The sequence below is a fragment of the Pituophis catenifer genome, unplaced genomic scaffold (assembly GCF_029215685.1).
Source record: "Pituophis catenifer annectens isolate HBS135680 unplaced genomic scaffold, rPitCat1.0.hap2 SCAF_8, whole genome shotgun sequence".
NCBI classification, from domain to species: domain Eukaryota; kingdom Metazoa; phylum Chordata; class Lepidosauria; order Squamata; family Colubridae; genus Pituophis; species Pituophis catenifer.
The window spans coordinates 52,541,301-52,659,938 of NW_027256888.1; the positions used below are offsets into that span (position 1 = coordinate 52,541,301).

At 37.5% G+C, this 118,638-nt stretch overlaps 1 protein-coding gene across 1 annotated transcript; it reads right to left on the bottom strand.

Annotated features, from left to right (window-relative positions):
- Positions 1–26,200: 26,200 nt before the first annotated feature.
- RNF150 (ring finger protein 150) lies at positions 26,201–101,581 on the bottom strand. The gene is given in 8 exon segments (XM_070948322.1): positions 26,201–26,319; positions 36,430–36,640; positions 37,864–37,960; positions 38,596–38,678; positions 39,655–39,726; positions 49,009–49,259; positions 101,103–101,404; positions 101,406–101,581. Coding segments are annotated over 8 exon segments (1,296 nt in total). The 5' UTR covers positions 101,567–101,581.
- Positions 101,582–118,638: the final 17,057 nt, after the last annotated feature.

Sequence of the window (118,638 nt, forward strand, 5' to 3'; positions counted from 1 at the left end):
TCCCAGCCAGCTCATGGCAAGAAGAGCCCCGGGAAGGATGCGGTGGCAGGACGGGGACCGCACTCGATCACAGAACCAGACGGGGGGAAGAGGCCGATGGTTCGGAATGACCTCCCGAGCTAAAAAAATCCCGGGAAAAACCGTCTCGCCTGCCGAGACCGCTTATTTCCCCGCCGTTTGTATGCGAGGCAAGGTCAGGTATAAAGACGGAGGAGGCTAGAGAGCTGCCCGGCTCGGATCGGCCCGTCCTTCCTCTTCTACCTCTCCGTGCGTCGGCGCCTCTCGGAGCTAGCAAACCCCGCAGTGTCCCCGGCACGGGTTACGCAAAAAACACCCCGGGGATTTCGGACGATCGCGTCCTACCTATCGCCCCCGCATCTCACTGGGTTGAAAACCCACCGCCTCAGAGGCGCACGACCAACCTACACCGGGCTGGCCCCGAAAAGCTTGTTCCCCCGAAAAGGGGACGCTGACCGTCCGACAAAGGACGTCGTTTAAAGGCGGCTAAGGAGACGACCGGCGACCCTCGTTCCAGCGCCCGCCGAGCCGAAAGAGCTCAGCAATTAGCATCCTCCGCTGGGTTGCTAAACTCGCGATCGCTTAGATCGCCCATCCCTGCCCGGCCGGGATGGCACCGATTAGCAACACCCTGGAACGCTGCGGATCTCCATCGCCCGGCCGAGCCTATCGCCTCCGGAGGGCTGACGCGCCAGGTTCCGAGGAGGCGTGGCCTCGGCTGGAACAACCTGCGCAGAGCGCGGTGGTTGGCTTGGCGCTTCCTGCAATCCCAAGAGCTGGTCACGCGGTCTCCAGATCCCTGCCTTGGCTTCCAAGCCCGCAAGCTCCACCCAAGCGGCGGCCAAAGAGCGTCTTGTGGAGCCCCGCTAGGGAGCTTGTGGTTTCATGAAGGGTAATGCGGAGGAAGAGGCACATTTCCCCCCCCATCTCTTCTGGCCACAGAAGGTGCCGGCGGGACGGTAGTAAATCAGAAGTAATCGCCCATTTCAGTTTCTAAACCGGACTGCCTTGCCAGTCGGTTATTCTACGAGCCCGGTGAATTTATCCAAGTCATTTCTGTTCTTCAGAGCAGGTGTTGGCAAGGGATAAAATATATTGACGTAGGAAAAGCTACAACAACAACAACAACAACAACAACAACAACCCTATAAGCACACAAAACCTTCGTCCTCCACAAATACAATTAATCAGCATTATTAGACTGGACGAGAAAAATTAGACCACCCCCTAGGTAGAAGCAGAGACATGAAACCCAAGGTCTTTACCGCCATCTGGTGGCCGTCTGAATCATTGCGGTTTTCGTGTAGCCAAAGATAACAGCTTTTACGCATCTGTGCGTGGAAACACCTAGCAATTTTTGATTCTGTGCCTTTGCTAATATTCCTACATAATAGTTTATATGTTTGAGAATATTTATTTATTTATTTATTTATTGGTTGGTTCGATTTATATGCTGCCCTTCTCCGGAGACTCAGGGCGGCTTACAATGCATAAAACGATAGCCTTCATACTTTTTGTATATACTGCTTAGTAGGGCTTTCGCCCCCCCCCCCTGCCAGCAGTGTTCTTTTTTATACAAAGTCAGTTTATTGCCCCCACAATCCGGGTCCTCATTTTACTTACCTCGGAAGGATGGAAGGCTGAGTCAACCTCAAGCCTGGTGAGATTTGAACTTGCAGTAATTGCAGTCAGCTGGCAGCTAAGTGCTACTTAACAGCACTTTAGTCTGATGCGCCACCAAGGCTCCTTATTTCATCTTATAGTTATTTTAAGGTGCGGTAATACTTCTTTAAGATAGGGAGCTCACATTATAGTAATCCTGGAAGATGTTTATTTGGCTACTTCTTTTTTTATTATTATTATGGGAAGTTTTATCTCTAGGTAAATCATTGTAAAAGAGAGATCTCTTGAGGTGAAGCTATTTAACTTTGGTTCCAGCTTTATGGTTCTTTTGTGAGTGTTTTAAGGTTGACTGCTTTATATTGGGTGACATGTTAACCTTCCTTCAAAAACATTAGGTAAATGTCCATAATTTGTTTTGCAGCTTGCAAATGAGTTAGTACAAAGGTGATTCTTTATATACCTCTGAAATACATTTACATCAAATTTATGTCCATTGCAAAATTTCTCTGGGAACTATTATTTCAAGACAAAAAGTTCATTGGAGATTTATGAGAATTCATAGATCTCTGAGAATTATATTCTTGCTAAGCAAAATATTGTTAGATTAAATTATACAGTAAATTCATTTGTTTGTAGTTTCCTGTAGAAAGTAAGCATTGTATCATTATAGTAGTAGATAGTTGTAACAAGAATTTCTGAATATAGATCAAATAAAATTGTGTGTTCTCTCGGCTTAAAAAAGTCCAATGAAATGGTATACATAATCATACATCCAATAGAGCAGTGGTTCTCAAACTTCCTAATGCCGCAACCCTTTAATACAGTTCCTCATGTTGTGGTGACCCCCAACCAGGGGTGGGTTCTAAATTTTTTTACTACCGGTTCTGTGGGTGTGGCTTATTTTGTGGGCGTGGCTTGGACATCATGTGACTGGGTGGGCATGGCTAGCTGGTCATGTGACCGGGTGGCCATGGCTATGTGTATAGGGACTACTCAGAGGGCTGAAAAAAGTCATTTCTGACAGGTCCTCACAGTTTTGACTGGTCCTCACACTTATGACCATCCTCACATTTATGCCCGTGCAGCATTCTTAACAACCATGTCACTCATTTCACAACTGCTTCTCTTCACCATGGTGACAAGATAGCAAAAACGTAAAATGTGAGGACAGTCGTAAGTTCGAGGACTGGTCAAAAGTGCGAGGCCCAGTCAGAAATAACTTTTTCAACCCTCTGAGTAGTCCATATGCATAAAAGGATACAGCAATAGAGAGGGATGAAGGAAGGGAAGGGAAATTAGAGTAGGAGGGAGGGTAAGAGAGGGAGGAAGAGAGGAGGAGAAGAAGAAAGGACGAGAGAAAGTAAGAAGGAAAGAAAAGAGAGAGGTGGTAGGGAGAGAAAGATTGCTGTACAATAAAAAAGATGAAAGGGAAGAAAGCCAACCCCAAACAAATATAAAGATATTAAGATAAAGAATGAATTGTTAAACTTTAAAGAATAAAAGAGAACAAAAATGAATGAATAGCAATAATTAGAAACACACATACAAACATACAATGTATTTTCTTTGAACAGAGTATTTGGCCGGTTCACAAATTTAAACAGTGTTTAGTCATTTCAATTAAATTTACAATTTCTATATTTCCTTTTTGCCATATTTATTCCTCATCTATTTTTGTAAAAAACCAATATTACCCTTCATTCTCATCTCTAATCTTAATCAAATTCAATTTTTCCCTTCTATTCTATATTATACCCCTTCCATTGTCATCTATTTTTATATCCATCCTCACATTGGTTAATTAAACTGTATAATATTACAGTTGTTTAATATAAATTCAACATTTTAATATAAATCAATTAGTTATATAACTACCTTTTTTGTATATTAATCAATATGAACATGAATATTCCAATTATTTCCATGCAATCCAATTTCTTACAAATCAATTAATTATATTTACCAATAATAATAAACCAAATAATTTCCCCCATATATTCCTCCAAACCACAACTTAACCATTTCTGCTTTCAACACAATATACAATTAATAGTATCTCAATTATTACAATTCCCTAGTTAAATAGAGCTTTTTTTCTTTTGTGTTTTAAAATCTTGAACTCTCCTCTTTTTCCCTAAATTTCCCATTGTTTGCACCTACCTTTTTTGGTGAGGAAAAAGAAAAGAAATCTGCCTGCCTAATTTTCCAACGTTGCAGCAACAGCAAAGCCAACAGCCTGCTTTACTTTCAGTTTTGTTTTTCAGCATAGCTAGGGGGAAAAAAATCAGCAGTCTTTGCAAGCAAGCAGCAGAGCCCTGAGCAAAACAGCTGAGAGCAAATCAGCTGAGAGTCGGGAGCCGATCTAATCAAGGGCTAATTAGCCTATGCTGAAGTACAAAAAAACGTCGAACCATTTGTTAAATTGCTGGCTCACCCGCCCCTCGCCCACCACTATTTATTGGCAATAAATAGTGGTGTGGAGGGGCGGGGCAAGCCAGCAATTTAACAAACGGTTGGGCTGAACCCCCTAGAACTGGCAGAATCCCACCACTGGCTATAGGGCGGCCCTTTGAAGCCCCGCGGCAAGAATTTAAACAGTTTTTTTTCCTCTAGCCATCAGCTGGGACTCAGGAGGCAGCAATAAATTGGGAGTGGGTGGGGTAAGCGAACGGTCAGCGATCCAACAGAGCAGAGAGTGAGGGTGAGTGAAGGCATGGGGGGGGTGAGAGAGAGCTTTGGCGACCCCTGTGAAATGGCCGTTTGACCCCCAAAGGGGTCGCGACCCCCAGGTTGAGAACCGCTGCAATAGAGTATTATCATACAGGTAAATAACAAAAACAAATAAGAACTGGAAACATCAGAATTACGTAAGATTATTGGAGGTTTATGTTTGCTTGATTTTGAGGACAGAAAAGGAAACATAGAAGACCTAATAATAAACATACTCTTGCCAGGTAGAAAGTGGAATTTAGAAGCTTAAGAGCTTTATGGACAATGCCTTCCCTCTCCATTTATGGCTGGCATTTTGTTATTTTGCTTCTAGATTGGTGCATCTCATCTTAAAAATATTTAGTTGTGGATAAAGAGTTTAACCTAAGCAACACCAAAGTAGATATGACTGATTGTAATACACACTCTAGCTTTGCAAACTCCTTTGAACCTTTGGTCTGTGGTGGCTTGTTTTTCAGGTGGCTAAAAAGTTACAGAAAGATTCAAGAAATTAAACTAACACTATAGAAATACACTTGTAAGTCAGTTCAGAATATCTGTCACTATAGATTTTCAAGAATATTACATTACAGGCAGCACTAAGTTAACAATCACTCATTCAGTGATCATTCAACATTACAATGGCACCAAACTGATATTTATGACTGGTCCTCAAAATTTCAGCTTTCCCAGCATCCCTGCAGTTATGTGCTCATGATCTAGGCACTTGGCAACCAGTTGTCAGTCTTCCCAGTTAAACCAGACAGAAAGCATGACTAAATGAGCTAATTCTACACTATTGTAAAGCTACATTAACAGAATCTTGCAAGTCTGAAAGTACAACTTCCTACCACCATTTTTAACTGCTTGATCCATTAGAGTGGGTCCTTTCTAAGATTCTTTTTAAGTTTCTGCAGGCTCTTGTTGCTCTTGTCTGATTGTTTCTGAGGAAGCATCTATTCCCCTCTTTTCCCAAAGTCATTCCTACATTCCATTTCACTGGCTCACATACAGTTGCAGTGTCCTGTGGTCACATGAACTGGTACCATTTAGGGCAAGGGTGAAATGCTCCCGGTTCAGACCGGCTCGGGCGAGTAGGTAGCGATGGCGGCGGGCAGTTCGGAGAACCGGTAGCAAAAATCCCTGCCCCCCGCCCCCCATGCCCAGCTGAGCCCCACGATCATCAGAGCCTTTTTTTCCTTTTAAATGGCTCTGACCAGGCAAGCTCTGACATCCCAGCTGAGTTGCCTGCTAATCAGGCAACTCAGCTTGGATCGCCAGAGCCATGTAAAAGAAAAAAAAGTTTCTTTTTTTCTCCCCCCCTCCCAGCCTCCAGCTTGCTTACCTTAGCTGTTGATCGCATGCATCAGCAAGCAACTGAATCTTCCTGCCTGCACTCAAGCTCATCGGTGAGCAGCTCTTTCTGCCTGCCTGCCTTCCTACCTAGACTTGTGGACTTCAACTCCCAGCAAAGCTGGCTGAGGAATTCTGGGAGTTGAAGTCCACAAGTCTTAAAGTTGCCAAGGTTGGAGACCCCTGTTCTATTGGGTAAGTTTTTTCCCCTTTGGGAGCTTTAAAAAAAAAGTTAATTGGGTTTTTTTTCAGTTGTTCTTTTTTTAGACCTAGCCATTTAAAGTTTAGGACAGTGTTTCTCAACCTTGGCTGGGGAATTCTGGGAGTTGAAGTCCACCCATCTTCAAGCTACCAAGGTTGAGAAACACTGGTTTAGGAAGTTTTAAATTTAGCTGCTTTTATATAAAAATAAAATAAAGTAAAATAATATTTGTGCAGCTTTCTGAGATTTAGTGTGTTTCTGTAGTGTTTCACTCTAACTACACAAACACACAAAATCTCACAAAGCTGTATGTGGAATTTTGTGTGTGTAAAGTGTGAAAGTTGGTTTTTTGGGCTTTTTGTGGCTGTGTGTGGTTCCTGCTTGTTGCAGGGGCCATTTTGGGTCTAGCACAGCTGCTTTTACATTGTGGGTGAGCCAGTTGTGTTGTGTTGTGTTTTGTAGGTTAAAAAAGGTCAAAGAAGTGACATTGACTGGGCCACGCCCACCCAGTCCCCTTACCACCAAGCCCCGCCCACTAATTAAGCCACGCCCACAGAACCAGTACCAAAAATTTTTAGATTTCACCCCTGATTTAGGGCCTTCCCTTCTATCTTCCCCCAAGCAAAGTTGCTGGCAGAGAAATCAGTAGTTGCTCCTGTAAGTTGTTTCCATTCCCACTGCTTTTCTTCCCCATGACTCTGGGTATGAAGTATTGGCATACAATAATGCCATACGCAGCAGCACTGGCCTGACCCCTTTCCAGGTCACTAGTGGCATGTAATTCGTCCCCATGCCTGAGCTCCCCAGAGAGCCCCCTCATCGGTGTCCTTAAGTGAATCTTCACTTCAAAGAAGTGTGGATTTATAAATAATAGGAATTGCCCTAGAAACTGAACATCTGACTATGTGGCTTAATGAGATAGGGGGAAATCTGGGGGGCCATTCTGGATTATAAATGCTGTTTCATAGAACATCTTATGAGGTGAAAGAAGAAAAGTTAAACAAGATGTACAAAGTTGGATAATTTAGACGGAGCAAATTAGCAGATCTTGAGGATTGTAACATATTGTGGATTCTGAGGAACAGTTCCGGGACTGAGCAAATTACTTTAATATTGGCTTTTTGGGGTAATGGACAATTGGGACATTGGGGATTTGGTGGGCTATTGAGTACCTTTTAGCCCATTAAATTAAAGTAAAATGTTACAACAGGGAAAAACAAATGCATCTCCAAAAAAATTCTATTGATGCTTCAAAGTATTCAGGAAACTATGACAAGGAACCATAGGGAGATAAAGAAACTGATGCATGATACAGATGTGAAATTAGGAGACTCTCAGCAAATGACAATGAAAAATGAACAAGAAATCCCAGAAATAGAAGAGAAAGTACAAAGAGCAGAGGAAAGAATAGATGAAACAAATCAACAAAAGACACAAGCAGAAAAGGATGAGGAAGAGATAGTAAAAATTCTTGAAATGGAGTAGGTAGATTATGCTTTAAGGGGGCAAAATATAGAAGAGGATAAAGAAAAAGAGCTCCCAGAAGTGATGAAAGAATCATTGATGGGTGTGCTGGAGATTCAATAGTAAGAGATAGATATAGAGGCAGATGAAATATTGAGATTAAATATGAGTGATATAACGGGAAACAAGATCCCAGGGGAGGAGCATGGGAGATTTGTCAAAAAGTCAATAAGAATTGAAATACTAAAAGGGCAAGATATGACAGATAAATACAGAATACTTCTTAATGAGCCACAGTGGCACAGTGGTTAGAATGCAGTATTGCAGGCTACTTTTGCCGAATGCCAGCTGCCTGCAATTTGGCAGTTCAAATCTCACCAGGCTCAAGGTTGACTCAGCCTTCCATCCTTCTGAGGTGGGTAAAATGAGGATCCAAATTGTTGGGGGCAATATGCTGACTCTGTAAACTGCTTAGAGAGGGCTGTAAAGCACTGTGGAGTGGCATATATGTCTTAAGTGCTATTGCTATTGCTAATATATCCTGTTTTCCACAAAATAAGACATCCCCTGATAATAAGCCCAATCGGGCTTTTGAGCACGTGGCAATAAGGCAAGTGCTTATTTCAGGGTTCAAAAAAAATATAAGATGGGGAAACACAGTAGCATTTGCTTTATTAAGAGTTAGAAAATAGAGGTAGAAATTAGAAATGGGGAACTATGTATACTGCTATATAATATATTACAATTATTATGTAGAAGTAAATGTTAGAAGTTGAAAGAGTATTACCATGTATACCCCAATCATTCTTGATATGGCTGATGAAGTACTCACTTTCTACTGCTTACACAGCTAGCCAGGTAATGAATAGATCATGATGTTTGCTGCTAGTAACTACAGAGGAATAGTAAACTTGAATAACTTAAATGGAATTGTAAAAATTATAGGACATGATCCTCTTCCTGTTACAGTGCTCAGGACTGGCTGCTTTGCTTCTAACGTTAGCCTTACATGGCTTGGAAGCAGGTTATTTGAAGGAGTGTCTTTTCCCAGTTACATTTTCCTGACTCACTAAAGAAGGAAGACGACAAGGTATGTTACAAGTCTCCTCTTTTATGGAGGTCCATCTAGACCAGGGGTCTGCAACCTTAAACACTCAATTGGACCCGTTTCCCACAAAAAAGAAAACATCGGGAGCCACAAAACCTTTCCCATGCCTGACTATTTCAAAACTAGCATATGTAGTTGAATTAAATGTTCTCTTTTCTTCTGAAACTTTTTTTTCTTGGATTTATCTATGGTTGGCCTACCGGGATTTGAAAAGCTCAATAAAGTGCGTGCCGGTGGGTGTCGCACATTGGCAGTTGTGGAGCATATCTTGAGTGACAGGGAGCCACAGCAGAGGGGTGAAAGAGCCACATGCAGCTCCATAACTGCAGGTTGCTGACCCCTTGTCTAGACCAGGAGTCTCCAACCTTAGCAACTTTAAGACTTGTGGACTTCAACTCCCAGAATTCTGGGAGTTAAAGTCCACAAGTCTTAAAGTTGTCAAGGTTGAAGACCTCTGGTCTAGACTCTAGTGGGACCAAAAAAGGCCTTCTCCATAGTGGCTTTCTTGCTGTGGAACATCATCCCCACACAGTATTCAGTAGGAAAGCTTCATTCGTGCTTATGATGACTTCCTTCCTGGGGCTAACATTACAATAGTCAAGACAGGAAGTGACTAGGGCATGGGTCTCTGTGAGCAGAGTTACTTGATCCAGGAAAGTGCGTAACTGATACACAGCACCCACTGTTACTCAAAGGTCCTTCTGGCCACACAACTGCCACCTGTTCCTCAATATTTATCAACGAATGCCTATGAAACAAATTCCTTATTCTATCAGAATAATTAAAATGGAATTGTTATGTACTTTAAAAAATCAACTGAAATCTTTAGTATTCAGCTTAGCATAAAACTCAAGTAGTTTACATATAGACACACTATGCTACAATATAAACTTCAGAATGAAAAACAATCATTGATGTCAAAAAGATGAGATTAAAGCTTTTAAAATTCTAACTCTGCTTAGATCTGATTCCTTGGACAGACTTTTAGATGTTGCAGGATTGTATTATTATTATTTAAATAAATACATCATTCAATAATATTAAAATATTTGATTATAATCATAGCAGAAATGAGTAATAATTACCTTTTAAGGTTGTTTTATAAGATGTTAGATCCTTTTAAAAACATACTTTTACATTATGTATTTTTGCCTTTGGCACGTAATGGAAAGACAGCCAGCAAAATTCTTTGCTTAAACAGATTCATTCATGCATATCCTAAGTTCTGTCAATATAAAATGCAGATTGTATGTACTAGGCTCATAACAGAAACGGAAAAAAATAGGTTCATTTTATGATAATTTTTAAAAATGTATATTTTCATTCATTTCAGCAAAATTGGATGCTGCATTCAAACCTGATCAACACCAATCTTCCCCATCATCTTGTGTTCTTTCTAAAGCACATGGCATTGTTTGCATTTGCTTATGCCCAGAATTTTGTTAATTCGTGATGTGAATCTTAACAAGTAAAATAGATTATCTTGAGCTAAATTTTTCTTATTCTGCCATGGTTCTGGAATGGTTCAGTCCTCCAATGATTCTAAATATTAGGATACTCCACATACATGAAAGGAATTTAATCTGTTATAAATTGCATGAAGACCTCCAGCAACTCAAAAGAGGAATATATACATTTAGGGCTGCCACTGGCTACTAGCTATGATTGCTGTATTTATCTGTAGGATCAAAGATTCATTGCTGAAAACAACACCTTTTATGGAATACTGGGTTCCAAAGGCTGCCTTCTGCTAGACTTAACCTGTAAGTCAGTGGTCTTCAAACTTGGCAGCTTTAAGACTTGTGGACTTAAAACAAGCCAGTCCACAAGTCCACAAGTCTTAAAGCTGCCAAGTTTGGGGACCCCTGCTGTAAGTAAACACTCAGAGCAAATTCTAGACATTTCAACTGGGAAGATGTCAGTGGTCAGAGACTGGGCATATTTAAAAATAAACATAAATCTTATGCAGGCCTAATAGCCATAACATAATGCAAAGAAGTAGTCTGAAGTAATAGAAGCTTCACTTCATTTATCTCCCACAACCACAGTTCCCAGGCCCCACCAAACAGGAAATTACTGTTAAAATTGGTTGAAGTCGGTAATATAGCTGTGACCACAGATGTTGTGTTACTGTTACTATTTCACAAAAAAGGAACACAATTGGTTTGTTTGTAGTTTGTAAAAAAAACCAAAAACCTGCCTATTTTGTAATCTCAGGATGCAGTTTTGTGTCATACGATTTCCAGATGTGCTAAGGATGGAGAAAAACCTCATTAGTAATCAGGTCGGCACCTTGGACTAAGCTGACATATTTTGCTATATTTAGGAACTGAGTCAGACGCTGCGTGTTACAACTGCTGAGAATCTCAGCAGACTGATATCAGAGCTTTATGTAAGCCTTGGATAAAACCCACTAAAATACAAAGTGCAGAGTTAAAGCTGATTGGCACAGTTGTTAGAAAAGCACAGTAGCTTTCTTGGCGTGTTGTTTTATTTCTCCTGAAAAAGGACTTGAGGCAAAGAGAATATTAAGCAGAACTTAATCTGAATCATGAAGAGAAGAAGCTTCTGTGAAATTTCATTGAGGGCCTCTTAATACCAGCCTTGGTGTTGTGTAAATGAGCAAATAGGGATTTCAGACTCATCTTTCTCATGTTTGGATAAAAAGGTTTATAATTTCCCAAGGCTCTTTGTGTTAATATCATGGTGTTCTACAAATTACATAAAGCATAAGACAATGGAAATTTGTACACAGAAATGTCTGCTGGAGCTTCTTCCTAGTTATTCCTGTGTTGAGGCAAAGAAACTGGCAAACTTGCCTCTTTTAGAGTTCTGGGAAGTGATAAACCTCTGTCCAAAAAGAGCCCAGCTGAGAAGTCACTGAGATGGTGGACAGGCTGGAATGAAAAACCTTGTAAGCTGAGCTTTTCTAGAAAACCAGCAGACCATGTTCTGGAATGACCCATTATTTCTCCTTAGTGACCCATTATTCAGCTAACTGGAGCAATAGCAACCACAAGTGGCTGCCAATCTTTAAAAAGAAAGATTGCTGCAGGTTTTTCCCAGCATTGGTGGCATTAATTGCTAATGACAACCTTGGAAATGTAATACAGAGGCAGATGGACATGGAAAGGGCCTTCATTGGAAAGTAGTTTATTCTTTCTTCCTTTAAACTTTCCATTGATACCATCTCAGAAGAACTACTGGTAGTTATTTTTCAAGGTCAAGTTAAAACACTGCTGTGACATCAATGAATGCAAAAGCATGACTGGATAGGAATGGGATATATTTTTCTCAAAAAAAAAAAAAAAGTCCCTTAAAATTGTGTTTTTAACAACTTTAGGAAATGTAGATTTTATCTCCCAAAATTCCTTTTCTCTTAAAATTATTGAAGTTAAGAAACATTGCCTCAGCTAAATGTATATCTATTGAATAGAAATGAAAATGATTGATGAAAATCCTTAAACTCACAATGCATGGTCAGATTCAACACAGTTTCATGGTATTTAGCAATTGGATTCTGGTTAAGATAGCGGAGGGAGTGGGAGCATTGGAGTGGCTGTTCTTGTAATTTTATGCTGAGTGCTGTATGCCGTTTTTATGGTTTAAGGGATGTTTTTGGAGTGGCACTTAACTGAAGGTAGCTGCACTTCTCAGCTCAATTTGGATTTCTTTGGGAACTTTGTTGGGCCAGCTGACCAGAGAACTGTGCTGGAGGATGATAGCACTTGCTGTCTTGTGGGGTTCGCTGTGTTTGCTACATTTGTACACTGGACAGGCTCTGAGGAGTGCTCGGGCTGTTTCATAGTGAACTGAGGAGTGGGCCAGAGAATAGACTACAACAGGAGACAAGGTGTTTCTGTTTCTTTTGCACTTGCCAAATTGACTGCATTTTGGGAGCTCAGTAATGCTCTGGTAAGATAAAGATTCCACTCACATGTATGTGCTAGTCGTTCCCAACTCTAGGGGTTCCCAACTCTAGGGGCAGTGCTCATCTCCATTTCAAATCCGAAGAGCCAGCACTGTCCAAAGATGTCTCCGTGGTCATGTGATCAGCATGACTAAACACCAAAGGCGCATGGAACGCTGTTATCTTCCCACCAAAGGTGGTTCTTATTTTTCTACTTGCATTTTTTACGTGCTTTCGAACTGCTAGGTTGGCAGAAGCTGGGACAAGAAACGGGAGCTCACCCCATTACGCGGCACTAGGGATTCGAACTACTGAACTGCCGATCTTCCGACCAACAAGCTCAGCGTCTTAGCCACTGAGCCACCGTGTGTACCGCTCTGGTAGAGTCCTCTATTTCACCACTTGCTCTGAAACTTTGGAGGTGTGGCAGTGGCCAGGCTGGGGAGATGTTGCAGTAGACTGGCATATTACCGTGGACCCCCTCCCTGCGGATACCTTTTTGCTTTCCCTCCTGTATCCCTGAAGATGAAAAAAAGCTGCTTGTCCCATCTATCTAATAGTGAAGTGCTTGAGAGTTGGACTGTGGGTTTCCCAATGTGGACTCCTTTTTTCTCCTTCCTCTATAAGAACAAGAGGTGGAACTGATAGGCGGTAAATAGGGTGGGGGCTTCTATCAGCCGGTGAGAGCATGAGGGTGGTGGGGCCTTTAGATGCTAGTGGGTAAGAGTGAGTGTGAGTGAGTCGATTCCTTCCTTTAGGTGAGAGCAAGAAGAAAAATTGACAGAGGATGAATGGCCTCTCTGTATCTTTCAATTGAGATTGGGTGGCATGGTTCTGTGCTGGTTCACCTCCTTTCTCTGGGTCTGATTGTAGTCTGTGGTTGCTGGAGAGAAAAGCCTATACTATATGAAGTGCTGTAGGGTTCAGTACACATCCATATGAGGCTGCGAGGTGAACACATGCACCACCATGAGATGAGGTCTCATCAGTATGCTAATGATACATAATTATATATATATATCTACCACTTGTAAATTAAATTATGCTGGGAACATTTTATCCCAGTGCCTGGAGACTATGAGGATCTCAATGAAGAAAAACAGGTTTCAATAAGATTGAGTGGCTTTGAGATTTTGGACCTTCAGTTCTAGGATGATGCCATTATTGGTGCTGAATGGGTTTGGCACTATGTCCAGGCAGATCTGGTGTACAATCTGGAGGTCATCCTGGATCCATGTTTCCTGCTTGGAGAACAGGTGGCAGTCATGGCTTGGAGGGCCTTTGCACAGCCTTGTAGTTCATTTGTTCACGGATCATTGGGTTCTGCTCACAATCACTCATGCCTTATACGCCTCCCACTTGGATTTCTGTAATGTGGGGTTCACCTTGAAGAATATCCCATCTTATCTGGCAGAGAAGGCATGCTATGGATCCTATCTGTTAAGAAACTACACTTGGTGAGTCCAGGAGGCAGGCCTTCTATGCCATGGTGTCTGCTTTATGGACTCTTCTCACATCAGATGCAGGGGTGGGTTCTACTTACCTTTACTACTGGTTTGCAACGGGATCACGCGTACACCTTGCTTCTGCGCATGCGCAGATCGCCAATGATGACATCCGGGGTGGTGGGCGGGACCTCCTGCCGGTTTTACTACTGGTTCTTGTGAACCAATCTGAACCGGGGTCAACCCACCACTGATCAGATGTGACATTAGCTCCATCCCATTTAACATTCTGCAAGTCCTTCAAGATCTGGCTATACCATTAGACCTGCAGGTCTCAGAGGATCTGAGAGATCTTGGGGTGGCTCCCCTAGACACATAGAAATGAACCATATTTACACATCACTAAAAAGAGTAAAAGAGCTAAGAAGGAAACAAAAAGACCAGAACATGTCTCCTTCAACAGCCATCACCCAGATAAGCAGGGATTACATCAGGCAAACTGTAAAGCAGAAAATAATACGCTAATCAAGATGCTACCAAGGAGAAAACCCCACCCCCACCAATACTGGTAGGGCAAGTTACTGTATATAAACAGAGGGCAAAACCCACACTCATATTACCTAGTTGAGTAATGAAATATGCAAGAAACCAAATTCAAAGAGCACAAAGGACTCCATAAAACAATTACAGTTTTAAGTACTAGTATCAGCCACTAGATGGCAATATAAACTTTCTTGATAAAACCCACAATATGAAATTATGTCCTAATGGTGTTTGTTTAGTCTAAATTCTGCCATTCATGAATGAAGGCGATGTAAATATTTTCTCAGCCAGCCTTCTCCAGTTTTAAAAACAACTATGTGAGGTCAGGGAAAAAATTAAAAATAATAATAAAAAAACATATTATTTTTAGAACTAATTGAAATATCACAAAAATAATCATCTGGTCATATACTGTATGACAACAGGTAGGTAGCAAAGTTTTATTTTGTTAAAATGGACCTAATATTGATAAGTAGTTGAAGTCTCTTGGAGCTTAATCCAACACTGTGGTCCAACTACAGTATAATATTGCCATTGTATCCAGTTCATGATGTGCACCATCAAGTAGTCTGGGGGGAAAAAAGGTAGAACTTCTTTTGTGCTTCAGAGCAGAATTCACGGAGGTTTCATCAAATATAAAATCTGAGAAGATGCTTCAATATTATAATCGACCTTTCCCAATCTTCTCTGCATTCGCACATTGGTTCAAGTGCTTGTTTCCCAGTGGTGGATTGCTACCGGTTCACCCAGATCGGGCGAACTGGTAGAGGCAGCAGTGGGAAGCTCCGCCCACCCACCTGGATACTTCTGCGCATCTGCAAAAGCATTGCGCACACTTGTGAGTGCGCACCCACGAGCAAACCTGAAGCGATGGGTTTTGAAACCCGCCCTGTTGTTTCCCCATCTCAGGACTGAAGTAGCACATGCCCAGGTACACAATTTGGAAAAGATCTCAAAGCAGGCTACTAAGCCTTCGAAAGATGTAGATCAGGGGTGGGTTCTACTTACCTTTACTACTGTTTCACAACAGGATCATGCACGTGCGCGGCCTGGCTTCTGCATCAGATCACTTCTCATGACGTCAGGGTCGGTGGGCGGAGCCTCCCCCTGGTTTTACTACCGGTTCTATAGAACCAGTACGAACCGGGGGCAACCCACCACTGATGTAGATGCCTGAATGCATTTCCCAGCCCAAATAGATAGTTTTACCAATGATTCTATCAGTTTCATTTGTGCTTCAGTTGCTAACAGAATACATACATTATTTTCAGAGAAGGCTGAGCCAAAATAAGAGTTGATATTTGATTTAATGGCACCTTTACATCAAAAGTCTTCTGTTAAGAACTGTAAACCTGAGTAGACCAGAACAAAGTAGCTTAATTCTCAGAATGCTGCTTATCTTGGAATTGGTTATTCTGTTTTTCATCTTTATTTCTAGATGCTGATACCATTTCTCTAGCTTTTAAATGTACTCCTCTTCAGATGTTTGACATGGTTCTTTCCTTTAAGACCTCTAATATCAGTGACATATTGTATGAACAGATCACAGCAGCAGAACCAGCTGTGTCAAACACATTATGCCTTTACTCTGATGACCATATTTTAAATGTATTTTAAGAATAAATAGCAACAAGAAATAAGAAAGAAAACAGGAAGAACAACTGAAAGGATGGGGCATAATAAATAAATAAACAGGGGAGTCTGTCAGCACTTTTTCAGACTTAACAGAAATATGTTTTTGTGAGTTATCTAAAGTTTATGTTGTTAGTCTGAAAATGTGCTACCAGATTCCTTCTGATGTTGGGATACCAAAGACAGGTCTGTTCCCACAATGATTAATAATAAACAAGAAAACATTATTAATGGCTCATCTTGAAATCATGACAGTGGGATTATAAAGGAGGCCTCTTGGGCCCTTCATGTGCAAAGCTATATTAGAAGATTTCCCAACACTGTTGACAAAAATGTATGAAAATACCTGTGGTTTCCTCTTTATAATTTAATTTATGTGTTTTCCTCTTATATGAAGAGTCATTTTAGCAGTTTTGCTGCATCATCAGACGGAGCCTAGTCACAAGATTTAGTTCTACTCTGTTTTTAAAGAACTGGGAACATTTGTCTTGTGACTTTTCTCAATTCATTGGAATCCCTGTAATCAAGAACTATCATCTAGGAGATATTATGGAGAGCTGGTATAGCAAGCTTGGATCTGAAATTCAGAAAATTAATTGAAACACCTTACTTACCCCTACCTGAATATCTTTATTTTTATTTTTTTTAGTTCTTAGATAGGTTAATCTATTTTACTAAATGAGCCAGAATGTCAGCAAACATCAATTGGGGTACCCATTTAAAATTTATGTGGAAGAAAAACAGTTACATTTGACATAGGCTTGTAAATGAATAAATAAAAGATCTAATTTCTTCCTATCAGTCAAAGTGTACTTTCCCATGGAAGTATAAAAGAAGATTTTTGCAAAGAGATCACTGGAAAAAAATATTTATTTAAATGAAGAAAACATGTCATTGCTTTTAATTCTAAATTTAAAAGAATGGTAAACTCAGATTGTGGAAGTTATAGAAGAATATGTATGTGTGCAGGTGTGTGTGTTGATATATTCACTTCTATTCTTCAAGATTACAGCCAATTCACTTTCCTATGGTATGTATACAATTCATTTCAATTGGTCTATCACTTATTTAGAGTAGTCCTGTTTAATTTTTTAAAAATGGTTATCAACAGATGCAATCCATTTGTGATATCAAAGTGGTAAACTAAACTTGGAGAATATACAGCAATGGCAAAATTAACAGTATATATTCTTAACAGAAGCTTAACTAAATTTAAGCAAGAATGGCTTATTTATATATACTACAAGGCAAGCATATACTTAGAGTACAACTCCTAAGGGGGGAAAATAAATATATTATAAATATATTGATTGTAATTATTATTGGAGCACAGTGGGAGGAAATAATAAAATTTATAACCAAGTAGTTTTTAAATAACATTTTATTGAATTTTCCCTTTTCCAGATGTATTTTTTCTTTTGAGTATTTGTATTTAACTTCTGAATACTTAAAATACTTAAACATAGATGAGATCCAGACTTAAAATACTGAGGAGGTCATTGGGATTTGGGTAGGAAAGTATGTTTTTTTTCACCTGTTTCTTATTTATAATTAATACTGTAGCCTCCTTGATTATAAGATACAATTTTGTATTATAAAATACAAAATGCTATGGCTGCTAAATTAAATTTCTTCTACTGCAGCTACTATGAGAAACAATTCTTAATTCCTCTTTCTCCCCCATACAAAATATATTAACAGAAGAAAATGTGAATATTCAATTGAATGGATTCCATCAAATTCCATGGATTTTTGTAGATTATAATTTGTAGCACCCAGGAGTAGCATGTGAGATGATTTCAAGTTTTACTGTTCTAAGAAACTAAGTTCAACCAATACATTTGTTAAGAAAAATGTATGACACTTCTCAGATATCTTTTATTAAAAAAATCCTTGCAATAAAATTGCTTAGAATTCACAATCCTTCAGCTTTTACAGTTGCAATATTTTACTAATACAGAATAACACAGTATCACATATTTACATTATAATCCTCTATATAACAAAAATAGCCATGTTTTACTACCAAATAATGTTTTTCCAATATTTCTCCTGACCCTCGCTGAGTCACTGTCTCAAATGAAAAGTACAGAAAGGACAACAATAAAGAAAAAAACCAATGTATCTGCCTCTTGATTTTAGGCAAGTCCCTTTAGTGATAGTGTCTGACTCCCACATTCTCCAAGTGATATAAAGTGCATTGGAAAGGAAGGTGAGAGATATAAAAAGATACAGAAATAAAGTAACAGGAGATATACTAGCAACTGAAATATATTTGCAACACTTTACTAAATATTGTAGGAAAACAAATTCTTCACAAACCACTGGTGCTTTGCATAGGCATACACTCCACATAGTATAGCAAAAAAAGATCGGTTTATAAAGAAAGCCTTTGCCTATGCAAATATTAATGGGTGATCGTGATGATTTCCATCTTCCTCTCTATTTTGCAAATCAAGTTGAAGACTAGGCTGTACGTTACTGTGCTGGATTGTTTTCCTCTGTCAAACCAGGAAGAAAAAAAAAACACAGAATAGCTAAAACTTAAAAAGATTAGTATGTCTTTAGAGGAGGCTTACTCAACAAAAACAAAGTACATGAAAACAAAAACAAAAACAACTCCCCAAAACAAGCAATCTTTTCTAACAATTTCATTACCTTAGGTTTTTCTGTTTAGTACGATCAGTTTATATAGCACTTCACAATATTAGCATGACTGAAAGGCCAGCCTGCCTCAAATGTTTGGAATGGCAAGGAGATATTACGATACTCTTTCCTCTGATTATTTCAGCCATCCCTTGACTTCTTCAGAATATTGGTTTGCTACTGATCAAGAAACTGGTCAGCATAAGCCCTGATCCTGGTCATTCTGATAGCTCTTCCTCTAGGTCAGGAGTGTCGAACTTGAGGCCCACGGACCGGATGTGTCACGCGCTGGCCACACCCACCCCTAGTTTAGTGAAGAAAAAAAGTTGTGATACGTCACGTGACGACATGTCATCGTGAATTTGACACCCCTGTTCTAGGCAGATATTGTTAACGTATCAGCAGGTTTGATGTAATTCAAATTGGAGATTCTGTTTTGTCCTCTGAAACAAAGGCAAAAAGAAAGCTAAACCATGGCTTCTTTCTAATTTGCAGTTCGTTTTCTTCCACCATTTGTAGGAGTACGAATGCTTGTTTGCTAATAAGCCAAAATTCTAAAGAGTTCTGGTTTACAGTGTCATATTCATGTGTGTATGCAATCTCCATTCTCTATTTTTAAACTGGTTTTAGAGCACAGTTATAAATTTTTAAACAATGAATTAATGCTACAACTGTTAGATGAGTGAAAGAGGAAATGACCTTATGGCTTTACAGAATGCTAGGCAATCAGCATAGACAGAGCTGACTCCAGCTTTAAACAGAAAAACAAAGGTTTTCCTGAGCAAAATTCTGAAGAGCAAACAGTAACACCTGAATAAAATTCAGCATGAGTGCTGCCAAAGCAGTCTCCTCATTCAGATATAAATTGGGAAATATTCCAAATCCAGCAGATAGAAGCAAATTTCTTGTTGAAAAACAGACATTGCAAAAAAATGCAATTAGAAATAATTTAGTTGCCACTATTTAAAAGGAACTTTTCTAGTTTTTTTTTTTAATTGGCATTTGCTGGTATAGCATGTAGTCTATATGATACAGCAGGATAGAACTTTGGAGCTATTATTGTAATCCAAATATTTTTGTCTTTATTGATGAAACTCTTTATCAAATGTTTTTTTTGTGTGTTTATAAAGTACTTTAAATAAAAAATATTTTTGAGAAATGGATGGAATGTACAGTTTGACAAGTACAAAATTATTTTAAAATGCTAATAAGTACAAGGAACATCTTGCTATAAAAATAACAGCCCTTCCCACCCACCAAATTAATTCCTGCTTTACATTTTATTCTATTTATAAAATGGTAAATACCTTCATCAGGTGGCTTAGCCATGAAAAAGGGAAGAAGCAATGATACTATGTACATGTAAAAAACATTTTGATATTTCACATCAGTAAACCATTACAGCAAAAGAAATGGGTAACATTTGATGCCTTCAAAACAAACAAACAAGATACAAAAGAAGCAAACAGGAAGAAAGATGTTCATTTTCTTTCTTTCTTTCTTTCTTTTTTTGTAGTCTTCCACACATACATTCTTGTAAGAGACATTCCAAAAAATTATTTGCTGAAGATGATACACTATAAATATTGGATTTTTTGAGAGCCTTTTAGTATTTTTAATACAACTTTCTTTTCATCTTTTTAAAATAATAATGGACATCACTCTCTCTCTTCAATCCCACTTGTGGATGATTCAGCATTTTTACTGCTGAGATAAATTTCCAACTACTAAAGCAACAAATATATTAAGAGAGAAGTTCTAAAAACTGGGATTTTTACAGCAGAGGGCATTCCTCTGCTATGCAGCTGTTAGCAAACACAATCTGCTATGCAGAGACCTACATACTAAAGTATCTTATATTATTTTTTATTATTATTACTATGGATCAATTGCTTCAGTTAAAAAGAAAGAACACAAAGTTTGTTACAGATCAATCTTTTTTGCTGTTTCCTAGTATTCTATGGCCTGCTTATAACAAACACTTTTTTAAATTAACAAAATGTACTAAAGCTTTCTCAAAAATCCTGTATACCGTATGAATATTTGGGAAACATTTCAGTGCCTACTGAACTACATGTCTGTCAGTAAAATAGAGAGGGTCTTTATATAACTACCAGCAACATCTGGTGTTTCTACGTGTCTGTACATATTCTATCCTCTGAACTGTGTTTTCCTTTATTATTGATTCATCTGGTTGCCAATGGAAGCACGTTCAGAAGCATGATTTCTCTTCCAGTTCTCTGTAACACATAATACGTTCAAGTAGATACTGGAAAAAGCATTGCTTTGAGCCTGCTTCATAGACTTCTTGGCAAAAATACACTCGAGGTGAAAAACTGGCAGCAGCACTGCATCTAATAATCATGACGCAGTTTATATTGATGGCATGCTAGAAGTATTTAGTGGGGTGTGATTTCTCAAAGAACTACTGAAAAATAATATCTCGGTTTTTCACAGCCTGTATACTGTGCAAACGAACTACTCTCCCTACACGGTAAGCAAGAACAGAGAAAAGTTTTATAAATACTACTGGAAGCTCATAGAAGCTCAAGAAAGTATGTTCTTACTACTAGTGAAGTTATTAGAATTGCGTGTCGGCAAAGACTGTTCTGCATTAATAAATTTGATTAAATAGATCATCCAATGTAACATTGTATACATTCTCACAAAACCAGCTATATATAGCAACACAACTAGCAAAAGACTTTGCTCTCTACATTATAGATAAGTTTCCCCTCTTGCATTTCCTGTGCAATAGCTGAATGTTGGAGAGCTCATGATGGACAGGTCTTACTTTAATGTTTATAGTGCCACTTGAGGACAGCCTGGTCATTCAGAATACTTGCAGTTCTGCCTTCCAACATGTTAATACTCTTATCCCATGGTTGACCATCAACATGCAGTCCACATTTAGCTCATTTCACTACAGTATAATAATTATTTTTCTTCTCAAAGCTCTTGGTGACAGAAGCGATTATTTGGAAGTAGAAAGTCAGCCCCCAAGAACCTTAGGGGTCCCATCAGGTTGCATTCTGTTCAACAGTTGTTGGGGTTTGAGCAATCTGTAGGCATTAGGCATTTCAGAGCAAAAAGCCATTAGCTTCTAATATCTCTTTCGGCTTTCGCCCTCTCTCTGAATTTACCCTATTCAGTTGGCTGGGTCAGGTTATCTTGCCACAACTCTAAACTGATTCTATGCAGAAAATTATTTCAGACTGAGTACTGTTACTCAGCGGTCTATCTTTGCAATTTTATCAGATCCTTAATATACATTTCTATGTGTATACTTGAAAGCTGTTGTATTTAGAAAATAATGTTAAACTGATTTTCTGGGTTATTCTATTGCTTTTAATATCAATTATTAAGTAAGACGTCTTCAGTAAATTGGAAGATTAGTAATAAATCCAAAAACACTCAGTAGTTCATTAGTACGAAGCACATTCTTGGACAGCCAAAAAATAGAAACCAGCAAGATTTAATTACTGATTTCTTTAGTTCAAAGAAAGAAGTTCTAGATGATAAGGAATGTCCTTAATTGAATACTGCTCGTCTAAATTAATGACACAGGGAGAAGACAACTTCCTAAAGTAGAGCAGAATATCAGTATTTCCTAATTACATATATTTTCTTCCATTCATTCATGCCCAATTCTTGGATCCTGCCTGGATAAGTCCCTGCAGTTTTCCTAGCAAAGATTTTCAGGGGTGCTTCACCATTACCTCCTTCTCAGGACTAAGAGAAACTGACTAGCCCAAGGTCACTTAGCAGTCACTTGTCCTTAAGGTGGAACTCGAACTCACGGTCTCTTGCTTTGTAAACTGATGCCTTAAACCAGGAGTCTCCAACCTTGGCCACTTTAAGACTTGTGGACTTCAACTCCCAGAATTCCTCAGCCAGCAAAGCCTGGGAGTTGACATCCAGAAGTCTTAAAGTGGCCAAGGTTGGAGACCCCTGCCTTAAACCACTGCACCAAATTGGCTTCCTTAGAGTATTACATACTTCCCCTTTTTTGTACTTTGGAAAAGAAAAACAATCAGTGCAAAACCACACATGCTGTTCGCTGACCACCTACTTGCCACCAGTATATGGGCCATAATAGCTTTTACTCTTAAAATAATATGTCATTAGTGTTGTTTACCCTCAAATAACATGGAAATGATTGGAGTGAGACAGGAGAATCAAGGCAGGTCTAGGGACAGTTTACAAGCTAATATTACTTTTGATTATCATAACCCAACTTTGCAGATGGGCTGCATACAGATGGACAACATGGTCAACAACCAAGAACAGCAAAATAGGCATATTTACTGCATCTTACTGCAACACTGTAGTTAACGTAAAGCTGGACATGACCGTGTAGCAAAGAAAGCTGGCCCTACAAGATTCTTTTGCCCCTGACTACTGGTAATTAATTCAGTATCTCACATGTCATGGAAATGAATTGAACTGAAGACAGGGGCGCCTTATATTTTTAGAGGAGAATATACTGGAAGAGTGAGTAGCCTCTTCCAATATTAAAACAACTACATCCTTATAATCTGACAGGTAAGTTTTCACAGGCACAGTTAACAATACATGGCAGCACAAGTTATACTTGCCAAGATTATTTTTGTATTAGTAGAGGAGGGTTCCATTTCCCTCCAATTTGAATCAAATAGCAATAAACAGAGTACTAATATTTCTAGTTCTTTTGTTATTTCAGAGTCAAATGGAACTGCATCGGTTTGGGGGAGATTCCTCATTAAGCTTCATGGAGATGGGGCAGACTGATCTTTCTCAGTGGTCTTTTGTTGAAGGTAATGATCTTAAAAAGAGCAATCTGCTTTCAAGATTGCTGTTTCAGTGCTTCTAATAAATCAGATGCAACAACAAACCTCGATTCAATGTAAATAACTGTCTTTCCCAGATACACTCACTTTCTACTTGCACTATTCACAGGACCAAAATTAGATTTCATAAGATGTTTTCATCCCCATCCCGAACAAAGAAAGATGGAAGCAGATGGTATCTTCAATGTTTTCCACTTTTGGATTGAATGCCAGTCCTTAGCACTGTCCCAGGTGGCATTTTGCAAAATCTGCTGAAATCCAAAGGTGTTCTGGGATAGGAAGAAATTGCATTAATGATGACATTTGCACTAAAAGGTTTCCAATTTTTGTGGAACATGATAAATTGTGCTGAATACAAAGCTTGGCCATTATTTCATAGTTCAGTTTGCTCACAGAGTAGCAAATTAGGAAAAACTAACGGGGGGGGGGGACAGAATATAAGAAGAGTAACAAGACAGTACATGGGCTAATTTCAGAAGTTAGCAAATATCTGTTTTCAAGGATTTATTACTGCCATTATTTCTGCCTTTGGATTCACTGTACCAGCCTTTGGAGGTACAGCTGATACAAAAGTCAGACATTGAGATTTAGAAACTTATGGGGCTAAAAGCTCAACTTTTGGACCAGGTTTCATTGCAATGTCTTTTGATAAAGAAACAATACTTTGATCAAATGGCAATTTAAGGTGGGGAGAGCCTTTTGTGGCTACTGTTATTATACAAGTATTAGGAATAGTTACTGATCTATAGCCAGTTACTCAGGATCCATTAAGTAGATCTAGATCTACTTTTTGCTCACCTATGGATGGATTCTTATAGTACTATTCTACTATAGGAAGAAAAAACAGTCTGTGTCTATTCAGTTTATAAGTACAAGTGACTCTGTAACCTCTGTTTATCTTCTGTGATTGAAATTACTATTTTTATTGTCAGAAGTATTAGCCTAACCTTCTGTGACATAAAATAAGATGAAAAGTCCTTCTTAAGTACTTTGATTAAAATACAAATTGCTCTTCTGCATAAATAGCACACCCCATTAAGCAATAGCATAAAACAAGATCACTTAAATTGCAGCAGCTAATGGCACTTATTTTCAACATAAACTAGTTAGGGAAAAACACACAACTCTTGCTGAATTTGGCTGTCAGTGTTTCAGTTTTAAATTGTGATTCAGAAATAAGATTACAAATAACCACCTTTTGATTTACTTCTAAAGTTATCCAGGTTTAGCTTACATACTCCACATCAGGAGCATAAACAACAATAAAAGGTGTTTGTAGCATATTTTCACACATCATAATAAAAATGCCTGAGACTTTCTGAATAATTTTAAGGTGAATTTAAATATGGTACAATCAATTTGATTAAGGGGTATTTAGGAAAGCAGTTCATTCTAAATACAATTTTACTCTCTTCTAGGAATGACAGGATCTCCCTGAATTGGATTACTAGTTATTTATCCAACCATGTTAAAATGCAGTTAAATAAAGACGAGGCTGTGTCTGAGCATCCTTTTCCACAATCGTTGAAATGTTCCTTGGAAACTTGGAAAACTGTCACTTGTAAAATCAAGAGTAACTAATAAAGATTTTGAGGGGATAAAGTGATTTTCAAGGTATACCTTGTATGATAAACAATCGCAGTCCATTGGTAACTACCCTAAACTATCATAGCCCTGCTGCCTTCCTACAACATTTTTATTTTATTTCCATCTAACCGCAAATAATATCAATACATTCCATTCATTCATAGGTCAGAAAGTTCTTGGGAACTTTTTTAAAAAAGTAAAGCTAATTTTAAATCAATCACTATGAAAGCCATTAAGGCATGAAGAGTATATAGTGGTACAAAGGGCCACATATATTGGTTGACCTTTAATTCCATCCTGATTGTTGTCTTCATGCTTCTTCTCTCACTCAGAAGTTATACATCAACGTCCTAAAGCTCAGAGTGGGACCCAGCAGGATTAAATAGCAATTTGCCAACCTCAATCAAACCAGTCTCTGTTCTCTTGCCTGGAAGACCCTGGAAGCACAGATCTTCAAGGGCCGATATTAATATCTTAATAAAAAGAGTCTTCAAATCAAGTCAAAGTTGGAAGCACCATTTCTTCCTGAAGCCATGCTTTCTTCATGTAGAAAATGCCTGGCATTCATACATTTTTATGACCCACCATAATGTTCAGATCTCTGAACTGAATACTTGAATAAGCTTGGGTTATTGAGAAGAAAGAAAAATAATGTCCATCAATGTCAGCTATAATCCTCTTATGGATTAAAATCCCCTTTTCTATCTTTTCTTTAAAAAAAAAACAAAGGTGTGTGTGGGGGAGAGGACTTCATTTCAGTTATATGGTTCTAAGCCACCAAGCAAGGGCATATTCTTCTGGCACATGGATTAGAACAATACTTTTTCACTTTCCATTTTCAATGAAATGAACAAATGTAATTGATAATGAAACTGCATCCAGGCAGACACATCTGTAACTATTGCTTTTCATGACCATCCAGAATGGAATTAACTGGAGTTCGCATAATGTTCCGGATGCCTTTGCAGTTACATATGTGCACGTGTGTATATGGGTATTCATGTATATACAACTGACCCAAATCTTACATATGTGTACATATGTATATGGATAATCGTGTGTACCACAACTGAATTCTTCTTCCTGCTACGGCCTGTTCGTTTAGTAGGATGTTTCGATAGTTTCCTTTTTTCAGGATTTCACCTCCTCGCAGTCTTGATCAGTGGAAAGCTCCACATCAGAGAGTCCAACCTCCATTGCCATAATCAATGAAATATCTGAATCACTACTTACTGCTGGTTCTTGCTCACCTGAAAGAAGAAAGAAAGATTAGAGCCAGTCTTTCATCATTTAAAAATCATCTTCACACTTCTATTTTGTTCTTCGTGTCATCTGATTTTAAATTTGGTCACCACATTACAAAAAAGATGTTGAGACTTTGGAAAAAGTGCAAAGAAGAGCAACTAAGATGATTAAAGACCAGGAGATGTAAACATATGAAAAACGGTTGCAGGATTTGGGTTTAGCTAGTCTAGAGAAAAGAAGATCTAGGGTCGGTCATGATAGCAGTATTCCAGTATTTGAGATGCTGCCACAAAGAGGAAGTGGTCAACTTATTTTCCAAAGCACCAGAGGGCAGGACAAGAAACAATGGATGGAAACTAAGACTCAAGCAGAAAAGCAACCTGGAATTAAGGAGAAACTTCCTAACAGTGAGGACAATTAACCAGTGGAACAGCTTGCTTTCAGAAGTTGTGGGCGCTTCATCACTTAAGGTTTTTAACAAGAGACTGGACAGTCACTTATCTGACTGTCTTATCTGACTTATCTGATTGAGACTAGAAAACCTCCAAGGTCCCTTCCAGCTCTATTCTGATTAGAATAAGAAAACCTGTCAGAGCATAAGTCCACAATATTTTTATAAGATCAGTTTTTGCATTTGAGTGGCATCATGGAGTCTATGTTTCTAAAAGTTTATAGATTCAGGACAAAACATTATTAAGATTACTTCCTGCATATTCAATTTCTCATACTGACAGTTACAATTTGGTGGCAAGAGGAGGTGACTGGAAATCTTGAGGGAACACATGTACTTCTGAATTTTTAGCTTGGACGTTCCTGATTTCTCCAATTAATCAATGTCTCCTAGTATTGGCTGTCAGAGGTAGATTGGGACATAATCTTCAATAAATTAATAAAGGTGATTGATATCTAATATTATCACAAAGTTAGTATAATATTGTCTCATTTTTAAAAATAGTTGTAGATAATTGTTCTGGTATTTGGGTTTTTTTAAAGTGAGTGTGAAAATCCACTTTCACAAAATTAATGATATAAATGTTAAGAGGCTCTTCAACGCCTTTTCACATAAAACGTCAGTTCCTCTGTGAAATTTTATCCTAATGTAATGTTTTCTCCCCCCTAATTGTTTTGATGTGATATCTGAGAAGAAATCTGCTGACATTTCCATTCAATGGTTAATGAAGCCACTTAGTTCCAAAATTTTCTCTTCCATCTTGGGAGAGAAAATAGGCATTTGTCGAATACATATTAATCTTTTTTTTTAATAAAATTTTATTATAAATTAGAAACAAAAAAACAGAATAAAGATTATAACGAAACACAATCACATACATAAGACTGAGGTTGATTCAACCCCCATATATATTCAGTTTCTAAATAACATTACATATCATCATACTACAGCTTCAATTTGGTTTATCATACTGCATCTTGCATTTGTTAATCTTCTTATATCTAATATTCCCTTATTTATATTTAGCTTGCTATTTACATATCTATGCTACATGCTTCCCTAACATCTACCTCATGACATTTTTATTTTATCCATTATCCATTGGTAGCATTTATCCCAGCTTTGATTGAAAATTGATTCTTGTCTATCTTTAAGTATATATGTTAATCTATCACATTCTGCACACCACAAAATTTTGTTGATAATTATCTGATCCGATGGTACTTCCTTCCCTTTCCAAAGTTGCGCATATGCAATTCTAGCCGCAGTGGTAATGTGTATGAAAAGGTACCAGTCTGCTTTCCTTATGCCCCCAGGGTTTATTCCTAGCAAGTAGACCTCTGGTCTCAGTTGAAAACTGACTCCTGTAATCTCCATGAGCCAAACTTTTATCTTACCTATTAATCTTTAGGGAACAATTGTGCTTTGCAGAATATGCTTGAAAAGTATAGTTTAGGGCAGGGGTGTCAAACTCGCGGCCTGCAGGCCAGATACATCACACGCTGGCCATGCCCACCTCCAGTTTAGCAAAGGGGACAAAAATCATGTTATGTCACGTGACGACAACATGATGCTGCGAGTTTGACATCCCTGGTTTAGGGCATTTATGATGAATATCAACAACTGTAATTATGCCTAATGAGCAACCAATGTAGATATTTCAGTACAAACTTCATATATTTCCTAAGCACAGCTTCGTTTACTTGCCATTATTTGCACTATTTCTAGACATTTTTCAAGGGAAACCTCATACAGGCTACGTTGCAATAATCAGGATGGAATGTTACCAGCAATGTAGCTTACATGAAGTTGGCTTTGAAAAATCTGGAAATTACAAGTGGTGAAAATAATGGCAAGTAAATCACTAGCTGTGTAATTCATTATTGTAAAATTAATTATTAAGCTTATAATTGGCCACAGCTGGAACCAGTAATTATATAATTAAAGTCTTTGCCACAGCCATTTGCAAATCCAATGACAGTACTTGCTCTTTCAGGGGCGTGCTATCCCACCCAAACAGGCTAAAACCAGTGGTGAAGTCCATTTTTTTTTACTACCGGTTCTGTGGGTGTGGCTTGGTGGGTGTAGTGTGGCTTGGTGGGCGTGGCACGGGAAGGATACTGCAAAATTTCCATTCCCACCTCACTCCAGGAGAAGGATACTGCAAAATCCCCATTCCCTCCCACTCCTGGGGGAAGGATATTGCAAAATCTCCATTCCCACCCCACTCTGGGGCCAGCCAGAAGTGGTATTTGCCGGTTCTCCAAACTACTCAAAATTTCCACTACCGGTTTTTCGAACTGCTTAAAATTTCCGCTACCAGTTCTCCACAACCTGTCAGAACCTGCTGGATTTCACCCCTGACTAAAACACAATCACTTTAAGTCATGGCTCAGAATTCAGACTCTGACAAAGCTGCTTTAGTCAAACCTATGGGAATATAAGCTTCAGAAACTACCTAGCCAGGAATCACTTGACGCTGATCAAACACAGGTACCATCAGAACAGCCGGAATAGTGAGATGATGGGACATGAACCCCAGGCCCTCGGACTCTGAGTAGAGTAGAATTAAGAACAAGAATAGTTAATGAGGTTCCTTGCCAAGCAAGGGGGTAACTGTCTTGATTAAAGATAACTTGGTCACACTTTTTATATAGATGGTTAGGGAGCAGCATTATGTTGACTCAGATTCTATATTCTACATTGGAAATGAACATAAAACTAGTAGTATAAAATGTTTCAAAACAAAAGAATTGCCTTTAATAATTTCTTTTTTAGAACTTTCATTGCAAAGTTATAATTATTTACATCTAAAATTACCAACAGTCAATATTCAGCAACAAAATTTTATTTTAAATTCTACAAAAGCTTCTCTTGGGAACAATTATAGTCAGGACAAAACTAATTTATGCTCATAGCTCTTCATGCTATTTTCAAGAACTATAACTTTGTCTCTGTAATGCACACCCACATGCTAACCAGTATGTACTCATGTTGGATTATAGTTACTGTCAATATGTAAATGCAACAATCCACCAGAAGGTAATTATTTAAATTTTTATGCACATATCCTGAATATACAAGTGGGCCTTTGAACAAAATGCCACAATATGGAATTTTCATATTCAGTGTTCTACCCACTTAGTTCCATTATTCATTTTTCACTTCCCCCACAAAAATCAATATTATGTAATGCTTGTTTCCAATTTCTATCTGTGCACAGCTCTTCTGTCTTTTATTCTAGTCACTCTGTTTCATGTTTCCTGGTTTTTATTTTTCCTAAACATTCTACTCCATGCTACATCTATAAATTTTCCTCCTGTTTTCCAATACCACGCCATACTATTTCTTCTTCAATTTGATTGTCAGTTCTCCCCTTCTCTCAGGATTATCAACATTTTATTCCACTATGTTATTGTTAAAAGGTTTTCTCCTTTTATGTTTTTGTTTAGATATTCTTCCATCTTTTCTCTTCTTGGAGTTTCCCCTGAACATAGGATATTCTCTATTTTTTTCCTCCATCTCTGTATGCATGAGATGATTCTATTCATTTATTAGGAATTTAATAGGAATTGTGGTGATTTTATGTATCTTAGAACAGGGGTTCCCAACCTCCGGTCCGTGGACCTGCACTGATCTGTGGTATGCCAGAAACCGGGCCATGCAAACAAGCAAATCCCCATCCAGAGACACAGGCAGAACATGAAAAAAGGCCCTCTCGGGTCTGGGGAAAAACCTCTCTCCATGGAACCGATCCCTGGTGCCCAAAAGGTTGGGGCATTAAGAAAGTACATCAACCTATTTTGATGAAGGCCATAAAAATTCATCAAATACTATAAGATCCTTAAACACAGAAACATGATATGCATAGAATACTGGAGGCAAAAGGATGAATGTTTTGGGTCAGCACTTTGCATTTCTATTCTGTATAACATTTGGGTAAATTTATAATGAAATCTATCTGATTTAAGTAAATGTATGATGAAATCTGATCCGATTTATGGTGCCCTGCCACTACAGCTGACAGCCAGCAAAAGGAAATGGCAGTGCAATGACATATAAATTGACAATACCTTATATCACTTATGCACAACTGAAACCTTGGTATGAGCTGCATAGCAAACCAGCAAATGCCGCTATTGCTAACATTACAGTGTAGATGAGCCAAATTTAACATTCTGTAACCTTCAGCATTTATGTAGATCTCTGTGCAACAAAAAGCCTCCACATAAATGGTTTCAGAAATGCAATGAGAATAGATTCAACAATGTTTCTAGTGTATATTTGAAAGGGAACCAAATCATCATTTAAATAATCCTTATATTCTGAAGTGTTATGAGCATTATTAGGAGAGAGAAAATTTATCTGGTTTTTTTTAATAACTAAAAAAGGGGGGTGGTAAATTATTTGTTTTTTACCTGGGATATTGTTGGGACCAATGACACCAGGGGTTAAATGCTACCGGTCTGCACCAGTTCGGATGAACCGATAGTAATAAAAGCTACCGGTTCAGGTGAACCGGTAGTAAAAAAATGCTACCAGTTCGTGCGAACCAGTATTTCTGATGATCAGCTGTGCCGCAAGATTTATATTGCAGGAAATCCTACTTTCTAGCTAATCTAAATCGTGCGGCACAGCTGTTTCCCCCCGCTGTTCTACTTCTTTCTTAAGCCTCCTTTTTCTGCATGAAGCGCACATTTGGTGCACACAGTGAATGCGTGGGCCCTCAGTGTGCATTTGGTGCACACTGCACATGCATGCACGGCATGTGTTTGGCACGCAGTGTGCATGCACGCATGCAGCATGCATTTAGTGTGCACCGTGTATGTGTGCACAGCAAACCAGTGGCAAACCTTGGAGGATTTCACCACTGCAATGACACTATCTGTATCCATTTCTCCTTTAGCTGATTTGAAGTCAGAAACTATCCCATTATCAATGACTATCTATATTGCACTGGGAAACATAGCCAATTAAACCATTGAAGACCCTCTGTAATATAAGCATACAGCCCTTTCTTACAGACTGTCAAGTTTAAACAAGATGATTCTTTTCAGTTTAATGAACATCTTGCTTTGCATATGTCAGGTTTGTGTACTACTACTGACAGTTTGTTAGTTACGAAATCAGCATTTTTGTCCTGGGAAAGTCTAGCTCCCAGTGTATCTCCCATAGGAAGTACACTTATAACTAAGCAGTTCCATTATACTCAGGGGCATTTCCACTGGTGGGATTCACTTACTTTCCCCACCGGTTCGCAAATGTGAGGATGCACTTCACTCACACGCGTCCCGTCCACGCATGTGCCCGGCCTTCCATGCATATGCTTTGCTGGCATGTGCATCTTCCGCGCATGTACCCAGCCTCAAAAACGTACCTAAATAGAATGGCATAGAGCCGGGGTGGGTGGGTCCACCCACGATTTCCACTACCAGTTCGAGCAAACCGGTCCGAACCAACTGAATACCACCGGCTGAATACCACCTCTGGCATTTCCCTCTGAATAAACATTCTCATGATTGCATCATAAAGAGATGCAACAATACTACCATTTGTTAATATTATTTTTATAAAAAACACAGAGGAAAGATGTATATATGCACCCATTTTTCTCCAATTAAGCATTCTTCAGATGTTAAGTCTAGAACTCCCAAAGTGTTCAGCCAACATCTTATTATGAATTTTGAAAGTTATACCTTAACTCATCTGGAGATTGAGAAACGATCCTAAAAATGCATTTTGGCCTATTATGTATATATTTTTAAAAAACAATTGCATAGTTTTTTAAAGCTGTATGTTTTGTGCCAAATAATTGAAGGCTGTATTTTAACAAAAACCAATTGCATTTATTACTTCAGCTTTTCCTATAAAAGTCTAAAAGAAGGCTTTATTTAAAAAAAATATTTTCCACATGGAAATGTTATTAATCATATGAAAGCTGGGAAAGCAAGAATAAGAAATTCCAAAGTAGGATTTCAACTGGATATTTTTCCTTTGAAAAGGAAAACCATCTCTGCAACCATTAGAAACCACTGAAAATATATTTTAAAGACTTTTTAGTTTTATGTAAAGTACCTTAAAAAGCAATATATTTGGACTTCCATTGGAGGGAACTAACTACCATCTAACAATCCTATTATTATAACTGTATAGATTGGACGGACTGTCTGAAAGAACCTGACACCCATGGCCTATAGTTTGAAACTATATAACCTCTGATCTTACTGTGATGGAAGCAAATTTATATCATGACAACATCAGCAGAAATTGAAAATGAATGAACTCTTGGGTTGATATTTAAGAAGGGCAATGACTTGTGTTGAACTCTAAGCACTGTAAATAGGCAACAAACTCCAGGAAGTTAAAAACTAAAATATCTGCTGTAGCTAGAGCCCAGTATTCCTAATATGCAGTTTTGGAAAGAATAAACCTTAATTGCAAAGAACTAAAGTGTTGCACAACATAATCCTTCATAAAACAGTAGATCACATAATAGACTCAAAATCAGTCCTCCTGAGAAGCCAGCATCATCAGACTTTGCCTCTCCTCAATTCTCATCTAGCAGCCCCTGCATCATCAGTTACATAGGAAGTCGAGCCACAGCAAATTTAGCCTTCTTCATTCTTTCTGCCATTTAAATTCTAGCTATTCATAGGAAGATATAAAAGAAAGATATTCCAGCTGAATTAAAGCTTTACAGATTGCTGTTAAAAGTTCTATTTTTTAATGTTTGTTTTTAATTTTAAGCCTGAGGATAGATTCCATCTCTTATTGATCTTTAAATTACTCTGGAAATGTTTATGACTGGATACTAGGTGCAGGTAGTTCTCCTTTAATGACTGCCTCACACAATGATCATTCACAGTTATGAAAAACTACTAGCTCTTGATTGGGGTATTTACTTCTTGATTTTTGGTCTGATGTTAATCTTGGTGTTGAGTTATACTCTTGAGTGTTGATTGCTGGTGGAGAGATGTTTGGGTCTTTTTATTCCCTCTTTGGCTTGTTGATTGTCTTTTTTGCACTATGTTGTTTATGCCAATATATCTACTGATGGCCAATTTGTTAGCGTGCCAAGCTTCCAGGAATTGTCCAGCATTTTTGAATTTGGCTTGGTGCAGTGGTGAAATCCATTTTTTTTTACTTCCGGTTCTGTGGGCGTGGCTTGGTAGGTGTGATGTGTCTTGGTGGGCGTGGCTTGGTGGGCATGCCAGGGGAAGGATACTGCAAAATATCCATTCCCACCTCACTCCAGGGGAAGGATATTGCAAAATCCCCATTCTAGTGGCGGGTTGACCCCGGTTCGCACCGGTTCTATAGAACCGATAGTAAAACCAGTGGGAGGCTCTGCCCACTGATCCCAATGTCATCAGAACGCTTCTGCACATGCACAGAAGAGTGCTTGCATGGCCCCGTTGCGAACCGGTAGTAAAGGTAAGTAGAACCCACCCCTGCACCTTTCCCTCCCCACTCCTGGGGGAAGGATATTGCAAAATCTCCATTCCCACCCCACTCTGGGGCCAGCCAGAGGTGGTATTTGCCGATTCTCCAAACTACTCAAAATTTCCGCTGCCGGTTCTCCGAACTGCTCAAAATTTCCTCTACCGGTTCTCCAGAACCTGTCAGAACCTGCTGGTTTTCACCCTTGGCTTGGTGTAGGTTGGTCACAGTTTCCCAGTTGAAACTATGGTTAAGCCTGTCTATATGTTGTGAGATTAAAGAGTTGCCATTATGTCTTCTGACTGCCAGTTGATGTTCATGGATGCATTCTGCTAGTCTTCTGTCTGTTTGTTATATGGGCTACATGGGCTGTTGCAATCTTTATACTGTATGTTGTGGATGGCTCCTGTTTTTTTCTTCTGACGCTGCTAGTTCTTTTGTTTTACTTAGGATGTTCTGGAGGATTTTACTTAGTTTGTGTGCTATGCAGTTGTAATAGTCTATTGGTGTTTCTGAAATGTTTTTGATGTATGGCAGTGTTATCCTTTTTAAGGCTTGTGTTGGTTGTGCTATATTAGGTTGAATGGTCAGGCGCTTTTTGATGAAGTTTCCTTTTTCTGTTGTTCAGGCTTGGCATAGTGAGTGCCTGTCTAAATAGAGTTCTTATATCGGAGCCATGAAATTATAATATTTGAATATGAAAGATAGGGACAATAGTAAATAATCCTATTAACTATATTTACCTGAATTTCAATAAATTCAATTTTGTTTTTATGTTGCCTCCAACCACTTCTTCTGACTCTTCCTGCTTTTTGACTTACAACCCTGGTGGTCTAATTAAACACCCACATGTCTCCTCTAGTTTTACAACCTTGACTTAAATAAATAAACAAACAAAGTTAAACTTTGCAAAGTTCTCTTGCTGCCAAAATGTGTCCTTCATCACGGACTTGAATCATAACCAAGAATTACAGAGAACAGGAAGAGTGATGTGTGTTATTAATTTACATTTCTATTTTCTCCAACATACATTATATTGCAAGATACTGGATTATCCTTGATCAGGGATGCAGAAGACCATCAGGTATTTATAAAAACATGTCCCAATTCTTAAGCTTTACAAATTATTGCAGGCAGTTCCAAGTTTAACCAATATCACAACTCTAGTCACGATGTTGATATATCTTGCTGCTCTGACATATGAAGGTGAAATCTATTTCTAAAAATATTTCATAAGTGACCCAGAAGAATACAGACAAAAATTACTTGTAAAAGACATCTGGCAAGATAAAGCAGATAATCAAGAACAGTTATAAACTAAGATGGGTAGGCCAGATCATGTTTGAATAAACAGAATGATACGAGGCAAACTGGCATATTGGGAACTGTAATGTTAAAGTCTGTAATAAATAAAGGGAGAATGGGAATCTTTGGACAACTGTTATTGTTGCTGGAGCTGCATTTTTAATAGTAAAACTTGGAAGCATAAATATTGCTGAAATTGAAGCCAGCTACTGGAGCCTGAAAGGTTCATCTTAGTTGTTTTCCCTCACAGCATATAAAAGAGTAGATTTGTAGCAATAAGATTAGAAGAGGACTAGAGGTAGCAGCAAAGATTTGCAAACAAAGACATTTGCAATTGGTTTACAGATCTATCCAGAATAATGTAAACTAAACGTCAGAAAGCATAGGGCTTTCATCTCAAAGGGTGGACAAAACCATTTTCTCTTCAAGAAGGCATATATCTAGGTCACTAAACATTTATTTTTTTCAAATCAAGACTGACGTATATCAGATATAAGACCTATATCTCATACCATGCAGAAAATTTATTATTGAATTTTGTCTGTGAAAATATTTTGAGGGGAAAACAGAATTCGATGCCTAATGTAATAATTTATAACCTTTACATCCCCATGTCTTCCTGCAAAACATTATTTTTCAATATAACAGCATGATCCCAGCCAATCAGCAATCATATGCTGAACATGTTGATCCTATGGTTCCATGCCACTAGTGAGATTTGGTTTTGAATTAATATCAAGGAGGAAAAAAAAGAATTGTACTATAACTCCCTATGAAAATTCTAGTTCTATTGAATGTTTTCCAAGTGGAATCCAGAGGATCAACTAACTGAAAATATTTCAGAAAAGCCATCTTATGTACTCTTATGAATTGCATCTGTAACGTTTTATTCAAAGCCAAGAGATCAATGGAGACTTACTGCTTGTGGTATTGTTACTTTCCCCAACCTGTGGAAGGGGATCTGCATCCTGAATAACTTGTAATACTCCAACTGTCCGGATAGGAGTATCCACTGCTATGGAGCTTTCATTCACAGTGATATCACTAGCTCCTGTAATCTGATTGGTTGGGGGCCCTCCTATAGAAGCTTCAAAATCCGGAGGGATGTCATCCACACAATCTGCATTAGGCTAAAAGAAATGAAAAAGAAGAGAATCATAGAATTGGGAAGAAACTTTGTAAAAGATAATGTTCAGGAGCAATATCGATTGAAAACGTTTCCCTCTGCCCCAAAATCATCCTTACAATTTGATATATTTGATTCCATCTTAATATGTTATCAGGAAACCTATCGTTAACTATTTATTTTTATTTCATTTTAAACAAAAATAAAAGTCAATGGAGACTATATTAATTTGTATATTGAGCTGAAAATAAATGGTCATATCAGAAATTTGTTAGGATAGATTTTTGTTGAAAATTGCCTGGGATTAAAACAAAACTCAATTTATCAATAAATAACATTTTCACATAAATTGGAATCCAAACTATTTTATACTTACTATGGCCATTCCTTTTTTTTTTTTTGACAGCCATCTCTTCTCAATAACACACTACATGTACTTCTACTTCATAGCATCGATTCAGTTAAAATATTAAGAGAGAAACACATATAAAAGAGTACTTTTTAATCAAGCAAATGCAATCTTTAACTTTTTAATACCAGTACTGAGTCTACAATGAAACAGTCTTCCTCACTTAAAAGGCATAAGCAACTAGTGTTTTTCTGGAATGAAACTAACTAAGCCCAAGCTGTTTGGGAATCAGGAAAAGTTATAATTCAATACAGCTGAAGGGTTTCTATTTTTCTTTCTACAACTCCTTTTTTCTGAACCTTCACTGCTTTAGAAAACTCAAGATTTAAGGAATTCGTTGTGTTTAAAAACAGTGTATCAGCTGTTACACCAATACAAATAGCACTTAGACTTATATACAGCTTCACAGTGATTTTACAGCCCTCTCTAAGCAGTTTACAGAGTCAGCATATTGCCCCCAACAATCTGGGTCCTCATTTTACCGACCTCGGAAGGATGGAAGGCTAAGTCAACCTTGAGCCTGGTGAGATTTGATCTGCCAAACTGCTGGCAGCCGGTGATCAGCAGAAGTAGCCTGCAGTATTGCACTCTAACCACTGCACCACTGCGGATCACCAATACAAATGGTACCAGTTTTAAATAGCTACTCTATTTAAGTTTGTAAGTATACAAAATGGCCATAGAATATTCGGGTCTTTTATGCTGCATTGGAATGTATTACGTGCTTTTGCTTATAAATTAGTATACGTGATTTGCTTTTCATTATAAAAAATTTGCAGAAATACAGTTTCACTTACTGTATTACTTGGCATGCTTACCGGAATCCCTAGTGCTTTTAGTATGTTCATTTTACACATAGGACAGGTACGATGATCTAGGAGCCAGGGATCTACACAAGATTTGTGAAAGAGATGCCTATGAAATGGAGTAAAATTATATTTAGTTCAACGGGTTTTTTTCTACAGGTCGAAATTGTCAAACATTAAGTTGAAATAATTTGTTCGGCAATATAAAGAATCTTAACTAACAGTATATTTGTGTAGCAAATTTTTTTATCAATAGAAAAAGCTAAAAATGAAGTCAGAGCTGAAAAACAGAAGTATTTTGGAGTTGATTATGAAGCAGTATTAGAATAAAAAAGGAACAAAAAAGTGGATAGATAACTTTTCATTATTATAAATATTATAAATAATTATTATAGAAACTTTTAAAAAAATATACAGACATCACTTTTTCATGTATGTGAAAAACAGCATAAATAAATGAACTGTCCGTAATAACAATTCCAACCTTAGATATAGATAATAAAAATTTGTCCCAGTATGATAAAGAAACAATTCATTGTACTTTATTTGTGACACCAGTGGTAAACTTGTCATAAATGTTAAGACACATTTATACTCATCCCAAATATTATGACATCACAGAACAATAAATATACAAACCTCTATATCAAGCAATCTAATGAAACTTGAAAAAAGATTCTGATTGTTTCTTAAAATCAATTACTTTATTAAAATAAATTTGTTGGGATAATGATAATAACTTACCGGCAAGGCAAAATCCTAACAACATCATTTGGTTTGTAACCCTCAATACACACTGCACAGTTGTCAAAATCAGACTCAGTTTCCTAAAAAAAACCAATAATAATACTAATTAATATCTTTAAATAACAAAAATGCAAGTTGAGTGAAACTCAGAGAGATGTGTCCTTGTTGACGTGGCCAATATCGATGTGCAAATGAATGATGGTAAGAGCCTGAGTGGCACAGCAGAGGAGCCTGAGTGGCGCAGCAGACTAATGCTACTGTTAAAGGTAGTATTTAGCTTCCATCTGCCTACAATTACTGCGAGTTCAATTTTCACCAGGCTCAAGGTTGACTCAGCCTTCCAGCCTTTCTAAGGTAGGTAAAATGAGGACCCTGTTTGTGGGGCAATAAGCTGACTTTGTATAAAATATACAAAAGTATGAAGGCTATTGCTTAATGCATTGTAAGCCACCCTGAGTCTCCGGAGAAGGGCGGCATATAAATAAATTAAAAAAAAAACTGTCATGGTTCCCCCCCCCCCACTTTTGTCTATGGAGCGTCTAAACTCCAGATCACTATGAAAATGGTAGCTTTGCAGAAGGGTGAAATCCAGCAGGTTCTGACAGGTTCTGGAGAACCGGTAGCGGAAATTTTGAGTAGTTCGGAGAACCGGCAAATACCACCTCTGGCTGGCCCCAAAGTGGAGTGGGAATGGAGATTTTGCAATATCCTTCCCCCAGGAGTGGGGAGGGAATGGGGATTTTTCAGTATCCTTCCCCTGGAGTGGGGTGGGAATGGAGATTTTGCAGTATCCTTCCCCTGCCACATCCATCAAGCCACACCATACCCACCAAGCCACGCCCACAGAACTGGTAATAAAAAAAATTGAATTTCACCACTGGCTTTGCATGACCCTTCTTTAGGTTTATCCAATCTTCTGACCAGTCTTTACCCACTCCATTCTGTAGTTACAAGTAAAAAACTTCTAGTTTTTATTTTTTTAAATTATTATTTTGTCCTTAATATTGTCTCTGAACAAAGTGGTCATTTCTAAAGAGAAGCATTTTTTAAAATTACCTTATCTCCTTTCCTTATTGTTCTGACTTGGAGTTTGCTGATTGCTTTCTTTGCAGCATCTCCAAGTCGGCGCTGAAAAGAAACAAACAAACAAACAATCATTTTATACTTATGGGATAAACCTTCATACAGATTACTTCTTGCATTAATAATAGTTGCAGACCATTTAAAACAAAAGAAGTAAAAACAAGAACTAAGGAAAAGAGTCATTTTCCAGGCTTTAGATTCTGGAAGACTAAAGGGTGGGCATCAGGAGGTCTGACTATGTTTGCCAATGCAAAGCTCGGCTGGCAAGTATATGAATTGGTCTTGATGACTCTCCCCATTATTTTGCTGTAAAATGTTTATATTAATTCTCTGAGATAGTTCTACTGAACATGTATCTACCAACACATGCATCTTCCCAATTTTCTCCTAATCCTTTGGTGAATCTAGAAAAGACAGTGCTAAAGATAAACTCAAATCACTCTAAAGCTACTGTAAAATTAGCAGGAGACTTTTATGCCTTTAGAAGATTTTGTACACCTGGGTGTTATTCATGAGGATAATATTCATTGCGGGGCCCCTCGACAGACTATCCAGCACATAGTGAGGGAATACCCTAACAGAAGGTATCTAGGAGATTCTAGGGACTTCCTCTGCATAACAACGGCAGCTACTGACTGGATCTCCAAACTCGACATTAAACTTTGAAATGTTATTTCTGTTTTCCTTTTAGGTTTTCTTACTGCTTTTTTATTGTTTTAATTGTTTTTAACCTGTAAAAATGAAGTGTTTTAATGCTGTGTGTGACCAGCCATACGCTAAATAAATAAATAAATTCATGAGGATTATTTTATAAATAATCCACTTGATTCTTTAGAGACCTCAAAATAAATACCGCAGGCTGATAACTGATCTCCTTGATTTATAAATGTAACCTCCATATTTGAAGAGGTAAAGAACCTGGTTTTATATATCACTCAGGAAACTCTATTAGATTATCTATGTATTACATAAAACAAGGTTGCTGTTTTCAGACATCCAAGCCCACATAAGGAAGGACAGCAATCATCAAGTAATCACAGTCCATTTCCAAAGCAGATCTGATACTAGATTAACTATGCCTCCAGAATAGAGGCTATTAGCTAATCTTGAAGTGAAGCAGAATAGAAAGCTCAATTAGGCAAAAGTAAGGCAATATCTACCTTTCTGAATACAGAACATGTCCAGACTTGGATAAAATTTTCTCCTTTATCCAAGGTCCAGATAAAATCTTGATTTTACACTTGATTTGTGTCTCTGAGAAAATCCTTGACCGATCGATTTCCAGAAACCAACAGCAAATAAGTTCAAATTGGTTTGATTCTGCCTACTTATATACCAGAAAGTTTAGAGCAGTAATGCACCAGGTCCAGGGACACCCTAATGTAAAATAAACATGCTAAATTGTAATAAAGTGTCATTACAAGAAAGTGACAGCCTCCCAAAAAGTTTCCTACACAACTAAAATATGGTCAGATCTGAAAGGGAGAAATTCAATTTTTTTTCTGGAATATTGTATCAAGTTTATTAAAGGAACATAAATTCTAGTTCAATATTCTTATTCCAGCTTCAGTTTGGGAGGATTTATATGTAAAGGTACTTACTAATCTAACTAGGGCCCCCAACGTAAGAAAATTATTGATACTCTAGTCTTTGAAAACCTTTTTCCCTGGCCTCTAATGTCAGTATCAGAAATCAAATTTATTATCCAATCTCTAGATTCTTATAAGGCACCTAGAGAAGATTATTTTTATCCCCAGAACTCTTCAAGAAACATATTGATTGGTGGGCTCCATTGTTAAGAGGGTTGTTATATCGTATAATTTTTATTTATTTAGGAAATTTATATGGCCTCCTACTCGCTCACAGCTACTCTAGATGGTTTACAAACAATAAAAACAGAACAGAAAACAAACAAACAAACATAGAAACAACACAGAGTCAAATGAGCCATTTGATGGGCTCCATCTCTCTCTCTGGGTTTCCCAGGCCCACTGGCAAAACCAAGTCTTCAGGGCTTTACAAAAGATTGTCAAAATGGGAACCAGTTTAATTTCTGCAGGGATGATATTTCAAAGTGAGGTTATATCAGTGTATAAGAAATTATGAACTGGGATAGCCATAACAACAAGTCAGCCAATGGGAACTGTTTGGTGACTAAGAAACAGGATCTGTTGTGAGCCATGGAGACAGCTCGGAGCCTAGGCGTGGCTTAGCTTAACTGGTCTGTATATAAGAGTTTTTTTGTCCTTAGACTATAGCTTCTCTGATTATATAGCTTCTGTTGTTCTGTGCTTCTGCTTCTTGTCCTTGTACTTGCTACCACATTGCAAGAGCTGCATGGGTATTTTATACATGCATCATGTTTTATATTATTGTATATAAACAAGTTTCTTCTATAAAGGAACCCTGCTGAATTATTTACTTGTGTGCTGGTTGGATTGTTGCAAACTCTGACAGGTTATGGGCCCAGAATACACCAAGTACACAGTAATTAAGCTGAAGGACAGCCTGTGTTATAAGGAAAAGGGAACAAGGCTGAGAAGGCTTGCAGGATGGCTGTTGAGTTCAAGGAGAGCTCTCTGCCTCGATTCTTCTGGGACAGAAGAATTATATTATTTGGGCTGCAAAAATGGAATGCTTCCTGAAGGCTACGGAGTTCTGGGATATTATTAATCCACTCCAGGCACTATTAGCAGCAGCAGATCAATGGCAACATGATAAGGCACTGGACTACATCATCTTAAATTTAGAAGATGAACAATTATTGAATATAGCTGATTTAAAAACTGCAAAGGAGGTTTGGCTGAAATTGAGAAGTGTGCACATGAGTGTGTCAGCATGCAATATTGTGCAATTGTTGAGACTATTTATTTATTTATTTATTTATTGGTTCGATTTATAATAGACAGTTGTGCTTCTGTGATTATATAGCTTCTGTTGTTCTGTGCTTCTGAATTCTGTGCTTCTGAATTCTGTGCTTCTTCTTCTTGCCCTTGTACTTGCTACCATGTTGCAAGAGCTGCATAGGTATTGTATACATGCATCATGTTTTATATTTTTGTATATAAACAAGTTTCTTCTATAAATGAATCCTGCTGAATTATTTACTTGTGTGCTGGTTAGATTGCTGCAGACTCTGACAGGGTGCCACCATGGAGAAGGTCCTTCTTCTGAGTCCCGCCAGATGTACCTCCTTAGAGTTTGGGACCCGCAACATTCCTTGCCTCCCCATTCTAGTGGGTCAGGTGGATATGACCAGCAAGAGATGGTCCCCCAGATAATCTGGTCTCAAACCCTAAAGAGCTTTAAAGGTGACAACCAGCACATTGAATTGCACCTGGAAGCAAATCAGCATCCAATGCAGCTCCCGCATAAGAGGTAAATAATACAGGTAAATAATGCATCCCAGTCAGATAAGAAATCATCATTATATTCCCCATATGTAAAAAGGGAGAAAAGGCGACCCAAAAAAATTATAGAGCAGTGAGCCTTATTGGAATTGTGGCTAAAATGTATGCAAAACATCTCTTGAACAAAATAGAAAACTGGGTAATAGAAATAAATTGCTTAGTGGAGGAACAAGCTGGGCCAGAGTGCTCCACAGTAAACAATTTGTGTTATTTTACACCAGTTGTCACTACACGTATATTGAAATTTTCCACCCCTCACAGCTGTTGCTTCAGGTCAGGGTGGATAAAAATCAATGATTGTTTTAAAAAAATCAAAAAAATAAGATTTTTTTTATTTAAATCGGATTTTTTTTAATTTAAATCGGATTTTTTTGATTTTTATCGAATTTATTTTAATAAAAAACTTTTGGGGTAAAAATCTATCGTAAGATAGTTTTCTATTTAAGATACATAAATAATTTAGTTTATTCAGCATGAAATGGAGCTTAGTTATGTAGCATGAGGCTGTATATTCTGCAACACTGGGACTATCGGTGAGTCAACAGTGGGTCAGAGGAGTAGCGGAGATGACAGTTGCTCTTTAAAAATTATGATTTAAATCGAGTTGATTTAAATCAAGCCTTTTTACTAGTGATTTAAATCATGATTTAAATTGTGATTTAAATCAACTCGATTTAAATCAAATCCACCCTGCTTCAGGTGCAAGAGAATTTACCTATAGAGATTGTTGTAGGGTGGTGGTGTCGCTGAATAAGGCAATCAGTAAACAAGACTTGTCTGTATTGCAAATGAACTGATTTTAAAAGATAAAGGAGTTAACTTAACAAAATCAATATTACTTCAATCTATTTTTACATTGAGGATAGCAAAACACTTTTTATTACTTCCCTATTCACTTGGGAAATTTATGCCACATTTCTTCATGTAAAACTGGAATTGGAATAATTTCTTACCCATCTGTTCCCAATTCTTTTGTCTCAAAGTAACATTTTAGGTTTCAATAAAGACACAGCAATACATATACACACCAGATAATATTTCAAATAGTTCTCTCTTTCTTTCTCTCATTGTGTGTATGTCAGTGGTGGGTTGCTCCCAGTTCGGTAGTAATGGCGGTTGGAGGCTCACCTGCCCACCTGCCCCAAGGTCATCACTGATGATCTGTGCATGCACGCTCCCGTTGTGATCCGGTAGTAAAGATAATGGAACCCACCCCTAGTGTATGTGTGTTTGTGATGTGTGTGTGTTTGTGTGTGTACCCATATGCATATATGCATATAAAGATATTGCGTTATTCTTTAAAAAACCATGCAGTGGATGATTTTAAAAAAACCTATCATTTTTTAAAAAGACAAAGGGACAACTAGCCGTAGAAGCAGGTAACCTAGTAATAATTGGATATTTTGGAGTACCTGTCTTAAGATATCCCATTCACCATCCTGTTAGTTGTAGAATACAGGAGTGACAATTCTAAACTTCCAGACACTATTTTTTATATATAATTTTTTTATTTTTTAATATAATAATTCCATCTTCAATTAAACTGATAAAAATAGGATCGCCAATATGATCGCTGATGTCCAATGATGGATATGGCACAAGAAGAAAAAGTCGTCCAGGTACAAATAATCAACATTAAAACAATATTCATTACATTAACATTAATTCTATAATATTAAAATGATAATATTAAACATAATAATCATAACATTTGCTTCTTTCTCTTAACATATCTTCTTTATTTCACTAATCTTTTTCTTTTGTTTCCCTGTTTCTAACTTCCATTCTTGTTATCTAACCTTTGATAAAATAAGTCCCATGTCATGTAATATTCAGTTGGTTTTTCTCCTTAATTGCTAGCATTAGTCTATTCATTTCTGCACATCCTAATATTTTCCTGATCACATTCTCATCTGTGGGGATCTCTTCACTTTTCCAATTTTGTGCAAATACAATTTAAGCTGCAGTTAATATATGAATAATTAAATATGCATTCTCCTTACTATATTTTTGGAGTACCTGTCTTAAGATATTCCATTCACCGTCTTGTTAGTTGTAGAATACAGGAGTGGCAATTCTAAACTTCCAGACACTGTCATGTTACCAACTCTTGTATAAATCATTTGTGCTGATTGGTGAGTTGTAGCCCACTAACAGAAATATATTTCTGCGCTTAGAGAATAACCCAATCTTCCCATTTTTTCTTTTGCTGCTTAGATATGAAGCCACTGCCGTTCCAGACTGAGCAGTGGAAGAAAGGAATGCAAAAAACATAAGTCTAATCAAAGGTCAGGGAACATGCCAAGCAGAGGAACAAGGCAAGCCAACATATGAGATTTCTTGCAATGTATGAGTTACTGAATATAGATCAATTAATTAATCAGGCACAAGATTAGTTGCTGCTATGTATTATCAATTAAATGTTCAAAGATTTGTCGACTGGATTACATTGCTATGTTTCTTTTCCATATATATTAAATGCTGACACATGCTTTGCCTCAACAGTTTAAAACATGAAACAAAAAATAAAATTATAAAAGTGTAATCCAGGAATACACAAGTGCTTTACTGTTTCTGGAATCACTGCATACCAATGAAATACTGCACCTACCTAGAAATGCACAATACAGACTTTTGATGTATCTGCTAGAGTGTAGTATATTGTAATATAGAAATTTCAGATTTGTTCTTCAGCTGATGCAAGTATGTTAGAATAGATAGTTATTTATTAATAAATACTTATAACACTACATTATATAGGTTCTGTGATAAATCTCCACAGATTTAGAATGGAGGGAGGTGTGAGAAAGGGGCTGAGTTTAGAGTCCTTGCACAGGTCTATGACGATTTGCTGCAGCCAACTTGCCATGGCCAACTTGCTGCAGGACAACTCGCTGTGGGACAAGAGTTACACTAATATCAAAGAAATGGTGGAATAGAATCATTAAAGAAAGGATGCAAATGGAAGAACAGAATGAATTGTGAATGGCAAAAATTAAAATATTTTAAAATTTATTTTAAATTTTTTTAAAAAATATTTTTAAGTAGAAATCTATTTATTAAGTAGAATTGTTAAATTATCCCACAGTAAATTGTCCCTCAGAGAATTGGCCATGGCAAGTTGTCCTGTGGCACGTTGGCCACTGCAAATTGGCTGTTGCGAGTTGGCCGTGGTGAGTTGGCTGCTGCAAATTGGCCACTGCGAGTTGGTTGCTGCAAGTTGACTGTGGTGAGTTGGCCACTGCTAGTTGGCCGCTGCTAGTCACTATGAGTTGACCATGGTGAGTTGGCTGTGGCAATTTGGCTGCTGCGAGTTGGCCATGGTGAATTGGCCGCTGCGAATTGGCCACTGCAAGTTGACTGTGGTGAGTTGGCCACTGCAAATTGGCCATGGTGAGTTGGCCACTGCTAGTTGGCCGCTGCTAGTTGGCCATGGTGATTTGGCTGTGGCAATTTGGCTGCTGTCAGTTGGCCATGATGAGTTGGCCGCTGCCAGTTGGCTGCTGCAAGTTGGCCACTGTGAATTGACTGGCGAGTTGACTGTGGTGAGTTGGCCGCTGCAAATTGGCCATGGTGAGTTGACCACTGCTAGTTGGCCGCTGCTAGTTGGCTGCTGCTAGTTGGCCACTGTGAGTTGACCATGGTGAGTTGGCTGTGGCAAGTTGGCTGCTGCCAGTTGGCCATGGTGATTTGGCCGCTGGTAGTTGGCCACTGCGAGTTGGCTACTGTGAGTTGACTGTGGTGAGTTGGCTGTGGCAAGTTGACTGCACAAGTTGACTGTGGCAAGTTGTCCCATTCCATCTTTGCACAGCAGAAATCAGCGTAGCCTCCCCCAGACTCCCTGAAATATTATTTCACCATTGCCAAGAGAATGCAATCAGTCTTGTAAACTGGCATTACAACACTGAAGAAGTAATTTGATTTACTGACCATGTGGGTCTGGTTCCTTGTGCCTGACAGTTCTGACCAATTTACATAAAATATTTCCAAATCATAACTCCAACTTGCCAAGCTTCTGGCTTATGTACCCTTTGGAGTTCCCGGAGTTTGGTTGTTTGCTTTCAGACATTTAATTACCCAATTAGGCAATTAAAAACCTGCATCTAAATGTATACTGGATGTGTAATCTATGTGATATATTTTAACTTACATGTTTTCATTATGTGTTTTTTTATCAAATTTAAAAGTTATAATCTTACCAGGTTTCAGGAAAAAATGCTTTTTTTACTCATAGGACATAAAATGTTCATCTAAAGTTATCTGAAATATATTAAACTCATATGTTTTGTACTGCAATATAAATAAAAATATAAAGAAAATAATCAATTAATAGATTCTAATATAAGGAAAAATGATCGATTCAACTATTTACTGTACTAAGATTCCTTTGCATTTTTTAAAAAATTTGATTTATATGCCGCCCTTCTCCGCAGACTCAGGGCGGCTTACAATGCACTAAGCAATAGCCTTCATCCTTTTGTATATTTATACAAAGTCAGCTTATTGCCCCCACAACTGGGTCCTCAATTTACCTACCTTAGAAAGGATGGAAGGCTGAGTCAACCTTGAGCCTGGCGAGATTCGAACCTGCAGTAATTGCAGGCAGCTGATCTTAACAACAGGGTGCTTTAGACCACTGTGCTACCAAGGCTCTGCATTTAATGTCCATCTCCAAAGGGAATAATTTTTCTTAATTTTTAGCTTAAAATTTTTGAAACATATTGTGATACAATGTTTTTCTCTCCTCTTTCTCAAAGTTATCTTCCAAAAAACACTCATTTTCTCAGTCTATTTCTCTCAGAAGACTCTTACATTCTTACACCCAGACACACAAACATACATACATTATTAGACCGGTAGCCTATCCAAGAATGTTCCTATTTATTTTTCCAGTCCCTGTGCTGAATTTTCCAGGCCATTTTCATCTGTCTTGCAGCTCCAGGTTATTTCCTCTCTTTGCTTTTTTTTCTTTGGAATTATCTAGGCTGAAGGAGAATTTTGATGACCCATATTAGTGGCACTATCACATCAAGCTGCAAATTCTCGCACTCAATTAAGAAATAGTGAAATATATTGTGGTGCTTATTAATTCAATGCATTGGCTGCATTATGGAATATGAATTTTATTAATCCATTCACTGATGTATTTCAAATTAAAACATACATTAAACAACATTTTGCTAGCTTATGTGCCTTAGATAAGTGGAGAAGGACCTTGCTCCGTGATGGTGAACCTATGACACGCGTGCTACAGGTGGCACACAACGCCCTCTCTGTGGGCACACAAGCCTTTGCCCCAGTTCAACTCTGCGGTGCATGCGCCTCCCGCCAGCCAGCTGGTCGTTGGGTCTCTGCCATGCATGCACAGGGGCGGGGCATGTGCGGAGGGCACACGCATGTGTGGGACAGGGCACATGCGTAGGGCGGGGCACATGCACAAAGGTGGGGTGCATGCGGGGGCACATGAATGCACAGGGGACAGGCGCAAGTGGGGGGTTCCACACATGTATTGCATTTTGGGGGGGTTGGGCGCAGGTGCATTTATATGTGTGTGCTTTGGGCACTCGGTCCAGAAAAGGTTAGCCATCACTGACCTAGCTGATCAATTTCCTGTTCTTTGTCCCTATCTTTAACTGTATGAACTACATTTTTCTTTATTTCTTCTGGAAATGTAAAATAAAGAATGAATACTCTCTTTAATGCTTATTAAGAAATATTCATTATGATAGGCACTAAAAAATTTAAATGTGACATAAACCAATTCAATTCTGGCTCTGTTATTTTAACAACAATCCCCAATCAGTATTTCTCAGATTTCTGGATCTGAAAGTGAAAACATATACACCACCACTTATGTTGAATTTTTTTTTAAAAAAGAAGGGAATAGATATTTATTTGCAAGTGAAGTATCACTCACCTGATTCCTGTCCCTGGCATTTGCATATCTGAACCTCTGAATGTAGTAGAAGACCAGCCATGCTAAGGAGATGATCATCAACACAATGAAGGAGATGGATACAAACACCACAGAAGTACGACTAACATACTTCTGCAGGTTACGGGTTCCCACCGTTATGTGCATCATTACGGTAATATTCCGCTCCAGTAGGCTTACTATTTCTTTTCCCTTTGGCTCAGGGATCATTATCGCCACCACATCATCAATACCTATCAGAAAAGAAAGAACTATTAACAGAGAAATGCTTCAAGTGATCCCCAAAACAATTTTATTTTCTTCAAGAATGATATCAGTGGAAAAGAAAATACAAAAACAATACGGTCAAAAGTCACCAACTGCTTACCAGCTTTCCGTTTTTATTCCCCAAAGGGGTGAGATCAAAATATAAGACCGTTTATTATAATTTTGTGATTTTCTGTGAGTTTTATAAGACAAAATGAATTTCTTAAGTCTCACTAAAAATACCTTCCAAGTTGGATTCTTTGGGAATATGTCTCTCAGAAAATCTAATTTTGTACATTTTAGCAATTACTTGCTCATCAGTACACAACTTCAAATTGTGACTTACTTTGCTCCATATCCTAAATCAGAGTTCCCCAACCTTTTCAGATCAGCGGGGAGGTGGGGGGGAGAGGGGATGGTTCCATGCGCGGGGCGGGCAAGTATGCATGCACAGCTTGATTTGCATGAGTGGCGATTTGCAAATAGAGTATGTGTGCATGCACTCGCCCACCACTTCCGCTACTCAGTTCCAAAAGACTCAAGGCCCGATAGTGGGCCGCTGCCCAGGGCTTGGGGATCCCTGCCCTAAGTCTTTATATTCATTTAAAAATCTTTCAGATTCAGATATAAATGGGAGATTGATTACAACTATATCCTTCTACTATTAATTGTTTTCTTGATTTTATTGCCATATAAAACCTCATAATGTCTTCAAGAGAACAGACATTGTTCAGTTTCTACAAAGGTAAAGGTGAAAAAACTAATAGCTATATCTGAGATCAGCAAGAAGCATAGTTCATAGATGTAGGATCTACCTTAAGAGTTACATCTTGTTCCCAAATATCTATTTGCAAATAGAATTTATCTTTGCTGATATATCTGCGTAGAAGTACAAAAATTTCTGCTTCAGTTTTTTTTCTTGCTGATGTTTCTAGTAAAATTTTTAGTAAAATTTTAAAATAATAAGATAAAAGCTAAGACAAACTAATAATAAGGGGGGGAAAACAGAAATAAAAAACAAAAAGTGCAAGGAAGAAAAAATATAAAGAAGTGGCTTCTGATATTCTTCGCAGTAGTTATAAGTACTAATATATTTCCAACTCTCTCTCTAAAGTTACATCATCTTCTTTCTATAAACTATCCTGTCTATTTATCAAAACCATGTCACAAGTTAATTGTATTTTCATTTTTACACTAAAAGTCTATAAGAGGGTTCTAGTTAGCAGTAAACAAAGATAATATTTTTTCTATAATTAAAGAAGCTAATTTTCTCATTTCAGACCAGCGGGGAGGTGCGGGAGAGAGGGGATGATTCCATGCATGGGGCAGGCAAGTGTGCATGCACTCGCCCACCACTTCCGCTGCTCAGTTCCGAAAGACTCAAGGCCCAATAGTGGGCAGCTGCCCAGGGTTTGGGGATCCCTGCCCTAAGTCTTCATATTCATTTAAAAATATTTCAGATTCAGATGTAAATGGGAGAATGATTACAATGATATCCTTCTACTATTAATTGTTCTCTTGATTTTATTTTAAATTCCCCTTCATAATTTTTCAACAAGTCTTGGTATGTAAATCATTTATCTTTATCTTTTATTTCTGTATAATATGCTAATATCCATAAATGTGTTTTTGAGCATAACGTGGGGTTATATCTATTCCATATTCTCAAAGTGGCACATCTAAAAAATTATTTTTTCAAGACCATAATAACTTTAACCCACCATAAATATGCCATCCAACATCAGGTAGTGACCGTCTACTTGTAAACATCTCATGTTTTTCAGCAACATCTGTTCTTTCATCCAGACCATACAATAAGCAGTAAAATACAATTTTAAATTAAGCAAACCCAATCCTTATCTTTCCTTTGCATTAACTCTTTGAAACTTACATTGACCTCTATGAATAAAATTCTGTAAAATTATTGTTAACCTTTCAGCCAAAATCATAGCAAATCATTTATAATCATTATTCAATAAAGACACTGTTCAATCATTTTTGTTACAGTCAAATTTTGTCCTTCTTTAGGTATTAATGTTAGAGTCTTCACAACTATCAGGAATCTTTCCATTTTGCAAAATAGTATTCATTATTCTAAAGTTGTAAAAACTCATCCTCAAAACATGTGTAATAAGAGCAGGGGTGGGTTCTATTTACCTTTACTACTGGTTCGCAATGGGAACAGCTTCTGAGCATGGGCAAATCAGTGGTGGGTTGCTCCCGGTTCGGTCCAGTTCTATAGAACCGGTAGTAAAACCGGTGGGAGGCTCCGCCCACCCACCACGATGTCATCAGCAGAAGCACGCATGCTCCCACTGCAAACCAGTAGTAAAGGTAAGTGGAACCCACCCCTGGTGCAGATCACCCGTGATGACATTGTGGCGGGTGGGTGGAGCCTCCCACCGGTTTTATGGTTCTATAGAGCTGGACCGAACTGGGAGCAACCCACCACTGAATAAGAGGCCAGCAGCCCATCTAAACCAAGTACCTTTTCTGTTTTAATCTTTTTGATAGCTTCCCACAGCTCACTTATTATTATAGGTCCATTAAAAATTTATCTCAGATTGTCTGTTGGCTTAGGTAAATATAGGTTATATAACTATTCCAAAGAAATCTCATGACATTTATGTAATGAGCCCATTAAATGGCTCATGTAAGGTGCTGTTGCTGGAGCGTGAGGTGGGAGTGATTTTATTATATTAATTTATTATATGACTCTTCTTTTATTAATTATATTGTTGTTATATGAGGTTTTATATTCTGTAAGCCACCTTGAGTCGCCATGTGCGAATAGGCAGCAATATAAATTCCCTAAATAAATAAATAAATAAATGTATACTGATAAAACATTCTTCACATATTCACATTATCTGTTATTAAAGTATCCCCTTCTTATAACTTTAATATCATTTTTCTTTTCACAATTTATACAGTGGGGCAAAAAAGTATTTAGTCAGCCACCAATTGTGCAAGTTCTCCCACTTAAAAAGTTGAGAGAGGCCTGTAATTGTCATCATAGGTAGACCTCAACTATGAGAGACAAAATGAGAAAACAAATCCAGACAATCACATTGTCTGATTTGGAAAGAATTTATTGGTGACTAACTAAATACTTTTTTGCCCCACTGTACATCAACTGTTTCTCTGGTTTATTTGTAAATTCAAAATTTCTTTGTTTTGCATAGCATAGCTTATTTCCATCTTCTCCCTGTTAATATAATTTGGGGCATAAATTCCCAATATCAAAGTCTTAGCTCTTTGTAGGTTCTACTTTCATGCCAGCTTCCATCCTAAGAAATCCAATATAAGTTTTGGATATAGTTGAAGGTTTGTATATAGAACAACTCCATTTGTTCTTCAAATCTGCTTAAATAAAAATTCCTCTCCCAAATATTTGTAAATTAAATATTTTATATCTTTTTTTCCTAAAATATATTTCTTGTATAAATCACACCTTGTTTTAACTTATTTAAATAGTGTAATATTTTTTTCTGTTGTCCCATTTATATTCCATGTTAAGCATTTATAATCGAGCACCCAATGTAGTCTTTTTAAATGTCTTTTTAATGTTGTAGCATTTATTCAATCTCATCTGCCAGTCACTTCCCTTTGTATTTCCTCTAAGTCTTCTTTAAAAATTTTCAAAAAAACTTGCTTTTTGCACAGAATTCAACCTAAATGCCTGCTGTTTGAAAAAAAAAAAAAAAAAAAACCACTTCTTCCAGTTTATCCCACCTAAATGGATTTTTTTCTGTGTAAGATTGCCTATCAGAAAAAAGTACTTTTTTTGTTTTATGTAATATTCTAATTGGGATTTCTTAAGCAGAATTACATCTCTATTATCAATCCTCTATCTGGTATTAAAATGCTGCTGTAGAACTTCATGTTTTGTTTTCTTCCTAACAAATTATAAAAGGACATCCCTCGGAACATTTTTTAATTTTGCAAAATGCATAATGATCCTATAAGACTTACCAATCTTTGTATCAATATTATCCTCCTCTCAGTCCAGAAATTCAAAGAATTTAATTATCTTTTCTCTAATATCCTCTCCATGTTCTTCTGAAATTGCTCTAAATCTTAAACAAAATTCTTTTCCCCTAAGCTCCAAAAATACCAAATTGTCTAAAGTCCTCTCTATCTCTCTGTCTATAAATTCTGTTTTACTTTTCAAGACTTCCACTTTTTCAGTAGTTTGCTTTAATGTGCTGAGTAAGTTGCTGAACAGATTTTTCATTTTTCTTAACTTCTTCTTTCAGATCTTTTTTAATACTTGCGGAACGTTCTTCCATTTTCGTTTTAACTGTTGTAGTTATATTTTTACCAAATTATTCAAACAATTTCTGCAAAAAGTCTGATGAAATGCCCTTATTGGTAAGTTGTTCTAATGAACCCTGCATCCTTCTCCCAGTTTGGCAGATTTTTTTTTTTTTTTTTTTGTGGTTGCCATGGTTAGAAAGTGAAAGCACAGTATGTCAGTTACTATGGTGAGAATAAAAGGCAACGTTTTTTTCAGTTTTGTTTTTTCTGAGTCTATTAGTCTATTTAAGTAGTCAGGTTTCCCAGGTAGGTACAGTCTGTTAATCTAATTAAGTTTACTATATTCAAAGATACTTTTGTCAGAGAAAAAAGCCCCACTTTTAAAAATCACTGTCCCTGTTTTCAGTTTGATGTTTTCTAATATCACAATCTCATCAAGCTTTTTGTCTTGAAATTAAAATTCTTTAAAACAGAATTCTTCAGACAAAAAAGTCACATTCACTGAGATTATTTAATCGTCACTGGTGTTCAGAATATCTATCTTGGGTTGTAAAACAGTTAAATCATAAAGTGATTAAGCAAATGAGACTTTTGCCCATCAAATATCCATAAAAGGCCGCACAGCATTTAGGGCACATTTAAGGTACATTGTAAATCCTTGACTCCAAACTATTCAGCTCACAATCAACAACAACAAAACTAAATTCTGGCAGTTTTTGAGAGGAACAGCTCTTCCAGAACACAAATGGATAATACTATAATTTCTCCTTCTTCCAGAGAAATTTTCTGCCAGCCAGAATTGACCCTTTGCTGGTAATTGTACCTCGGTGCTATCTCTGTCTGCGGAACTAATGACAGAGACATCTAACCAGGAACTACCTCCCCTTTTTTCCTGTTGTAAATTTCAGACTTTGATGAATATGATAACCTACTGAACAGATTTCCTTTCTTCACTTGAGTCAAGCTTTTTCCGCCAAATGTACTGCTTGCCATCATACACCACTGCCCGGATTAATTTCTAGTTATTTATAACTTGCTTGGCAGCACTTTAGCTCTTTGCCTTCTTGGGGCTATTATTTCTTCTAAACAAAAAACCTTGTCTCGTTAAAAGAATGGCTTCATTTCTTAGTTTACCAATGGACCTCTCTAGCTTCCCTCACTCCCTGCTTGACAGTCAAAAAGAGTTAATCCTTCCTTCCCTACAGTGGTTCCACACTTAAACATCTAATTGCCCATGTATTACTCAGATTCTTGGCCTGCAGATACCCTGAATTGCACTTGGATTCTGCCAAATGATATCTTTCAACTTACATTTTCAGTTTTACTGCCATGGCACCAACCCAGGCTGTCTGGTCACAGAAAAAGAGAACCTACAATAAGCATAAGGTGGAAATTATCTCGGTGCTTTATATGTCAGCTTTGGCATTTTTCAGAACAGAGAAGTGATGCTACTTAGCTGAAAAACAAGACCAGATCTATAGCAGGCAGATGTGAAAGCAATTGTAGAGAATCCTGGGCTGATAAGACTTACACAGTGAGCCAATCCTGTCTCTCTTTGTTATATATTATAGGGTTATTTTCACAAATTTATTTGGCACTTCTTACAGTAGTTTCTTCTCCCTGGATTCCTTACATTTTCCTTATTGTGGTATTGAGGCTATTAAATTATTTAGAATAGAAATCTTGGTTGAGAGATATTGATCGGTTCCAGACAAAATTGGCTGTTCTAAAATTAATGTAACCTAGTTATAATTGAGAACCAATTTGTTCTAGCGATTAAGGTGCTGACTAGGAGCAGAAAAACCTGAATTCTGTCTTAGGCAGGGTGGTCAATTGAGTGACAGTGAGCCAATCACTTCCTCCCAGAACAATATTGATTTGTCTATGTAGTCACCCAGAGTTAAGAATGAATTGAAATAGTCCCTCTAAAAAAGAGTCATGACTAATTGATAACATATAGTTCAGTGAAGCCTAAGTGCAAATAACGTAGTCTAAACCCAAACCATCATAACTGGAATGATAGAGAATTCTACAAAGTATAGTGTGATGCATATGTAAGAATATAAAACAAAATATTTCGGTTATAGTATTCAATTAGACAAATGGGAAAAACTATGGAAAATAAATTATAAATTGACAATGTCTGTACCCTATAAAGAAAATCTCTATAAAATGTTTTATAGGTGGCACTTGCCACCAGCCAGATTGGCAAGAATGTTCCCCAGCACGCCATCAACATGTTGGAAATGCAACCACCACAAAGGCACCTATTACCATATGTGGTGGACCTGCCCAATGGCGAAACAATATTGGCAAAGGATCAAAATACAAATAGAGGAAATAACACACCAAAAGATAGAACTAAGATCAGAAAGCTTCCTACTAGGCATAGTGAATGGACACTATGAAAAAGAAACAACATATTTAATTATACATATGATAACAGCAGCACGAATACTATACACGTAACACTGGAAGAGTAGTGATATACCAACACCAGATAAAGCAATCAATAAAATTATGGAATGTGTGGAATTAGATAGACTCACAAAGGAATTACAAAATAGGGAAGAACATGACTTTTACTTAGTATGGGAAAAGTGGTATAGTTGGTTGAAAGATAGGAAAGAGATGAAGCAATAGGAAGTAAACAAAATGACCAAGTATGATGGAAACAAAGAACAGAAATAGGTCAACAAAGATCAATAGTAGGTAGACAAAAGGGAATGACCAAATAAGGAAGAGTCAAAATACAAAGAGAAATGTATATTACAGTTGCGACATGTATTGAAATGGGTGTTTATATGTTTTTATGTTTTGTACGTTTCATTTTTCTGTTTAGTTTGTACTTATAAATAAAAATTGAAAAAAAAAAAGAATATAAAACAAAAGGTGCTACAATTCAACTTCTTATCAAGAAGTGCAGCACAGTGGTGGGTTGCTACCGGTTCGCCCCGGATCGGGCGAACAGGTAGCTGTGGTGGTGGGAGGCTCCGCCCACCTGCACGGACATCTCTACACATGCACAGAAGTGTTGTGTATGCACTCACAAGCAAACTGGTAGCGAATGAAATTGAAACCCTCGACTGGTGCAGCAGCAGTGAAAAAGTTGAAGGAATTATAAAATAAAAGGCATCACAAGGAAGCTCACTAAGCTCCAACCAATGAAGAATGACCTTATTATCAAGTACTTTGTTGCAAAGCTTTTAATCCCAATAGTTGGGATCTAAAGAAAATGCTAGTGTTGGATGCTTTTGAATATCTGAATATCTGTTAGAGAAGACGACTCATTTCATCTGGCTGATTAACCAGCAAGTCCAGTCTTTAACTAAGAGTTTTTTTTAAAAAACTTATCTCATACATTAATGAAGAGAATCTACAAAATCCTTTTTGGATGTGAATTATCAACTGAAATTTGGCAGCAGGGGCACACAAAGTTAGCACCATGTCTTTCTTCATTAAAACCCTTTTTAGGACATAAACTATTTTCAGTAACTTTAAAAAGTTACAAAGAGATGAAATATGTATAGAATGAGGGGTTATTTTATAAATGGGGACATCAGACCTAATAGACAGAAACCAGTAATCTAATCTTTTATAAACTAACTGCCTACAACATGTACAACTTCTCTACAAAGATGTGTACCCTGTAAAATCTTTTAGGCCAGGTTAGTGTTACATACGGTATGTCTGGGGGCGGGGGAGTAGGATGGATATATTTATGAAGCTAAAATGCACTGAGAAACCTATACAAGATTTTCCTTAACATGGCATTATATCATTAAGCCCCATGTTCAAGTGTTTGGTCCTGAGCTAGACTAAGTCAAATGCAAGTATGCAAATGCCTCTCAAGGCACTCACTTTCCTGGAAAAAAAATGGGGACTCCAAGAAAAGTGCAATACAGGTATTCCTCAACTTATGACCATAATTGGGATCAGAATTTCCATGCTAAGTAAGGCAGTTAAGTGAGTTGCACCCGATTTTATTATTTTTTTGTCATGGTTGTTAGGTAAACCACTGCAGTTGTTAAGTGAATGTAAGGCCATTAAGCAAATTTGATTCTCCACCCTTTTCTTTGCTGGTCAGAAGCCAGCTGGGAAGGTCACAAATGGCAATTACTTGGCCTCAAGACAGTAACAGTAAATACATACTTGTTGCCATGCACCTGAATTTTGATCATGTGACTCTGGGATGCTAGGATAGTGGTATATGCAAGGACAAGGTAAGTCATGTTTTTCATCTCAATGTTGTTCTAACTTTAAATGGACACTAAACAAATAGTTGTTAGGTTTAGGACTAGCTGTAGTATTTGCATTATTTGAAGCACGTTAGACATTAAGAGCAAGTCTCCATGAAAGGCAAAACTACCAAGTTACCAAAAGCAGCATAGAAGCTACATTGCTATGCTTATTGTTTTAAAACTGGACTTCTCATAATAAATGGTACTAGGAATATAGAACATTAGAGGGATCCAACTTGAAAGGAATCAAAGAGAGTTACTATAGGAAAAAGAACTTACTATGAAACAGAACATAAAAAGTAGACTTTTATGATGAAAGATAACATGTTCATATAAAATATTTTCAAATCCTGATTTCTCTTCTTAATGATCCTGTTTTTGGATTATTAATTGCATCACAGCCCAGAAGTCTAACAATATAATATGGTAATGATAGCTGATTACATTTTGTTTCAAATTATTGTCATTTAATACTGCCATGGAGAAATTACAGTCTGCATTTGCTTTTTAGCTATTAATCAAATAGTACAGATAAAATCTGGTCAAATGCTAATTAGGATTCCCTTTATAATTTAGATCAGAACTCAAGACAAAATACACCTGATTGTGATACTTCCAGTATTGCACAAACCAAGACAGAATGTAGAGAAGTCACATTTTCTTCTCAAGTTTCTGAAATCATTGTCAAGGCTTCAATTCAAAAATTGCCCATTTTAATTCCATGCAGACCATTTGCAAATTTGCAAATGCCACAAACATAATCAGTGGAAGTGTTCTTTTATGATCTTATGCTTCCTCATCTTTGCACAACAGTGCAAAATGAAATATACTATGATTCTATTAAGTTAAGCATTCATAGAATATCTAAGCATTAACATCTCTATTCAAAATCATGAAAATGCTCCATTTATTGCTTTGGGCTTTCCAGAAGAACATTACTTCTCACATGTTAAGAGGTTACTTTTATTTTGTTTGTATAGTCTTCTGTGTGTTTTTCTTTTTTCTTTTTAGTGGAACCATAGCCTTAATGGGAACAATATTAAGACTTCAGTTTAATTTTGCAAATCCATTTTTTAAAAAAATTCAGAATCTTCACAATAATAGTCACATGCTAAGAGCACTTCTGCTGGAAGCTCATCCAGCTACTTATTATCCTTCCCCCATTTAACAGATTCTCTTTCCGTAAATCTCACAAAAGTCATGAGAAGGATCCTCAGGTCATCAAGAAGCAAGTCTGGCATGGCTGATATGAAAATTGTGGACAGAGCATCCATTGTGCTTCAGTCTCTTTTTAGTTATGTAGAGTCAGCTTTGCTGGTTTATTTCACTGCAAAGCAACATCTGCTTGTGATTCCCTACCCCCAGCCTTCTGCATTCTCTAAATCTGTTCCAGAGAATTGGGATATCATCTGAAGCAAATCCGGGGCATGCAAGCATGTATTGGAGAAGGGAAAACAAAGACATGTTCTGCTAAATGTAATTCTGCTTATGAAATATTGAATTTAGCCCCAAATCAAAATTGAAAGCCTTGTCAACCCAACCTTGAGATTCATAAAATCTAAGGTTGAAGTTTAATTCAAATAATCCTTTTATCTTTTTTATGCTTTCCAGAGAAGAAAGTTCAGCAGTCAAGGGTATTAGCAAACACTTCTAACCATTATGTATGTAATAGTTACAACTGATCAAACACAATGAAGCTATACATTTTAAATCACAAACAGTGATATAATTCTACGTGGTAACTAATATACATCTATGGTTTTTGTGTGATCATTATGCATCAATATAAAAATTTTCACTAAAGGATATGATGCCAGGATAATCAGTTCCATTTGCTAATACCCTGAGCAGTTCAAAGAGAGATCTACAGTAATTTCTATGTTCATAAATGGAGAAGAGCTATCATATGTGAAAAATGAATGATGTTGCTTGGTCTTCTCATAATGCTTTGAGATATTAGATCAAAAGAAAAATAAATGTGGATATAAAAAGAGCATTTATAGCTAAATGCTTCAAAGAGGATTTTTTAAAATTGCCTTTATCCTGAGAAAAACAAATTTATAAAAGCAAGATATAAAATTATCTTTGACTTTCTGTGTAAAATCTGACAACTACGTAGCCTTTGGCTGTGGAATGCAGATATGTATGCATGCCAAATATTTTCATTTCATTATTTAAAATTATATTCTTTGCATTTATCCTTACAACAACCTTATGAGTAGAGATGGCAATGGAAGACATTTATCCATGGCAAATGGATAAGAGTATATTTCTGCTAGTGCAATGCGATACTAATTAACGTGTGTTTAAGAGAGCAACTATTTGTCCATACTGTCACCAGTAATTGACTTAACAGCCTTCTGCAATTCTTCAGCCTTCCTGCCAGGCTAAATGCCAGGTAGTGTCTGAGTTTGAAAACACACCTTCTCTCAGGCATGGATGTGCTCTCAATATTTCCTCAAGACCTTCCCTGCTACTTGGGGGGGGGAGGCTTGTTTTAAAAGACAGGGGCACAATTAGAAGAAAAGAAGCAAAAGGTTTTGCTGCAGATTCAAGTTTATCTTTAAGAAATATATAAATATTTTAGGTAGGAGTGGCATCAAATTTAATTTATTTTGTCTCTTGGTACTGATTCAATATTCTTTATATATTTGTACAAGCTTTGTAATTGTATAAACGTATTGCATTTATCACACTTCATCAGCTAATGTATCAGGACATGCATGAATATATTTATTTCAAATATTTTGAATTCATACTTTTCCTGTAGATGAGGATGAGAATTATAATTATAATAAATCAGTGTCATCTTTTATTCTTTGTTGTGTTATAATTAAACTTGCTCCATATTGAAGGAGCAAGTCAAGGTTGTCCCCTTTCCCCTACTTATTTTTATTGGCATTAGAGCAACGGGCAATGAAAGTACATCAAGAGTATAAAATACCAAAAGTCAAATTCTAAACATAAGAACACAAATTGAAATTACATGCTGATAATTTACAAATAAATACTGAAACAAAAAAATGTTTTGTATTGATGGTGAAATATATAGCAGTATGGCTTTGTGTCAGGTTGTTATAAATTATAAATAAATATAAAATTCAAATTTTGTCGTGGAATTTTAACAGAAGAAGAAAAACAACACATGCATTTAATAATGGGGTTTAACACTACTGCAAAAAAGATCAGATATATGGAATTTACTTGACCAAAAATATGGATTTATTTAAAAATAATTATTCACAAATTTGGAAAAATATAGCAGTAGATATTTCCAGATGGAAAAAGTTGAAATTGCCTTGGTTAGGAATAACTGCAGCTGTTAAAATGAATTGTTTACAAAGACAACTTTGTCTTCCATGGACATATATTGAAAACAAGATATTAAGTGCCTGGCATAAACAAGTTATGAACTACGTATGATCCAATAAAAAACCAAGGACTACATTCAAAATTTTACATGATTGAAAAGAGTAAGCCAGACTGGTGCGCCCAAATTTTAAATTGTATTACCATGCCAGTTGCTTAATATGGATTAAGGAGTAAATTGTCAATCCTTATAAATCAGCACTTCTACAGAAAGGCAAGACTTCTCAATGACCTGTATGTATATATCTGGATTAATACAAAGAAAAAAATCAATTTATAAGACATCATGGAATATTAAGCAATATATTGAATGTCTGGTATAAATATAGAAATAGAATTAATCCAGATTTTTTCTCTTTTTGCTCTGTTAAATATTTACTTTAAAAACATTTTAAAACTTTCAAAAAAGATATTATCTACAAATGGACATGGAAGTGATAATGCTAACTGTAATCCAGGGGTGAAATGCTCCCAGTTCGGACTGAATCGCCCGATCCAGTTGCGATGGAGACGGGTGGTTCAGAGAACCAGTAGCAAAAATCCCTGCCCCACCCCCATTGCCCAGCTGAACCGCACAATCATCAGAGGCTTTTTTTTATTTTTAAAAGCATTTTTTCTACAACCTCTTTGGCCGAAGAAGTTATAGAAAAAATGTTTTTAAAAGGAAAAAAAGCCTCTGCCAATCAGGCAAGACAGCTGGGATCGTCAGAGGCTTTAAAAGCATTTTTTTACAACCTCTTCAGCTGAAGAGGTTGTAGAAAAAATGTTTTTAAAAGTAAAAAAAGCCTCTGCCAATCAGGCAAGTCAGCTGGGATCGTCAGAGGCTTTAAAAGCATTTTTTTACAACCTCTTCAGCTGAAGAGGTTGTAGAAAAAATGGTTTTAAAAGTTAAAAAAAAAAAAAGTTGGCCACTCAGTCATATTACCCCCACCACTACCAAGCCATGCCCACATAACCAGTAGTAACAAATTTTACATTTCTCCACTGCTGTAATCTATATACCATAAAAGTCTCCTGTTTGTAACCTTCAATTAGCCAAAATGGTGCATTCTAGGACTTGTAGCTGCTGCAGCACCACTGCGGTCATCCATGGGCATGGATTTTGTTGTTCTTTGCCAGCTTCCCACAACTATTGTCAAAGGGGAAGTTTGCAGAAATTTAGAAACCGGTCCCTCTCCCAATGGTTTTTGCTCAATTGTGGTCATTCTGTCTCTCTATTTAAGAGTAAGAAAGTATCGTGGCTTCTGGCTCTACTTTTTCAGTAAATTCTAAACCTGAATTTAGCTCGTAAGCAGCACTAAACAAACTATGGAAATAACTGTGTTCTGTTTAGTTCCTCTCAATGGCCAACAAACAAACAAACCAACAACTAGAGACAATCAAGAAATAAACCCAGCATGTTGTTCATCTCCAGTAACACATAATTTGTACTTTTGATTTATTGTGTTATCCAGTGTGGCCAGCTTGTCTGATCTTGTCTGAACAATAAATAAATTACAACATTAGTTTTTTTTTTAAAGCCATAACACTGTTAAGAATAAAGAAGCAAATATTGAACCCAATTTCTGTTATTATAATAGCATCATTAATACATTGTTTGCTTTGATCCATATTATAGTCCATATTTACTCTGGCCACTTGAAAATAATAGATGAAATCCTATGGAATTGAAAAATTCTTCATTTCATTTCTAATGCAAAAATATTGCTCTGTTACTAAGTATATCGCACCTGAGATTAGAACTTTAGTAGAAAATTAGTATGTCATTTGAATTCATATCTATGGAAGGAGGACTAGAGATTAGATGCTGAATCCTTAAAGAGTAGATTATGATGAGCTCATATGTAAAGTATATAAGATCTCTGATTTAATATCCTAAAGGAGAAAGGAGTCAATGTAGAATAAGAAATGCTGTAGTTATAAAATGCTGAAAAATAAAGGGGATATGTAAAGAAATGCAAGAATAAACATAAGGATATGCTGTACATAACAGTTACCAGAAATGGAAAGAATTATGTCACATGGTCTTAAACTGAAAATAAGGCTCACAAGAAATGCCCAAACCAATAAGAACAGCTGTTGTGACCCTGACTCCCAAGCCTGTCCTAACAGAGGAAGAGGACTCAGAAGGTGATGGGGAGGAACTGATAAGGCCTCCCTCTCCAGGACCCTCCTCTCTGGCAATGCCTCAGGTTCCATCTGAAGGCCAAGAGGAACAGCCTGGGATATGCCAGGAGGAAAGCATATCGGAACAACAACAGATAGGGAGTGAGGATGATGAATCCTGGCTTGATCCTAGGCAGTGTCGGAGGGAGAAGCGTGCGCAGCAACGAAAGAGGTGTGGGAGGGCCAGAGTTTGAGCTGAGTCACTGAGCCACACCCCACAAGAAATAAAAGTGGGTGTGATTGCTCTTCAGGCTTTGTGACGGTCAAAGTTAAAAACCTGAGAGTCACATCACATTACCTAAAATCTGGCTTGTGCATATTTGGATTGGACCTTGGATAACTCTTGCTTCATGGATTACTTTTTGCTACTGAACCGGACTGAGGATAAACTCTCTGTTGCTTACTGTGAGTGAAAACTGACTTGGCAGGCATTTCGCAGTTTACTGCCAAAATTCTTATCTGCAAGGGTTTCTAGTCTGATTGCTTAATAAAATCTTGGCAGGCATGCCTGGTTGTGTGTTTGCCTGTGTGGGGAAGGGGGACAGAACATCAGCATTTCTAGCTATGCCAAAAACAAAAGGCTGTGAATCTCTTGTGTGGAGTCAAAAGGTAGAAAAGTTGTATGCCTCTTGTGTGGAGAAAGAGGCACATTGATAACAGGTAGCCATCTTAAGTTTTATTTTTTATGTCCATCTTCCTTCAGAAGGGAAACAAATCTCTTGCTGACCATTGTTGCACCACTGGGATAGGAAGGGAGCTGCAATTTCAAGATAGACCAAAGAGGATAAAGAAATGCTTACCCAGAATTAAATAGAATTTAAGTTCTCAGCATGAGATAAATTGCATCATAAAAACCTGAAGAAACAGAAGAAATGACTGCAGAACTGCTAACTGTAGTTTTTGAGAATTCCTGGAGAACTGGCGAAATACCAGAAGACCAGAGAACAGAAATCTTGTCCCCATTTTCAAAAGAGGAAGAGGACCACCCAAGAAATTACAGACATGTCAGTTAGGCAATGTCTATGAGCAGATTATTAAACTGCATATCTGTGAGCACTTGAAAGGAATGCAGCAATTAATAAGAGCCAGCATGGGTTTGTCGCAAATATGTTATGACAGATTAATCTATGTTTTTGTCAGAGATACTAACTTAATAATTTGGAGAAATTCTGTAGACACAATGTACCTTGATCTCAGCCTTCAACAATGACTCACAATAACCTAATGACCCACAATAACCTAATTAAAATTGTTAAAATACACAATAGGCTGGAAGATACAGTGTTAGCTGGCTTTATCTGTTGCTGAATGATTCTCCATCAGTTTGGAGAGTACTAGTAGTATTGAGTGGAGCGCCACTGACTCCATTCTGAGCTCTGTGCTGTTTAACATTTTTATTAATGATCTAAAAAAAGGTTTGAGGAGTTGGCATTCAATCTGCATGGCATCAAACTAGGAGGACTGTATCCTCTCAGACAAAGAAGAGATTAAAAAAAAAGTCTAGAGATTTTAACAATGAGCTGAAATGAACAGGATAAAATCCAGCATGATGAAATGTATGGGGGGGAAAAAATGAAAGGCACAAATACACAATTTGGCTTTGCAGTTGTACATGGGAAAGGAACTGAATATTCTACCAGCTCACAAGTTGAACATATGTCAACAGCATGTTGCAGCTGCTAAAGAGGCAAATGCTATTTTGGGACCTAGCAGAGTCCGGATCATAGAAAGTAATTGACCTGCTCTACACTTCCTTTTTGGCCCCACTTGAAATACTTTTTCCCCAGTTCTGGCATTACAGTCTAATAAAGACATTGACAGACTAGAGTTCAGGGGACAGTTAAACAAAATGGTCAGGGGACTAAGTTGTGTATGGAGCAGTTAAACAAAATGGGTATGTTTATGCTATAGGGAAGATTCAGATGAGACATGATCTAGAAGGGAATGGGACAACTTGCCATGGCCAACTTGCCACAGCCCACTCATCCCAGCCAACTTGCAGCGAGCAAACTCGCCACAGCCAACTTGCTGCATGACAACTCATTGTGGGACAATTTAACAACTCTATTTAATTATTTTAAATAAATAAAAATATTTTAATTTTTGCCATTCACATTTCATTCTGTCCCTCCCTTTGCATCCTTTCTTTAATGATTCTATTCCACCATTTCTTTGACATTAGTATAACTAATTAGTATGTCCTGCAGTGAGTTGTCCTGTGGTGAGACGCCCATGGCGAGTTGTCCTGCAGCGAGTTGGCCATGGCAAGTTGGCTGTGCGAGTTGGCTGTGGTGAGTTGGCTGTGGCAGGTTAGTCATGGTGAGCTGGCTGTGGCGAATTGTTGTAGACCCAATCTAGAATTATCATATAGAGGAAAGAGCGGAAGTGCCCTCTGTTGTGCCAAAGAGCAGTCCAGAATCCTTAGGTTGAAATTTAAATCATGAGGAAGTAGATTCAGGTTAGATAGCCGGAGAGATTATCTGATGGTAAGAGCTATCCATTAGTGGAACAGGTTGCTTTTTGAAATGGGATGTTCTCCTTCACTGGAATTCTTGAAACTCAATTAACAGTCACCTATTACAAATGGTTTAGCAAAATATATCAGAGATAAGTCAATTCCTATCACAAAAATTCATTGAAATAGTTCCCCAGTTGACTAGAAATCATGTAAATAATGAAAATGATCAATACGTATTATAATATTCAAGTTTTTATACATGTTTCTGTGCTGGTAGCATAACATAAATAAGTTTTAAACTCTAAACAAATCTGAATAACTTCCTAATTATTTTATCTAACAAAAACAAAACACCATCCCATAATGTATTTGGAAGCCATGATGAAGTATTACCATCAGCCTCTATTACATGGCACAACTACAGTTGAACCAAACAAAGATTTAAATTAAACTTGATAAAGGCAAATGTTGCTTTGAGAGGCAGTGCTTGCTCTGTTCGAAAATGCACAAGCTATAAACTTCAGAAATTTATCAAGCATCATTCAGTTGGTCTTTTATGATAACTTAGAAAAGGCCTTTTGAGAATCTTGCCTCCTTATGAGGTGTATGGGGTTCAGACAAAACATAATAGCTTCCACATTCAGAAATTCTCTGCCTTCAGAAATAACATTGTCTGGACTATTTTCTCATTTAGAAAACATTTTTATTCAGTTAGGGAATAAAATTGTTGGGCAACTATTGTTTATGTCTGTTTTACAAATTCTTCTAGATTTCTGTTGATCAAAGATCTTGATAGTAGTTAGGTGAGTGTTCTATGGAAATATCTGGATTTAATGCTTAAATTTCCATTTCATAAGGTTCATAAACTTTGGATAAGCATGTTCCCAACTGAACATATTAGCAGTCATACTATTGGTCCATGTGGCAGCACGGCTAACGAAAGGAAATTGCTCTCAGGTTTCTGAAAAGGAAGACTTCTGAGAAATATGTTATTTCAGAAACTGGTCATGACCAAGGATCACATGAAAGCAACTTCTGCTGCCAGAAATGTTCATCTCATCATAATATTTCAATTAAAAAAAACCACTTCAACTGCTTTATGTTAGAGTCATTATTTATCTAAATTAGAAAGTGCTGACCAAGATGTATGTATGTGTGCATGTATAATAAGTATTATAATTGTAGATCGGGATGATTTGTTTTTAGGCACATGCCTCTTTATGATTACTTAAGTAAGATTATAATAATTAGAACTCTTTACCTGAAATGATGGTGTACAAAGGGAGATGTAGTAGAGGTATAATAAAACCATGCATGGAATAGAAAGTGAGAATAGATTGAAATGTTTCTCCTTCTTTCACAATGTTCTAATTCCAGGTCATCTACTGAAATTGTGGGGAGTGTGGAAAGATTAATGACTGATAAAGGAAGTGCTTCATTTTACAATGTAGAGTTAAAATGTGAAATTTGAAATTTTCTGCCATCAAATTTAGATCATTTTTAAAAGGGATAAGTAAATTTATATAGAGTTGAGCTATTAAGTGTGTCTACTCTTGATAGCTGCTTACTATCCCCAAATCACAGACAGCATATCCTAAATAACAGTGGTTAGGGATTAGCTGGAAAGGTGGTTTGTTGTTCTCTGTTCATGCTTGGTGTTTGCATGATCATATGACTAGAAAGATCTTTGGCTTGATGCAACACAGCTTTCCTCTATGTTTTTATAAGGCTATTTTGTATTTTATAGAATTCCAAGACATCCCAACTGAAGTCCAATGCAAAAAGGTAGGGGAAAGAATTTTGAGTCTCATATTTTGTTTTGCCAAAACTAAAATGAATTCTAAGTCAATACATATTGAAACTCTTAAAAAAAACCTCATTTTGTTCTTGTCAGAATGTAATCTTAGTTGCACTGTTAAATAATTGGAACTCAGAAACCCTCACTAATCTACTTTAAATCATCCAAAAATCTATCAATAAATTCTAATCTACCATCTGCTCACTTTTGTTTAGAAATGGGACATTATTTTTAGATTTCATAATGTCTTTTTATTTAGAAGCTGGTTTCATTTAACAGGAATGGCAGAATTTTTTAAAGCTAAGACGATACGCTCGTACTCAAGACCAATGCTAACATTTTTTTTTTCTAAATGGCTACAAACAAGTCCACTTTTCCAGCATAAAACAAATAAAGAGCAGAGGTTAGGCAAACCCCTTAAGATTTAACTCCACTCAAGAGTCCTCATTAGCAAGGTCAATTAAAGTAACTGATACTGCTCATGTATACATAAGTATTCATTACAGAATTATGTTACTGATAAGGAGCCAGCCTGCAGTTTCCTCAAATTAATATCTAGTTACTTTAAACATTCTGTATGCAAAGATGGATAGATTCAGTGTCAACGGTTCCTGATTCCCTTGTATTTTAAAATGTTTCCCAGAGACTAGATGTCCATCCATCAGGGAGGCATTAATGCAGATTCCTGCATGAGTGGGAGGGTGATTTCTGTGGGCTAAATGGTCCTTTTCAACTTTATGAATTTATGATACATCTTTTCCTTTTCAAATGGTGAATGTCAAATCAGAAAAGCTGAACTAGAACAATCTTTCTCATTCTTTTTCCCATTTACGTTGGATCCAGAATCATTGTAAGAATGTTTACATTATTTTCAGTGCTTTCTTGTTAATTTTATACTGTTGTTTCAAATGTTATGAATTATTTTTATTATTAGTTCAATTTATATGCCGCCTTTCTCCGGAGACTCAGGGCGGCTTACAATGCCAAGAGCCTTGATAGTACAGGGGTTTAGTGCACCCTGTTATTAACACAGCTGCCTGCAATTTCTGCTGGTTCGAATCTCTCCAAGGCTCAAGGTTGACTCAGCCTTCCATCCTTTCTAAGGTAGGTGAAATGAGGACCCAGTTTGTGGGGGCAATAAGCTGACTTTGTATAAAATATACAAAAGAATGAAGGCTATTGCTTAACGCATTGTAAGCCGCCCTGAGTCTCCGGAGAAGGGCGGCATATAAATCAAATTAAAAAAAAAAATGCATTTAGAAAACCATTATAAAAACATTTAAAAATTAAAACATTAAAACCCATTCACACCATTCATGGCCGGATCTCATAAGATCACAACAGCGAGATCAACGGCCTCAGGCCTGCCGGAAAAGCCAGGTCTTCACCGCTTTTCGGAAGGCCAATAGGGTGGGGGCGGTCCAGAGGTACCTCAGGAGGTAACTGGTTCCAGAGAGCTGGGGCAGCCACAGAGAAGGCCCTCCCCTGCAGGCCCGCCAGCCGGCATTGTTTAGCTGACGGGACCCGGAGGAGACCAACTCTGTGGGATCTTACTGGTCACTAGGAGCTATGTGGTAGAAGGCAGTCTCGAAGATAATTGTGGGTCTCTATTTGAAATCAGGGGACTGAGCAAGCCATGATTCTGGAAAATTTGTTGAATAAATTGTCAGTCATCTCAGAAACAAATAGTGAAGTGATCTTAGAAACTAGATAGATTACTATTAGAATAGACCCTTGTCTTATACCAGGACAGTTATAAATTCTGAAGGAACACTATTCTAATTGCTGAAAAGAGGAGGTGCAATGGGACAGAGGTTTGCCAAATTTAGCTTTGGCACAGTGACAACTGGGACAGGAAGAAACATCCTTCTTAACATTTGCTTCAATGCATGTTCACCAAATGTAATTCACAAGATGAGGACTTTTAAATATTCCAAAATGTCCCACCTAGCAGATTCTTGTGGCAGAGGAGAACATGTTCTCCCTTACGGAAGGAAAGGATACATATCCAGTTATTTTGGCACAGCTCTCTTGTGTTCTCAGGAAAACCTGGCCAGGGAAGGGAGACAAAGGCATTTCGTAAAGGATATGTACTTATGCCTACATGTAGGGGTCACACGCTTTTTTGTTCCTTTCCAGCTCCAAGAGTTCCACAGGAGAAATTGAAGAAAGACAAATATCAAGATTTCACAAAATAGATTGTAGGTTGGGAGAGGTTACCATTATAACTATAGGTTACAGTATATTTGAATTAGAGAAAGATGTTAATGAGGTTCAGAACAAGCTTTGTTACCCAAGAGGTTACTTCTGGACCTTGAAATAAGAGTTTGTCATATATGTTATCCTTTTTGTCCTCATTTCCTCCATCTGGTAGGTATAGCCTTAAAATCAAACATTGTCTGCCTTTTTAAATATCTAACATGCTTATGTATTCCTAAAGAATTTTTTTTCCATAGTGCAGCTCTTCCCTAATAAATGCTGACTTCAAGTTAATAAACTCAACTTTGTCACCTTCATTATTTCATTAGTATCCTCTGGCCAGTTGTCCTCCTGCCCTATTTGAAATAGACAAGTCTTTAATCAGTTTCAGGCTGACAGCATTTCTCTCCAACCTAACCCAGACTAGCACATTCCTGCAACTGAAAATCTAGTCTTTCAGATATTAGAAAAAGTAATTTTGTATACCTTAGTACCATGATGGCGAACCTATGGCACGCGTGCCACAGGTGGCACGTGTAGCCATATCAGTGGGCACGCCAGCTGAGCTCTGGTGCGCATGTGCGCGCCGGCCAGCTGATTTTCAGGCCTTCTGGGCCCACCAGAAGTAGGGAAACAGGCTGTTTCCTGCTTCCGGAGGGGCTGGGGGGGGGAAGAGGCCCATTTTTCTTTCTTACCTGGCTCCAGATTCTGTCTATGCATCTGCGGAGGACGAAAACAGCCTTTCCCACTCCCTTGGAGGCCCTCCAAAGGTCTGAAACGGCCCATTTCCCAACTCCCGGTGGGACAGGAAGTGACGTTTTTTGCTGTCCCCAGCCTCCAGAGACTCCTAGAGAGGCTGGGGAACAGCAAAAAATGTCACTTCCAGTCCCACCGCGAATTGGGAAATGGGCCATTTCAGGCCTTTAGAGGGCCTCCGAGGGAGTGAGAAAGGTTGTTTTCGCCCTTCCCGGATAAATAGAGAGGATCCGGAACCAGGTAAGAAAGAAAAACAGACCTACCAGGCAATTGCGTGCCAGAAGCAGAGGGGGAGGAGAGAGGGGGTGCGTGCGCATGCGCAGGGCGCATAGAATTATCGGTGTGGGCATGCACGCACGTGACCCTCCCCCGCCCCCCCCCTCTCCTGGCACGTGATGGCAAAAAGGTTAGCCATCACTGCCTTAGTACATTTCAGTTTTTCACTGAAATGTGTGTTGCTAAAGCAAAAAACTTAAAAGTTATTTTATCTTCCTTTGTTTATTCAGATATTTGGTAACCCTAGTTATATAGGACAAGATAGTACTACAAAGCTGCAGATCTGTGTCCTCTTGTTGCAGTATTTCGTTATTAAGACAGACCTCTTCTTCCAAGAATTTTATTTCATGGGTTTTTTTACTTGAATTTCAAAATCATAACTTTAATCTAATCAAGATTTTTTAAAATGATGCGTTGCAAACGTATGCATCTTTCCTATAAGTTTTAGCAGAAATGTAAGCATTTAGTCTATATAACATAGTTGCTTCGCTTGCCATAATACACTGTATTTATTGTTAACAAAAGCTTCCTTTGCCATGTATTCAGAACAAGAGAAAATCCAGGCTATGTTCTCTGTTCCTTGATTTGTGTACTGAAAAAGCAAATCTGAATGACTTAAAAATAGTTGCCACAATATATAATGTATGGGGGAAAAATTGTGTAATTATGTCAAAAGCTTTAAAATCCTTTAATTCCCTGCTTCAGCATGAGTACACATCCGGCTTGTTCTCCCGAACTTTTATTAATTAGAGAGGAATACCAAACCTCAGTATTAATGAAACAAAATAAAACAAAAGCAGCAAAAGAATCCATTTCATAAAGTGTTCAGTGCTTTAAAGCTGTGCGTTTGTGCCTGCGTGAGGGAGAGAAAATATCAGTGAAAAACAATACTCCATACAATTTCTGTATTATCTGGGCATAGTAATCATTTAAACATGGACTTAATCCAACATAAATGTATGTCTTCATTTACAACTTACAAATTTTACAATAAAAATTTGAAAAACTAACTAACTAAACTAACTGCTCTGATCTATAGCACATTATCTCTTCCCTATCTCAAGCTTTCCTTTTTATTCCCGCAATAAACCAAAGTGAGGAGACAGGATCTTTTCATGGCAAGGAACTGAGGGCTCTGGCATTCCAAGAGAGCTTAACCTAGAATGAAAGCCTCACTATCTCTTAATGCTCCTTCCTCTTTTAATACATTTTCCGTGCCTTTAGAGCTTTCTGTTGAACTAATGAATCTCCATTTCAAACAAATCTATTGCCATTACGAAACTGCAGCACACATTTTGATTTGGTTTGTTGTGCTGTTATCCGGATAGCGATAGTCTGTGAACATTCGTACAAAGTCTTTAAAATGTAGTGGGGTACTAAAATTAATACTAGACAATGTGAAAGATTAATTTTAATAGGGAACGGTTAATCATCCTCACAGTCAGCCAGACTACAGATATTGGGATGGAAACAGAATATAATTGGAGTTATTGTCCATAAAAAATGTTAAAATCTGACATGTTAGGGTTATATGTTAGGATGTTACTTGCATTTAACAAGGCAATGTTCACCAGTTATTACATCTTATTGTATGAGATTCATGTACTCACATTCTGATAATTAATAAAACCGTATTTACAATTGTTATAAATTTTAAGTTTTTATACATTTATAAGACATATGTTGTTTTGCTTTTGATACAACACAGTGACAAGAATATCAAAATATCCCAGTGCATTTAATTGCACAGAATAGGATTCAAACACCAGGAACGAGGGGAAGAAAGTCATCAGCAAGTTTTCTCAAAGTCAGACTGCCTTTAGATATCTTTAAAACAAAACAAAATAAATTCAAATTACCAGGACAACTAGATTTCCAATTCAACATCTTTGTCTCCATTCCCTTGTGGTGTAGGGAAGAAAGCAGGAGAACAGCAGGTGGTAGCAGATCTACAAAACGTTAGATGCTCCACTCTTTAATTATCTGCTGAAAGCATCCATAAACAGATCAGAAGAAACAACTGGAGCCATTATCCTCTGCTCCTTCTTCCACATGCTGATTCTTCTCTCAAAGGAGCTGACTACCATAATCATGTAAATATCATAAATATTTTGGGAACAGGCAATTCTCTCGGTGAAAGTTTTCACTTAGCACTACACTATAATCTTATTAGTCAGATGGTCTTTTTTCAAAAGGACACAATAGTGGGATCTTATTCTTTTATAACCTTTTAATGCCATATTTAATTTTGTTCAGACTTCCTTTTTAAAATATATCATTCTTTAGAATGTCAAATTGGAGAATACAAGGAGGCTTATTCATGCATTTACTAAATATTTTATATACTAAGCTATTAATGCACAGAATCGGAGGCAAAAGAATTAAAGGTGTCACCAAACATACCTCAATTAATGAATTGAAGGGCAACTATTGTAATAGCTTGTTTCTGTTCCTAAGGTTACTATCAGAGTCTGCTGCTCCTTATTAATTCCTAACTTAAGGAGAATTAAGTTAAAATATTCAAATTAATATTCTTCAATGGGGATACAGAAAATGCCTTCTAGTCACCAATTTATACCTTTCTTCATCTTCTGTGCTTCTTAGACTAGACTAGTTAGGCTAGGCTAGGCTAGGCTAGGCTAGGCTAGACTAGACTAGACTAGAATTTTTTATTGGCCAAGTGTGATTGGACACACAAGGAATTTGTCTTTTTCTTTGTTCTGATTTCAGCTTTTCCCTGTATTCTTTACTAAGTCTCACATTCTCACATTCTATGGCAATCACTTTGCTGGAATAGTATAGGGCAGGCCTGTCAAACTCACGGCCTGCAGGCCAGATGCATCACGTGCTGACCACGCCCAGTTTAGCGAAGGGGAAAAAAGTCATGATACATCATGTGATGACGCCGTGACAACATGAGTTTGACACCCGGTATAGGATCTCCTGCTTGGCCCGAGGGTTGGACTAGAAGACCTCCAAGGTCCTTTCCAACTCTGTTATTCCGTATTCCATGTTCTATTCTACTATGTTAGTAATCAAAATCTGGCAGAAGAATAATCACCAATTGTATAGCCAGTAGTTATAAAAAGTACATTTTGTAAATGTTTAGCATTCCCATTTCTTTTAATACCAAAATTGAAAGCATAACATTGGTGATGTTGTGCTGCTAGGCCTTTTCTTTTAACTTACCCACATCACGTGTAATATTTTTTTTTAAGTTCATGATTCATGCCTTCTTTGATATGCTGTTTTTACTGTCCATCCACCTCCACCTCTGTTTCAGTATAACTATGGCTTCTTTTCGAAAAGGATTTATTCTATCCCTTCCCCTTTCATGTTTATGTGCATGTTATTTGGAGTGAAACACAGCTATTTATATTGTGTATAATTATCCTTAAATTATTTTATTAGCAGTGCAATCCAAACACCAGAAATTTGGCAAAAACCATTGAAATGCTGGGTAACTTATAGGGAAGACCCTACACCATTTGCCAATTGAAACTACATGCTATTTGATGGATTGGGCTTTTTTTTTTTTTTTAGCTACAACATGGTTAGTAGATACAATACTTTAGAGGTCTTTACAGACAAAATGCAAATTGTAAGCTGTATTGTAATTGTCAGATATATTGGAATTTATAAAAGTAAGTTTTTGAGCACTTAATGGTCTTTTTTTTGCTTTTCATCCTCTTTTATGCCTCATCTCATCTTAAAGACACCAGTTGTTTGGAAATGTATATTTTCCAACTGATTGGTAGAATAGACATTTCCAACCAACTGGTGTCCTTGAGATGAGATGAGATGAGATGAGATGAGATGAGATGAGATGTGATGAGATGAGGAATAAAAAAGGATGAAAAGAGAAAAAAAGCAAAAAAAAAGTCTATCAAGACCATTAAAAGGTAAGGATGAAAACCCAAAGAAGAGGTTGACAATGGAAGTCTGAAATTTTCATACAGGTTATAAATTTTTTTTAGTATTTTGTACAAAGACAAATGGATTGAGGTATGATTAACCTGGTGGCAAAAAGGGTAGGAAAACCACCACCATAACAAACAAACAAAATTCTGAAAAATATTTTTCATTGTTATGTATTTTTTGTGTTGTTTTCTAAGAATTGGAAAAATATTACATTGTGCATTTTGGATAAATTTTAACTGATTCATAAAACAATTAAAGATATGCACATATTACTATTTGGTATTGACTGCCAAAAATTCTTAATACAATGGTGTAGAGACAACTATTTATAAGATCAGTTCATTTCAATTCATGTACATACACCATAGTAGATGCTCAATACTCAAAAGTAAGAAAAGATGTTTCTTCCTTAAAGCAATACTGACATTGTCACAGGAAGCACTGAGTTCTTCTTTAGTCAACTTAAACTGTGTGACTTCTGATTGTGAGATCCATTCTTGTCCTGCAGTAAGTCTTAAAGTATTAATCTCAACATATCTTTGCATACTTTAGTGATAAAGTATTGCATGGACTTCATTTTTTTCCAAAATTTCATCAAAACTCCTGGCCAATTTTTATCAATTGCTTAAACATTTGGGGTTTTTTAAAAAATATGTATTTAATTAAAACCAAATGAGGAAATGTTTATACTAAAACAAAGCAAGACCCAGAAGTATATATCAGGATAACTGATGGTGTGAGTATCTGTGTGTGTTTTTGTGTGTATAATTAATAAATAAATTGAGGGGTAAGCAGGGCTAGATTTAGACATAAACTAAACAATTTAGAGCTTAGCGCCTCAAAGTCTGAAGGGGAATCTCAAAATTTCACATGTTTTCATTTGTTACAATTTTATCATAAGCTCATATTGGAAATTAAATTAATTTTTCGAATATGACTCACATGACCTTCATTAATTAAGAGAAGTTTTGTTTGGTTCAAAGAAGAACTTTACCACCCAATCACAACTTAATTGTACATCTTGGCAGCATTCTTGCTAAGTTCAGTTGTTATTTTTTGTTAGCTCTTGCCAGACCTAGCCTCTACATCAGGGCTGTCAAACTTGTAGCCTGTGGGCCAGATGCGTCACGTGCTGACCACACCCACACCTGGTTTAGTGAAGGGGGGAAAAGTCGCAATACATCATGTGATGCCACTGTGATGATGCAAGTTTGACATCCCTACTCTACATTTTCTTAGAGACTGAGGCCTTACCATATCTAAATCAACGCCCAGGTGGAAATCAGTTTGATGGAGGATGGAAGAATGTTGATTTCGCTTCTAGTTATTGTGAAGAACAGAGGTCTGTCAAACATTGTACATCATGTACACAAAAAAGGACCAGTATTAAAAATTCAAAACTCAAAATGTCTTAGATTTAAAATAGGTTGTTCTGACTGCTTTGGAAGTGAATCTAGTTCTTCATTAAGTCCAGAAGGGCATTTTAAATTCAAAATGTAGCATTGCAAACAAAAAACAATTTAAATGGAAAATGTTTGCACAGCATTAGTAAGCAATCAAGGAAAGACAGATTTTAAAAGTTTAAAGTTCATGCAGGTAGTTCTTGCTTAATTAATTGTCCTGTTAGTGACCATTTGAAATTACTATGGTGTTGAAAAAGTAACTATAATTGATTTCACATTTACAACTGTTGCAGCATCCTGGGGTCAATTGCAGTCAATGCCAATTTTCACACTGAACAGGCAACTTCCAACAAGCATAGTCAACAGAGAAACCAGCAATAAAATCACAGGTTGTGGTTGTATGGTATCTCTCTTAGTGATTATGCCACTTAGCAACAGAGTGGCTGATCCTATTGTGGTCATTAAGTGATGACTATCTGAATAAACATATGTGGTGGGATTGTGATAATGCACAAAAAATATGGGATAATGTGTTTAGGGAAATTAGAGCACTTTTGAATGTAAATTTAGATATGTCACCAAGAATTGCATTACTGTTGCTGGTGGAAAAACAGGATATAAATGAAACAAAAAAGGAGCTGATTGTAAATTTGATAATGGTAGCTAGATTAGTGATGACTAAATATTGGGGATAAAATTGAGATATTCAAAGAAATGAGTGGTATAATGAAATCTGGAGTATGGCAACAAATGATAAATTAACAACAGAAATTAAATTTTAAAAAGGGGTGATTAAAGTAAAGAATTATAATGAAATATGGAGGAATTTTATAAAAAGAATGTTGGTGGAAGGCAAAGGGAATAAGCCTAGTCAAGAATATATGTTGTTTTGGAAGGGATAAAGGCACAATTGGAATATGTTGTATATCTTTTGGTTGTTATAGAAGAAGAAATATAAGAGGGAAAAATAGTCTCAGGGGGTACACTGTAATATTTATATTTTTCTTTTTTTTAAATTTAGATTTGTATGTATTATGTTTGTATTATTTGTATTTAAAATAAAAATTATATTTTTAAAAAATGACTACCTGAATTTATTACCTCCTGTGGGGTCGTATTAACATTGTTCCCTTTTTTACGATACTCTGTATTTCTGTACAACAGTCAGCAAAGAAAAACGAAATACAGCATATATAAACATTATGAGCCTTACATCTACAGCCTTCTAAATTTTTCCACTCTATACAACATTTCAAATTAGTTTTACGTTGTTGCAAATAATTTAAAACAGACTCTTGTTCTTCCTTTTCCTTTGTGAGCTGGTACCATTTAACATGATGCTCTCCAGATTTAGAGGGAATAATGGCTGGCTGCAGTTATCCAATTATTGAAAGCAGAAGGATTGAGACAGTCAATACGAGTGCTGGCTTCACTGCTTTTTCAGAAATGCTAGGTAGAATATGATTATTATTTAATTCTATTTGCAGTTTGAGGCACCACTGAGCACCTGACAATGTGATAAAATATGCAAGGACAATTATAAATATAAAAACAGATTAAAATACAAAAAATTCAAACAAACTAAAAACCTTGGGTTTGGAGCAGAAAGATGGTGGTGCTTTCTCTATTGCTGTACCAACCACCTGCAGTCTACAGCTTCTCTTTTAGGTCTCCAAGCAAACCAGCATAGCCAGGTTTTAGGATATTTCCTGAAGAGGGGGTAGATCTTGCCTCCTGTGGCAAGATATTCCAAAGGGCAGGTAAAAAAAGGAATCTCTGTGTTGCTGAATCTAAGGGGCAGTGCTCCTCTACATTTCAAGGCCATTGAGCCAGCGCTGTCCAAAGACATTTCCTATCATGTGGCCAGAATGATGTCATAGAGCGCTGTTACCTTCCCATCAGTGGTACTTACTTATCTACTCGCATTTGGCAGGTGCTGGGCAAGGATGGGAGCTCATCCCTTTACATGGCGCTAAAACTGCCAACCTAGCAGTTTGAAAGCATACAAATGCAAGTAGATAAATAAGTACCACCAGTGGGAAGGTAACAACACTCTAGGGCTGTGATGGCAAACCAATGGCACGCGTGCCACAGGTGGCACACGGAGCCATATCTGTGGACACATTTCCGGCCTCCAGAGGGCCTCTGGGGGGGTTGGGAAAGGCTATTTTTGCCCTCCCCAGGCTCCTAGAAAGGCTCTGGAGCCTGGGGAGGCGAAAAACAGGTCTTCCGGTCCCACTGTGCCATCACGTGCCAATAGCAGGGAGAGTGCGGGGGGTTGCACGCACATGCACAGTTGGGTGGCGTGCTCTGAATTATGGGTGTGGACACATGCATGTGTGACACCCCTGCGCTCCCCCCATTTTTGGCACGCGATGACAAAAAGGTTAGCCATCACTGCTCTAGGATTTTTAGTTTGTTTGAATTGTTTGAACCTAGGCTGCCAGCTTTCCAGACGACAAGCCCAGTATCTTAATGCTTTCCAGACGACAAGCCCATAGGGCAGGAGACAATGCAGAAAAGTCTTTTCTCTTGGAGCCACCAGGCAAAATTTCTTGGCTGATGGAATCTGCAGTAGGCCCTTTCTGCCAGCATGCCTGGAGTGGGCCAATCTGATTGGGGAAGGATAGTTTCGTAGATATCCTAGACCCATGCCACAGGAGGTTTTAAGGGTGATAACCAATACTTTGAATTGTACCCAGAGCAGATCGGTAGTCAGTGGTGTTACCTGTACCACCCTAGGCAGGCCTTCAAAACTGTCCATGTTGCTGCATGGACGCCCTTTCTGATGCATGGACTTCTAGTTTCAGAATTTCACAACTGGCATGACTATTATTGAAATTGCTGGGAGCTAAAGTTCACATATTTGTAAGTTGCCAAAGTTGGAAAATGTGTATATGTGTGTGTGTGTATGTACCAGTATATATATACATGTAGGTAACATTCTCCTACACCAAAGAAAGGTTCAGTGCAATGTTAACTACGGAAACACAGGAGATTGTATCACATTGTTAATTTCTTCCTGTATTTCCAGTCCATTTTGGTCTCATAAAATAGGGTTTTTTTAATACCGAGAAAATCTCAGTGTAGCACTGGCACCTTTAAAGTACAAACATTTGTTTTCCCTGACTACTTCAGGCAACTGCTGCTCCTCTACTGTAATTCAAGGACTGATAATAACACTTAACCATTATTTAAAAAGTAGCACTTAAATGATTCTTCTAAAATGGCAATGAACTTGATGTAGGAAATGTCACATATGAGCATCTAGAAACCTATATGTAGTGCTATGAGATTTGAAACAAATACGTTACAGCATTTCAATGATGATGTCATCACATAAATATTATCTTTTGTTTCCTCTTGCCCACCCCACTCCCCATCCCATATAGGTTCATTTTGGTGACGTTATGGATATTAAAGCCATAAAAATCATGTTTCGCCATTTCCTTTAAAAATGTATTATTTGAACAGACTATGTTGTAGAAAATTCAAATCACTGTAACCTAGGAAAACAATCAGCTGATCAAATAGTAGCAATTTCCTGAAATCTGTAGATTGCTAATATAACTTGTCAGTTTTAATTTATAGGAGACTATGTTCATGACACTAATGAAATTATTAAACTTGTTTGGTTTTTGCTTGAACAGTTAATTGTAACAAAGATTTGCTGTAGCACAATATGTTTAATTTCAAATGACATCTTTAATGAGAGTAAACAAAGGAAAGCATTTTGGTGCATGTTGTTCATTATCTTACCCAATCATATACTTACAAAATATTTCATTCCTTCCATTTTGCTGCAAAATTTGAGTAATGGTACTTATGAAGAAGATACATAAATATTATGTCACCTGACAGGCCCAAGATATTAAGGTTGATACAATCATTGTATTTGAAATATCCATTCTTGAGTAAGAAGGCTGCTAGGTTTCTACAGTGAAGTTTGCATCACAACAATACTATAACATTTTTTAAAAATTTCCTCACATACCTGGAATGCAGTTTTCCTAAATTGTCCTATTCTCCTACACAAGCTTTTCTAATGCTTCTATCCAAGTTGCAGTTGGCTACGTAGTAACTCTCTCTCATAGTCTACATTTGGTAGCATGTATTCTCAAGCTCTTACTCTAAATAAATAAATCTATCCCTCATTCTCATGCAATGCCACCCATGTCTAGGCATCATGAGAAATAATGAAATAATGAAATATTAATTTTGCTAGAAGAGAGCTACACTCTTCCATCTTCTACTTACATCCTGTGACATGAAGAACAGTATTTTAGCTTGTAAAACAGTTGTTAGATTAGAATTTGCAGCTTGTGTAAAACAGTGTTAACATTCCTGGGGAAAAACTAAACCAGCATACTAGACAAATGTGTCCAAACTTATGTTATTTTCCTTACTGTTAGAAGGAAAAGCTGCATACGGATGGGTTTGTGTAAGGATAGTCTACAACTTTTTATTATTATTATTAAAAAAGAGTTATGCAAAAGTCTTGACAGAACAAGCCCAATATGCAGCAAAAACCAAGATTTATAAGTCCATCTAGTAACAGAAATGGCATATGGAAAATTGTAATTTAGAAAGAAGAATAAATGCTGAAGAGCATGTTTTACTAATGAAAGAAATAAAAATAAATGCTTGTTTGTCAATTCAAGAGAAAGGGGAAGGATGTATTGCCAAGGAGATTATCAGATCTTATGGACGAAGACACCAAGAAAAAGGCTAAGTTACATGTTTAAAAAGACACTTTACTGGTATCTCAATTATTGTGCTACATATCAAATTAGAAACTCATGAACTGGCTACAGCTGCATGCTATATTCCAATAAACGGTAATAACAGAAGAACCAGAGATGAATTTTAGCAACAATTATGTAATATACTGTAATCCAGAGGATGTAATGATTTTATTATATGACATGAATGGATGTGGATGGGTAGAAATACAGAAAAAGTTACTGTGCCATTCAACACATGAATGAGAGTAACCTCTGGAAAAAAGGCTTATAAAATGTTTTAAATCTGTTGTTCATGTGTTAATTTGAAATAAAAATGTAAAAATATAGAATTATTTACAGAAAGTGATAACAACTATTTGGTATTGTAAGAAGAGATTAGTATTATTCTATGCCAGTGATGGCTAACCTTTTTGCCGTCACGTGCCAAAAGCGGGGGGAGCATGGGGGGTTGTGGGTGCGTGTGCCCACATCCATAATTCAATGCACCCCACCCTCCCGTGCACGCGCACGTGACCTCCCCACACTTCCCACTGCTTTTGGCACACAATGGCACAGCGGGCACGGTAGGCCCACTTTTCCCCCTCCCCAGGCTCCAGAGGCTTTCTAGGAGCCTGGGGAGGGCAAAAACAGCCTTCCCCATCCCCCCGGAGAGCTTCCGGAGGCCAGAAACAGCCAGTTTCCCGACTTCCCGTGGGACCGGAAGGCCTGAAAATCAATTGGCTGGTGCGTACATGCACGCTGGAACTGAGCTAGGGCAACACATATTGGTGCCCACCAATATGGCTCCGCGTGCCACCTGTGGCACCCATGCCATAGGTTCGCCATCACGGTTCTATGGTAACAAAAACAATCAGGAATCTGAGAGCACCTTTTCTAACTTTAAATCTAAATTAGATTTGCAGGAAAAAGGATACACAAGGAAAACTAGAGGGATATCAGAATGAGTGCAAGAAGAAAAAATATGAGTCCTGCATAAAAATGTCTTAGATGGCAAATTAATCTTCCAGCAGAATGAATGGAAAGACAATCTTACAAATACAGTATGACTGTTACTTTTATTGGGAGGTAGAGGGTGTAGAACTATAGAATCCTTTGTGCTCTCTGAGCTTGATTGTTTGCAGATGTTTTATTATCCAACTAGGTAACATCAGTGCTAGTAAGTGTGGGTTTGCTTCCTGTTTTTATAGAGTATCCTGCCCTTCCAATATTGAGCAGGGATTATCACCAGACAATCAAGCAGAAAACAATAGCCTAATCAAGGATCTGCCAATGAGAAGACCACACCCTGACTGACACTTGTAACTTTCCCATAGACTCACAGGCAATGAGCTATTATGTATGGCTTCATTTTTGTCTACAGTAAAGATTTTAACAAAGCCAAGCCTATGAGACCACGAGGCTTCAACAAGTCTAGCTAAAATAATAAATTAATCCCTGAAGCATCATGAGGTTTTGATTTACTGCCAAGTCATAGTAGGGAAGTCTAGGAGCAATGGAGAGGCGTAGCTCAGTGGTACAGGAATATTTGTATCAAAAGCTTTGATTCCTGATATTTTGCATGATGCCCTAGAGAGTATGACAGTGATGGATTAGAGTTAGACAGATCGTAGTCTGATTTGACAGCCAGTTGGTATATTGGTTAAGGCATCAGGCTAGAAACCAGGAGATCTAGTCCCACCTTAGGTTCAAAACCATTTGGGTGACATTTGGCCAGTCACTTTTTCTCAGTCCTAAAAAGGAGTTGATGGCAAAACTTTGTTAAGAAAACTGCAGGGGCAGTTTTCTAGATATCAGTATCTAGATATTCTGAACAGATTTTTTTTTTTTAATTTGGTACAAAACCACTTATGTTTGGTTTTCTAATACTTAATGGATAACAATTTTTGACTGATTTAACACACATTACAAAGAACTGTTGCTGAAACATAATAGCTGATTGATTCAAAGTCAAACAGAAATATTTTCCCCAAAAGATAAATTAGGGTTCTCAGCAAAATAATACACAATTTTTAGACAATAACTGTCTAAATCATCTCAGTGGTAGTGTTATCACAATATACTACTCTCTATGGATTCTGTCCCACAAATTAGGTTGTGTCCAACATATTCTAAACTTGTATTCTACAAGCAAAATGGAAAGGTACTGTTCAAGCAGCCCTTTCAATAGGAAATGTACTGCACATAAAATTCTATGACTGAACAACAGCTAAGAATGATCACTGATGAACAGAACCCCTTAACAAGTGGAAACAAAATATGATACTAGGGGCTATTAATACATGGTTGAAAGGACATTGGAGCAATTCCTGCAGAATGTCAAAGGATGTAAATAAGTTAGCTAGACAGAAAATTGAAATAGATAGAAATTTCACATAAAATTGAGCATTTGAGGAAGCCACTTTGCTCACCATACAATGTAAGTGTCTGGATGCAAATCTGAGGAGGCAAGTTAAGTGACCAGCAAGAGGAAGGGTTGTTCACCATTACATAAGCTCTTCTTTCAAGACAAATGCCTCAAGTCTCTAGTTCTTTAAAATCAGATTATGCCAAAATGTCAGCAAGAGTTACGTGGATCACTAATCCTGAGAGAATATGCAACAAAAAATATTCAGAGTAGAGTAGAGTAGAGTAAAATCTCAGCAGCCCTATCCATACTACCTCACATTATCTCAAAAGTCAGGAAAAAAATAAATTTGGAGGGGGTCTTATACTAAATCAGACTATTGATTCACCTCCCTTAATATATGGCATTCAATATTTTTATTAAGCAGATTTTCTTACACTATCTTTAGCTGCTACTGCCAACTTCTTTCTACAAGCCTGGGAAAGATTAGGAAACTACAGTTATGGAATCTTGTGAAGCAGCAAGGACTTGGATCTGAGAGAATTTCCCTTCCCAGCTATTCATTGGGATGTCAGCGAGAAGAAACTAAAGGAGTATTTTTAATGGTTGATTTCCATTTTTAAAATGTGATTTATTTTTAGAAGCATAGAGGAATGTAATTAAAGAATAATAATTCATTGTAGAATTTGAGCATTGGATTGCTGCTCAACAGAGGCTATACTCTTAACATACTTGTGGCCATGCATAACATGAAAATGCAGTGGCTCTATTATAATCTTGTAACTAACCCTAAGTCATAGGAAATAAAGTATACAATTACAGTTCATGAGACAGCTAATATGAATCAACTTCATCAAGGAGCAATTGCTCTATATTAGCTATTGTCTCATTATATTTAATCTTAATACTAACAGGGATAGCAGAACAGAAACTAATATTCAATTTTGAGTTATGGAAAGCAGATATGTTTCTGCTGAATATTTATAGTAAAATCTTATTTTTTTAAAAAACTGGGATGTTAGTAATCATGAAATGTTTACATTTATGTTAAATCAGTCTTTTTTGGCCCAATGTGCTCTCTATGTGTTGTAACTTATGGAATTTCCACTCTGGGAAAAGCCTGCCAACATATCTGTAGAGCATCAGATTAAAAGACACTACATTAGGTTATGAAAGGACGGTATTAAAAGACAATTGGTTCTTCTTTGCAATCAGTAGGATTCACAAACATGGCAAATATATATCTCTTTTAATTAGACTTTTTCCTTATAATATTTTAATATAAACATTGTAATATTTGATTAGTGTGCATATGCAGATCTAAACAATTTGTTAAGATTTATGTCCTGCCTTTTGGTCAAGAGTTTAAGGCAGGGTATGCATTCACTCTCTCCTATTTATACACCCAACAGCTATCCTGTGAGGTAGACTTACCTTTGAAGTCTCCTAGAAACTCCTATGGCTGACAATAGATTAGAACTTGAGTCTCCCTAGTGTCAGCCCAACATCTGAAACATTATACAGTATCAGAATTAGTAGAAGAGGTTTAGTAGTCTTATAAAAGTACCCAGGATCTAAACATGTTGGCTTTCAATGTGTGCTTTTTAGACACTGCTGACCACCAGCCAATATTTTGGCTATTTGCGTCTAACCTTGAGTACCAATTTGACTATTTAGGTTAGTCTGGTTGAAGATTAAGCAACAGTGATTTTGAATTTTTTTTCTATAAAATTCCAGTGTGGAACTACTGTAGCTAAGGTCTAATTGGCTGCTTCAATGTGCTGTGTTTATATTCCTTCAAGTGACCATTTAGAAATTGAATCTGAAATGCTGTACAGGCCTAGGCGATACTGTGTTAATTGGCTTGTATTTGTGAGATACAATTGGCTTGTAGTTGTGAGATACATGATAAGGTCTACAATGTTCTTTTCTTAGTAACAACTTTTGCTAATAGAGCAGTAGCAAATACTTTGAAGTGATACAAAAGCACTGGGATATGTATAATATTCCATTATCAAGAGATACTATTACACAAATTAATGAACTTTTTAAATATCACACTGCAATAAATCAATGAATGCATTGTGAACTTCAGGAGCCAAATAATTTACAATATGAAATGAAAAAGAAGGAAAGCACCTTGACCAGACTGAATACTGTCTTTGTTTAGCATGACCATGCAAAAGGTATTGGAATGTGGAGAAGGCATTTGAAATTCTTTTAGTCTAGCTCACAGGCATGGTAGACAGGCAGCAAGAAAGGGAGAAAATGAAGTCAAATGAACACTTGATTAGACCCATTCCTTGTAATTGATTACTCAGTCCTTTTGGGGGGCTTTTGCAAACAAAGGCTCTTTGTTTCTTTGTGATCCCATTCATGTATCTGCTTTTAATCAACTACATGTTCACTGTTACTTCTATTTTAAAAAATCATGCTTAGTGCATTGTATATAACAAGATTTGTCATGGAACTCCATTATGGAAGAAAAAATATTTGTAGAAGTGTTTAAATGTTTAAATTTAATCACCCCTGGTTTTAACACAATGTTCAACATTAAAATATAGTCCTATCACTACTGAGTATGGTTCTTTAGTCTAGTAGTTAAGGCATCAGGCTTGAAATCAGGAGACTGTGAGTTCTAGTCCCCCCTTAGGCATGAAAGCCAGCTAGATGATTTTGGGCCTGTGACTCTCTCTCAGCCCACAACATCCAGTTGGTCAATTCCACAGTGACTTTGATTTACAATAAAACATTGCAACAATTAACTAAATCTTTAGGTTGTTTTTACAACCTAAATCAATAAATCTATATCATAGAATCAGCTTGACAGCAACTATAGACTAAGAACATTAGAACCAACAGTCTAACATCATAACATAGCCTTTTCCAACCTAGCACCATCAATAGGTGTTGAACCAACTCCTTTAGCAATCAAGATCAACATTTTTAGTAATACTACCTGGGGAAGTGGGAATTGAAGCCCAACACATCTGGAGGACATTAGTCTAGTGAAGACTGCTACAATAGGAGTCATTGTTCATATTACATTAGGATGCCCTTTATTAGTTATTGTTCTCCACCATAATATCTCTGTTGGTGAAAATAGTATTGTAGAATCATTTTTAAAAGGTTCAGTAATTTTTCTGAGGCTAAGATTATGTTATTACCCTGTTCCCCCAAAATAAGACATCCCCTGATAATAAGTCCAATTGGGCTTTTGAGCACATGGCAATAAGGCCAAGTGCTTATTTCAGGGTTCAAAAATATATAGACAGGGTCTTATTTTTGGGGAAACACGGTATTTTTCTACTATCATGGCAGCAGAGTACATAGCTGGTGGTAGAATATGGGTTTTAGAACTACTGATGACAGGCAGCAAAATGACCGAAATTTTGAAGAACAACACAGAAAACACTTCTGTAAGTAAAGCTGGACAGGACAATCAAAAAAAGGCTGCCTTATCTTTGGTGGAATGAGGAAGAAAAAGACTGACAGGAGAACAGATTTAGGGAGGAATAAAAGGTTAATGAGGAGAGACAGCCTTAGTGAAAACATTTAAACTGACAAATGCTGACTCAGTCTATTTTGTTGGAATAGTCCTGCCTAGACAGCAGGCGGACTGGTGAGTTACATTTATAAGACTTTTGCAAATGTAGGCAGATAGTAGGTGAGGGGTAGAGTTGCTAGGGCTTTTGGAGGTCTGCAGAATAAAAGGACAATGAGAGTAATAGAAGGAATTTACAGGAGGTGAGGACATTTTTTTTGTAAAGAATAGTTTGGGAGATTTGGTCTTTTCTACTGGTCCCAATCTAAGGTGCTATATGCTGGATCATTGGAGACCTTAAATTCATACTGGAACTATTGAATGCTAGGCTCATCTGTAATAATTTGTTGCTCCTGTACAATCTAAATGTGGAAGAGCAAATAGATCAGAAGTGGTATTCAGCAGGTTCTGACCAGTTCTGGAGAACCGTAGTGGAAATTTTGAGTAGTTCAGAGAACTGGTAAATACCACCTCTGACTGGCCCCACTCCTATTTATTCTCTGCCTCCTGAGGCCCAGCTGATCGGGAGGAAATGGGGATTTTGCAGTAACCTTCCCCTGGAGTGGGGAGGGAATGGAGATTTTATAGTATCCTTCCCCTGCCACGTCCACCAAGCCATGCCACGCCCACAGAACCAGTAGTAAAACATTTTGAATCCCACCACTGAAGTAAATGTTGCATGTTTCACCAATAGTTATCTAGACCAAGGATGGAGGGATTCCTCTGTCCAAAATCTGCTAATTGGAATTCATGTGATACACCAATAGCACTTAGCAATAGCACTTAGATTTATATACTGCCTCAATAGTGCTTTACAGCACTCCTGGGCTGTTTACAATGTTACCATATTGCCCCCAACAATCTATGTCCCCATTTTACCGACCTCGGAAGGATGGAAGGCTAAGTCAACCTTGAGCCAATCAGGATCAAACTCCAAGCTATGGACAGAGTTTGCCTACAATACTGGATTATAACCACTGTGCCAGTGATGCTGGGGACAACTTGGAAGGTTTGCTACATACCATCTCCCAACTATCCAGGGACATCCCTTCCTAGACTTCTTGACCTCACTGCTGGGCTAATGATAAAAAAAAAATCTTCATTATGCATATTCAGGAGACTTCAATTATTATCATTGAATACAGGTAGGTGTTGAAATTCATGACTGCCATGGCAACCATAGACTTGGCCTAGATAGCATGATCTGACTCATATGAAACCACACTCTGAATCTAGTATTCATTTCATAATGACTAATCTGTGATCTGATAGTGCAGAACATTAATATTAGTCCATTGTCCTGATCAGATCACATTTGCTTTGCAACCACCACCAACCTCTTAGGATATATGCACCCATGAACTTGGTCCATTCCAGGCACCTTATGGATGAAGTTGGTTATACTATACAGTGTTATACAATGCAGTTTGCATGTAGAAGACCATAGCACAGATGAGAACACATATTTTTTCTAATTGAAGAAAACTAGAATTCAGTTCTAGTTACTTTTTCAAACATCTAGTTAAACTACTTGAATGCTGCTGCTACATAGGAATGACAGCATTGTGCTAAACAAATAATAGACTGAAATGGCTACAAAAAACTTTCAGCTGCTTTACCCTCAAGAAATATGTGGCTCCATATAATCAAAGGGAGAACGTAACAAGATTTGCTAATACTGTATAGATAACTGCATTTAATAAGTTCTCCAAAATGCTACGTATGTTCATATTTTCATACAGTATAAAATTGTTTACAAGCAAAATGAGACACAAGGAAGGAGATGGATAATATTGTCTGCAATTATAATGTATTATACATTATGTGGGCTGAAAAACTCTACCACAAAATGAATGGCATTGGGATTAAACCTCTACCCCTGAATATTTTTAACTTTACTTAGTATTTTTGTGGGCTTTAATACATTTCATTCTTCTCCCATGAAAGCATAATCTTTAAAAATACTCTTTTATTAGAGCTTGAAAATCCAAGAATTTCCTCTATCTTGGTTTTTAAGGAGAGTTTAAGAAAACATCTGGCAAAGCAGAGTTTCAATTTAGTGAGCCTCACCAAGTAATGCAAAGACAGTTTGGTTTTCCAGATTCTGGAAATACTAGCCACCCTGTCATTCTGTGAGTCTATACTTCTACTAAATGTACAAATTCAGGAATGCTACACACGTAAAACACATTAGAGGCAAAGAGAAATATAGATTATATGTATAGTGGTTTAAATGACTAGGTTTGTATATCGTACACATACCCATTATTTTTTAGCCAATGTTTCTTGAATATGTTACAGTGAATTGACTCACCCATCTCATAAAACCATAACCCATATATACCTACACAAATGTGAAAAATCAAAATCAAATCAAATTATGACAAGTTGATAAATCTGCACAATCACTATCATCCTAAAACCAGATTCAGATTGCCAACAGTCATGATAATCATTGGATGATTATGTGCTAGTCATTAACCTTTTCTTTTATTGAATTAATTATGTACATTCAGTGCAGCAAGATATTAAAAATTCCTGTGATAAATAAAATGAACAAATCGTATCTACTTATATGCAGGGTTTTTTCCCCTCAAAATTTGTTATGTGAGCTGAGAATTCTGGAAAAGACAGTGCCAATATTTCCTATCTTATTTCCAGATCATGGAGTAATATAAGTTATTCTAGGTAAACTAACAGCAGAAGCTGAATCGTAATTATATTCCTCCTCCAGCTAGTTTTTTTCCCACTTGGAGAAATGTAGTAAATAGTATCTGTCCCTCTAGATAAACCAGATCAAAATATTCAACTCTAGAGGAAGACCAAAATTAAACTTTACTGAGGTAGACTATACGAACAGAATCCTGCAAATCTGATTGTGCTGCACATCCTTTTCCCTCTTACCACTCATGAATTAGGAAGGCATTTGTTTAAGTCACATCCAAATATTATCTCGTTTCCCAACTTAAAGAATTTTTCAGGCCCCTTTGCCTAAATAATGGTGCTGGCATATTTTTTTCCAGGTCACCTCCCTTAAACTCTGCACCAGCAAAGAGGTATTTATTGACCAGAACAAGTCTACACTGTAGTCCCAATGACACCAATCTCTTTGGGAAGTGCTGAAATGGCATCAGTGTGCTTACAATGTTTAAGTTCATGTCAAGTGAAGCAGCCTAACGAAGTATGAACCTTTTATTTTTTATTTTTAGGTAACAATTTAAAAATATCAACCCTAAGTAATTCCAGACACCTTAGTGCATCACTAATACAAACTGTGTTTACTGCTTTGAAAGTGTGGTATGTAGAAGTAGTATCCCTTAATTATGCTATGTTCAACAAAATTTTAGTCAGGTCTTACATTCAAAAGAAAAATAAAATTCCCTGCCAATTTTTAATGCTAAAAATATTAGTTTATTCCTGTATATATTAGATGAAATATACATTGGTGTAAGGGATACAGAAAAGTATGTATTTCCCTCTACTTACTAATACAGTTAACCATTGGGGTTGTGTATTCAACCTAAGAGAAAAAGAGGGGGGAGGGGAGGGGAGGGGAGGGGAGGGGAGGGGAGGGGAGGGAAGAGAAGAGAAGAGAAGAGAAGAGAAGAGAAGAGAAGAGAAGAGAAGAGAAGAGAAGAGAAGAGAAGAGAAGAGAAGAGAAGTAGCAGAATAATAATTTTAGGAGTGGCACTGTTATTCTTTCTGCCAAGTAGAACTTTTTCTCTTTACTGAAAAATGGTTTTTCTTAGTTACCAGCAAGAATGTATTATTTGCCATACAGAATGCAATATAAAAAAAATCTTCTGTGCCAGACAATTCAAAGCTATCTACTGAGAAGAAGAAAGAAGATGAGAAACTAGATACCAGAAAGTCTTCTCCAACCACAAAGAAAGGGAACGTGCAAGCAACCGAAAACTTTAGAGGGATTATTCTCCATTCAATGACAGTGAAACAAATACTTCAATGAGCCTAGAAAATTTAACTGAATGGATCTAAGATAAGGAAAAGATCAAGAATGTACTTCTTTCAGTGAGTAACCTCTTCTTTTTCACTTCAATATGTTTCCATTATTTTCACCTCTTTATTTTTACAATTGTCTCACACATTTCAACACTGCTAATGTAGGCACACCAGAGGTGAAATGCTCCCGGTTCGGACCGGATCACCCGATCTGGTAGCGATAGAGGCGGGTGGTTCAGAGAACCGGTAGCAAAAATCTCTGCCCCACCCCATGCCCAGCTGAGCTGCACAATCATCAGAGGCTTTTTTTTTTACTTTTAAAAGCATTTTTTCTACAACCTCTTCGGCGGAAAAAATGCTTTTAAAAGTAGGGGGGAAAGCCTCTGATGATCGCGCAGCTCAGCTGGGATTGTCAAAGGCTTTTAAAAGAAAAAAAAAACTTTTTTTCTTTTAAATGCCTCTGATGATCCAAGCTGAGTTTTTAAAAAAGCCTCTGCCAATCAGGCAACTCAGCTGGGATCGTCAGAGCCTTTTGAAAGCATTTTTTTACAACCTCTTCGCTGAAGAGATTGTAGAAAAAATGCTTTTAAAAGTAAAAAAAAAAAAATTGGCCATGCCCACCCAGTCACATTACCCTCCACCACCACCAAGCCACGCCTACAGAACCGGTATAACAAATTTTAGATTTCACCACTGAGGCACACTGCTTTTCTCGTGTATCCATTTTAGCTATAGATCTGGCTGAAATATATGCTTTTCCTGATTCTCATTCTCTCTCTCTCTCTCTCTCTCTCTCTCTCTCTCTCTCTCATTCTGTGTGTGTGTGTGTGTGTGTGTGTATCTCCCCGTAACAAAGTCACTTTGCTCAGGAATACCACAAGGGGGCTAGTCTATACACAAAGGCTGTCATAATCAAATATCCAGACTTAAATCTCAGAATCCGCTGTGGAAACATGGACAGCAATTAGTCAGAGAAGACCTTGACATTGAGATAGCAGTGGCACCAGTCCAGATCTGTTTAATTTAGTGTCTGATCCAGTATAACATCCCTTTGGCTTTGATTTCTCAAGGAAAAACTGTGCTCAACCATATCTGAACTAACCATGGCAGGTGCCAATATTGGAAATATAAATGGAGGCTGGTTGATAATCCCAACTGTGACTGTGGAAATGTTCAACAAACTTTACATTGTATTGTGACAGAATGTCTCCTCAGAAGGTTCCCTGGATTCCTAAATGAACTACATCATCTCAAGGCCACTGCTGTCCAATGGCTAAATGATCTAGATATTTGGCCACAGGTTTAGCCAGTCCAGTAACTGCTCATAATTTAATTTTATTCATAATTTTATTCATCATTCATACTGTGTGTTTTTAAAATAATTCACTGATCTAGTGTTTTATATTTTGATACACATTTTATATATTGTTTTTGTGAATTTTATGCACTATACATAAAATAATAGCAGGTTATGGCTTAATGTACAATAATGGCCAGTTTCATGCAAGAAGACCACCAATAAATCAACCTCATTTCACTTTACTCTAAGGTGGCTGACTAGTGTTGATACCACCATAAATCTTCCAAAGTTTCAGATTAACAGCAGCAGGAATGAAATTATTATGATACTGTAATTTCAAAGAATTGGTTTAGGAAGGTCTTCCTTATCTCATCATTACTTTACTTATTCCTGGAGGAACAAGAGATAAGAAAAGATCATTACAGTACCATATGTAATTGTGCTAGGTTACTAAGGTGCTAGGTTGCATCCAGAGACAATCAGGAGACCTGATTTACCGTAGTTCTTGTTGGAGAACAATTTCAATATTGTTATCCAATTTTCAAATTGTATCCTTTAGACCAGTTATGTCTAACCTTTTGGCTTGTCTGGGTCACTATGAGTGAAGAATGTGTGTATGTGTGTGCTTTTGAAGTATCAAATACCTCCATGTTAGATGTTTTTTTTTCCCCTAACCTGGTCATAGATCCCAGAATAAAAGCTGTTATCAAAGGACCCCATCTCTTAGTCTCTCTCAGTGCTTTTACAGGTATTGCCTCTTCGTCTTCTTTCAAACCTCTACATTGAGTTTTCCTGATGCCAAAAAACACTGCTAGAATTCATGGTGAATCAGCTGATTCCATGGATAGATCATTATGGATAAATCATTGGCTAGTGAGTGGGCAGAGTGGCGGAGAGAGACAAGAAATGAGGACAATACGGTAGCAAATCCTTATCATAATCATGTGTAAATAATGTGTAAATAATGTAAAAAGTTTAAGATGTTGTGGGGCTGCATTACTAGCTATCCAGAGCTGCATGCATCCATGGGTTGTGGGTTGGCTACCCCTGGTCTAGACCTCCCCATACCATGGCATTACAAGACAGGCTTTAAACCTATAGTTTCTTTAGGTAAAGAAAATTGCATGGTTCTCTGTAACTTAAATCTTTCATAATATTGCAGAATAGTTTGAAATGTTGCCCTGAACTCCAATTTCTATATGTACAGTATAAACAATTAGCAGAGGAAAGTTCATTTCTTTGTCCTATAGGTAAAAATGACAACAATGTTTACAAGCTGCCTAAAAGAACTTTAAGCACAGCTATGAGTGTTCAGCCCAAGAAGGCCACCGTTTCATCCCAAATAGGAATGCTGTTTATGACACAGGCAATAATTGTCAGGATCCTGAGAAACTATTGAGTCATTTGTTGTTGCTCACTTGAACAGACTGGATACTGTCTGTTGGCCAATTAAAAAAAGACTAACACCTTAGCAGTGGTGCTTGGAATTTTACAGAAATAACTTTCTGAAATGAAATGAAATGAAAGACTGCAATGAATAGAGTTAACCTTGCAAAAGGCATAGAGATGACAATACAACTTAACTCTCAATGTTTCTCAAGCTTGGCAACATGAAGATGTGTGGACTTCAACTCCCAGAATTCGTGGCTGGCTGGGGAATTCTGGAAGTTGAATCCACACATCTTCAAGTGTCCAGAGTTGAGGAACTCTAGCTGAGGAACTCTTTTATCTAGCTGATAAAAATCCAGTTCAATTGTGCAATAGTTGGGAGAATTGGAGCAGTCAGCTCGTAAATCATAAGAAAGTACAGTCCCCTTGCAAAGACAAATTCATTCACTACAGTTTTGCAAAAACAGCTCAGAAGAGCTAAGAATAAAAAAAAGAGATGAATGGCATAAACAATTCTCTGAAGCAACTCAACCTCCCTTTTCAAGCTGCAGGCAAACAATATGGAAAAATTAACATCAGATCATTTGTCTATTTTAGAAACTGTTAATAATTAAGACATTTTGTTTACATAAATCTAGAACTTTTAGAATGGTCTGTTTTACACAGTATGCAGAGTCATAAAGTGCTTTGATTTTGGCTGCATGTATTGAACAAATTCAGTCAACTACAGTTTACAGAATGAAACACAACTAAACTATGCAAATATTGTAAGTCTACTAGCTAGAATAGTCTAAGGACTTCAGATACAACTTCAGATATTACTAGGAAATATTTGTCTAAATATTTCTGAATACATTGAGAAACATTATAAGACAAAGTTTATGGTTGTAAGCTAGGCAAAAACAACACCTGAACATATACCAGAAGCAAAATGTTGTCAGTGTTGCAAACAAGAAAGCACACACTAGATGAACTGACATAAAAAATAAAATATCTTTATTTATAGGTAGTCCTCAACAACCACAATTGAGCCCAAAATTTGTGTTGCTAAGCAAAACAGTTGTTAAGTAAATTTTGCCTCATTTTACAACCTTTCTTAACACAGTTGTTAATTGAATCACTGCAGTTGTTAAGATAGTTACAGGGTTGTTAAGTGAATCTGGCTTTCCCATTGACAGTTGCTTGTCAGAAGGTCGCAAAGGGGATCACATGATCCCAGGACAATGCAAAGTATGAGTCTGTTGCCAAACATCTGAATTTTGATCACATGACTATGGGGATGCTGCAACAGTTGCCAAGTGTGAAAAATGGTCATAAATCACTTTTTTCAGTGCAGTTGTAACTTTGAATGGTTACTAACTGTTGTAAGGACTACCTGTATGAGATCTCAGAAAAAAAAATTAACAGCTGTCTTTCATATAGTAGAAGGTCTACGTTACCCATCTGTTATGCTTTGTACTTCTTCCCTTGGTGTCCTCAGTAATCAAAGTTGTGTGGGTGCTGAATGAGTAATATTTATGACCAGTCCTCAAGTTCTGGTCATTGCAGTACCCCTGCAATCAAGGGATCACAATTTGGCACTTACAATGGTTGCAGCTTCCCTCAGTCGCTGTTTGCCACCTTCTCTGCCAGCTAATGGGGAAACTAGCAGGAAAGCTTGCAAGTTGCTGTGGTAAGTCTCCTTCACTTCCTGTGCTATTCATCTTGCCCTGCCATCCATCCCCTGGCCTTCCTGCACTCACATTACAACATCCACCCCTCAACCAACCCTGTGCTCACACCACGCTACTTTCCTGGCCTTCCTGCCCTCCTGCATATCTTATGCCAGACTTCCCAAGCCTTCCCTTGTTTCCCTCAACTCAAATGCCTCCTGCACCCTGGATCTTCCCCTGCAGCACACACTCCTCCATAGCACCCATGCTGCACCACCACACTCATCACCTAGGATTCCCACCGCTTCCCACTCACACAATTTTGGATTATGACAGCAACTGGGACTGCCAGGATTGTCATCAGCAAAGCAATAGTTATGTGACGCTTTGCTTTAAGACTGCATTGCTTAGCAACGGCAATCCCAGTCCTATTGCTGACATAAGTGGTATATTTCTTTTAACTGAGAATGCAGCCAAATTTATAAGCAGCAGAATTGTAGTCATTCATTATTAGCCGTCACCCCACTCAATCTAGCATCTCCCTAATATTTAACACTAGCACACTGTTAGTGATCTGGCTCTGTATTTTAATTCTGGCTCTTCCAATTCTATCATTCTTATGATATATGGGGCATATAAAACAGGAAACAGGCAGTCTTATTTTACTCCCTTTCTCTAATTTTAGCTCATAAAGGAATTCTTTATTTATTTATTGGTTTGATTTATATGCCGCCCTTTTCTGGAGTCTCAGAGCGGCTTACAATGCGTTAAGCAATAGCCTTCATACTTTTGTATATACCTGCTTAGTAGGGCTTTCGGGCCCTCCCAAACTGTGTTTTTTTTATACAAAGTCAGCTTATTGCCCCCACAATCCAGGTCCTCATTTTACCTACCTCAAAAGGATGGAAGGCTGAGTCAACCTTGAGCCTGGTGAGATTTGAACTTGCAGTAATTGCAGGCAGCTGGTATTACTTAACAGTGATTTAGTCTGCTGTGCCACCAAGGCTCTTGGTGAATTCTTCATTGTAAAGATTCTCCGGAAAACTACAGCTGTGTTTTGGCATTTTATAAGTGTCATAGATAATCTACATTATGGCATAATCTATACAATCAAAAGCTTTTATTTTATTTGTACCTTTATTTCAATTAAAAATAAAGGTACAAAATGTTTTTTGTTTTGTTTTCTTCATTTCTTCCATCTTACATTAACTATCTGACCACACCTCTCTACTTTTTTTGAAAGCAGACTGTACATTTGGAATGTTTCTTCCCATGAATGGCTCAAATTTATCTGAATCAAAAGCTTGCTTGCATGAGACATCAGTAGAATAGTTTAGTCAATTACAATCTCTAGTATCAGCCTTCTTGCATTTAACTCTACTCCCTAATCATTTCCAATGTTTGGACCATACAGTCTTATACCATACTGCTGACTCAGATCTGCATTTCTCCTGCAGCTTTAATCAGTTTTTTGGGCATTTCAGTTGCACCAGGTGCTTTTCTATTTGGCAGTTGGTCTATTATTTACACTATCTCACTTTTAAGTGTATACTCTTTCTTTGCAAATGTTTGTTTTTTTCCCACCTCGTTTGTAAAGAGTTTCCTTCTTCTTTCAATTCCATTTGCTTCTCTTAGATTTCTTCCATGATTATTCAAATACTCTTATCATAGCTGTAAATTGCCCCGTGATTTCTCTGGTTTTCTTAAAATAACATTTTGCACCTTTATTGTGGATTGTTTTAGCTTCACCTTTCCCTTGCCAGGAAAAATAGCACTACTGGAAGCTTCTGGCAGCTTGACTTCCAGTTCACTGACGCTAACAAATCCTTCCATATCAAGATGATATGGAATCCTGTAAGATGATGAAGCTGGATAATTCACAAATTTTAACAGCTAATAACTAACTTCAGGGCTATTATAAGAAGTGATCTGTAAAAAGATTAACAAATATAGCATTATCCATATGAAAGGTTTAAGATTTTTATTTTATTTTATTTGGCATTATGCATTTGTCTGCTCTACTATTCAAAGTTAACTGGCTAAAGTATTCAACCCTGTGAACATAAAGTTTTCTTTTCCCATACACAAATATGCTGCACAACACAACTAGACATTTTCAGAGACGGCATTATTGTTTTTATCTGGGGAGTCATTGGCAGAAATGGGGAAAATGTGGAAGAACATTCCACTGTAATGCTTTCCATATGAGAATAAGTCTGCAATATATTATGTCAGCGCTAGTAGCTATGAGAATTGGTGTAATCAGAAATGCCAAAAACAGACACTACTAGGAATGGTACAAAATGCTGTCTGTGTTTTTTGAAAGCAATTCAAATGACACTGATATAAGTTCTATTTTAAAAAGGCAGGAATTAGGACATGGGTACAATAAAATAGGCATAATGAGAATCAGCTTTGCTTCAAGACTAAAAGAAAATTTACCATCAAGATGAAACTGACAAGGAACTTCAAAATGTGGCTTTCCCACTACATTTAGCTTTTGTATTATCCATACTTATTGTATAAACCATAATTGCCTGACTCATACAGGAAAGTTAACCATAAGCTGTTGCTAGCAAATCACAATGCCTAGAATCAGACATCACTAACAATCTATAGCATGGTTTAGCAAGGAAGGACAACCGAGCCTTTGCCTAGAAAGTGTCTCTCCCTCTTTCTCTTTCTCTCTCCCACTCTCCCTCCCCCCTCCCTCTCTCTCTCTCCCTCCCTTGATCTGAAACTAATTTCTCTAGGAATGCACTTTGATTATCAGTGGCAGCTTTCCTCTTATAGGCAACAGCATTTAAGGTAGCAAATTTCACTAGGACTGCAGTAAAGTGAGATAAGTTTAAGTGTCTCAAGCCTGATACTTATCTAGTTTTCTCCATCACATCCTTGCAGGTTAAGCATCTTGCACATAATAAGCACACTGATATTCTGTTGTAACGTCTTTAATTTGTCCAGGATTGACATTTTGCCTTATTCTTTAAACAGTATCATGTAACAAATTGAGTTCAAAGGAACACTGCTATAATGTATTTGAATTTTCATAGATTAATGTAGTTTTCCCAGCTTGTGCAATTGTTGTATTGGTGACTGATCCTGCCAATAACATAAAGTCTTCTTTTAGCCATGAATAAATTCACAAGTCGGTGAAGATGATCATTTTTGTATATTCAAGAGTAATGCTGGAATACTTGTCATAATTCCTGCTACTTGGGATGTTTACAACTTCAAATTCCTTTCCAGCTACTGTAGCTCTTTAGACTGGACTGGATCCTGTGAAAGCCTTTCAGGAACAGACAGGAGGAGTTACGGAATACAGAATTTATACTTGCAGAATTCTACTTGTGCTCTTTTAGATTCTAAGTAATAATACTGACTTGTCTATTGTTTCAAAATATACAATATGAATGTAATATCATCTGTACTACAGGATTACAGTGAAGGTCACTGAAATAATTATCCTTTTTTTAAAGCACAGAACTACTAAACATATTTGCATATGTCCATAAAATTAAGACAGATTAACTTTAAAAAAGCATTCAAAAGCTGTGAATTATGAATGGCAGTTCATGGCAGCTCACTATAAAGAGAAATGGTAAAATATTTTTTACAATGCAAGCTATATGAAATTATATGGAAAAGGATATCATTCTAACTTTTAAACCTACATTTTTGTTAAATATTCTCAGCGCACATGGTTTCCTATTTATCTGTCAAAGTATTTTATTTACAATCTAAAACCAATGAACTGAACCAGCTTTTAGTGTCTAAAAATTGGTCATAGTCCTTGTTAAAAAAATCAAAGTGCAAATAGTAGAGATGAACATAAAGGAGTGATGTAGCATTCTGTCATTTGTTATATTAGATTTACTGAAATTAGTAATATAAAAATATATTGCTATTATAACGTTTTAGTAATGCTTAGAAAGCATAAAAGTGACACATTTTGTTTTTTTAAAAAATACTGTAGTTCCCAATTTCCTTATCTAAAACACAAGTTTAGTTTCTAAGGAAAACAGGAGACTGAATCAATAAAATACCTTCATGTTGCCTGTACAGTAATTATTGTAATGCAGGAAACTTTATTACCTGCCTTTGAAGTCATTTAACTAGAAATAAATCCAATGAGATCTATATATGTAGTGCTTCTGTTTTAAAAGAAAAAATGTAATTTTGTCTAATAGATTTCTCCGATTTGAAGAATAACTGCAACACTATGGAAGGCTATTTTACTGAGTACCTTTTTTATTTCACCGTTGAATAAACTTCATATTTACTCTTATTTTGCAAACAAATATGAAAAGGGTTTGGCAAGAAAATAGGATACAGAAATATCTTAAAATGGCATATAACTGTGAATAGAAAGTTATTTTTGAAATTATAAAAAAGCAAAATGTCCTTGGCTCACTAGGACAGTGTCCATGAAGAAGCAGTCACAGGTGTTATCTGTGTATACATGTAAGCTCCAGTTTGTCCTAAGAACAGTATTTAAGTAAATACATAGCATGGATCTTTTATGACTTACATAACTTTTAAAATTGTAACTATGGTATTTTACAACATTTTCTAACACTACAGCAAACTAGACCATATCCAGAAGCATTATCACATAACTTCAATATTGTGTTGTAAGGGATAAATAACACAAAGGCTTACATTATATATGGAGATATTTGATGGGAAATATATACTTTGTATGTGTGTCTGTATGTTTATGAATGAAATTAAATTATTCTAGCCCTGAAACACAGGAATTGTACTAAGATTGCAATTTCCAAGTAAAATCTTGCAGCAGTAATTAATCTAATTGCATTCCTGGCGTAGCACAGCTTCTTCTCAACTACAGTAACAGAAGCCAAAGAAGCCACTAAAACTGCTTACACTATTGCTACTCAGCATAGAAACCACAAACCCATGAACTCAGGAAGTGGCCCAGAACTTTCAAACTTTCCATGTTGCATCAAAAAGCACAGTATCAGTCAACACAGCTACTCCTTATTGGTTTCTGCAACTGAGATTTACAACTCTGTGTTGCTGGGAAATACTTTAGAAGATGAACAACCTAAAAAAAGAGAATAATTTAGCACAATAATCCTAGTGATCATCTTACCGCTTACAGACCAATTGACAAAGTTTGAAGGGGAGGTTGAAAACAATGGCATAAAACAGTGAAGATAAACTGCAGCTTTTCCAACATTATTCCAATAGGTACTCTGTCTTAACCTTGATGTATGTTCCCTCTACTCCACTATAAAGTGCACGATATTCCATCAAAGCTCCTACTTGTTTCTACTTCCTGTTCAATCTACTCCTGGTGAGCTTCTGATGTCTTTAACAGTTTTTAAAGGCTGTGTTCACATCCTACCAATGTTTAATGAGCAGTGATTGATTAAAATACATTATCTGGTTTCATACAAGCTAGGGAGCCATAAACCAAGGACATTTACAAGGTTTGTCTGACGTGTTCAGCTAAAACGTGTATGGCTATCTTGTGACTCAGTATATTGTGCTATCCCACCAATATTTATGAATGAACGTTGATGTTTCATTGCATTGTGCAAAGTCAGTTAAACCAAGCTTTGGTTAGCTATGTGTTAGCATCTTGTGGGACACACTAGACTAGCCTATTGTGCAACCCCCATCTTTCCTTGCCCCACCTGACCTTGCCCTCCCTTGATAGGTTTTTGTCCATTGAAAAACCTCCTTGCATCTACTGTCATTCAACCCTGCCTGGTCAATTTCTCCCACTTTCACTGCTCCACTTTTCAAGATAACACTGAAGACAAGGAAGAGGGTCATTAGATCTTGCCTTGTAATAAGACAGGCACGTAGCCAGACCTCAGGATATTACACAGGGCTAAGCCTGGGCTATTAATAACCTCCTTGGCTATTTGGCAGCCTTAACCGAGTCCAGAAGTGAAATCCTCCAACAGAGACGTGCAGACGAACGTGTGTGTGTGTGTGTGTGTGTGTGTGTGTGTGTGTGTGTGTGTGTGTGTGTGTGTGTGTGTGTGGAGGGGGGGAGGTTGTGCCTCCCACTCACCTGCGGGGGGCATCGTAATCGTCTCGTTGGCATTGCTGGAGCCGACGTTGTAGATGACCACGGCCGAGGCGTTTTGGGAGGCGGCGTGCCGAATCTTGTCCTTGTAAGTACAGTTCCCTTTAGGGACAAGGGCGATCCAGAGCTTGCCGGAACCCGGCACGGCGAACCGAGCATTGGGGTCGCAAGCTTGCCTGTCAGCGGTCGCCGAGGTCATCACCACCTGCCCCCAGACCTCGTTTTTGGGCGAGTGTTCCCCGTAGCGGCCACACTCCGTTTTTTCGCTACGCAGCTCGCTGCCCCCCGCCGCCCCCGGGATCTGGATAAGTGATGTTCACGAAGGCCGTGTACCATTCTTCTTTTTCGGCCACGGTGAAATCCAGGCAGAGCAGATGCACGAAACAAAAGGAAAGCAGCCATGTTGAAAGAGCCAGACTGCGGCACGCTTGGATCACAGACATTGCCATCTTCGGCGGCTCCGGCTCGCCCCCCCGTGCGCGTGTCTGCATGGGGGCGAGCGAGCGCGCGCGGGGGGGGGAGGCGCGTTGTGGGGGACACGCCGCTCCGCGCGCGAAGGCGAGCAAAGGTGGGCGAGCGCCTCTCACCTTTGCCACCCGAAGGTTGGCATTTCGCCTCTGCGGAGCGGAGCGGGCGGCCCCCCGAGCCCGTGGCCCGCCTGCCTCGCCTCACGCCTCACGCCTCTTGAAGCCGCCGGCTGCTCAGGGAAGACCTGGAGGAATTTGGCTGGCGCGCCTGGCTAAAGGGGCGCCTCTTCGGTCCCGGCGGGGCTGAGCGTCCGAAGCGGCTTCTGCCTTCTCCTGCCGGGCGAAGGAAAAGCCCCGGAGGGAGACGGGCTCCGCGCGCTGCTCAGACGGCGTCGTGTCGTCTTGTGCTCTTGACCTCTCCCATTCCTCCCCAGCCCTGCCCGGCTAGGTTTACGGCCGACTCTCGCAAGCGGAAATGTTTTGTTTGGGGGAAGAGAAAGGGGGGAGTTGAAGAGCTGGAAGGGGGTCGTGCGCAGGAGGAGCTTGGATGTGATGTCAAGAGCTCCCGCCGCTCCGCTTTGGAGCCAGCTCGGTACCGGAGAAACAGGGTCGACCTCTGCCGGTAGACGGGGAGAAGGCAGGGCCAAGACACGCTAAGGCGGGAGGCGGGAGGCGGCCGGCAAGGTGAGCCCTTGGAAGCGCCGAGGCAGCCCTGGCTTCAATCCGAGACCATTCCCGTCTCCACATTCCTGTCCTCATAGACCAGGAATCTCCAACCTTGGCAACTTTAAGCCTGGTGGACTTCAACTCCCAGAAAATTCTGCGAGTTGAAGTCCACCAGGCTTAAAGTTGCCAAGGTTGGAGACCAATGCCATAGACCAGGGGTGGGCAAATATGGCCCCTTTATGACCTGTGGACTTCAACTCCCAGAATTCCTGAGCCAGCTTGGCTGTCTCAGGAATTCTGGGAGTTGAAGTCCACAGGTCGTAAAAGGGCCACATTTGCCCACCCCTGCCATAGACTCATAGACTGGTGTCACTAGATAGTGGAGTCGTCAGGTGCTGAATGGTCGGAGCTGCTTGATAATCATTTGCCATAAAGTGAATCCCCAAAAAGGCGTGGGGGGGGGGGTGAACTCCAAGAAATATCAGAATGAAGCTTGACCAGGAGCTCTTCAGGTTGATACCATGTTTCCCCAAAAATAAGACCCTGTCTTATATTTTTTTTGAACCCTGAAATAAGCGCGTGGCATTATTGCTGTGCGCTCAAAAGCCCAATTGGGCTTATTATCAGGGGATGTCTTATTTTGGGAGAAATAGGTTAGTTCAACAGGAAGAGCTGCTGCTGTCCTTTATGCGAGTTAAGGCTTTCCTGCTTTCCCATTTATTTTTGGCATAATCAATACTATCACTTAGCTATTTCAAGAGTGACCTTATTTTTAATTTCTTCAATTTCTATCCATAGAAATAGCGGTTAAAAAAAAATACAGCATCAGATGACCTACGATGTCCACATTACAGACAATAAGAATGAAAGAACAAGCAATCAAAATAATATTTAAAACAACAGTATGATAAAACTATTACAAAAATGGGCCTTTTGTGATTGTTAATTGTGAAGTTACGTCCGACCCATCGCAATCCCATGGACAACATTCCACCAGGCCTTCCTGTCCTCTACTATCCTCTGGAGTCCATTTAAGCTCATGCCTACTGCTTCAGTGACTCCATCCAGCTACCTCGTTCTCTGTCGTTCCTTTCTTCTTTTACCTTCAATCTTTCCCAGCATTAGGCTCTTCTCCAGTGAGTCCTTCCTAGATTTCCTAAAAATGGGCCTAGAAATCTCAATACTCTCCTAAACAACTTTGCTTTCAATTCTTTCCTAAAACCTAACAAAGTGGAAGCTGATTGAATATCAGGAAGAAAGGTAATCCATGAGACAGATCCTGACCTCGAAAGACTGCACTTGCTATACTTCACACCTCACAAAAATGAGTTTCATATCTGTTCAGTTAAAAATGAGTGGAAAAAGCAGTCCTGGAGATACTTCAATGCCAAGTCATAGTAGGGCTTTAAAAGTTTTTTAAAAACTGCCATTTGAATGCACTTTGAATGCTTGGAAGCCAATAGAAAGCTATTCCAGAGCTCAGAACACCGGTATCCTATATCGGTGTGTAACACCAATGGTAGATTCTGGATAATCTTCAACGGGGAACTTATTGTAGAGTTCATTACAGTAGTCCAAGCAAGTATGATGAGGGCATAACTCACTGTTGTGACATCATATTCCAAGGTTCACCCACTTGAGCTGAAAAAAATATTTCCTGACCTCCATCTGTCCATCAAACAGTATTTCTGAATCCAGTAGGAGTCGTCCCCCACCAAAATTGTTCCTGTAGGGATAGTGCCATCCTCATCAAGAGATATCATTGGAGACAACAGAAAACTGCAACATCCAAACAATAACTGCCTCTTAGCAGATGGGAACATCCAACTAACACTGAAAAATCTCAACTGGAACTGGTTATTATGGGAATGAGAAGCCACTAGAAAATCCCAAGGTGTGGAATTAACTAAATAATTGGGAAATTCTAAAACAAAGCAAATAGCACACCAATTCTGACTTTTTTTTTGTAAAGCAAACTACATGGATGTAGCCATGTGGTCATCAGACATCAAATGTAACTTGAAGATTTTGTTTCCCGAGCATATGGCAACTTCTAAGTTACAGATCAGCCATTCTCTTTCAGCCCAACACATTCCAAACTTTTGGGAGAAAAAGTAAGGCAGATCCTTCACACATACTATGTTGAGTTCTTGTAAAAAAATCTAGACATACAAACAAAAATAAAACTTGTTTCATAAAACTTGAATTAAGAATTGTTTTATGCTTTGTTTTATTTTGATCATTAAGAAAAAAACTGACTAGCACAAAAACATTTTAGCACATGTTTTAAATAAAAGTTTTCATGGGTTTAACTTACGCACAAAGAAGAGATGAATTTATATTACATAGTGAGTTGATTCACATGCTGTACATTTGGTTTACTGGAGCTCAGTTTATTAACTAAAATATACAATGGTTCTATGTTTTACATGAACAAAGCTCTTAGCTTGATACAAAAGAAAAGAAAGGAAGAGTTGTGACTAGTTCAAGATGCTGCAGCATCTTTTGCATTTTTTTAAAAAGGATCTCCTGCAAGGGAAAGAAGGAATGCACAGGAGCTGCAGAAAAACAGGTGCGGACACATTCCAGATTGTGAATTGCAAGCCTGGAGCAATCATCCCAAATCAAACATCTCCAACAGAGCTTACTTTGTCTGCCTCTCACTTACAAAGGAACAGCCTTTAAATGCAGACATTTCCATATTTATCTGAAACATCAGTTTTGAGTCATCCAGTTATAATGTGTAGATTAGTCCTTGAGAAGCAGCATCCAACCATACAATCTGTTAAATGCCTAGTGTGTATGTTACTTCATGTGACTAGAATATCAGAGTGTTCTCTATTTAAAAATTCAAGTAGTGCTAATGAGATTAGGCACACATTTAAAACTGTGTTAGAAACAACTTGAGAGAACATATTAAGTATGAGATCCATACTATAATCCAATATTAAAGAGAAGATAAAGATCTGTTCAAACAATAGAATCTTGCTTTCATTCTTGTCAGTCTAGGAAGGCTATCAGGGAGCTTTTAATCTCATTACTTACTATACAATTTCATGCAATTCTTGTGAGAAAGTTCCATTTAACAATACAATTTGCTTCTCAGCAAACATAAATTGTACTGCGTGTGGATCCTAAATTTCTTCAGTGAAACAAATTGAAAGATATTCTCATAAAACGACAATCTCTAGCTGCCCCCACTTGGTATCCTTTTATATAAATAAGCTAATTATAATTATAGCTATAGAATTATAGCCACAGAACTCTTAGTTCTGTGAGGTACAGCACCAAACATTCTGCAAACACTTTGAAGAAGTCTGATCATCTCTACCCTCTACATTTATATCTATGTAAAGGTATCTAATTGAATCTGACCCCCTCTGTAAGCACGATACTGAGCTAGATGATTTTCTTTTATACAATAACCAGGCTCCCGTGGTTTATTAAAATGTTAAACTGTTGCAGTGTAATTGGCTGTTTGCAACCTGACAAGCTATACATCTTGATACCACAGTGATAGAATGGAGAACATACTCTCTCTCTCTCTCTCTCTCTCTCTCTCTCTCTCTCTCTCTCTCTCTCTCTCTCTCTCTCTCTCCCTCTCCCTGTCTCCCTGTCTCTCTCTCATCTATCTATCTATCTATCTCTATTATGGATTACCATAAGTATGTATCCTGCTGGAGGGATGATTCCGCTTGATACATTAACAAGGCAATATAGGCCCTGTAGCCGCAGGGCGTTCTTGTCTCTATAGTCAATTGCCTTGTTCTATCTACAGCAAGGACTGTCTATATATACTATGATCTAAAAAGCAGCACTATGTGGCTATTCTATATTACGAATTATGACCTTCCATTTGCCTTAAGTGACCTCCCAAACAGAAAATACAAACTAATTTGTATTGTATTATTAACTAATAATAATAATGAGCCATGGTGGCACAATGGTTAAAGTGCAGTACTGCAGGCTACTTCTGCTGACTGCCGGCTGACTGCGATTTGGCAGTTCAAATCTCACCAGGCTCAATGTTGACTCAGCCTTCCATCCTTCCGAGGTGGATAAAATGAGGACCCAAATGATTGGGGGCAATATGCTGATCCTGTAAACTGCTTAAAGAGGGCTGTAAAGCACTGTAAAGTGGTATACTATTTTCTAAACCACAGTAACCTTAAAGATAGTCTGTCTTTGGATAAATATTACATTTATACATCTCCCACTCTTTTAGTGGTGATGTTTCATTAGCAGAAAAAAAAATTATGGATTGTTCTTGGCGTTTGAGTAATACATATTACATTGCACTTAGTTTTCCAAAGCATTCTTGCTGCTTTATTCTACATTGCTCAGAGTCAGCATGATGGGGGCATTTACAAAAATTTAATTAAACAAATATGTTAAGATTTATTTCTCTGACTTTGTATCAGTTTGGTTTTTCCAACATTTAATTTCAGTTTAGATTCAATCCTGATCTCTCTTTTTTTTTAATATCAAGGTTGAACTTTGGGGTGTAGACATTTATAATAAAAATAGCAACTGAGCAAATGTGAAGTACTTTTCTCTTTCCTGCTGAATAAAAATCACAGTGGCTAAGTCCACACAATAGATTGCCACAAGTTGTTTAATCATAATTAATCACAGTAGTTAATTGTTTGGGTTCATACATGCACTAAACCAAGAATACAAACATTGGAGTCCTGGAGTGCATTGCAGAACTCTGGATTGTATGTACTTCTTTTACCTTTTCTGCATTTGATGGATTGAGGAGATATTAAGTAGTAAAATAAGTATTTTTTTAAAAAGCTATTTAGGACTGTACGAAGTCCCAAAACCATGAAAAAGGGCTTTCCACTCTACATACTGTGACTTGTTTCTTCTATCCCTTAAAAAAGTTGAAAACAAGTGTTTTTGTTTTTCAATAAATATACTGTATTTTTTGGAGTATAAGACACTCTGGAGCATAAGACGCATATTAGTTTTTGGGGAGGAAAAGATGCCTCTCTGTGACTGGGAGACATCTCCAGTTGGGACGGTGCTTTGATTGGACTATGTGATGGACATGTGGGTGCTGGGCAGGGACTTGGACTTCCTTTTGGGTGGGGAAAACCTGGAAGCTTTCAGATTCGGGTTTTCCCTGATGTGCCAATATGACATCTCTAATAAAATGGAACTTTGAGGAACTTCAAGCCTCAGAGTCTTCTTTCGTTGGGGGTGTTATTTGGAATCCTAACATGCAGTTGTTAAGTTAGTAACACGATTGTTAAGTGACTCTGGCTTCCCTATCAACTTTGCTTGTCAGAAGTTCAAAAAAGCTGATCACATGACCCCAGGACACTGCAACCGTCATAAATTTGAGTCAATTGCCAAGTGTCTGAATTTTTATCACAGGACCATGGGAATGCCGCAATGGTTGCAAGTGTGAAAAATGGTCATAGGTCACTTTTTTGAGTTGCTGTTGTAACTTCGAATGTTCACTAAATGAACCGTTGTGTGTCCTGTAAAGAAAAAAAAAAACCTGCCCCTCCCACATTTAAAATGTAGGCCTGGTCAATCCACAATGCAACCAAGGCTGTGCGCCTAGATGATCAGTTGTGATTTACAGCCACAAAAGCTGGGCTCACATAAGCATACAACTCCAAAATCAAAACATATAGTTGCAATCCCAGCTGGTAAACTATTTTAAGACTGGGACTGTCCTTCCTCAGCTGCCAAAATCTTATCAAACACAGCTGTGGAAGAATTGTGAGCCAATATTTGGCCCAAATCCACAATTCCTGAACTCTTTCCAATTATAGTCTAAGAAGAGCAATCACTCAAGAAAGAAATGAGCTTCTGAAAATCTAGTTCAACTTTGCTACATTGGCTTGAGTTGATGGAAATTGTCATCTTTTATTCTCTTATAAATTTTCGTGTTAGGATTTTGATAAAAACTATCTTTGATATACAATATATACTGCTTACTAAAAAGAATGCCCCAGTGGCAGAATTAATGCTCTCTTTGTGTTTGACAACACACATGCATGCATAAACAAAAAGCTGGTTTCAAGATATCACCTGGGATTTACAGCTTGCTAAATATGATTGGGGATTAATTATGTTTAGGGAGAACCTGTTTGGTGCAGTGATTAAGGCACCAAGCTAAAAACATGGAGACACTGAATTTTAATCCTGCCTAAGTACAAAGCAAGCTGACTTTGGGCCAATCATTCTTACTCAGCCCTAGGAAAGAAGCCATAGAAAACCACTTCTGAAATCTTACCAAGAACTTCTCCAGGCAATCGCAAGGAATCAATAGTGATTTGAAACCCCCACCACCCCAAAAGTATGTGCAGTATGTTCTGGGTGCAATTCAAGATATTGGTTATCACCTTTAAAGCCCTACACAGCTAAAAGAAACTGATTTTTTTCTTTTTTTCCCCTAACTTATGTTTCTCTAAAGCAGGGGTGTCAAACCGGTGGCCATGGGCTGGACGCATCACGCACAGGTCACGCCCACCCCAGCTCCATGAACAGGAAAAAACATTGCAAAACGTCATGTGATGGCAATGTGACACTACGAGTTTGACACCCATGCTCTAAAGCAGGGGTGTCAAACTCAAGGCTGCGGGCCAGATCTGACCCGTGGGGTGCTCAAATCTGGCCCACAGGACCGGCCTGGAAATATCAAAGGACTGGTATATGGTGCCTCTGCCAACCAAAATGGGCCACAGGGGGGCGTGTGCAGCATCCGCGGCCCATTTCCGGCTTCCATGGCCTCCTGCAGCACCCTGCTAGCCAAAAACAGACCATGCAGAGGCCCCATGAGGCCCACACGCAGCCCATTTTCAGCTGGCAGAGTGCTGCTGGAGGCTGTGGAGGCAGAAAATGGGCCATGCAGGGGCCTTGCAGTGGGGCCTTCGTGCGGCTCATTTTGGCTGGCAGGATGCTGCTTGAGGCGTCAGTCCCGTCTCCACCCCTGCTCCCCCCCCCAGCCTGCGGAGGAGAATTACAATGCTGATCTGGCCCTCGAAGAAATCCAGTTTGACATCCCTACTCTAAAGCGTTTTATAATAAATGCCTTTAGAAAGCATTTATAAAAAGATCTTTAAAGTCTTGTTGTTTGGAGGCTTCCGGTTTGCTCTTCGTAGCCACCAGACGGTCTCTTGGGACCGCCAGCCCCTTCGCCTGTAAAGAGCCGCCTGTACAGCGCAAAGGCGGCTCGAAAAACCCCATTTCCAGGAGGAAATGTGGGATAGAGCAGGTGAGTGTAGGTAGAGCTCTCCGTAGCCCCCAGGGGTTTTTTTTTTTTACTCTTGGGGGCGGGCGGAGGAAGCTCCCTATAGCACTCGCCGCCCGCTCCGGGCGTTGGGAGACTTCTGCCTTTTTGCAGAACAAGGCTACGAAGACAAGCCTTTTAAGATATTTAACAGATTAACTAAAGATGATGAGATTTGGATTTGGATCTGTGACCCTAAATTGCAAGTATTAATACTTATTTTACAAAGGATATTCAACAAAGTAAAAAAGACCTTTTAAAATGGCGATTGCCGAAACTGGAGCAGGGAAGCTGAAAAGAGAAAGTCCTTCCGTTTCTTATTAAGTTACAAAATAGCAGAATAAATGCTCCTGGTTACATTTGAAGGGATTTGAGCTGGACCTGTGACCTCGAATTGCAAGTATTTCACTTATTTTATAACAATTATTGAAGAAGGAAAAGGAAAAGGAAAAAAGAATCTTTAAAAAGGGCGACTGCTGAGGCTTGAGAAGGGGCTGAAAGGGAGAGTCCTTCCGTTTCTTATTGAGATACAAAGTAGCTGAATAAATATTTTTGGCTACACTTTAAAATAAAGCTCTACTTTTGTGTTTTTTCTTTTCCTGGAGATTTGATATTCATCTTGGTTGGAAAGAGGTTTTTTTTTTTTTTTTTCTCTGCTGCCTCTCTTTTCTTTTTAAGAAAAATAGTTTGTCTGTGTTGAAACATGGCATTAAAGTTGGACAAACAAGCAATGGGGGGGGATTCCCCCATTAACAAATTACGTGACCAAGTTTTAAAGCTCCAGTCTCAGAAAACCGATTTTAATATAATTGAATTTCTTTTGGAGGAGATTGTAAGAAGGGATGAGATTGTGAATCAGAACTTTGAAAAATTTAAGCAGGAAATTAAAGAATTAGTGCAAATAAAGTTTGATATTTTGAATCGAAAGATTATAAAAATGGCTAATGATCTTGTAGGATTTATGACTAAGTTGGATGAAAATACTAACTTATTAGAGTCTAAAGTGGAAGAAATTGAGGACAATTTGGATAATAAAATACAAAAAATTGAAAATGATTTGACAAATACTCAAGACAATAGCTCAGAAGAAAAATCTAAAATGCAGGTTGAACAAAAGTCTTGTAATGTAGAAAATTTACAACAACGGATTGAAAGAGAGGTCTTAATGATGCATTATAATTTTACAGAATATGCGATCAGACTCAGAGGTTTACAGGAAAATAACAGAGATGATTTAAGGAAAATATCTTCTGAAATTCTGGCTGGGATTTTAAAGGTTCAACCTGAGGAAGTGTTTTGTAGGATCGATAGAGTGTACAGAATAAACTCCTGGATTGCAAAGCAAAGGCAATTGCCTAGAGATGTGGTGATTTATTTTACAGATAAGGAAATTAGGAATAAAATTGTGCAAAATTCCTTCAATTCTACTTTGCAATTGTATGGAAGGAAGATATGGATCTACAAAGAGCTTCCTCCCAAGATGTTAATGGAAAGGAAGAAATTTGGTTTTCTGGTGACTCAGTTAAAATACAGAAATATTCCATTTAGGTGGAATGCCCCAGTTGGCATAATATTGAGATATCAAGGAGAAAGATACCAATTAGATACTGTTGAAAAAGCGGAAGAATTTTATCAAAAAATTCTGAAAATGAACTTAACATCTATAGGCACAATACAGGATAAGCAGAAGGAGTTGGAAATAAAGGGAAAACATCGAATTACAGAGGTTGTGGTAGACAAACTGTCTTTGGATTCTCTTGATACTCCAGCTGGATTATCTACAAATATGAGAGAAGCGGCATCTGATTTCAACGTGATGATCCAACAAGATCAGTTTATAAAGCAGAATGAAAACCGATCAGTTGATATACAACTTGTAGAAAGGAAAACAGGATGGAAATCAAACCCACAAAAAGAAAAGAAAAAAAGAAATAGGTCTCATAAAAACAGAAATTTCTAAACTAAGCAACGGTGAAGCCAGTGATTTTAAAAAAAAATGAATGAATATGTGAAAAGATAGTGGAGGCGAAGTATTGGTTAATATCATCCTGAGGACAGTGACAGACCTCTGCAATGCCGTAATTTTGGGATGTGAAAAGAGCCTTAATCTGTTGGATTTGAATTATCTATTTTGGATTTCTTTTCTTGTACTGATAAATATATTATAATTATTCTGAGCTACAAGGCAAGAGAGTTACGTTGGGGCATGCAGAAGATCTGGTTGTTACCCATTACGATGATGGGAATTAATAATCCTGATGAAAGCCACAATTACAACTATATGGAATACAATTATAATGTCACTCGGGTGGTTGTTTTTATTTTCATATATATATGAGGATATTCATTACTGATGGGGGCAGATGAAGACTGAAGACTTTGAACAAACTGTTGCACCAGGATGCTATGTTACCCAATTATGGATGGGGGACTCAACAATCTAGTGGAAAGACATCAAAGAAGATATTATATGGATTATAAATTTAAAGTTATTGTCTTTTTTTTTTAAATAACGGAATATATGTATATATATATATATATATTAGCAGAGTGGGCAGATATTAAGAATTGAATTGTTGTGTATGGTAATTTTGTAGGGAAGTGGGTGGAAATATGTTAGTCTACTGATGGATTAGCTTAAGAAAAGGGATGTTTAAGTGATATATTTAGGGTAGTGGAGGAAATGGACAGAGTTGAATAAATGTTAAATTAGGACTTATGTGGAAGGCTGCTTTGAAATGTTATATTAATATACACAAAGAATAAATGTTAAAGTAGGATTTATTATACAGTCTTAAAGTGGAAGGTTGCTTTGAAATGTTGTAACAATACATAGATATAAGTTTTGGGGAGGACAAAAAGGGTAGATTATTGCTAAATTGGGAGTTATAATAATATTATGCTAAACTAGAAGTTATCATACAATGTTATAGCAGACTGCTTTTTTTTTGAAATGTATGGTAAAAGGGGAAAGTAACAATATTAATAATATTTTTAGTAAGTAAGGGTCAGTATATAGAGGAGAGAGTAAGGCGATGGTAAAATATTATGTAATCTGTTATGAATTAGGTTTTTGGTGTGAAGAAGTCACGGGGGGGGGATGGGTGGCGAGGGGGGGTTAGGGAGGAGGGGGGGAAGGAAAAAAGGGGGAAAAATTTGTATTTGAAAACTTTTTCAATAAAAAAAAAAAAAAAGTCTTGTTGTTTGGTCCTGTTCAAAAAGAAATACCATTAGTAATTATCAGAAACCACAACATATGTATTAAACCTGATCAGATAAGTCAGTTCTTTCTGTTTACTTTTCTTGATCTTTAATCCTGTTGAATATTGTCCCATAAGCTGATATTTTAGCATTTTTTTCTTTGTTTCCTCTCCAGAACAGTTTTTTTAGTTTCATGTCCCTTTTGTAAATCCAAGATAAAACTTTCCAAGTACTCTGCTGATTTACGATTTAAATTAAACATTAGTTTCATGTCATCCAAATCCATTGTCACATCTTTTTCCATATCATTTTTAAAATATCAGACAATCTTGTAAGTAATTTCTGAATATATTGTTCCCCACAGACTTAATTTCTTCTTTAGTTGAATAGTATTGCTCTACTGCAGAGCTGTCAAACTCATATTGTCACGACGTTATGTGACATATCAGGACTTTTCCCTCCTTCGCTGAACCAGGCGTGGGCGTGGCCAGCACATGACATATCTAGCTTGAGGGCTGGGGATTTGACAGGCCTGCTCTATTGTATTAATGGGTTGATTCTCCTTTAATTGTAATCTTTAGCTCTTTATGGTTCTCTCTAGTCAACCTTTAAAGTCCTCTTATCTATTTATTTTTCAATTAACAAAACTTTCCCATGGGAGGATTTCTTACAATTAATTTTAAAATCTTTATATATTCTTCATAAAATTTTAAAACACCCAGAGGAAATGTTCTTTCAAGTCTATCTGGCCCCTTAACTCTCCAAAATCAACAGTCGAGTCTCTCCTAATCTTTTTGCTGTGGTTGCTGGTTCTATGAAAGTGAAATCATGTTTACTTTACCAATGCTGTACCCTGAAGTCCCTCCTAAAATAGTTACTAATTTAATCGTGGTTTATGAAATTAGTCCCATTTCTGGCTTTGCGCTGAGGCTGAGGAATTCTGGGAATTGAAGCCCACACACCCAGTGGTGGAATTCAACTGGTGTAACAATCTGTTCGCTGAGCACACGCGTGCCACACATTTTCTCCATGCACATGCAGTGCATTTGAAAACAGTTCTTGTTGCAATATTTTCAGGATCAGACTCAATAATATTGATGAGAGTTAAAGGTTTAAATATACTTCCTTTTATTTACAATAGGCATTCTATATTCACTGAATATTCACAGATAGAAGCGAGGAAAAAGGTGTAGGTGGCTCCTTATATATACAATGGGTGGAGCTATAAGTGGGAGTGGTGAATTATGAATACATTAAGAAGTGAAGAATAAGTTAACCCCTGATACCCCATTCATATACTATTTACACATTAGAGAATAAGGCATTTACATCTGACAAATCCCCCTCTAAATGCCGATTCGTTATACAACACCAATTACATTCAGATTCAGGACAATACAAGACATACAATTTAGATGTTAAATATTTGTGTTGCTTAGAAGGTAAAGGCTTTGTCAATATGTCAGCTAATTGTTCTGAAGTATCACAATGCACTGCTTTAATAAACCCATCCTGAGATAATTGCCTCACATGTTTAAATTTTATATCTATATGCCTGGACCTTTGTCCAATGGCATCAGATCTAGATATTTCAATGGCTGCTTTATTGTCTTCATGCATAACAAAAGGCAAAGCAGGTTTTTTCCAAACATCTGAAATTAAATCATTAAACCATACAAGGTTATTTGCAGCTTTGGATAAACAAACATATTCCGCTTCTGTCGTTGAAGTGGCTACTAGTTCTTGTTTTCCAGTATACCAGTAAACTGGACAGTCATTTAAGAGAAAAATATAACCAGATGTACTTTTTCTGCATGATGTGTCTCCAGCCCAGTCCGCATCTGCATAACATGCAAGCTTTGGTTCTTTATTATCACTAGGTTCTAATACTAAGCAAAAATCTAGTGTACTTTTCAGATATCTTAAAATTCTTTTAACAGCTTCCCAGTGATACATTGTTGGTTTGCTGACGTGTCTGGATAATAAATTGAGTGGTAAGGCGATATCTGGTCTAGTCCAATTAGATATATAAAGAAGTGAACCTATGATTGATCTATAAAACGTGTTATCCTTGAATTCAGGGGAAGATTCATCAGTATTTCTAAGAAAATCAGTTTGCATAGGAGTATCACAGGGTTTGGCATTGTTTAAATTGCATTTATTTAAAAGTTCTATAATCTTATCTCTCTGAGTAAGTTTGAATCCCCTTCTAGTCTTATTAATTTGAACACCAAGATATTTGTTCACTTTACCTAGAGATTTCAACGAGAAATGTTCATTTAACTTATTTACAAAAGTTTCTCTTCTCTCTTTGTGTTTTCCTATATACAAAATGTCATCTACATAAATCAACACAAATTCAATGTAATCATCACCCTTTTTGACAAAGAAACAGTTATCAGCAGTGGTAGCGTTGAAATCCATGGTCTTAAGTACTTTTACTAAACAATCATACCATCTTTTACCAGATTGTTTTAATCCGTATAAACTCTTGTTCAACAGCCAAATTTCATTTTTGTTGGTGTATTGACTGTGAGGTGCTCTTACGTATATTTCCTTATCTAGTTTTGCGTGTAGATACGCAGTCTGTATGTCATATTGAAATACATCAAGATTGAGTGCTGATGCTACCACTAGAGCTGTTTTGACACTCTCTGTTCTTACAGTGGGGGAATACGTGTCAGTATAGTCCTCCGGATATTTCTGTGCATAACCTTGTGCAACTAATCTAGCTTTATATAGAGTATTGCCTCCTTCTAAGTTCTTAATTTTATATATCCACCTGGTACCAATAATTGTTTTATCTTTAGGTGCAATTGCAGGTGTAAATACATTTAATCCTTGTAAACTTTCCATCTCTTTTTTCATAGCTAATTCCCATTTTTCTTTTTCTTCACGAGGGAGTTTTAACACTTCCTCATAAGTATTAGGTGTTATTGGCTCACCATCCATATGCATTATGTAATCTCTGTATTTATTTGGCATTTGATTTCTGTTGTTTCTAATGGCTCTTTCAGGTTGCTATTGTTATCATGCAAATATCTTGCTTCTTTTTTTGTTAGTGTGTCTGTCTTTATTTTGTGTTGGCTATTTGTCCAAGTTTTGGTTTTGCTTTTATATTTGTTGATATTCTGTTTTTCTATGGTCCCTTTCTCATGAGATTTTGTATCTTTACATTTATTTGGGAATATTTCATTAAGATGTAATTTAGACCAGTTGGCCTGTTCATTGAACACAGCTGTTCTGGAAACTATAAATTTGTTATTATTATCAATGAATCTGTACCCTTTGGTGCCAGTTTCATATCCCATAAATCTGAGTCTTCTGGATACGTTTTCTCCCTTTCTTCTCAACTGCTTAGGTATGTGTACGTCTGCAGTGACTCCAAATATGTGCATGTGTGCTAATTTTGGTTTCCTATTATACATTACTTCATATGGTGTCTTATTTACAATACTGGACCAGGTTCTATTTTGTGTGTAATTTGAATAATGTAAGGCTTCTGACCAAAATTTTTTGCTTAAGCCAGCATCCTCCAATGTGCATCTAATCATGGTTTGTAATGTGGAATTCTTTCTCTCTGCAATCCCGTTCTGAAACGCAGAAAATGGACTAGACGTGTAATGTAGCATTCCTCTATCCTTTAACCATTGGGAGAATTCTTTAGACATGAATTCACATCCCCTATCTGTCATAATTTGTTTTATTTTGATATTGTGTTGTGTTTCTATGCGTTTGTAAAATTCCTTAAACTTTTGAAAGGTTTCATCTTTGTGTTTTAATGTATAAACAAACCCATAACGGCTATAATCGTCTACTATTGTCAGGAAGTAACGTTTTCTATAGGTGATTGATGGAGTTAATGGGCCAACTAAGTCCATGTGTACTAAGTCAAAAATTTTGTTAGTTGATCTAGTAGATTTTCTTGGCCTGGGACTAGTTTTTAGTTTTGTAGATTTACATACTGAGCATTCCAAATAGTTTTCACAATTTTTTATTTTGACACCTTCTGCGTGTTCAGTCATTTTTTGTACTACAGGAAAACTGGCATGTCCTAACTTCCTATGTAAGATGTGAGCACACTCATCATGAATTGGTTTACCTATTTTTGGTTTTTTTTTATTGTGTGCATCTGCGTGATCATGAGATATTTTACATTCATCATTGTCACTGTTGCTAATATTTTCATCATCTGCTTCAATACAATCTTCCATATTTGAATCAATGTTATGCAACCATTTTTCCTTTGTTATCAGATAAGGTAGGCCTCCTTTAATCATCACAGTGCCTATATTTATTTTATTCTTCTCCAAAGTCGCTTTTCCCTTTGAGAAAACTATATTAATGTCAGAATCTCTACTTAGTTTTATGGCACTTAGTATGTTATGAGGTATTTCAGGTATTAACAATACCCCCTCTATTTTTCCTAGACCAGGCAAGGTTACATTTCCTCTGCCTAATACTTGAACCTTTTCTTGGTTAGCTACCTTTATTACAAATTTATCTTCTGTAAATGAAGACAATATATTTTTGTTATTAGTGGTGTGATTAGTTGCTCCAGAATCAATAAGCCAATTATTGTTCTCATTTTGCTGTATTTTAGTGTTGTCTTGTTTATTTAATCCATTCAGTGAACCAGATTTTCTATCCTTTGAATTATCTCTGCCCCCTCTATTCTCTTTGTAATTTGGTGGGCTTCTATATCTATGTCTATCTATGGAAGACTGTCTATAATTGTATTTGTTCCTATATTCTGACCTATGTCTTTCCTTTGAAATTTTAGGACAATCTCTTCTATTGTGTTCCCTGGATCCACAATTGTGACATTTAAATGTTTCATTATATTTTTCTTGGAAAGCTACTTTCCTATAAGGTTTGTGTTCTGTGTAATTGCTAGAACGATTTCTTCTTGAATTGTCTTCTGCTATCAATTTATTGGATAGACTTTCTATGGATAAATATCCTAGATTGATAGTGTCTAAATGTGACATAAAACTGTCCCATGATGAATCAAGTGAGTTGATAATAACACTTTTCATAGTTTGGTCTGAAATCACCTCCCCCCTCAAATGCAGCTCAGCTCTTATTTTGTTTAAAGATATTAAATGCTCACTTATGGAAACCCCTGGTTTCACTCTAGATGAAAAGAAATCCTTAGACATTCTTGTGGTGGTAGCCACACTATCGCTGTGAAACAAATTAAACATGCATTGAATAATTTCTGAAACAGTCAGATTAGGTTTGATGCTATGATACATTGCAGGAGACACACTAGATATTATTAAGAAAAATGCTCTATGGTGTAAACAATCTATTTTTAAAGTCCAAGGTCTTTTTGGGGGACTAGTGATAAAAAATAGTAAATTTTCCTTCATAAAGACAACCTGGAGCTGTTGGTACCATTCTTGCAAATTAATGCCATCAACCCTTAGTTTTGGGAAGTCACTGGGTAAATTTCCGACATTATTTTGTCCATTACTTACGACCTGAGGTAGTCCGTGGTCTCGCAAGTGTAGAAAATTGCAAAACGGCATGGGGATGCTCGCAACGAGTCTGCGTGGTTCTCTCGCCAGTTCATGTCTTCCCGGACCGTCTGCGTAGTTTCGCGCATGCGCGTTGTCCATTTCTTCTTTGGAGTCGTCGTGGAAGGTTCTCTCCATTGCGGCTCGCTCGCTCTGCTCTGCTTCAGACGAGTCGGTCTCTGGTTCGACCTTGGGAGTTCTGACGACGGCGGCTGCTCTTCTTTTTCTTTTGGGGGCGTTGGCACTTGCTTCGGTCTGTGGTGTAGGGCGGAATCGACAAGGCTCTCTGGGTTCGGGCGTCGTCGCTTTCGAAGTCATGATGGGAGCGGGCAGGTCTTGAGGTATCGGCTTGCTCGCTCGCTTCTTCGGTGGCTCTTTGGTAATTTTTAGTTTTGGCCCAAATGCAGCAAAAAGTG